The following is a 144,179-nucleotide window of genomic DNA, read 5'->3' as shown; positions in this document are numbered from 1 at the left end:
ACGTAAAGCTGATATAGAGAAACTAGAAGATGTGGCCTACGCATACCTAATTGTCAAATTTTACGAAAACGCAAAGAGCCAGGCTAATCTTAAAGAGTCTTTAGGCAGATTGACCAGATGCTAGATCTTATTCCTCAGGCAAATAACTTTGCTGATTCAAGAAACCCAAACAAACTGCACAAAACAAGTGAACTGGCAATCAATTCTGTAAATTCTCTGTTTTTAGGTGAGCTACAATGCTTTACTTACAACGGTGCTGTCTTTAATTTTTGAAAGCATGTTGGGCTTTATTAAGACCAATGTCTTTAATCCATTGGACTCGTAACGGTAAGGAGGCCTGGGCATATTGTTAAAGTACCAACAGCTGGACTTTGCGTGGCTTGGAAAATTTATAAACATTTTGCACGCCACCAAAAATCCCATTAACTCCCCTTTACAAGAGAGGGTTAGTTCTGTTTGCATTGGGTGCCTAAAATTTATCTCTCTTTTAAAAACATTTTGGGCTGCACTTTCTCTTTACAATATTGTGCTTGATATAACGTGTTTTCAAAGCTGTTATTGTACTAATTTTTATTGAGGTTCTTCTAGGTAGCTAAGATACCTAAGGTCAGTGGGGACATAGGAGTAGCGTAGAAAGGCAGACTCCCCTTTAACAAGCTCAACGCAGAAGGAACTCTAAAAAAATAACAGGCAGCAAGATACACTAGCAAACTGATGTATCAGGTCACTTGACCTCAAAGGTTTTATGCTTCTCCTTGTGTTGTGTTAGAAATAGGAAAATACAATAAGGGATTTGAAGTTAGAGCATTATTGTGTTAAACATGGCAGAAGGGGCTGTGACTAAATTTCCCTATTTTCCTCATGTACACATGAGTGGTACTGAATTGAGGATCAACTTAGGGGAACAGGCTTACTGATTCACCCTTACAATTATGGTTTGAGCACAGCAAGCTCTAACGGTAATAGATTCAAACAGGCGTAGGCGCCACCAAACCAAGGCAGCATTTTCAGAGACCACGGGTCTTGGACACATTTTCCGCTACCCTCTTGAGTTGGCACCTGTTTACAGATGCGCAAAGATGGCCCCCTGGCAAGTAAGAGGGCATGTTGCTGGCATCTGCATGCCATGATTACCATCTTAAAAACAGTGATACGTCCCTCAGCTGGCAGCCTGCACTGCTCGGAGGATACGGTCTATGTACCATGCAGGGTGTGGACTCGACAGATTAAGTCTTGGGGGCTATATCTCATGGAAGAAAGCTCTTTCTGAATTGATTTTGCAACTGAATAGGTAGAAACAAAGATTGTGCTAATTGTTTCACAGTGCATGACTACAGAGCCCGCCTTCCTCCTGAGACTCTATGGAACCTTGATCACTAATTGGGCAGTGTATGTCTAGATACTTATTTGGCTTGCATGCAAGTATGATTACACCTCACAATGCACATTGTGTGCAGTGTATCTGCACAGTAGGTATCCTTTCACTCAAGTGTGTTTACAACAATGAGGGATGGAGTGTAGAGGAGTCATGAGTGTGCGTGACTCTCTACAATCATAATGATATGATTTCATATATGTAATATTGCATATAATATATGGAATGTTTCTAAATGTGTCTTTTTTTTCTTTTTTTAAAAATTGCCAATACATAGGGAAATACCCTTTTATGGTCTGCACCAGCATGCTTTAGTGAGTGTGAGTATCCCACACTACTTTATTATTAGGTGTTAATGTACCATACTTCTTAAGGGATTATAGATATAAGTGGTTCTGATTTGTTTTAACCTTGCCAAAGGTACTCATAATAAAGCTAAGCTCCGTTGAGCCTGCCCGACGATGGAGCATACCATGGGTGGTACCTGTGGGTGAGAACCTTACAAAATAATCTAAAAGATTTCCAGGGTCTCTCAAAAAAACAACCAGCACGGAATAGAGAAGGTAGGAAAAAACTTGCATTGTAATAGGATCGATATACATAGGGAAGTCACTTGTATGCTAAGGTAATGTCTTCTTTCTCCCTCGCAGTGTAAATTATTATAGGCAGTGCACAGTTGTGGGAGTAGCGGTACCTTTCACCCCAGGTGCATCAACAAGGCTACTGGTAATCCCACGTAGGATTGGTACCACAGGTTTACAAGTGCGACTTACTAATCATAGACACTCAGTAACCTAGGACTAGGCACACACAGTCGAAAGACTGACACCAGATATCTCAACATTTCAGAAAACCTAGGGCTTACCTACTTGCACATGGATGTCAGCGAGATCCTCTCTGGTACATCCCTCCTAAAGGAGTTCAATATTGCTAAAACTATTGCACAAAACTGGGACTGGGAATCACTGACCCGGTTGAAAAGAAATTTGATTAAAACCATTCTACATGGGGTGATAACGACGGAATACTTAAGGGCAAACGCAGCCCCAAGAGGACTATGGGCGACTAATGCCCCACAGATATTAGTAGGAGACTCCACATTTAGAAGGGAATGGACCCAGATAGCTTGGCATTGCACTGGGGACTGTTTCATCTTGATCATAGAAACAGCCAAAAGGTTGTCAGAAACAATCCTTGTAGAAAATCAGATGAGTGAAAATCATCCAAAGCCCACATTGACAGCATACAAAAAATACTCGATGAGATCAGTAAGGAAATGACTGAGTATAAAGACTTTTTGACACAGTCCAAAATTTAAAAAAACTCAGAAAGACATAAAAAGGTTTTCATTCACCAAAACCTATCCATACGCTGCACACAGCACCAGAGTATAAGACACCAATAGAAAAGTGGGAAGACGAGATTGATTCCTATTCAAGGTTCTCAGATTCAGATGGGTGGATTGATGGCAGCGAACTAAGAAGCAGACAGAGGAGAATGAATACAAGTAAGCAATGGGCACAACAATGGCAGGGTTACAATAACTTCCCCGCCCCCTTTCTTCCAAACACTTTTTACACCACAAATGACACCAATGATGGGTTGGAGTAGTCTCTACAATCAATGGGACCACTGAGATTCCACCAGAACTACTGCCCCCGTTTTTTAGGCAGAGGCCAGGTATTCAGGGGAAGAAGGAAAGTGGAGACTCATATCTTATAGGAAACCGATGAGGCCAGAGTCAGACACACAACATTACCAATGAAACCCCAGGAACCAGGACAGTATGACCTCGTGGCTAATTTGACCCCTAAACAACTAACGAATACACAACTCAGAGTACTTAACAAGGGATCAGTCTTTGTCCAAACCCCCTCTTATGACAAATATCACTTACACTGTAAGTTTGCAGCTTTCTTTCTTTAGAAACCTCGGTTGAAAGCTTACATTTTCTGACCAAGAGCAGACAGTGGAACAGACTGACAGTGCTCTCTGTAAAAAATCCACCATCTGCTCCTTGCACACACAATTCCAGCTGAAATTCTCTCTTTTGAACAAGCATTGCTCAACGAGATAGAAGAGAAAGATACAGCCAACATCATAGGAGTACAAAAAAACTTTCCCCCTTGCCCAAACCGTTGCTCCCCTACTATGCACATCTCCCTGGTGTATAGTAAGCTTCTGCCCCTGCAGTGGGCAGATTGGCCACAAACTGCCAATCTGCCCTATTAGGGGGATTGAAATGCAAATCAAATTACCCCCTGAGAGCTCACACCCGTACTATAAATGTTTCCCTGGTGTCCAGTGGGGTACCGCCCCCCAAGTGACGACACACATAAAAAACACAAACTGCTCTCCAGGGGGGTCAGAATAAAAAAAAATGTTTTTTGAAACACCAGGCACCAGCAGCAAGTCACTACACACATACACACCACCACTGAAACGCTCTTCCCTGTCGCGGGCACTTCACCCATGCACACAAGTGAGGTAGCATTATATAGGAAGACCTGGGGGAATGCTGAGTGGTAGTAAATTTGTGCCCGCCCGATGATCCCACAACTTTTCCACACAGAAATGTGATGAAAATTTGACTTTTTAGCTAAATTTGAGGTTTGCAGGAGATTCTCGGTAAGAATCCATTGAGGGATTCATGCAAGCCACACCTCCCTGAACTCCGCAGTTCGTCTAGTGTTCAGAAATTTCTGCGCTTGCTAGGTTTCCTAAGATATGTGCCGAGCCCAGGACCGAAAACACAGGTGCTATGCTTGCAAAACCTGGGGTTTTCTAATAGATCATTTTGATGTATCCACAATACGTTTTGGGCGCTTCCCTGTCTTGCTCCACACATACAGTTGAGGTACCGTTTTTCTCAAGAGACTTGGGGGAACGCTGGGTGTTAGGAACATTGTGCTTCCATGCAGATCCCAGGACTTTTCCTAACTGAAATGCCAGTAGAATGTGTTTCCTTACACAAAGTTTGAGCTTTGCATGGGATTCTGGGTAAAAAAAAACTGGTGAGAGCCATGCAAGTCATCCCACCCTGGATTCCCCCTGGTGATTAGTTTCCAAAAATGTGCTGGTTTGGCAGGTTTCCCTTGGTGCCGGCTGAGCTGGGGCCCAAAATCTACACCTACCCACATTACAAAAAGCACATATTTTTCACAGGAAAAATGTGATGTGTTTGGCGGCCTTTCCTGTCGGGGACATTTAGCCTACCCATATACATGAGGGGCTAATTTTCTTAGGAGACTTGGAGGAATGCTGGGTGACAGGAAATTTGTGGCTGTCTGAAGATTTCAGGAGTTTTCCTAACAGAAATTCAAGTAATATGTGTTTTGTTAGGCAAATTTTGAGCTTTGCACTGGATTCTAAGTAAAAGAAAATCAGGTGAGAGTCCCACAAGACATCCCACCCTGAACTCCCCCAGGGGCTATATTTCTTGGGAGACTTCGGAGGATGCTGGGTGATAGCAGATTTGTGGTTCCATGTACCTCCAGGACTTAGAATGCGAGTAAAGTGTAATTTGTTCAGGCAAAGTTTCAGCTTTGCACGGGATCTCGGTACAAAATCTTGGGCTCCCCCACATGCCTTGTTTAATAAAATGTACTGGTTTGGTCAGCTAGGTGCTGACTGAGAAGTTGCCCAAAATCCAGAGCTGCCCACACTGCAAAAAACACATTGTTTTTCACAGGAAAAATGTGATGCGTCTAGCTTGTGTTTGGTGGCCTTTCCTGTTGCCGGCACTTGGCCTACTCACACAATTGAGGTGCCATATTTTTTCTGGAGCTTTGGCAAACAATGGGGGGGGGTAGGAAATATGTATCTGCCTGCAGATTCCTGGCGGTCCCTCACAGAAATGAAAGGAAAATGTGTTTTTTAGGAAAAGTTTGAGTTTTGCACAGGATTCTGGGTAAAAGCACCCAGTAAGTGCCCTGGGAGTCTCATTCTCCAAAATGTGATGATTTGGTAGGTTTCCCTAAGTGCCGGCTGAGATGAGTCCCATAATCCACAGCTACAGATGTTGCAAAAAACACAACGTGCTGGTTTGGTAGGTTTTTGCCTGAGTTAGTGCCCAAAATCCACAGCTACCCACATTGCAAAAACTATACACACAAATGAGGCACTGATTTTCTCAGGAGACTTCGGGAAATGCTGAGTGGTAGACAAGTTGTGTCTGCCTGCAGATTCCAGGACTTTTCCTCACAGAAATACCAGGAAAATGTATTTTGTAGCCAAAGTTTGAGATGTGTACGGGTTTCTGGGTATAAAATCCTGGTTAGTGCCACACAAGTCGGCACACCCTGGACTCCACCAACTGTCTAGTTTAAAATAATATGCAGGTTTGTATGTTAATCAAGGTACTGTTGAGCTGGGACCCAAAATCCACAGCTATCCACATTGCAAACAACACATTCCCCCAGATGCATCAAGCATTCATTTTGCGATTCCTTATTAGCGAAAAATAAGGATTTGCTAATAAGGAATAGCAAAATGCTATGTATGAAGAAATCGCTAAAAAAATTGCGATTTCTTAATATTCCTTAATTGCGACTCACAAATTGCGAGTTGCAAATAAGGAATAGCTCCCCATTCATTACGATGGGCCTAGAGACCCATAGGAATGAATGGGAAGACATTCTCAATTTGCGATTTGCAATTAGCGAATCGCAAATTGAGAATGCAATTTCAAGGGTGCAGGGGTGTCCAAAGGACACCCTGTTGCACCCCTGAAATTAAACTGTGCACATATGTTGCGCGCACACATGCCCTAAGGACATGTGTGTGTGCAACATGAAACTTTGTGCATTTTTCAAAGTTTTTGCAAATTACCATGAAGTTCAACTTCATGGTAATTTGCTCCCCCTATTAGCGAAATCGCTAATTGTTTTACTTTGTTGCATTGCATTTAAGGAATCTCAATTTGGGATTCCTTAAATGCAATCGCAATTTAAGGAATCTCAATTTAGAGATTCCTTAAATTGCGATTTTTGCATTTGGGATGATGCATCCCAAATGCAAAAATACCAGTCGCAAAGGGGCAGATTCTGAGAATCTGCCCCTTTGCGACCAGATTTTCCTTTCATGCATCTGGGCCATTGTTTTTAGCTGGTTAATGTAACATGTCTGTTGCATTTGTCACCCTTTCCCCTCATATGCACTTGACCTACCCATACAAGTGAGGCACTGCTCTCCTCAGGAGTTTTGGAGGAACATTGGATGGTAGGATATTTGTGACTGCCTGCAGATTCCAGCACTTTTCCTCACAGGAATGCATGGAAAAAGTGTCTTTTAGTCAAAGTTTGAGATTTACATGGGATTCTGGGTAAAACAAACCTGGTAAGAGTCATGCATGTCACCCAACTCTGGACTCCCTAGTTTAAAAAAGCACGGGTTTGGTAGGTTTCCCAAGGTGCCAACTGAGTTGTGGCCCAAATTCCACAGCTTCCCACGTTGCAAAATCGTTTACAGAAAAATGTGATTTGTCCATGTTGTGTTCCATGCCCTTTCTTGCCACAGGCATTTGACCTACCCACACAAGTGATGCACCATTCTTCTCAGGAGACTGGGTGGTAGAACATGTTTGGGTCCCTGCAGATTCCAAGAGGCTTCTCACATACACACAAGGAAACAAAAATTAAGCAAAGTTTGAGATTTTCAAGGAGTTCTGGGTAAACAAAACCTGGTCAGAGCCACACAAGTCTCCCTACCCCAGGACTCCCACAGGTGTCTAGTTTTCAAAGATGTGCTGGTTTAATAGGTTTCCTAATGTGCCAGCTGAGCTGGGGCCCAAAATCCACAGCTAGTCACCTTGTTTAAAAAACATGGATTCTGCAGATGTTTCCAAGGAACATGTTTTGGGGTGCTCTGTGTCTTAGGCACGAGGCCCAGCCACATGAGTGGGGTACCATTTTCATCTGGAGACATGTGAAAATACAGAATAGTAGAACATTTGTTATCACCAATTGAACATCTCGATGTTTGTGTCTTTCAAATGTAAGCAGGTGTGTAACAAAAGACATTTTACAAAATGCCCATAAATTCAGAGATGTACAAACAACCACTACTCCTAAACTCAGTATCTGATTTCAGAAATACAGAGTTCTCCTTCATACCATTCTTTCATTCTTTATAATTTACAATATGAATTGCTGTATAGTCTGTAAACAATGAAAAACCATTGTAAGGTGCAGCTCGGTTGTTAGCTCTGGGTTTTTTTGCAACCAGAAGGGTCCAGCAGGCATAACGGTGGATTGTTTTAAAAAATCTTCTATAGTAAGAAGAAGTTATAGATAAAACATGAACACAAACAGCTGCTTTTTTTAATTCAATTGCAATATTATTTTCAATGTTACTTTCTATAAAAAAGTCTTGAAGGAGCTAAACAAATGACCCCTTGTTGAATCCAGTACTGTGCCAAGTTTTCAGTAATGTATAGCTTTCAAGGATCTACCAAGGGTTTCACACTGGTTTTCACCACAAACTGGAAGGAGGTTGAAATAAAAAAAAATATGAAAAATGGGCTATCTCCTAGTAAAATGCCAAAACTGTATTAAAAAAAGTTGTCTTTCTGAATCAAGTCTGCCTGCCTCTGAAAGCCAGGAATATGTTGATTTTAGCACTTCAAACCTTTTGTTGATGCCATGTGTGCAAAAAAACCAGATGCTTTCTTCCGCAACACTATAGTCCCCCCCAAAAAACACAATTTAGCTATATTTTGGTTCATTTCTCATCCCTCTCCAGGGGAATCCCCAAACCCTGGGTACCTTTAGAATACCCAATGTTGGGAAAAGGGGCGCATAATTGGCATGGATAGCTTATGTGGACAAAAGGTTATGGAGGCCTAAGCGCGAACTACCACAAATGGCCAGAAAAAGGCTTAGCATTAGGGCAGAAAAGGCCTTGTAGTGAAAGGGTTACAGGCTCTGTTGGAAAATGGCCCTCTCTGAAGGGTCATCCCATACTTTTTGCCTTCTTCATTCTCTTTTTCTGGCCTTATTCTTGTTAGTTTTAGGACTCTGAGCACTTTACCACTGTTGACCAGTGCTAAAATGCATGTCATCTCCCTAAACATGGTGACACCGTATGCCTAATTGTCATTTACTTGTTTGTCCCTTGTTTGCAGTTCACTGCCACTTCAACTTGTCATTTAAAACTACATGCCAAGCCTTAAACTCCCCTTTTATTACATACAAGTCACCTCTAAAGTAGGCCCTATGCAGCCCATAAGGTAGGGTATGGTGTAAGTAAAAGGTAGTGTTAGGTTTTGCATGTGCTAGTAGTGATAAACATCCAAATTAGTTTTCCCTAATGTGAGGCCCACTACTCTCATAGGTTAGCATTGGGAATTCCTTATTACACTGTTAAGCTGTAATTCCTGATCGGAAAAGAGTAGCTGCATCAGTTTTTATATCTTTGGAATGGTAATGATAAATTCTCTTTATTGGTTTGCCCCTTGCTACACCTGGCACTGCTTTTGCACCCGCTGGCCTTAGAGATGGCAAAATCAGTGCCTGGAACACAGGGGCAGCTCTTCCTAATGTATGCTGGTTGGAGCTCTACTTGCCTAGTGTCTGTAAATGTTTTTATTATACAAATAGTTACTAATATTGTTCATTATTAGTGTAATAAGAAATGTGTATATTAGCTGGAACATGAGCCTTTATGGAAGCTAAGGTAAGTAAAAATTATGTTAAATGTAGTTGTATGCCTGCTTGTGGGTGAGAGTGTGTTTATGTGTGTGAGAGTGTGTGAATGTGTTAGTGTGTGTAAGCATGTGTGTGTGTAAGTCAAAGTAAAGGTCAAATATCACGCAATGTTACTTCTTCTACCCCTGGCAATTTGGCGAATTGACGTCCATGTTGGGTGACAGCTACGGTTTGTACATTCCCTCTAGACAGCAACACAGGAAGGGTGGGTGTGACAAGGAACTCATCTGCATTCATCTGCATTCAGATGGCTCTTCCTGGGAAGAAAGAAGTAAGGGGAAGCAACACTTACACCTGAATAGGCAGGGTCCTGTTTCCCTCACAAAGGTCTGATTACCCCCTACAGATTGTTTGGAGCCACAACTGGGAAGAAACGTTCTATATGCACTTAAATGACCCTTTCTTGAAATGACCCTCACTTCAAAGGCACAACTGGGTATAAGTACTTGGGCTCTGACCCTGCCAAGAGAGTACACTACTGGACCTGTGAAGAATTATGCCAGGAGTAAAGACTGCTGTGCTACAAGGATTGCCACTCTGCTTAACTGCTGTTTTGGAAGAACTGATTTTCTGTTTTGCTGTGCTGCCCTGCTACGTGCTGATCTCTGCCCTGCTGAGGACAAGGACTTGGCCCATCTCACGTGAACCCAGAGTGACTCCAAGGGCTTGCTGGCTTGCCTTGTGCTTTGAGGTCTCAGGGCCATCAAAGACTTCCTTGAACCCTGCAACAGCACCTGGCCTATGCCATCTGTGTTTCCTGCCAAGCAAGGTGGTACCAATCCAGTTCTGGGCCCTTGAAAGTGAGCTTCTGCTGTGCAAAACCATAAAAATCGATGCAGTGACACCTTTGTGCTGATCATAACCGACACATTGCCCTTTGACGCAGATGCAGGAACTGATCGTCAACATTGCTGAGACTGACTGCTCGGCTCAATAGCGACAAACATCACGGCTCATCAATAACACATCGTCTGCAATATAAAGATGTTCATCAAAGAAGCCTTCATTGGCTATGTGGATCAAAACCAATGCAAAGAGTCTTTGACGTAAACGCTTCCTCCATCCGAGGTACTTTTTCAGCGGGACCTGCGTGAGTCCTGTAGCCAGCTTGCCCTCCATTGCGGTTGGCTTGAACTTTAGATTTAGCCCGGTCCAGCACAACCTCAAATAACCTCTAAGTGCTATTTGCTTTTAAGCACTACATTCTGATTTATTGTTTAAAAATGCATAACTTCTCTTTGCATTTTTTTGTTTTGGTCTTATTTTATTCAAAAAATATAATCTATTTTTCTAACACTGTTGATGTATTTTTGTTGTGTTTTCATTGTGTTACTTTGAGTGTGTGCGTTCTGCACAAATACTTTACATATTGCCTCTTTAGATAAACCTGACTGCTCTGTGCCAAGCTACCAGAGGGTGAGCACAGTTTATATTTTAGCGCGTATCCAGGTTACCCTAACAAGAGTAGTGGTTCCTGATTGTACAAGGTGAATACTCTGACAACCAGAACTCCCAGTTCTAACAGGCTCCTACAAAGAATTGATTGATTTATTGGACAGCCGGTGGAGAGGATTTGATAAACTTACTCGGGGAGCTGGTTTTTGCCCATTATGTAATGCCTGTGTGGAAAAAGGGGGAGCAGGTCAGATCGATTACCCCCTTTCAAGGTTTGCCCGGCGATAGCCGCCTCTCACCCAACTCAAGGTTACCAAATGAAGAGGCAGGCGCTGGAGACTGGAAGGCGGGAAACAGGAGTTTATTCCGACGGAGCAGAACACGTCAAATCAGACAACAGGGTATCTTCTCGAGGTGCTCTAACCGCATCTCTGAGGCCTGGCCTCTTATACACAAGTTTATGGCTTTATTACATTCATGACATCCGTGGTATTGCTTTGAAGCACGAAAAAGGCATCTTTGGAATCCCCGGTTCAGGCCCGTTCTCACACATATCTACAGTAGGGGTCCCCACCCAAATCTCAGCAGGATGGCTATCGCGCAGCTGGACATTCCGCTGGGAACAGGAATGCGGGCGATCGGTCGGATCTAGGGGTGTGAAGGCATTGATTAATCCCCGCTCCTTTGAGGTGAGGCGAGGTACTACTGTAGGGGGCAATAAACTGCATCTGTTGGGCTAGGTGATGGCCTGAGATCAGGCCGGACAATCGGGCAGGGAGGAAGAGGTTATCAAAAGGGCCTGTTCTATGAATGAGATGAAAGAGTGCGAGGGATTCAGCACGGGATGTGGCTCGGAGGCAGGGTCGCGCTGGAGGTGCGTTTATGGCCCAGGCGGGAGAGACCGGGGGCTGTCGGTGCGCGGGGGATGCTTGCGAGGCCGGGGGGTGAGGGGGAGAGACGCGCTGGCTATTGGCAGTGGACAGAGAGAGACCATGGTTTTCAAAAAAGAAAAATGGCTGCTGCTGCAAGTGTGCGTGAGTCTGAAAGGGGACAAGATGGCGCCGATAATGTTGACCTCGCAAACCAGATTTTAACAGTCCTCCCTTTTCAACATATCTAGCCATTTTGTCTAGTCAATATCGATCTTCATTAAATCCTTAACCTCGACATCGTACAATGCTCTCATGCGTTCCTTGTCAAAGTCCAGAGTCTTTGGGCAGATACAGTTTGTACATTGTGGAAAAGTAAATTTTGCCATGTTCTGTGTCCCTACGCGTCCTCCATCATATGTTATGTGTGCATGATTAATATGCATATGTATTCCCCATGTTCGATTAAAGACGCAATTACAGTTGTATCCGCCTCTAGTATGTCAGTTTCCAGTTCTCGTGAATACTACGAATATCAGGCCTATGTAAAGCTACGTTGCCACGTTTCTCAGTGTGCACGTTATTTCATTATAAAGTCCCCGTTTCTAGGCCTCAAAAGGGCCCGGACACCAGATTCAGCTCCTGTCTTCTGAGCCTCGCTGAGGAGCAATACAGCCCCCACCTGTATCCTCGACCCTTCACTTACTTCCTGCCTCACAGTGCCCGGCTCAGCCTGGCTCTGCCTCTGAGTCTGCCAAGAGTATGTTATGATTCTAGTTATCAGTCCAGCCCTCCTTCTCTGCATTCCTAAACTACTGAATCGCATCAATAGTTTCCGTCATTGTCTAGCCTTTACGTCTCCATGTAAGAGAAATACTGCATTCAATGGTCATTTAATATTCTTCATCACGCACTACATGTAGAATAATGCATGCTCCAGTCTTAGAATCAAGTTAGCCTCTCCCCTCCTGACTCTTAGTTTATATCAACATGTTCTCTAAACATCAGATACTAGATACTGCTTAGGTACATGTCGCTCTGACTCTCCAGACTTCAGTCTCTGCTCCTAGCACAGAGTTCGTAGCCCCCAGCTTCTTCTAGTAACACGTCATTGCCAGTTTGCGCGCACCATTAGGTCAGAGGTCCCGGCTCCTTAGGTAGCCCCCTCCATGTTTCCGCCCCATTCATGACATATTCTGTTACGTTTGCATCACATGTCTATGTATACGCCCCTGTTACACCCATTTTTCACCCTTATCTTTCGCGACTGCTATTGACCACACCCACTGTTCCGCCTATCGTATGTATTGTAATGCAACTGTTTTAGTATATATGATCATGTCTTGTTATTTAATGTTACGCCGATCCCGATTCTGCCCCCGGCAGCGCTGCCATCCTGTTCCCGTGCAGGTCGTCCTGTTCCTGTCCTTTATGCTGTAATAAACCTGCAAAACTCCTACTACCTCGAATCTTGACTCTTATTTATTGAGCTATCTGTTACTCATTTATCCATTCAAAAATAGAGGTATTATTTATTTATTTACCACATAATGGCGCCCGAATAGGGACTTGCCCTTTCCCCACGCGTCGGTGAAGCCACGCCGACCCCCTAACCCTCTGCAGTCGTGACGGAACTCTTCTGCGCACCGGCAGATATTTCTGCTTCAAGTATCCCTCAGGCCCACGGAGGAGACGGAGGAGGCGGTCCAGCATCCAGACGAGACGGTGGAGGAACGCGGCGAGTCCCGACCAGAGCCCAAGCCGAGAGTTCAAGGTCCGAGGTATCCGGAGGCCCACCTGTAACAGAAGTCCGAAGTTCGTCCGTCCGGCGTCGAAGCAGTCCAGTCCAGTCTGAGGCCTTCCGTTCTTGCTGCCCGGTGAGTACCGTTGCTGGGGTGGTATCTAGACAGGGTCAATCTAATTGACTCTGGTCCGTGGGTTGGTGGTACACAGGCCCACAAACGAAGTATCCACTTCGGTGGATGCGGGTCCTGACGTGTCTCTGTATGAGACCGGTAAGTTTCGTACTGTTTCAGCAGTGCATCTAGTTTCTGTTCTAAGTCAGTTCTGTTCTCGAGAAAATTCATGTATTCTGTTTCCCGTATTCCAGGTAGTATTCTGTTCGAAATGTTATTCTGAATGTTATTCATGTATTTTAATGTCGTGGTATGAGTGTGAAGTAATTATCGTGTTTATTGTGTATTGTGTTGTGTCCAGATTATAGTTCAGTCATGCCGCTATTTTCAAAACTGCGTCAGTTAAAAACCAGAAAAGGTCTGCTAGAAGCAGCAGTTCCTGTCCCGCCTAGGGACAGTCCAGGTCATTTTATGTATCAAAAGCATGGCATAAGTGCCATACTATATCTAGATTTATGGGTAGAGTATACCAAACAGTTAGAAGAAAAGTATAGATGGCCTGTATCAGGCACATGGGATGCCGAGTGCATCATGAGAGTAGAAGAAGCATTATGGAAAAAGAAAGCCAGACAGTCACAGAAAGATGCCATTGAGTTATGGCGCAAAGAATCTCATAAAAGAACCGAAAAAGAAATCAGAAAGTCAGAATTAAGTAGAGAATCCTTAGAACGAGCCCAAGAAAGGGAATTAATCGAGATTGGTGAACGAGTTAAAACCGAACAGTCAGACAGACAGAGGCATGCTCTTATTAAGGGTATGTATCCTCTTCTTGCCGAGGGCTTGCCAAAAGCAACCCCGGAGGCATCCAGTAATTTTCCGCCACCATTAGTTCCGCTCAAGCTACATCACAAACCGACCGCAGCTGATATTTTTATTTCGTCCTATTTGGACGACACAGTCCCAGAATATGCAAATCCCGCTCCGCCAGTCCCTGTAAATCAGGCACTTCCCGCTCCTCCAGACACCGGAGTACCTGTTACGGTACCCCCGGTCCAGCCCGCCATACAAGTCCAGCCTACATTTCCATTTCCCACTCTGCCAGGACGAAGAGCATCAGTAGACGACTCTAGTTTAGGGGCCGCAGGGGGAGGTCCTCCTCAAACCCCGCCGCCACACAAGCGTTTAACGTTAGCCGAATTACATGCACAAGCGTCACAGCGTACGCCCAGATATCAGTCTGTTGCAGAAATAAGAAAAGCCCTTACCGAATGTGGCTATGATCCAGTCCCAGGCGAGGATAGTATGGTTTTATATTCATTACGCGTGAGAAAGGTGACCGAGTATCTAGTCACCCTACCAGATATGAAAGAAGATCTAGACAGAATATATCGTTTCATCCGTACAGGGAATGATCCAGAAAGTATTAGTGACGTCATGTGCCAAAGAAAAGTTGAAGTCCAGCTCATGATATTAAAGTTTCTGATTAATTGTCTAATAAGGGAACAAGATTATCCGACCAAAGATCGAGCCGAAATGAAAGTCCTGACAAGGTGGAGTGATAATATAGCCGAGGGTAAGCACAAGACTATCAGTAGTATAGAGAGTATGTACAAGAAAATCCGTAAAGAAATAATAAGGGTACACGAACAACGTAAAGAAGCACAAGTAAGCGAGAAAGAAAATGACTCTTCTACAGAAGAGGTAGAGGACGAGAATCCCGACAGAATAGCGTATGTAGGAAAATCTAGATTTCCAGATCGCCATTCACGTCTAGAACACAAGTCAGTTTTACATCATCCAGCACCAGAACAAGGTTCTCTGGAACAAGTATTTCAAGCTACCGATCACATTCTGAAGTCACGAATCGGTTATAGCGAGTTAAGTACTATGCATGAACAAGAACTAGTCCGATCAGCAGTCCGATGGATTACTGATTCTACCACTTTTCCAGACGAAATAGTGGCACAAATGTTTCTGAAATTGCCCCCAGCCGAGCAACGACTGGTGGGTATGTATATGATCCAGCACCTCATTACATTGTATGAGGGTCAACATTCTGATCCAGGTCCGTTACACGATGTCCTGAATGAGTTACTCCAGTACAAATGGAAAGGTTTAGGTACCGATTTAATTAGTGTCATTCTAGAACAGCGCCACAAATACAGAACGTTTCTGAACCCACATTTTGTTCATGTCTCACCCCCAGAAAGTAAACCGTTTTACATAGACAGACAGAATCCGTTACGAGAAGTACATCCAATTAAGACAGACGGTGGTGAAATGCAACGAGTGTTTGTTTACACCCCTATCACAAAGATGGAACTCCTAGAGATGAAAAAGTTAATTCCCTGTCATGATAAAGATCCAGCAGGGTTCCACCGAGAATTAAAAGACATGCTCCGTATGGGAGAATACACGTATCCAGATATCATTAAAATGTTAAAAGTCTTGTTGCCCGCAGGGGTATATGAGAAACTCAAAGAAAAAGAATGGGAGGTGGGAGAGAAAAAGATCGATTGGGCAGTTCTAGAAGCTGAAGATAAGGCACGAGTACCAGGTACCGGTCTTGGAGATAAATGTAAAGAATTACCTGAACTGTTAATACAAGTTTTGCCCAGACTATTAGCAACTAAAAAGGAAGACTGGGATGCAATCTCAGCCTGTAAACAGAAACAAGACGAAGACACTAGTGATTATTATTCCAGATTTGAGAAATGTTTTACCATAAACAGTGGCCTCAAGACGAGTAGCGAGTCATACCCTCATCTTTTTGTTACTAAATTAGTCGAGAATTCAAGTCCACAAATTAAGAATCGAGTTTTGAAAGTCGAAAGTACCTGGCAAGCTAATACCCCGTCCCAGATGTTACAGATGCTTCAATATCACCAGAATAGAATCAGAGAAGAACAAGATCACGAGAGAAAACGTATGAAGGACACGAAAATGAAAGTACTAGTTGCACAATCTGTTCCTCAAGACAGTCAGAAGAGGGGTACAAATCAAGCCAGTCATCCTGCAGCTCCCGTTAAAGGAAACTGCAATTATTGTAAACAGCCAGGTCATTTTATAAACGAGTGTGCAGTTCTGAAACACAACATAGCTACCGGTAAGACTAAAGAAAGACCACGTCCGCCGAGACCAGAACAAGTTACACAGACTCCTCAGTCACAGAATGCACCACAGACAGTTACAGCACCGCAGCCTATCGCTGCAACACAGCATGTTACACAGCAGATGTACCAGTATGCACAGTCTGAGTATCCAGAGTATCAGCCATATTCATGAAACAGCCTAGAGAGGGAGGTAGGCTTGCCTCTCATCGAGATACCTGTAGATCAAGAAGGTCCCTATGTTCACAGTCAAGTATTAGGGAAAGACAGAAAGTTTCTGATTGATACAGGGGCAAGTAGGACCACTATAAGTCACGCCGAAGTTCCAGGGGCTCCGCTCTCAGGCTCTAGAAATGTTTCCCTTGGATTTTCAGGAAAACCTATTGTAAATGAAATATCAAAGCCAGTTACTCTAGAAGTAGGTCCATTGTCCCGCACTACTGATCTGTTACTTACTAAGTCATGTCCAGAGAATCTATTAGGCATTAAAACACTGAAAGAGTTAGGTGCAGTTATATGCTGTTCCCCAGAGGGAATACGATTGTTCCTACGTGACTTCAAGGGTCACTATGTATTACGAGATTTTGATCCCAGATTGTCCAATGTTCCGCAGCATCTATGGGCGCAAGGTCCAACTGATGTTGGCTTTATGCAAATCACACCCCATCGTGTGACTCTCAAGCCAGGTGTAGTGTTACCACGAATCAGACAGTACAGATTGCCACCTGAGGCTGTAGCAGCCTTATCCAAAATTATTGACGAGCTCATGGCTCAAGGAGTAGTTGTAGAAACTGACTCCAATGTATGCAATTCTCCGATCATTCCTGTTATGAAACGTACTGATCCAAATGCACCTCCAGTATATCGTTTAGTGATTGATCTCCGAGAACTTAATAAATGTATTATTCCCCAGTATCCAGTTGTCCCAGATATCTCTTCCCTGTTGACAGCCATTGATTCCGAAGCCTCATTTTTTACAGTCATAGACCTCAAGAACGCATTTTTTAGTGTCCCCATTCATCCAGACAGCCAGTTTCTTTTCGGATTTTGTTTAAATGGAAGGAGCTATATGTTCACACGCGCTCCTCAAGGTTTCACAGAAAGTCCTAGTATTTACAGTCAAGCACTCAAGAGACAACTAGACAACATTCACATGCCAACTGACACTGCCCTGCTCCAGTATGTCGATGATCTCCTGATCACAGCCCGTTCTGAACGTGCTTGCGAGCGAGCATCCCTTACAGTCTTGTATTTCCTAGCCGAGATGGGACACAAGGTGTCCCCTTCGAAGCTTCAATTCTGTGTCCAGCAAGTGGTCTACTTAGGACACTTACTGTCCAAGAGGGGTAGGCAGTTGACACCAGACCGTATCCAGTTAATAGCGAGTCTTCCTCAGCCCAAGACCCAGAAGGAGGTACGTGCTTTTATTGGCCTTACTTCTTATTGCAGACAATGGATTCCTCAGTATGCATTCCTAGCCAAACTACTGATACAGTTAACGACACAGGAGGCAGCCGTATCGACTGTTCTCCCTTGGACATCTGAACATACACTTAGTTTCAATGAGTTAAAGAAAGCTTTATGTCAAGCTCCAGTTCTAGCAACACCGAACTACAGTAAGCCTTTTACACTTTTCGTCACTGAACGTGAAGGTACAGCATTATCTGTCCTCACACAAGATCAAGCAGGACAATACAAACCTTGTGCTTATTTTTCGAGCACATTAGATCCTGTAGCCCAGGCTCTGCCTGCGTGCCTTAAGTCAGTTGCAGCCACAGCACTAGCTATCAGACAAAGTGATTCCATAGTCTTAGGACACTCCCTGACAGTACAAGTTCCACACTCCGTGGAAGTTCTTTTAAACCGAACACAAACTCAGCACTTGACAATTGCACGTTTAACAGGTTATGAATTGACACTGTTCCAGCCACACATAGAAATCAGACGCTGCAACGTTTTAAATCCTGCTACATTGTTACCATCAGTTACTTCGAATTCTGCCACACACGACTGTGTGGAAGTAGTTAACATCATGACAAAGCCAAGACAAGATCTGACAGATATTCCATTACCAGATCCCGACCTGACACTTTATGTGGATGGTTCATGTATGAGAACAAGTACAGGAGAACTAGTAGCCGCGTATGCAGTGACTACTGACACTGAAGTTATTGAAACACACCGCATTGACACCCTGTCTGCTCAAGCAGCGGAGCTAGTTGCTCTGACACAAGCCTGCATTCACGCCAAGAACCTGAAAGTTAATGTTTACACAGATTCACGTTACGCATTTGGAGTTGTACACGACTTTGGAGTGCTCTGGCAAGAGAGAGGTTTCATGACTTCTCATGGAACCAAGATTCAGCATGGTCTCCTTATTCAGGCTCTGTTAGATGCCATACATTTACCGACATCCATTGCTATCATGAAGTGCAAAGCACATACGAAAGTTACTGACACTATTTCTCAAGGTAATGATCTAGCAGATCGCACAGCCAAGCTTACAGCTCAGACTCCAGACATTCCAGTTAATAAGACACCGACACCTACTCCAGATCCGACTACATGTATGACAGTTAAAGACCCTACTCAAGATGTCATAGATATCCAGTTACATGCTACTCCCGATGAAATCAAGAAATGGTCCGAACAAGGAGGGGTACAGACAGATCAAGGATGGTTAACGAAGGGTAGAGCCACATGGTTTCTCCCCGACTCTATGGTTCAAGTCATTATTAATACCGCACATAGTCCAGCACATTTAGGAGAAAAAGCCATGTTAGACAGTATCCAGAACCTTTGGTTCAACAAGCATTTACGAGCTGCAGCCAAGCAGAAAGTCCGTACCTGTATGATATGTTGTCAGTTTAATCCAGGTAAAAGTGTCCCGGTAGAACAAGGTGGATTCCAGCCTCCTGACCACCCTTTTGAAGTCCTCCAGATGGATTACATTCAGATGGAGCGATGTCGAGGTTTCAAGTATGTCCTTGTAGTTGTATGCGCTTTGTCCAGGTGGACGGAGGCATATCCAGTCCCAGATTACACAGCCGCGACCACTGCCAAGCAGTTGGTTCGTGAGTTCTTCCCCCGTTACGGACTCCCTAGAGTCGTATATTCTGACAACGGCCAGCCATTCTCATCTGAACTCATGAAGCATGTGTCCCTTTTGTTAGGGTACCAGTGGAAGTTCCATTGTGTACGCCATCCTGAAGCCGCCGGTCTCGTAGAGAGACATAATCAGACCCTGAAAATTCGAATTGCAAAAGTTTGTCAAGAGAAAGGTGTGGACTGGCTAGTAGCTCTGCCAGTCGCCCTGTTCTATATGCGCATGGTCGCACATTCCAGATCAGGTCTGTCCCCGTATGAGGTCGTTTTCGGCCGCCCCCCTAACATGTGGGGTACTCCTAGACCCCGAAGTATTACCGATGTTTCAAGTAATATGCTGACAGATTACCTAGCTTCCTTGATGTCTGCCCTCAACTCTTGTCGTTCACAGGTTGCTGCCGCATTTCCAGACAATACCGAGGTGGCACCGCATGAAATCGTTCCCGGATCCATGGTCCTAGTGCGAAATTTCGATCGTTCAAGTCCGCTGGAGCCTCGCTGGAAGGAGCCCCGACAGGTTCTCCTGGCCACCCGTACAGCCGTAAAGTTGGAGGGACGCAAAGGCTGGGTGCATCTTTCGCACATCAAGAAATTTCATGAATTGAAGCCAGTTTCAAAGAACATTTCCGAACATTTAAAGGACTGCCAAAGTACTATTCTTAAGGACTGTCCCGCAAAAGACACTGATACTGCACCCTCCCTGTTAGAGAAAACTCCACAACAGGAGTATAAACTTAAGTTAAGGTCTAGTAAAATAAGTCAGCCAGTTTGATTGTCTAAGTCCTCCCCTAGGTGAAACGGTTAGACCGGTTTCTGACATGTATAAAATAGACCCCCGTAGTGAGAGAGTTAGTCAAAACTCAATCCGATGTATCGTTTTTCTAAGTTTCATATTATTTCTCAGTATTATGATTTCCTGCACCAGTTATGCGTTTTATCTGTATTTTCCAGTTTCTCATGTAAATAAGTCTTCTAATGCTACAGTAGAGCACACGTTTAGTGATCTGCCTCCTCATGAACTCTCTTACCGCCTCGCTATGCGTAATAATTCTTTTATCCGCATGTTACATTATTCACACCAGACCAGCAATGCCACTAATTGTTGGGTGTGTGGTCGAGTCCCCCCTTTCCAGACCCCGAAGGGAGTTCTGCCACTCTTTCCTTATCCATTTTCACATAATGGTTCGTGTGGAGCATGGTCCACGTTAACGTCATCCTCAACAGATATGTCTTTTCTTAACAGTACATGTTTTCCAGACAAGCAAGGTCTTCCCCACAGAACAGGGTTAGATCTAGAAAACGAAGTTTACAACTTAGGTAATTATTCTTCGAATTTCATGGTCCTGAATGTTCAGTCTGATTCCACTCCAGACTTACCTGCTATTTCAGTACTACCAGTCAAAGGCGAATTATGTGTTAGAAATAATGGTTCCGTACATGTAGGACATAGTGATTGTAATACTATTGTCAAATATAATGACAGTGGGAAATCTATTTTCAAAGCTTCACGCCATTCTTATTTTATTTGTGGTCAGACCGCATATGTTCGTCTGCCCCTCGATTGGGAGGGAACCTGTTACATTGCCTTCCTACTGCCACCAGTTTTCCTAGCCCCATCTGATTATCATAGAAACACACATCTAGTACACCTTAGACATAGAAGGGAGATTGAGTCCCCAATTGTCGATTATACTGAAACTGCTCTAGAACAGTATACAGATTTCAATAGAGGTTTCTTCTTCTTTATAGGACCTATCCAGAATAGTAAGCTAATTCGTAGGTTAACCAGAACCCTTGAAGCTGTAGTAAATGAGACTGCCTCTGCTCTAGGTAACTTAACTGAAGAGCAATCTGCTATGAGATTTGTCGTTTTACAGAATCGTCTCGTCCTTGACGTCATATTGGCCGATAGGGGCGGGGCCTGTAGAGTCATCGGATCTAGTTGCTGCATTTTCATTCCAAATAACGCGCCGTCTGTTTATTCAGCTATAACCAGACTCCATAAAATTGCCCATCTGTTACACCAAGATCCAGGCACCTGGACATGGTCCGGTTGGTTCTGGAATATAATTTCCGCTTGGGGATGGAAAGTCTTGTCCTTTCTAGGTATTGCAGTAGCGATCATATTCAGCTGCTGCCTCTGTATACAATGTGGCCCTGCGATTTGCGGCATTTGTGCTACCTCTTGTATTCCTAGTCCCAAGCCCCGTTCTAAAACCCGTTCCCAGAAAATTCGAGACGAGCAAATGATACTGTATGAAATGATAGATGGTATCATGAATATTGATGTTTCCTGATGGAAACGTAGTGACAAGGAGGGAATGTGGAAAAGTAAATTTTGCCATGTTCTGTGTCCCTACGCGTCCTCCATCATATGTTATGTGTGCATGATTAATATGCATATGTATTCCCCATGTTCGATTAAAGACGCAATTACAGTTGTATCCGCCTCTAGTATGTCAGTTTCCAGTTCTCGTGAATACTACGAATATCAGGCCTATGTAAAGCTACGTTGCCACGTTTCTCAGTGTGCACGTTATTTCATTATAAAGTCCCCGTTTCTAGGCCTCAAAAGGGCCCGGACACCAGATTCAGCTCCTGTCTTCTGAGCCTCGCTGAGGAGCGATACAGCCCCCACCTGTATCCTCGACCCTTCACTTACTTCCTGCCTCACAGTGCCCGGCTCAGCCTGGCTCTGCCTCTGAGTCTGCCAAGAGTATGTTATGATTCTAGTTATCAGTCCAGCCCTCCTTCTCTGCATTCCTAAACTACTGAATCGCATCAATAGTTTCCGTCATTGTCTAGCCTTTACGTCTCCATGTAAGAGAAATACTGCATTCAATGGTCATTTAATATTCTTCATCACGCACTACATGTAGAATAATGCATGCTCCAGTCTTAGAATCAAGTTAGCCTCTCCCCTCCTGACTCTTAGTTTATATCAACATGTTCTCTAAACATCAGATACTAGATACTGCTTAGGTACATGTCGCTCTGACTCTCCAGACTTCAGTCTCTGCTCCTAGCACAGAGTTCGTAGCCCCCAGCTTCTTCTAGTAACACGTCATTGCCAGTTTGCGCGCACCATTAGGTCAGAGGTCCCGGCTCCTTAGGTAGCCCCCTCCATGTTTCCGCCCCATTCATGACATATTCTGTTACGTTTGCATCACATGTCTATGTATACGCCCCTGTTACACCCATTTTTCACCCTTATCTTTCGCGACTGCTATTGACCACACCCACTGTTCCGCCTATCGTATGTATTGTAATGCAACTGTTTTAGTATATATGATCATGTCTTGTTATTTAATGTTACGCCGATCCCGATTCTGCCCCCGGCAGCGCTGCCATCCTGTTCCCGTGCAGGTCGTCCTGTTCCTGTCCTTTATGCTGTAATAAACCTGCAAAACTCCTACTACCTCGAATCTTGACTCTTATTTATTGAGCTATCTGTTACTCATTTATCCATTCAAAAATAGAGGTATTATTTATTTATTTACCACAACATAGTGAGCACAAAGGCGGCAGGCATTGAATTCCTAGGCAGAACCCACATAACACAACAATGGGTATCAGTATAATTATAAACAACCTCCACCCCCAGTTCTTTACAGTACTCCAGATCCACCCGCCAAGCTACCATTCTTCTTGTTCCTGGTGGACTTCTGAGGAAAGTCTGTGGAGATGTTCAATGGCTTTGTACACTGAGGGTGAATTGTCCGGTATATAGGTGCAGCAGCTAGACCCTATGATGCGGCATGCCCCTCCACGATCAGCTAGAACCACATCTAGAACAAGGCGGTTCTGAAGGGCCACCAAGCGGACCGCTTGAAGCTCGGCCGTGTTATTTGTGAGGATGCCAGCTGTAATGTTCATGGTTGTTTCAACTGCCTGGGTCAAATGTCGGATGGCACGGCTGTTTGCCATTGGACCCCAGAGTGGAACAAGTCCCTTTATTGCGTCCAGGAACTGTGCTCCGGCAGAGTCGGCTTGTTCAATGTCTCTCTCTCGTTTTTGTCGGTGGTGATTAGCAGATGCCACATAGGTCAGAGGAAGGATGAAGGCAATGTAGCAGGTACCTCCCCAGCCTTTTGGGAGCCAGGTGTAGGCTTTCGTACCGCAGACAAAGTACATGTTTGGAGAAGTGACAAAAGAGGGTGGGTCAGCAGTGTCCAAGGTTCTGGTGATGTTGCAGGCACTGTGACCTACAAATTGTGTCCTGAGGCCTTCGATGCATACAAGGCCCGAGACATTGACAACAGATAGGGCCACAGTCAGGGTGGCTGCTGTTCGTTTCCAGAGGTAGGAGAAGGTAGGTCTGGCTGGATTGTTGAACACCTGCATTTCGACACGTTCTTTGGCTGGGATGTCCAAGTGAACAGAGGTGTTGGACGTCAGTGGGCAAAAGGGTGCAGCCGCTTTTTTTGTTTTGTTCAGCCAGACCCCTTGATAAAAGTGTGACATGGTTTCGCCGGAGATTGTCTTATCTCGGTAGCTCTCTTGCAGGAGAATCAACCAGGCGAGGCAGGAGCCATGAACAGAGAATGGTGAGGGGATGAAAGGGATGGAATGTCCAGTGGCATGCGGAAGCAACCCGCAGATCCAGCAGTTGGTGGCATTGGCGGCAAGGTTGTGCTGGTGCAAAAGTTGTACAAAGGAGTTATTCCAAAACTCCTTACGTCTTTCTCGGAGTTGAGGTGAGAGAGAGATCAGGTGGTGTTCCTTCACGGTGACAGGTAGTACAGTGGCTAGAAGTGTTTCATGTGCTGGTGAGGTTTCTTCCAAGATCCAGAGGGTGGTCATGAGGAGGAGGCAGAAGAGAAGGGCAACAAAGAAGGCAATAGTCTTTGAACTGTGCATTTTGTCAGTCTTTGGGTTTCTGTAGTGGGTCTTTGGATATCCGGTCGCTTCCACCATCTTCAAGTCGGGTGCTTCCATCATCTTCGTATCGGGCGCTTCCATCATCTTCAAGGGGGCTCGGTAGTGGGCAGAACCACAAACTTCGTTTGGCTTCTCTCCTGACGACCTTAGTAGCGTTAGGCCACCGCTCTGAGAATATAAACTTAGTTAGTGGTCTATTTAGCCGAAGCTCCCTCCTTTCATCGCAGGTTGTACCCTTCTCTGGATGGCACAGTGGGGTCGGGATATGTTGCCAGTTCAAGCTCGTCTGTTTCCGGGTAGCAGCTCAGGGGTGGTCGATCTTTGTTCAGGAGCTCTTCTTGCGTGGTCACGCCTTCGGTTGTTGTCAGATTCGACAAGATCTTCTTGCAGTGGTGTGCGTGCAGCCAATTGCGCTTTCCTCCACTCGAAGAGCTGTTCGGGTGGTGATCAAAACTTGCCAGGGGCCCGTCCAGCGGGGTTCCAGACTCTTCTCCCGCTGGAAGTTCCGAATTAGGACGAAATCTCCAGGCTGGATGGTATGTCCGGGGCCCCTGGAAGCATCGGGGATGGCCTGCAGCACCTGATGATGAATAACAGACAGCGTTTTAGTTAGGTTATACAGATAGTCAGACATTAGGACGTCCGGGACGTCGTGAATAGATGTCAGTTTGGGTGCAGACCAGATACTCATGGGTCGGCCAAAAACGACCTCGTAATGGCTCAAGTGGTGTTTGGTGGGGGTGGAACGCATTGACAGCAATGCCAGGGGAAGAGCGTCTGGCCATTTTAGTCCTGTGGTAGCCACTATTTTTGCCAATTTTAGTTTTAATGTGGCGTTGTGTCGCTCGACCAGTCCAGCAGATTGGGGGTGAAAAACTGCGTGGAATTTCTGTCGTACCCCCAGCCCCTTCAGGATAAGCTGGATAACCTCGGCTACGAAATGGGGGCCATTATCACTCCATAAGATACGACAAAGGCCGTAGCGAGGGAAGAACTCTTTCAGTAGTACTTTTGCAGTGGCAATGGCAGTGTTGTCACGCGTCGGGTAGGCTTCCACCCATTTGCTAAAAGCGCATACAACAACAAGTACATACTTCAGTCCTTGACATCTCTCTAACTGGATATAGTCCATCTGTAGGACTTCAAATGGATGGTTGGGGACCCCAAACCCTCCCCGGGGTACGACAGTTCCTTTCCCAGGGTTGTGTTGCAGGCAGACTAGACATTGCTGGACTAATCGTTTGGCTGAGTCTGCAATTCTATCGTTATGCCAAACTCGGGAGACAAGTTCGGTCATAGGGGCAGATCCTATGTGTGCAGGGGAATGAGCCATAGTCAGTATGGGGATCAGATACGAGTTGGGTAGCAACCATTTGTTCGTGTCTTTTGTCCGCCAGCAGCCTTCATCGTCTTTTAATCACACCCGTGCCCATTCAGTCAATTCGTGTGGTGAGCTGGCCATTTGGATGTCCCTAATAGTTTCCCTAGCGTCCGTCCATTTTTCTGCTTGTGACCTAGTCATGTACATGTGAGTCGTCGTCCTATTCTCAGCTGTGGTCCCGGCAGTGATGTCGGCCAGTGCATTTCACTGTCCAATGATGTCTGTCACTTTTTTGTGTGCTTGGCATTTGATTACGGCAAGTCGTTTGGGGAGGAGAACCGCTTCAGTCAGAGCGGAGACTAGATCTCCGTGCAGGATGGGCGTGCCATGAGAAGTCAGAAATCCCCTCTCCTTCCATAAGAGCCCAAAATGATGGACCACCCCGAAGGCATACTGGCTGTCCGTGTAAATGTTTGCTGTCGTCCCCTTTGCTAGGATACATGCTCATGTGAGGGCAATCAGTTCTGCCGCCTGTGCGGATTGTTGCTTGATGCGGGCGGTTTCAACTACAGTTCGTGCTGTGGTAACTGCATAGGCAGCTGAGGTGGTGCCGTCGGGGAGTTTAATGCAAGAGCCGTCTACCCATAGCTCTCCGTCAGGGTTTGGGAAGGCAGTGTCTTGGAGGTCAACTCTACTCCTAGTCTGTTCGTCCGTGAGGGTCACACAGTCATGTATAGGGGGGACATTTGGGTCATTTTCGGGCAGAGGCAACAAGGTGGCTGGGTTCAGCGTGGTGCATCTTTTCAGCGTGATGTGGGGTGCAAGCAGAGTCAGTTCGTATCCAGTCAGTCGTGCGCTAGTCAGGTGTTGCGTCTTAGTCTGGTTCAGGAGGGTGTCAACAGCATGGGGCACTAATACCGTGAGGGAATTCGAGAGTACGATCCCCTCACTTTGTCGGATAGAGACAGCAGTGGCAGCTACGGCTCGAAGGCAGGCAGGCAAGGCTCTCGCTACGGGATCAAGAGTGGCAGAGAAATAGGCACATGGTCGTTGCTTGGGGCCGATGGTTTGAGTCAGGACAGACAAAGCGCATCCCTCCCTTTCGTGAGTGTAGAGAGAGAAGGGTTTGGTATAATCGGGGGTTCCTAGGACTGGTGCAGAACAAAGGGCGTCTCGAAGTTCTTTGAAGGAGGATTGGCATTCGGGGGTCCAAGGGAGCGGGAAGGGGACATCTTTAGCTAATAGAGAAAGCAGTGGCTTTACAATGAGGCTGAAGTTTGGCAACCACTGCCGGCAGAAGGAGGTGAGGCCTACCAGGGAGCGGACTTGTTTCTGGGTCTTTGGGACAGGAGTTTCTAGAATGGCCTGAATTCGATCGGGTGTAAGCTTTCTCCCGTCTTTGGACAAGAGATGGCCTAGGTAGGTGACCTGGGGTTGGCAGAATTGCAACTTCTTCTTGGAAACCTTGTGGCCATTTTCCGCAAGGAAGTGCAGGAGTTGGACAGTGGTAGTGGCTGCAAGTGGAGTGGTGTCGGCCGCCAAAAGGATATCATCAACGTATTGTATCAACACCACTCCATCCGGCAGCTGAACGGCGTCCAGCTGTCTCTTGAGGGCCTGGCTATAGATGCTGGGACTTTCTGTATAACCTTGGGGAGCTCTACAAAATCTATATGAGCGGGATTTTAACGTGAAGCCGAAAAGGTAGCGGCTGTCTGGGTGGATGGGGATGGAGAAGAATTCATTCTTGAGATTGATTACTCTGAAGGTGGTGGCTGTGGAAGGAATCAGGGTCAGAATGGTGGTGATATCCGAGACTACGGGGTACTGAGGTACAACCACTTTGTTGACCTCTCGAAGGTCGATGATGAAGCGATACGCTTTCTCATCTCCCTCAACCTGCTTCTTTACAATGGGTAGGATAGGGCTGTTGCAAATATTGCTGACTACTTCCTCTACCACTCCTGCCTCTACCAAGGACTGAATTATCTTTACCAATGCCTTCTCACCTTCGGGCGATATCCGATACTGTGGGAGTTTTGGGAGTATTGCATCTTGGCGAACAGTTATGTGCACAGGGTCAATCATCATGCGTCCTACGTCAGCGTCAGTTTTGGCCCACAGATACAGAGGTAGAGAGTCGAGTAAGGATGAGTCAGCGTCAGAAATGGAGAACATGTGTCGTAAGGGATAAGGTCTGAGCAGAGTCGGGTTATCGTACAGAATAACTCGAACTCCGTCCTGTGAACACCTAATAGTAGCTCGGAAATGCTTCAGTAAGTCAAGTCCCGTTGGAGGAAAGCAGAAACGTCGTGTCAGTGGGGTTACTGTCCAAGTCGAAGGAGATCGGCGCAGACAAGGGATTAGTGGAGGGCGTTCCATCAAAACCTATTGATGTTATGTGTGAGCCAGACAAGGGTGCCCTTGGAATCAGTCGTTTAGATAACGCACTACGTGTCGCGCCAGTGTCTACCAGGAATGGAGACTTCGTACCTAGGACCTTAGCGGTGACATAAGGACCTTGCTGGTCAACATAGAGCTCGACTGGATCCCTCCCTTGCCCTTGGCAGTCCTATGCGAAGTCGCGGGCATCGTCACAGTCAGCCTGCTGGCATTGGTTCTGTCGGGGGCGGTCAAAAGTGTTCGGTCTGCCTGGTCTGTCATTGCTAGCGTCGTTTGTGTGCCCTCGTCCCTGTCCTCTATTTTTCGGCCCATCCGCTACGTCTTTTGTGTCTCTATTTTTGTACATTTCTAACAGGACCGGACACTGGGACTTCCAATGCCCAAATCCCTTGCAGAACGCACACTGGTTGTCGTCAATGTCTGTCCGTCCAGCATAGGGCACGGGGGTACGGTCTTTAGGGGGTGGATTTCTAGGGGCAGTCGACTGGTAGTGCCCTTTGTACGGTTCCCTACCTATCGTCGCTCCTTGCAATTGAGCGATCATTACTCGTTCTTTCAAGTCCCTTTTCTTTCTCTCAGTCGCTTTGTCGTTCTCATTCTTTTGTCGTTCGTAGTATTGAGCCATCTGAAGGATAGCCGCGGGTTTGGAGGCAGCCCAACTACTTTCACTAGTCTGCAGTTTCTGCGAGACTTTCGGAGTCAGGCCCTTTACGTAATTCTGGACGAATAAGTGATGTCCGGTTGCAGAGGTCATGTCCTGGCCGCTGTAATCGGAGAACACCGTTTCGAACCTGGAAAAGTATTCTGATACGTCTTCCTGGGGTTTCTGACAGCAGGCCGTTACTATCGACCAGTCCACCTTCTTTTCTGGGACTATGGTTTTGAGTTTTTGTACGATTTTGTCTGGCAGGTCTAGAATTGATTTCAAAGGTTTCTGTCCGGGCTCTCGTTGCTTGTCTATGCCATCGAGTTGTAACCAGGTATGTCCGAACAGCTCAAGGTGGTCGACTTTCCGGATTAGCTTCCACACATCAGCTGGTAGACATAGCCCGAAAAACAAGTCGATGTCCACTAGGGTCATAATCGTCGACCCCAAGGCGGTACCTAATTCTGTGTAGAAGGCAGTGGGGTTCTTTCGTAGATCAGGCAAGGACTTTCGAAAAGTCAGGATGTCTTGCCGATCCCAGGGTTGGTAGACCCAGTTGTACATTACCCTCCCCCTCGCATCTTGGTGGTTAATATCATCGTGGGTTCCCTGTCCTCGTGAGGGGACCCAATAAGGAGCTGCTTCTCTTATCGGCATCATGGTGTAAGTTCCCTCGGTTTGAGGTACAGTCGCTACAGGGGTCGTGGTGCTAGCTTCTAATCTTTGTTCAGTGAGGTGGCGGGAGACTTCAAGCGTGCGCATGAAGAGGTCCGTCACATCACATTCACCTCCGTCTCCTATGTCGACTTTTCTATACAGAGTCGTTAGGCTTTCAGGACCTTTGGCTTGGTACCGATCTTCATAAGCATTAAGGGTGTGGTAACAGAAACGTGTAACAAAGTGTCGTTTGTGGTTATTGGCATACGAATTGCATATATCTGTTACGTAATCTTCGCTTTCTTTCCGTTCCACTAACGTCTTTACGATTTTATCAATCCCTGCTCGTTCATTCTTACTCAATCGATTTAATCTAGCGGAGTCTTTCTTCTCAGTGTCGGGGTCATCTACTGTTGCTGCTTGCGCTGCGCTGAGTACAAGGGGCTCGGCCGGCGCGGAGGCCGTGAGGACCGAGGCTCTGGTACCGCTCTCATCTGTGCTTGGGGGTTGCGTGCGTTGCACTAGGGGTTGGGAAGGGGCGTATGGAGGGGGCATGTAGATGATCGGGGGACCTAGCAGTAGATCATCGTTCGCTCGCTGCTTCGAAGGTAGCTCAGGGTAAAGCGTGGCGGGCGTTCTAACGGGACATTGGCTTGATGTTTCAGATTCTTGTTTTAGTTTAGCTTCCTCTCTTTCTTTTATTTCTTCTTTCAACTTGTTCACGGCTAAATGAGCTGCTTTTCGTAATTCTTTTTCTAGTCTGACTTCATTTCTTTTCTTTCGCTGTTCTGTTTCTTTGCGCCACATGCCAAAACTATCAAGCATAGTGGGCGTTGTTTTATGGTTACGAAGGGCTGTTTCCAGCACGCTTATTTTAGTATCATCGAAGGATCCTATCAGTGGCCACTGACTTTCCTGATCCTTTTTAGTATATTTATGCCATAACTTACTATAAGCTACGGAGACTAGTCCATACTTTAAAAACATATCCTTATTAGGGGTGCCTTCCAGAGGAGCCGGATGATCCACCTCTAATAAGCGGTCCGGGCTGAACCAACTACTGAACAATGGGGAGAACATAGGCATGACGGGTTACAATGGGGACAAAAGTCTGCACTACCTATCCTTCACTACTTTGCGAAGACTAGGCAGAATATTTCTATTCTACAGTATTCGCAAATAGGGAATACCCAAAGAGAGAACTAATTCCAAACAGTCAATGTTCGGACAAACAATCAATCAATCAAATGAGGAATAAAATAGGCGCGACGGGTTACAACGGGGGCAAAAGCCTGCGCTACCTACCCTTCACTATCTGCAAAGAGAGTGGGCGAAATTCCTGTTCCTCCCCATTTGTAGGCAGAGAAGATCCTTGCAGAGAACCAATTTCGAACAGTTAATGCTCGAACAAACAATCAATCAATGGAGAGGGAAGTAGGCACGACGGGTTACAACGGGGGCAAAAGCCTGCGCTACCTACCCTTCACTATCTGCAAAGAGAGAATACTCCTATCCTTCCCCGTTTGTAGACAGAGAATCTCTCAGAACCAAACAATCAAATGCGTAATACTAGTATTCCAAGACAATCAAACAATCAATTCGCAATTCGTCGTGTTACACGACCTTACCCGGACCGCATGGACAGTTTCTTGTCTTCCGCTTCCAGCACCTGATCGTCCTCTATTCTCCGTAATTGCTGTGGCACTCCTGATGGTTCCCAGCCAGGACCGTAGATCACTCGAGAGAGAGGTCTGTTCGGAACCGGTGAAGTTCGGATGATCGGCTGCCAGACGAGGGTCTATCGGGCAGGAGCTCTTCTTCCGATCGTTGCAGTCGTTCACACTGTCGTTGGGACCTCTCCCACTGGATCCACGTGTCGCTGATGGGCCCCACGTTTGGGACGCCAATTGTGGAACAAGGGGGAGCAGGTCAGATCGATTACCCCCTTTCAAGGTTTGCCCGGCGATAGCCGCCTCTCACCCAACTCAAGGTTACCAAATGAAGAGGCAGGCGCTGGAGACTGGAAGGCGGGAAACAGGAGTTTATTCCGACGGAGCAGAACACGTCAAATCAGACAACAGGGTATCTTCTAGAGGTGCTCTAACCGCATCTCTGAGGCCTGGCCTCTTATACACAAGTTTATGGCTTTATTACATTCATGACATCCGTGGTATTGCTTTGAAGCACGAAAAAGGCATCTTTGGAATCCCCGGTTCAGGCCCGTTCTCACACATATCTACAGTAGGGGCCCCCACCCAAATCTCAGCAGGATGGCTATCGCGCAGCTGGACATTCCGCTGGGAACAGGAATGCGGGCGATCGGTCGGATCTAGGGGTGTGAAGGCATTGATTAATCCCCGCTCCTTTGATGTGAGGCGAGGTACTACTGTAGGGGGCAATAAACTGCATCTGTTGGGCTAGGTGATGGCCTGGGATCAGGCCGGACAATCGGGCAGGGAGGAAGAGGTTATCAAAAGGGCCTGTTCTATGAATGAGATGAAAGAGTGCGGGGGATTCAGCACGGGATGTGGCTCGGAGGCAGGGTCGCGCTGGAGGTGCGTTTATGGCCCAGGCGGGAGAGACCGGGGGCTGTCGGTGCGCGGGGGATGCTTGCGAGGCCGGGGGGTGAGGGGGAGAGACGCGCTGGCTATTGGCAGTGGACAGAGAGAGACCATGGTTTTCAAAAAAGAAATATGGCTGCTGCTGCAAGTGTGCGTGAGTCTGAAAGGGGACAAGATGGCGCCGATAATGTTGACCTTGCAAACCAGATTTTAACACCTGGACATGTCTATCCCATCGTTCCATGGAAATCCCGTTTCCGCTTAGGCACGTTTTGCTTTCCAATTTGTAAATATAGTGTAAATATTTTGCCTGGTTTTGAGGTCCATGTAGGGACTGAACATTTAGCCATTCTTTTTTGAGATGTTTAGTCATAGCACTCCATATCAGTTTTTGATGCTGTTTTCTTAAAGTGAACACCCGTTGTTGCAGGGTATTATTATATCTGTTCTGTACACTCTCAAGGCTATCCTTAGTGCCCTGCTGTTTTTCCGAATCTCCACAGTGTATAATGGGTATTAAGAAAGTCTTTTAAACACTTTATATGGATAGATAGTTTCCAGTCTGTCTTTTAAGGCTTGGATACAAGCTTTCTATGATAGACCCCCAAGATAATGTCAGACTTTGACCTGGATCAAGATCCCTCATGTATTTGATCCAATTGAAAGTCGCCTTACAATGGTTGAATCTCAGTTTGCCAATCTTGTTCCATTTAAGCTGCTTTACTGGTACATAGTTCTCATTGCTTTGAGTCTCGCCAAAAGTGTTTAGTTTGGTGGCTGCCCTCGATATTAGCTGAAAGGAGAAAAACGGTGGGAGATAATACAATAAAAGAGGCCGGGTCAACCCCAGAGCTGCTAATTAATGCCTTTATTATACATTGATAGTCTTTTTTGGAGGAATATACTCACTTATTGTGGATAGGGCCCAATTCCATACACTTTTCGGTAAGTCGGATTGTATCGGGTGACTTACTTCCAATTTTTATTAATAAACTCCTGTTTGATCCAAAATAAAGTAATGCAAGTCAAACGTATGAGGAATGAAGTACGTTTTTTGGTTGTACATTATTTTTCACTTTTGCAGCAATCACACTGGTGTCAGTGCTCCTTATGTAGGTCCTTCAATATGTAGTAAGTCCAGATAAATAAGATGTAATAAAGCCAACACATGTTTTATTTATTTGCTTATATGGCGCAGGACTCGACCCCCGAAGGGGTATCTCCGCGCTTGTGCTGCAGCTAGGATGTCTAGCTATGGTCCATAGGCTGTACTGTATTTTAGGATGCCGAGAACAGGTATGTTTTAAGTGATTTCTTAAATGTCTGAAAGTTGGTATTTTGTCTCATAGTGAAAGGGAGCGAGTTCCAGAGTATAGGGCCCTTGTAGGATAGAGCTCGACCTCCCTGTCTAACCTTCCTAATCTTGGGGACCTGAAGCAGCAGTTGATTACTGGAGCGTAGAGAGCGTCCAGGACTGTAAAGGTTGAATTTATCTGCTAAATATTTAGGGCCTGAGCCAAAGAGACACTTATGTATTGTACAGCAGACCTTGAACTTGACACGTTGCCGAACAGGCAACCAGTGGAGTTTGTTCAAGAGAGGGCGTGAGGGAGATCTGGCCGGGGCGTTAAGGACCAGTCTTGCAGCGGTGTTCTGGGCCACTTGTAGTCTGCTGAACTGTTCCTCATTGGCTGAAATAAAGAGGCCATTACAGTAGTCTAGTCTACTGACCACAAGGGTCTCGACCAGGGTCTTTCTGTAGCTGTCGGGCAGGAATGGGAACACATGCCTTAAGAGTCCGATGACCCGAAAGCAGGACCCAGTTACATGGTTAGCATGTTCTTTTAGCAATAATGCCTGATCTAACTGCACTCCAAGATTCTTCACTGCCTGTTTGGGGCATGGTACCAGCCCCAAATCCAATGGCCACCACTCAGGAGACCACAGGAGAGGAGCCTTCCCGAACAGCATGATCTCAGTTTTGCCCACGTTACATTGGAGGCAATTAGAGGCCATCCAATCAGACACCGCTCTCATACCTTCAGCAAAGGATTTTTTAATTGCGGGTGTGAGGGTCTGAAAAGGGAACAAAAGCTGGGTGTCGTCGGCATACGACACCAGGGTGAATCCATGCTCTCTCACAATGTCAGCCAAGGGGGCCACATACACATTAAAGAGTGTGGGGCTTAGGCATGAGCCCTGTGGCACTCCCTTGGTGAGCTCCCTGGAGATGGAATGAAGGGAGCCCAATCTGACGCCTTGTGAGCGGCCCGAGAGAAAACTCTCCAGCCAGGACAGGGCCGAGCCTCCAATCCCCACCTTCCATAGACGACCAAGAAGAATATCATGTGACACCGTGTCAAAGGCAGCGGATAAATCCAATAGCACCAGAACCATAGAGCCCCCTCCATCCAGTGCCATCCTGATGTTGTCGGTCACGAAGTGGAGGGCAGATTCGGTGCTGTAGTTAGGTCTAAACCCAGATTGAGAATAGTCTAGACCTTCCGCTGCCTCGATGTATTTAGACAAATGGGTGTTCACATGTTTCCCGGTGATCTTGCTGAGGTATGGCAGAAGGGAGATGGGGCGGAGGTTAGAAAAGTCCGTCCAAGGCATTGCCACGTTCTTCTTCTGTTTCACCCCTCAAGTGGCATGCAAGCCTGGGGCTCTGTCAAGACTAAAAACTGGAGAGGTTAATAGAACCCATTAACTTGCTATTATTTATAGTTTGTAATTTCTTATTGAGGAGTGACATGCTTACAGCCAATAAACCGCAACCTTGTGAATACATAACACATGACTGAATATACTTCAAATGGGTACCTAAATAATAAAGCTACATATGTGGTTGGTGGGACATGAGGAGAGAGATGGTAAGGTAATACTTTATTGTACATGGATATTTAAAACCTTTACAATGTAGAAAATAGTTCAATTAATAAAACATAAGTCAAATTCATACCTATTAAGACAATAATTCCTTCAATGAAAAAAACGCACTAAGACAGCAGCAACAGAGTTAAAATAAATTTATGAATTCAGTTTAGACAGCCTATTTATCATGATAAGATGTGCTGTAATTTCAGCCTTGTAGCAGATAGAGGGGTAATATAGTAAAGTGCCGGTGCGATAAGAACATTTTTGAAAGTGCCCCTTCAATAAAAACCTATTTGCGTTAAAAAAGCAAAAGTGATTAATTATAATGACAGTTCGGAGTATCCCTGTTATATGGTCAGTGTTATTCAGTATGATTCAAAGTGGCTGTTTGCTTTCAGCCTTAGCCTCCGCCTAGTGAGAATCTTGGCTTGGCGGATGGCAACAAGAGGTTTAGGAGAAGCTTTGGAGCCTTGATTATGGCCCTTCTGCTTGAGTTGGACCGGGAAATGCAGCTTATTATTCATCCTCACCAAATGCCAGGCGCAGGCTTGACCATAGAACATGCGCACTTTGGGTCACGTTACTCGAGGGGCTGATGCGCTTAACTGCAGTGCGGTGTTCCAGAGCATTCACAGCCGGTGGTTTGGTGGGAGCTGGGTAGACCATCTGTTGAGTCCATAACCGCTTGCATCTTAGGTGAGCTGCTAGTATAATTCTCTCTAGGTGCTACTACTGTTTTTTCATGACGGTTAAAGCAGTAAACTTTGGGGCCTGTCAGATTCCCTGCTGAGGCCACGCTCTCCTAGAGTTGATTTGTAGACACTTGGAAGTATTTACACGGCCCTCATGCCGACATAACACCGCCTGCTTCTTTGCCATTGCCAGCTAGAACCTGCTCTTCGGGGGTACCGGTGGATTGATCCTCTAGTCCTTCACAGTGCTGCTAGTTTTTTTTGGTTTCTTTCAACATTTTGAAGCGGGTTTCCGCTGTTTCAAGGAATTTTACCATTCTGCAGCTCAGTTGGATATCGCCATCGCCAACGTCTCGTCAACATCTCTCTCTGCAAGTCCGTATCCTACGGATGTTGAAAAGTGGTCTCAAGAAGGAGCGACGTTCTGGAATGAGTTTTCTGCAGATGGCGATCAGATGAACTGTGTTTTCTTTGCCGTTCCTGCATAGTCGACATGTTATTGGTAGCTGTGGCCATAACCATAGTGGTAAGTGGGCCACTGATGGCAATAGCCCTAAGTGATATTTCAGGAACTTCTCTTTTATTTTTTGGGTAAAGTCTGTCTGCAGAAAAGCTTGGGGCAAGGGCTTGATGTACGATTGAACTGTGAGTCAGCCGTGAGCACGCTTCGTCAAAGCAGCTTTGTCCTGCAGCAATGATTCTTTTTGGACTGTCTTGTTGACCACCTTTCTGAAGCCTGCTGTGGAGCCTGGGAGTTCCCATAGTTGCCGTAAGCCTATAGCGGCCTCCAAGTACAGCCTTATGGGGCAAGTTTCTTTATCTTGAAGTTCCTTCCACAGGAGGGCATTTAGAGTTTTCTGAACACCCCTGCTTACTTTGTGCCAGCTTTTTATGTAGGTTCCTTTACGTGCCAGCTCTTCTTTTGGTGGCTCAAATTCTAGTCTCATCTGAGCGGGCGATGTATATCTAGGAAGGCCAAAGATCATGCGTAGCACCTTTGCTACTGTTCCATCTACTGAGGAAGCGTCCCACCCCCTCATCGATTCCCTGCCATAAGTGATGGATGGGATTAATTTTGCCTGAATCACCTTTATGAGAGGTAGTAAGCTTGGGCCAGAGACCGCATTTTTTAAGCATCTAAGTGCCACCACGACCATTAGCCTTCTCCTTTTTATGTCTTCACATTGTGGCTTGGAGTTGCCCTTGCAGTCCATGATGACCCCCAAATATCGATATTCACAGACCGTTTCCAGCTTCCTGGATGACAAGAGCCAATTCTGTGTTATTTTCTTTTTGGGGAGGTTAATGCACATAACTGTAGAATTTTTGTGGTTGATGCTAAGCCTGTTAGCAGCAGAGTATCTTGAAGTAATGTCCAGCAGCCGCTGTAGCCTACAGGGGTCCGGCTGATAAGTAACAGGTCATCTGCGTAAAAGAGGTTCGACAGCTGGCAGCCCCCTAGCTTTGGTGCATGCGAGTTGCATTCATTTAGCAGCTTTGATAGCTCTCCCATGAAAATATTAAAAAGTATTGGGGCGAGTACACAGCCCTGTTTTACCCCTGTGCTTGTTGAGATCTTCCTTGTTAGGTATTCGCCAAAGCCTACCTTGACTTGCACCCATGTCTCGCTGCGCAGAAGGATTAGTTGGTTTAAGAGCAACGGGGGGATGTTCAGCTTTTTTAATTTTTCCCACAGAAGGTTTCTGTTGACATGGTCGAAAGCTGAGCTGTAGTCAATGTAGCTAAAATGTTGGTGGTGGTACCCATACTTTTGCAGAAGCCTGTTTGGTTGTATGGAATTGCTGAAACCTCAGTTGCCCATGATGACAGTTCCTCAAGAAGAAGTCCCGCAAAGTATTTGGCCTCGTTGTCGAACAGGGCCACCAGCCGATAATTATTTGGTTTCCTTTTTTAAAGATAGGTGAAATGATGGCTCCCCTTCATGATGATGGGATTATTGATGTCTGCAGGATTTTTTCGAGGAGAGAGACGGGGGGATTTAAATGGAATTGTAAGAGAAGGGAATTTTTGTTCATGCTATGTATCTTGTGGTGTTAGTAGAAACGTAGTGGATGTACTCATTATTTAATTAAATATTACCTTTCAAAAAGCTTATTGCAATTTTCACTGATGAATTTCAAAAAATATTTAGCCATTTAGGAGCATTTAAAGCTCTGTAAATAATGAACAACATTATTAAATATTGAAACTTAGAACACAATATTTTTATTTTTATATTAAATATTCAATTCATATTAGCACCCTAGATATCCTTTAGTTAGGTTACTCTGTGAGGACCCAAGGTAGCATGGCTGTTAACTCTAAGCAGAGCAGTGTTTGAAGCTTGAGAACCCAAAATGCTCATTGAGTATCAGGGTTAAAGAAACCCTGAATAGATCCTATGTGCCAAGTATACATGTGGAAGTATACTGGCACTCCTGGGAACAACTCAATGTGGGAGCAGCACATAGTGTCAGACCACCACCCAATAGTAAATGGTTTGGGGCTACCTGAAATTAGCTGAGTACCGTATCGTAGTCTCTGCGGTTAGTGCGGGTGCGCAAATGGCATTACCATTGGCCACCATATTCAAACTGAAGTTTATTAACAATAAACTGGGAGTAAGTCAATTTACACAGTTCTACTGTGGGAGATAATCACTGGCCTAATGCTGTTTCATTTCATAGTCTTTATGGGTGCTGTATATCGCTAGGCTCACAGATGTGTAGAAGAGAGTGCAAAAGCCTCTAAATTTAGGTAGTAGGTTGCTGTCTTTGATAGTCTTACTTGACTGCAGCAGAGTTAAGTTATGAGTTAAAAGAAGGTCAACCTTTACCCCTCTGGCCGAGCCTTCAAACGAGGATTTTGATCTTGTAAATAAGACATGCCAAGGTTGGCTAAGTTGAAGTTTCCAGTGAGAATGAATCCCGCTGATGGACTTGTGCAAATAAGATCTTCAACTGCGTCACAATGGTTATTCAGATTTACATTTCTGTTGACCTTATGCAGGTTTAAGTGGATGTTAACCAATACTATGGTTCTAAATTTGCCACCAATGTTTCAGCCGTTGATTGTCACAACTTGCACTGTTGGACAATTGGAGTCGACACTCCTAATGTTGAGGTTCAAAGTAGCAGACACACATATGGAAAGCCCACCTGATGGTCGCCCAAAGTGCTTGAATTTTATTGCTGGTTTGTGAAATTCATGATGTCCTGCTATGGGAGCGGGGGCCACCTCTCAGGTTTCTTGTAGACATACTGTATCCCTAGTAGTGATAAACTGGTATGCCTCTTGTTTAGTCTTTAAACGACATATACTGACAACATTCGATGATATTAGTGTAATCTCTTGTTTTAAACATATATCTGGTCTCATGGAGCTCGTGGTTGAAAACTAATTAGCACAGAGTATCTTTTTTACTTCATAAGTGATGCTATAATTGCTTTACAAGTGCTATTGTTAGGAGTGCGGTTTGGTGGTGGCCTGCAGGATTACTGCTAGTCAGCTCCAGTCTACTTGGTTTCCCCGTAGGTCCTTTAGTGTAGACGGTGCATTTGCCCAACTCACCTTTACGGTAACAGACACGGATTGATGTGTTTTTGTGTGCATTAGCATCTGAGGCGCTATGAGCATATCTTAGCATGTTTGAAACTCAGGCCTCAGCTAGTTTCAGGTCTGTTGTGCTGTCTAAGATGTAAGGGCATTTCAGTGGCATAACTTCCCCTATTTCAGTACCTCAATTCTCAAATGCTGCTCACTCAATTAAAACTAACTTTACTTGAGAAGAAGAGCATCAGGTCATAATTTTCTCTTCTCCATGTGATGAATGATCTTATCGTACAAATTGAACTCATTGTGTATCTTTATATTTTAAATGTTTTAAGGTGGGGATACTTTGAAGTAGCCGCAATAGGTTTGCTCTGTTGAGGATGTCTTTGTTTCCTCTTGAGATATACTGTGGCCACAAAATAAGTTGAGTAAAATTAATTCGCGCACAGATGGGATTACGCAGGTGTAAACTCTAGCAGATGAAACACACCAGGAAGTGTCAGTGCTTTGCAAAGACATAGAACAGCTTGGAGGCCTGGGTGGAAGATGTGGAGGGGCCCTCCAGTAGGAACAACGTGGGCTTGGTTTACAGACTACCAGCAAGCATATAGATGGCCAGAGATCCTGGACGCACACAGAGCTACGTGCTGGAACCGTGGGGTGGCCAGAAGGCGCAGGGAGAGAAGGAGGTGGAGATCAACTGAACAGGTGCCTATGATGTGACACAGTAACAAAGAATGCGTAAAGATACTGATCCTGGGGTAGAGGGAGGACACTGACTATAACTCACAGAGCTTGCTCCACACTCCCCTGAGGGTGGACTTAGGGGGACCAGCTCCTCGGAGCCCTTCTGCTGGGTACTCTGAGCACAGTGGGTCAGCAAGAGCAGGAACATAAATTCTGTACATTTTTCATGGTTTAATAGACATAAGCATCACAGCCTAATGCAAAACTTTTGGACAAGGTGTACTGAGGAGGGTTGCACCGGTCAAGTTCATCTGGGCTCAGGAACAGGAGCAGGCTGAGATTCAGCTCATAGTTAATGTTATTGTTAGTTTTTGTGTTCACATCACTACAAGACAAGGCAAGCAACTGGGGGGGTTGAGGAACAAGAGGAGGGGACCCAATGGGGTGGCAACTGGAGAGCGGAGGCTGACATTGTAAGGATGGTCACCTGGAACATCAGGGGCCTGAACAACTACATGAAGAGAGCAAGAGTGGGTGCATATGTTCACAAGTGGGGGGGTCACAATAGTGTGCACACAGGAGACAGCCCTTCTAAATTAAATTGAGATTCTGTGTAAGAAATGGAGGGGCACCTTGGACCATGCCAGCTATAGTTCACATGCCAGGGAGGAAGGGATCTGTCTTTCGTCAAGGGCCCCAAATGAGGTGACAGTCAAATGAATGTGTACTGTGGGATGGTATGTGCTATTGCTACTGTGGGTGTGGTGTGTACCCCAAACACTGATGGTCAGGCATACTATGGCACAGTAGCACAATTGGCACAGTTATTCTTGGGCGCTGCAATGCAATGTATAGGAGACTTTAATTGTGTGCTCAATGATGTGATTGATCGCCTCCTTCCCAACCCAGCATTTAAGCAGGGTATACAAATGTCCCTAGACAAAGCTATGGCAGACTTAATAGATGTGTGGCATGATCAACAGACACACTCAAGAATGCTCGCACTACACACAAGCAATCAACACAAATACCAGAATAGACATGGTCCTGCTAGATCGATCAAACATTCCCCACATCATGGATATACAACAGAAAGGCAGAATATGATCTGGCCAATCCCCGATTCAGTTCAATTGTCACTGCACAAGATACAGGGCAGCAATGCACCTGGCTCCTGCTGACTCAGGTGCTGCAGGACATGGTGTTCTGACAGGAAACACAGAACACCATTAGATCCTACTTTGCTAGCAATGAGAACTTCGCAAGCTCACGTGGGCTTGAACACTAGGCAATAAAAGTGGTGGTCCGTGGCATAGTTATGGTAGGGGTGTACTCAAGGAAGTGAGTCATGAGTGACCAGATTGCTGCGGCCTATAAACAAGTCGACCAGCAGCAAGAGTCACAGCACAGAGCAGTGGCAGCTCTGCAACTGACCCATGAGCTTAGCTCAACAATATTGGAAAAAACACTGGAACTAGAGCACCTGAAACATACAGACTTTTAACAATTGCTACACACAGAGAGGGACAAAGCAGGCAGATTATTAGCCTTGCTTCTTAAGAGAGATAGAGCACCAGCAGTCATTCAAGCATTTAAAAATTCAACGGGAACAATGGTACATGCACAAGAACTAATTAATGACACATTTCTGGCCTACTACAAGAGCCTTTGCATGCTCCCACCTGAGATGACAGACAGTTCTTGCTACCCGGTTCTTAGGGCACCAAACTTGCCATCTTTTACACAGGAGCAGAATCTCCTCCTGCAGGAGCCCTTCCTAATACATGAAATCAAAGGAGCGACTAAAGGATTAAACAAAGCAAAAATGGCAGGCCCGGATGGACTACCAGCAGAGTAGTATCAGGCATTCATTGACCTAGCGGTTGAGCTGTACGGAGTGTACCAATAAAGCTAGAGCTCTGTCAATGGCCCTTTATGGGGCTGAGATGAGGGGATATTGGCCTGCTCTAAGGATTTTACAATCTGATACCACCTGTCAATTGTGTTAGCCTTAAGCCGATACGTACATTATGCATTGTTTATCAGATGTCATTCTAGACGTTCAGGTTCATTGGAATAACTATTGCGGAAAGACATTGAGGTAGAGTCTGATTACAAAATGTATGGGTTGGCAATACATAGGTATTTTCATTCATATACTGAATATAGGCTGCGTTTATGTGTTTATATATCTTTAGTACCGTCGGTCTATAAATGGTATTTATACTCCACGTGGTTTTAATTACTTTGAAAAATGTATGATGTGTTTTTACTATATTTTATTGTATTTCGTTATATCCAAATTTTAGGCAGTTTTGTCCGTGAAATTAACTTGATTGATTGATTATTATTTCTTTACATCATGTTAAAGTTTTAGTCATGCCAGTACAGCCATCATTTTCCATCTGAGGCAATGGATCAGGGCCATCTAGTAGCAGTCATTAGTGTAGCTTTGATTCAATATAAAACCAACTGCTTGGATATCCAAAAATGGCCTGTGATACCACAATGCCTCATCAGTTTACAGTCTTTTTAAAGGCATCAATTGATTGTTTCATGTTTGATTTCTGTGAGGAACACCCAATAACAGTCATTGATAATGCAGTTTTTTTTATTGTTAAGATGTTTGAGAAATATGGACTTTTGATTGCAAGGTTTTAGGTCTATATATAAAAACATTTTCCAAATCATTGTGATATCACCTCAGATATCATCAGTTTTTTTATAATGGTATTACTAATGTTGCGGCTTGTTCCTTGGAGCATGTGCAGTATAATAGAGATTCTCCAAATTAAATGCCAAAAGAATCTAAATTTCATTAAAGACAAGAAGGCTAACATTATGGATTATTCCTTTGATGCCACTCCATGCAGCACTTGAAAGGATTTCGCATCATAAAATAAGCATTCTAGAACAGAACATCAATAACATATAATAAGTCCATGCACAGAACAATCTGCCTCCTTGAAATGCAAAACATGCTCCCTCCTGCATGGAAAAATGAAGATAAAGAATCCACTGGAAGTGCAAATCCTCAGAAGAAAGAAGCTCCTTATATTAATTATACTAATGATTATTATCTGGAAGGAAAGGAAAACATTAATGCTCCAGTTTATGCAGGCCTGAAGAACAATACATCATGAAAGAAGCAACAAATACATCTCCATCTATAACTATGATATTTTCTTAAAACTCTTTTTCCTTTTTTTTTTTTTAAGGGCTACTATTCTAACAAAAAGTATATCCCTAATTCTGGAACGGGAGAGTGTGATAATGTTAGCCTCCATGTCTTTGATGAAATTCAGATTCTCTTAGCATTTAATTTGGAGAATCACTATTCATTACAAGACAAGAGGCTACCAGTATGCATGTTGGTAGCCCTCCAACACCACATCAGACGTGCGTTCAATTGGCTTAGAGTAATGCTTCACAAATGTGGAGGAGTTAGACCAGTCAGCGGCCCTCAAAATATCCGCCAGTCTACTGCATTTCTAAAAGAACTGACTAGAGTGAACATGAAACCTTTAGAAATCAACACCAGCCAGTTGCATAGTCCATTTCACCCACCTTGCAAAAGTTTCAGTGGTAGCCGCTTTAACGGGTTTAACAAAGGAAATCAAAAGCTGGCCAGTATATTAGGGCAAAGCACACTCATCCTGGAATCGTATTCCCTCATGCAAGTCACAACACATAACTTTCTGCAAGAATCACATTTTGGATAAAATATGGTGTGAAACATTATTTTAATTCTCCTAATAATCTTAAAGGTTACCCCAAAGGCATCATAGACTATATTACTTATCTCCAAATCGTTAACACCGAACAGTCATCAACAGGATATTAGACAAAGTAAGAAAACCAACTTCATAGAAAGTTTCTTCAGATCCAGATATCTATTACCAGTCCAAGAGGAATTCATATACAAAACTAAATTTGCATTCCCTAGAGTGCCACACCTAGCTCCAGGAGGTCTCCTTAACCTGATGCTCTTAAGTAACCTACAGATCAAAACATTTTCCCATGCTCCTGCCATGGACCAAATTGTGCCCTGCAGAAATCGCAGACCTGTAGCAGTTTATCGTTCTATAGCTAAGGCCCCTATTAAACTGCTCTACCAGAAAATTAACTACTTCAACTATAGGAGCCTCCACAGGATCCATGTCCCTTTCCAAGCATTAACATAACCATGTCTTCCATATTCCTTTATAACCATATCAGTTTTCTGGAGCCAAGGAGTCCTCAAGGAATTCCTCAGCTCTTCCCAAAATACCAGTAATTTCCCTAGATTTCCTGATATTGTCCATGCAAGAAGGCTCAAAGTCATTGTCAGCACCAGAGGATGTTTTACTCCATCTGCGTCTTTCTACAGACCTTCCTCATCAGGAAGAAAAAAGAGAATTTCACAAGCTAGTGCCAAGGTCATTGGAATCCATTCCTGTGATACACAAAATGAAGTTATTAGGATACGTGAGCATCGCTCCTATCACATCTTCTGAAGAACCCAAAGAATCAGTAGAAAGGGTGGATAAGCATAAGCCTTGTTCCACTTCCATGTTTGAAGGAAGGTGTTCACCGCTAGAGCTCTCGGTTTGCCATTCAACTGTAGTACCTCTTCAATTGAAATGTCAGCCTGCTCGCAAAGAGATCTGACTCCAGTGGGCCCCAAATCTCTGACAGTTTCATGAAACAGACCCTGCTCAATTTCCAGTCATTGAAATCTCGTAAAAACCTCAAATTCCAGTCCACAGACATATTTGCCTTCCCAGGTAAATATTTTGCCTTCAAGTTGACTTGTGATCCCAGCAAAGTAGCCAAAGCTTCTTAGCTAAATCTGACAGGTCTGAGGAGCTTGTCCCTCCTAAAAGATTTACATATGCTACCGCAGAGACATTGTCGTTCTCTAACAAAACTGCTCTGCCTTCCAAACAATTTTTGAAACTCATAAGAGCATAAAGACCTGCTGCCAACTCAAAATAATGTATGTGCATGTGACCACAAATCACCAGTGTACAGTGCACCTCAACCATTCAAACTCGCATCCGACTCCAGAATGAAGTCTGGAGAGCATCCAAAGATTGCCCTGCCATTTCATGCGTCCATATTCTCCAACCACTAATTCAACTCTGACTTGGCTTCCCGAACTAGAGACACCTTGTCTTCTGACCCCAATCCTTCCTGGAGGACATTTGCTTTTATTCTCTGCATAGCACGATAATGTAAGGGGCCCAGAAAAATATTGCCTGAATACAAGAAGACAGAAGACCTAAAATTCTGGCTTGTTCCCTTAGACTTAACACTAGCGTTTCAGAACATACCTTATCTCTTTCCAAATGCTGGTAATCTTTAAGGCAAAAGCAGACCCACTTTCACTGTATCTATTGTGAAGCTTAAGCACTTTAGTTTCTCCATGTTTACAATGAAACCAAAACTCTCCAGAAGGAACATGACTGGTGCCAAGTGCTTCAAAACCTGCGCTTGGCATTGGTGCATGATAAGGATATCGTCCAAATAGACAATCAGATGCGTGCCTCTCTCTCTCAGGCAGGAAGCTACAGTTCTCATTACCTTGGTAAAGTACCATGATGCCGATGAAAGGGGAGTGTACAGAGTTGGTAAATTCGACCCTGCCAGGTGAGTTGAAGGTAAGGTAAGGTTGAAATCCCTTGACCATCGGAATGGTGAAGTAGGCATCTTTTAGGCACAACTTCACCAGCCAATATTTAGTTTGCAAGGTATCTCTGAAAAGATTGATTCCTTCCATCTTAAAATACCTGCAGACTAGGAATCTGTACAGATCTCGTAGGTTTATCACGGGCTTCCACCGCTGGTCTTTCTTCTCCAAATGGAAGAGTGTACTTATGAAAACACTATGGGCCTGATTACGAGTCTGGTGGTCTTGTGACCTCCAGAGTCATGGTGGCGCAGAAGTGATGGTCCACCGTTTTGCTGATTATAACTTACAAAGCTGTATTGGCAGTGGACCACCTGCTGGTGGAGGCACAGGAGCGCCAAAATGCATTTTGCTGGGCAGGGACGGGAGCAGTCCCACTCAGCATATTTTGAGTTTCTTGCACTGCCAACCTTTTCATGGCAGAGCCCCACCATGAAAAATCTGGCGGCTCAAGATCAAAGGTGGCTTTACAAGGATGCCATGTCTCTCATGCAGTGGAGATACATTCAGGGGGGCACATGTTGTAGCCCCTTGTCTGTATTCCCCCCAACTCCATTGGGGCATGGACATCACCATCCATGCTGTGCTCAAAATTTTTGGCCATGCCCATTGCAGTGCCAGTTTTCAAGGCACCCCCATGGGAACAGCTCAAGGACTACCGACCGCATTAAGCACATTTTCTACTCGTAATACGGTCGGCTGTCCTTGCGGGGTTCTGGTGCAGCAGAGGTGGCATTGCACTGGCAACGCTGCGCCAAAGTCTTAACCAGGCCCTGAGTTCTAAAGGTACTTCTACCATGGTACCCTTCTGCAGCATACATTTTACCTCCTCTTCTACCACTTTCTGCTGAACAGTGGTCAAACTTATTTCTCTTGGGGAAACAGCTTAAAAAGGGTTGCCTCGGAAAATCTATTCTGAATCCTTGGACAGTTTCTAGGACCCAAGGATCCTGTGTAATTGCTTCCCAGGCTTGGGTAAAAAGTCTGAGGAGAATTCCCACTCTTCTCAGGGAAGAAGAAGAAGGTGAAATCATTGTACTCACCCTGGTAACTGGCTTAGCCATGTCCATGTGACCTATTCCCTCTTGCACAATGGAAATGTCCTCTTTGGGGATAGAAGGTTGGGTGGCTCTGGCTTGATAGCCTCTGCAAAAGCCTCTCTGCCTGTAGTTTGAAAGTCCCCTTCTGCTGGCCCATCCCAAAACACCTGGGCTGAAAACTCTGTGCATAATAGATTGAGCTTTGTTGAGGTCAGTAAAGATTGCAACATACTTCCCCATAGTTTTGATCATATCCTCGCTGAAGAGAAGACCCTTGGGGTTCTCAGAGGTTTCTCTCTTTGCTAGATCTCCACGTTTGAGATTTATCTTCATGAGCACTAACCTACACCTCTCAGAATAGCGGCCAGCGTTCACATTACCGAGAAGAACCATAGCTCTTTGGATCCATTCCCTGAGGAGGTCTATATCTAATGGGAGTTCATTGGCATGTGCCTCTTTAGCCATGTCAATAATCCTTGCCAGGGGCCGACTGTGTCAAGGAGGCGGTCCTGGCATGACTTAAGGGACCTCTCAAGCCCTTTCCTAGGGTCTCTCCCCAACCTAAAGAGAAAGGTGATGAGCTCTGGGTCTAGGTTTGGGGTGAGACACATCTTATCATGGATAACAGGCCTTGAGCTTTCGGCCTTTAGGGTACTCTGGGCTTCCTTCTCAAGTGGGATACTGATCCATCATTTGATGAACATGCCCACATGGCCATGGGGCCACCACTTGGCACCTCTAGGGGGCCTAATGTTGTGTGGGCAAAAACATTTCCTTTCCTAAAGGATCTTTTACTATTCCCTTGGAGGTAGAAGGGGTCTCAACATCCATAAAGAGATGTTCTCCATAGAAGTCCCCCTGGTTAAGGGCTAATCCATAATTGACTAATGGTACTTTGCTCTGTTGTTCCTCCTCTCCCAAATCAGTATCGTGAGTGCCACCATGGGCACATGATTCCATTGTGACACCTCTCAATGTTGTGCCACATAGGACAGCAATTGCCTTAGAGGTGCTTAGACCTCCCATTCTTTTCGAGGTGCTTGGAACTCCCATCTTTATAGAAGTGCTTGGACCTCCCATCAGCCCAAAGGGTATGGACCCTTTCTCAATGCGCTTAGACTTCCTCCTTCTCTTATCCCATTTTTTCCCTTAATACAAGTTCCCCTCTCAGATGGACTAATAGTCATGATCTTTTTCAGACCCTTTAGATCTCTTCTTAACCATAACCTGATCCAGGGTTTCACGTATGTAGGTACCCATTTTATGCTGTATTAGTTTCTTAATTAGTTCTTCATTAATCTTCCCCTAAGCAATCTCAGGGCTCTATCTCTCCTGATCTGGCATGTCAATATAATGTGTGGAGAAGGGGAGTAAAAAAACTCATTAAAAACAGAATGAGCCCTATAAGGGTTTGTTGTCAAAGGGGGGTGCAAGTTTTTTTTAAGGGTCTCAAACCGAAAAACACCACAAGGTACTGAGCGATGCTCTGAAGGCATCCGCTTTATAAATGTGTTAAAATATATGAGCACTGCTCTGGAGGCAACCGCTTTATAAGTGGGTTAAATTTAGGGGCTAGAGCTTTGTGAGCAATCAGCTGCTCGAGAGGACCTCCGGGTGATCAGCTGTTCAAGGAAACACTGCAACTGTCAGCAGTCAACTGTCAGCGAGACATTGCAGAGTTTCCTGAAGGCCACCAGTTTCTAACTCTGAAATATAGGGCAAAGCCCAAACAAAGATTGAGAGACATTGTGCATTGGGACAGCATGACCATTGCCCAATGGTTTCCTCTCAAATTTGTGGCCTACAGAGACTAGCCCAGGCATCTCCCTACGCATCCTTTGTACAGGGTAACCGTTGGGCACTTGCAGCCTATGACGGAGTCCCAGACAGGGAATGTATTGGGCCACTGAGAATCTGTGCAGTCTGCGACTGCAGCTGCTCTGCTTAGCCGCTCTCCCGGGGCCCGCTGTACCCTGCAGCAAGGCCGAATTCAGACTGCCTCCATGGTAAAACCATGGCCTCTAAAGCGGTGAGGGAGCAGTGCAGTCGGCGAGCCACTCAGAGAGGTATTCCACACTTCGGGCACAATCAGCTAAATATACTGGATGTGTGATGTTAATTTCAGAAATGATAAGTTAAATATGGCTTATGGGTGATGTTAATCTCAGAAACAATAACATTTAAGGGATGCAGTAAAAGGTAAACCCGTCAATTGTAAGTAAGGTGTTTCCATACATTGGAAACAGTGTGATAAAATACCGCCTACACAGCAACACCGGCAAAATTAAACAGTTACTAAAGCCAGGAAATAAAATGTACATATCTGCGAGGAGCAGCATTTAAAATAGGCAGATTGTTCTGTGCATGGACTTATTATATGTTATGGATGTCCTGTTCTAGAATGTTTATTTTATGATGCAATGTTCTTTGAAGTGCTGCGTGGAGTGGCATTGAATGAATAATGCTTCATGGTAGCCTCCTGTCTTGTAATGCAATTTGAGCTGAGCATACTTGTAAATGGTTAGTTAAGGTACATTTAAAAGATTTTTTGGTTTGTATCTCAAGGGTTCCCAGCACCAGTTTATGTGCGAGCTTGGTCAATGCAATCTATAAATGTGCTTGGAGTCGCTCTTTCATGAACCTGTCAGGTGTATTTCTACACCCCTACATATTCTATAAACTCTTGTGCGTGACTATTCCCTTGTATTCCACTCTTGAGACTTTTGTTTCAAATTGAACCATTATCCTTTTCTACCAATTGTGCGACCATTGCCTCATTTTCCTGGGCCTGTCAAGCCTTTTCCTAGTCCTGCGTATGCAGTGCTTTTGAACTTCTCCATCAGATCAGTGGACACATACATCCTTACATATTTAATATACCCTAATGCACAAATTGCAAAAGATCATAGAAAAATATAATATCCTGTCTGTGTGTACCACAACCTCCAATCATTTAAAAAAAAATTGAAAGATTGAACACATGCCACATCTGTTATTTTATCTGATGAATTATATAATAAATGCTCTACATACCAAACTGGGAATTTTGAAAGAATGGAGTACTTCCACCCTTAGGCCATACTGAGCATTCCAACTGTTGAGCTAAAAAATGTCCATTAACATTATTAATTTAAAGCCTTATTCGGTCATAGAAAGCAGCCAGTTTGAAGCCTGAGTACTGTAGAATCACAATCAAAGACACTCTGCCAGAACCGTGCAAGCTTAGGGCAGGATGTACACATGTATATTTGTTCAGCAATACCAGAGTGGCATTGAGTACAAATATATCTTCAATCATACTGACTTCTCAACAGCTGACCTTTAGCCATTTGTAATATAAAATGAAAGACGTTATTATAGTGATGCAGTCTATTCTTTGATATGTGAGTAATGGCATGTCCTGCATTAACAGACTAGCAAATGTGTAATCAATATATTGATACCAGAAGCCACTGACTCCATTTCATACACTATTTATCCAAATCTCTGGACATGGTATCTATTAAAATCCATAAATTTCAGTGAGGCCCCATGATTTACTATGTAGAAAAAAGAGTCCGCTATGAATGGGTTGCTCCTTGTGGAGCTCACGTCAGTTCGGAAAGAAAATGACAAACTTTGAGATATCTGAATATTATAGGGATAAAACAGTGTGCCTGTAAATCTGGGTATGCTTTAATCTGACCTTGACAGTAAAACTGATGGACTAATGACAAAATGTTATGCTTTCACCATTTACAATGATTGCATGAAAATATTGATGTATAGATGGAAGATTGCAGTTAATGCATAAGGTTCAACCACTATGCCTATTTGGGACTATGAAGTAACTCAGCGTTATCCTGTGAAATTCTGAAGAGCTCCCATCTCAAGTATCTCACATGTTACTGGTGTTGTCCACTAGCCAACATAGACAGTAGGAAATTAGATTTATGAACATCGAAAAGAGTCTTGAACCAAGGTGGGTGGGAGCATTGACCCCTAATGGTAAAGAAGTTCATTAATAAATGTGAAATGTATGCTCCATTTGCCCTCCCTGTGCAAATTGATGGAATAAATACTGAGAAGAAAGTTGCTGTATGTTCCAAGATAAGTGATGTTATTATTAAATTTAACTACCAAGAAAATTGTGCACCAGTATGGGCAGGCAGAGCCTGAAAAAGATATAGCATTTTAGGTGACAAGGTTATTTTAATTAATTAATCATAGAATACTCCTTTAATAAAGTGTTATAATTATTCTTGACCTTTTTAATGTACCCCATATAATCAAAACACTCTGCTGCCATGCTTGCTTCATGAGATGAGGATAGGTATTTCCTGGATCTCAACTGAGTTTAGTAATGTTTAAGTTATATCCTAAACGTACCTGATTGTTCATGCTGCTCCCTTAAGAGTGGGTATTCCTATTAAGTGCGGTTCAGAATAAAGTTCAAGATATTTTCACCATATGCGAAAGCTTTAACTTCTCCTTTGCCCACCATCATTAAAGGTTTCTAATCATTCAGAAAAATTATCTGAACATATACTTCCATACAGAGTGGAAAAAGGATAAGAAAATGAGAGCATCCTAGAGAAACTTTAAGGGGCCCATTCATAAAGTAAATGTATACCTCTTTAAATTTGCACATGTGCATTTTCTCTTACACTTTGGAATAAATGTACTGGCTATCTACCATCTCCAAGTGTAAATTTACTCTAAAGTGCCGACTTACGTATCTCCACCCCATGAAATCAGACGGTGGAGCCCAATTTACAAGTATTCGTTTACTACCTGCTGTTTAATGTTTATCACACATAGTTTCAGATCTCAGTCACCTTTGTGTGTATCACCACTAATGTGTTGGAGATCTCCACCACCATAGTGAAGATCTCCCTATGGGAGAAAATAGGGAAAATGTACAATTTTTATTATTTTATTTTTAAAAATACATTTATTTCATTGTAAAATATAAATGTAAAATAAAGTAAAATACTTCGTTTTTACAACAAAACTAACAAAATAAAATATTACAGCACATTGCATTTTAAAAGTAGATGTTTACTAAAGAATGAGAAAATGTAACTATATTAGTTTATTTCACTTAGAATACAATTTAAAACACCATACCTAGCATGTCTATTCTAATTAATGTAATTTACATTTCAATTATTGATAAATGTTTCAAAAACTAAATAATTATTTTATAAGTTAGCTATCATGTATATATAGCCTTCAGAACAGGACTTGTGTGTTAGGCATCAGCACCAATTATACTGCTTTGTCCCAAAACACTCTTCAATCTGATTTCGTAAAAACGAGCCACACCAACAGAGACACTTGCTGTAGTTTTTGCTCTGGAAATACAGGAAGACACACAACACGTTTCAACTGGTCACAGTCTTGATCACATGATATATCATGGTTAAAGTTGGGTATATAAAGGGATATCACCAATATTGACATGAGAAACGGACTTTGTTTGTCAAAAAAGTTTTATTTTAATTATGAGCGGATTTTGCGTATTGGCAATCCGTGGATCTGCGGATTTGCGTATTTGCGGATTGCGACAATACGCAAAATCCGCGGATCCTAGCGTATTTTTTTTTTGCGTGTTCGCACGGGTTTCCGCAAGTTCGCGAGGGTTTTATTGTACAAAACGCTCGCGAACGTGCAGAAACCCGTGCGAACACAATGTGCCTACTCATGGCCAAACGGACGGGGTTTCCATGCGAGTGCACATGCCTCTTGTGTGTATAAAAGGTCAGAGGCCCATCAGAGCAGCAGATGAAGATACAGAGACTCCTGGTCACAGGAACAGCACAGGGATTGTGCTGCACATGCCTCTTGTGTGTATAAAAGGTCAGAGGCCGATCAGAGCAGCAGATGAAGATACAGAGACTCCTGGTCACAGGAACAGCACAGGGATTGTGCTGCACATGCCTCTTGTGTGTATGAAAGGTCAGAGGCCGATCAGAGCAGCAGATGAAGATACAGAGACTCCAGGTCACAGGAACAGCACAGGGATTGTGCTCGTGAAAGTCAAGGATGCAAAGGCCTCTATCCAGCATCACAGCTGACTTTCGATAAAGAAGGCACATTGCCCAGCCTCGACGACGCTCTCGATTGTTTCTGGGCTGATGAATGAGTCACTGCATTTGAGCTTCAACTAGTTCCAGCGACCATGTGTGTGTTTACAATGGCGCCAGCAAGCTGCCAGCGCCGTTGTAAAATAGTTACAAAGTTAGCTTGCACAGGAAGCACTTAGATAAAATAAAGCAGCACCTGCTTCGTTTTATCTAGTGGTTCCTGTGCAAGCTAACTTTGTAACTATTTTACAACGGCGCTGGCAGCTTGCTGGCGCCATTACATGAGTGGGTGGGGGTTCAACTTTTGAACCCGTTACATCCGCGGATTTTTCGGATTTTGTGGAAAATACGTAAAATACACGGATCGCGTATTCACCAAAAATCCGAAAAATCCACGGACGTAACGGATTTGCCGCCCATGCTTATTTTATTTACATTTCTGTTCAAAAATAAATAATCAATATCAAATAAAGAAAAGCTTCACAGAAAAAATAAATGCAATGTTGTCATACTCCCACAAGGAAAATATATATACTCCACAACCCAGAGCCACAGTACGTTTAGGTATTGAGGGAATGGAAGACCTATACTTGATACATAATACATTATCGTATTGTATTAATTGTTTAAGAGGATACATGGCTAAACTGTTAATAATGCCTGTGGTACCGGAACCTTTTGATAAAACATATTCTGTTCAACTTCATTAGTGATCATCTATAGTAGCCAAAATCTTTTATGAAAGCATCATATCATTGGCATAGGTATGGCAAGCCAAGAAGTACTTCCAAAACATATTCAATGTAATTGTATTACAAACGTCATTGTGAAAGATGTTGCACAAGTCCATGGTATCCTCGAAAACATATTACTTCACATTGTTGCAATCTGGCAAGTACGAGTTGCAAGATCTCTCCCAGCACTTCCTGGTTGAAGTGTTGGCAGCCAATCATAGTTTGGATAAATGTTCTAAACTTCCTTTGTGTGCCTTGTTTATTTTATTGTGGACGAATACGAGTGACAAAGCATAATGGTGTGTCCTGTTACCGTGACCCTTGAGAGAATCAAAAGGGTTGTGCTCTGGGGTGCCAATTCACTTATTTCTCTGATAAGGTTAGAAGGGTTAGAAGGGCAAGTGAGGCACTATAACTAGTCAGATTCTGGTTCTTTGGTACAGAGGTGGTATGGTTAATCAGTCCCTATACACCAATGTTCTATGATCCCAAGCATAGTTCTACTCCTGAGCAGAATCCCTGCAACAACAGCAGCACCAACTGTGATACCTTTCAGCTCCCATAGACTTTGTCAAGGTGAGAAACCCCACAACCTTTGGAAAGAAATGCAATTGCACAACTAAGCAGTGAAAGGTTACTATTTCATTGAGGGAACAGCCTGGCATATGATGATATCCAGATAATACTGGATAATGTCTTATAGGAGAAAATATTTCTGCAGCAAGGCTAGCTCTCAACAAACTGCACCATACCCCGCCGCTACCTCTTCTGCAAACTGTGCACTGATTACATATTAGAAAGAGGAAATACTGTGTGTGGTGATAAATTGTCAGTCAGTCAAACAAAACTTTATTTGATTTGTTAAAACCTTAAAAGTACATTCCACTTTCCGTGATAAGAGAAAGGACAACAGAAAACATGGTAATATTCAACAAGAAAAAGAGCAGCAGCATAACAAGATAATATTAAAACCACAATTACACCTCAAGATACTTAAAATTAACTTCTCTTATTCCTTTTAAAACGGAGTACTATAACATTATTTGTTAAAATCGCTAAAATTTCCTATATATACCTTCTTCAGAATGCAGTTTTTACTACTATTGTCCCTTAGTATCTCTACCTTTATTCAGGGATAAGGGCTACACTATACATGTTCTTCTGCGCATTTGAGGAACCACCTAACTTTATTCATATATTTCCCCAACGCGCAGGCTATGTCTAAAGTCTCCATTTCCACCAAAAGAGTGGCAGCTTGCATTCTGTGCGTAATCTTATATTTTTTAAAAATCGGACATAAAAACTCCTTTCGAAAGTCTAAAAATCTCGTACAATCTAATAAAATATGTGACATATCACAAGTGGTTCCTAAAGTGCAAGTGCATTTCCCATTACTTCCTATCATTGAATTTCGAACCCCGTTATTTGCATAGCATGGGTTTATGCCAATTCGCATTTTCAGGACTTCTCGCCTCAGACTATGGCTGGGTAACCGGTCCACGTAAGGGAAGTGTTGACTGCTCTCCCAAGCCACTTTCATGTGTGCTACCGAGGTCTTTTGAGCAAGGTATTCCTGGTCATAACTACGGGACATATTGACCCCCTGAGTCTTTAATTCTTTTTTCCCAAATATTATGGGGTCTTGTGGCAAACATACCCTCAAATCTAGCACCCCATAAGCCTTGCTTATTGAGGCTCTTACCTCTTTTGCCCAGGGGAGCTCACTATTGATAATTTCCTCCTTAGCCCATTGGGAGATTTTAGCAAATTCCCCTACTCCCAACCGCTGCCAGAAGCGTACAAGGCTCATACAAACTGTAATAGCCCAGGAGGTTATTCCCAGCTCCAGTCGTGCTGCCTGCACCATAGAGGATTTTGGCAGAGCGAATAAGCTTTTTAATATATTTCCCTCTTCACTATCCCAGGAGGTCTTGCCACTGAGATAAATAACCTCGGCTCCATACAGAAATTGTGGGGGGACCATTGCTTGATAAGCTTTTAAGACCGGTCTATCTGACCTTTCACCATAGGTGTTATTAAAGCTTTTTAGGCCTTTGACCGATGCCAATGCCCTTATTTTTAGTGCTTGCAGGTGTGTATGCCATTTCAGGTTACCTGAGAACCACATTCCCAAATATCTATAGTTGGTCACCCTCTCAAGCAAGGTTGTGCCAAGATACCACGAGAACTTCACTTTCCTTCTCCCAAAACATACTATTTTGGTTTTATCCATATTTACCACTAGTTTTTTACTCGTACAGTAATCTTTAAACCTATTGAGTTTTCTCTGGAGGCCTATCTCTGTTTGATCCATTATTACTAGGTCATCGGCATAAAGGAGGCACGATATGTGCCTTCCTCCCAACTTCGGGTTCGCCCCTCTGACATCTCTTAATACTTGGGGTAGGTCAGCTAAAAACAGGGAAAACAGCAGGGGGGCTAGGACGCACCCCTGTCTTAAGCCGTTTCCAATAGGGATTCTCCTGGTCAGTCCTCCATCCGTGTCCAATATTATCTGTGCCCAATTTTCTGTATGTAATGCTTGGACAAGGGCCAGCAGGTCATCCTGTAGTTCATACCCTGTTAGTGTTGACCACAGCTGGTCCCTGTCCACAAGATCAAAGGCTGCACGGAAGTCAACGAAACAGCAGAATAGGTTACTCCTCTGATCAATTGACTTCCGTGCGATGGACCACAGGGCAAAACAATGGTCAATCGTTGAGTGGCCTTCTTTGAACCCCCCCTGCTCTGGGGGTATTATCTGTTTGTCTTCCACCCACTCCTTTAGAATCCCTAGGATTACCTTAGAAAAAACCTTTTCGCCTATATCCAAGAGGTTTATTAAGCGGTAATTTTTAGGGGTGTTTACATCACCTTTTTTATGGATTGGCCTAACAATAGCCCCTTTCCAATTTGCAGGGAATTCACCTGAATTTAGGATCCATAAAAACATATTTGAAAGGAACTCTGCCCACCATTCTATGTTTGTTTTTATTATGACAGCTGGCAGGTTGTCAGGGCCGGCTGCCCGTGTTAGGTTTAGTCTAGATATTATGGTTCTAATTTGATCTGGGAGAAAATGGGTCTTTAATTCTTCACTTATTCCTGGCCAGGCATTTACCATTATTCCCTCCCTCATTGGCCATTTCCCATAAATTTCCTCTAGATAGGCCAGCCACTTGTCCTCTGGTACTGCGCACTGCATGGTCCCTTGTGCTTTCCCCATACAGTCCTGTATTAGCCTCCAGAAGCCTTTCACATTTTTGTCTTCAATTGTCACGAGTAAATTATCCCAACATTTGTCCTTAAAACACCTTTTTTTATCTCTAATAACTGACTTATATTTTAGCTTCATTTTTTTGAGATCTGATACCACTTCCTCACTATAGTTACCTCTGAGTTGTCTTTCTTGTTTCCTAATACCGGCCTTTAATTTCCGGCATTCGGCATCAAACCAGTGTTTGTTATTATTAGGGTATAATGTCGCATTATTTACTGGTTTTTGGATATTGCACTTTAACTTAATCCGGAGGCATTCCACCAATTGCCTTATTATGCCCTCGTACCAGGCTATACTTCCTTCTGGTACAAGGTTACCCAAATTCACAGTTAGCTGATATGCACTTAGTTTCTGTATATATTCCTCGGTGATTCGTGTTGTTAACCGCTTGGGGTATTCTACATCTACTGATAACACTTTTTGTCTTTGCGGGTGGCTATTTACCTGAAGTTCAACCTGCAGTGGATGGTGATCACTACCCTCCACCCCCAAAATTTCGAACTGCTTGATAAGGTGGAAATGCCAGGCCTGTATGAATACATAGTCTATGGGGCACATTTGTTGCCCTACCTTAAAGGTGCGCTTCGCAGGCCTGTCTGCTTCCTTTCTACCGTTGGTACATACAAATCCCATAACCCCCAACAGTTGCCCGAGCTTATCATCTTTACTTGAGGTTTCACAGCTGGGGAATTGTGCCTGCTCTATTTTATATGCATCCAACAAGTCCTTCAACCAAGAATCCATTGATTTAGGATTCAATTTATGGTTGAAGTCTCCCAATATTACGAGCACATCCTTTGGAAACCGGTTACACACCCCATCTAGGTCAGTTTTTAAGTGTTCCAAGTCTGCCTTATATTCATTTACTTTCCCTTTCTGAATATATACATTTATAATGCATAGGCTTTCACCCCCCAACATGTTTGTTGTTCGCACTCTATTGCCCAGTGCCCAGTTACACTGTAGTTCCAGGGGTTCAATGTCCTTGGCAATCCTTGTAGAAATCAGAGTCATCAAACCCCCTGAGGGTCTGCCCACCGTGTTCCTTTTAGCGGCTTTTACATAATGAGTGAAACCTACCGTAGCTGGGATTTCGCCACACAGCCAAGTTTCCTGGAGGCAAACGATATCGTTTTTCCTCAAGATATTTTTAAAATTTTCCTGTATCGCTATTCTATTGTACCCATTTATGTTCCAGGTCATTATTGATAGGCTGTGCGGCGCTCCTGCTTCCTAGTCGATCTCACTCATAAAACCATCTTCCTCACTACTCATATATGCCAGCTCTCTGTATCTGTTCCCAGCAAGTACTTCTTCCATGTCCCACCTTTGGTCGTTGGGTCTTATCGTGATTTCTAGGGCGTCGTTGGTACCTCTCCCCAGATTGATCATTTTTATTTGTCTGTCCCCTAGAGCTGCGTGATTTCTAAGGAAAGGAGTCCCTAACTTATCCGAGAATACATCCTTCCTTTTTAGTATTCTAATGCCTTCCCTTAGCATCTCGGACTCTGCCTTTTCTATAGCATCCTTTATTAGGGCTGAGTGGAGTAAAACCTTAGTTATTTCCTCCCCCTTACTGTTTACTGTGAACCCCACTTCTTTTAGATCTTTAGTGCTAACATTTCTTAGACTGGGGCACTTCCCAAATGAGGATAGTAGCTGGGAGCGATTCAAGGGGTTTAATTTCTTAGTTCTTTTCCCCCCTTTCGCCTGTCCTATTGACTCTACAAATATCCAAGTGTCAGTGGGTAATACTGTCTGTTGATGTTGGCGATTCCCTCCTATTGTTACTCCCCTTGAGTGCCAACTAGCTTCTTCTCCTCCCCCTTTTTTGACCCCTTTCCAGTTACTTGGGTGGGGTCCCTCCGCACTTGGGGACATCTCCCTCTCCCGCTCTACTCTTACACTCTTTTTCACCCCTGGGGGATTTCTCCTATTAGCCTTTTTGTTCTCTCCCATATCCCTCCTCATTATCCCCTTGCGTTGTACCTCATGTCGGCTGCTATTTGCCCCTTTCTCTACGATATCTAACTTTTTAGATCCTTGCCTTGCTATCTTATTTATTGACTTATATATTGGCGTTTCCCCCCCCCTGTGATCCTGGTACTTTTTAGAGTAGCAGCTGGGTCGGGCCTTAATTCCTTTCCTTCTCCTTGGTATATTAGACCTTCTATATCTCTCATCCCCATACCTCTTTATAAGCATGGGGCGGTAGGATACATATTCTGTTGGTTCATTCTCTGGGGGGCTAGTCACCTCTTCCACTTCTTCCCCCCTATCCACTTTATTATCCTCCTTTGTTTCTACAGGTCTTACAATTGAGGGCATCAAGTTTTTAATCTGTGCTAATTCCCCATTTATGCCCTTAAATTGATCACCATGTCTTTTCAGAATTTCATTATTTAATACTGTAACCTCCAGAATGCCCTGCAGAGTCTTCTGGAGCATTAGCATTACTTCGAGCATGGATTGGCCGTTAGAACCCGTCACCTCCAGGCTACATAAGGATATGCCGGATGCATCTAATCCCACTATTTTTGGGGATCCTAGACTCTCATGATCCTTTTGACAGGGAGTCTCCCCAGTAATTGTTCATGTGTATATAGATGGAATTTAAAGGTTGTATTGATATATTGTTTTTTACATATAGACTTACATTTTAAAAGCTTGTATTGCAATGGTTTGAATTAACTATGCAAATAAACTATTACACACACTTCGAAAGAGAGCAGTGTTTAAGCTTTTGAGGTTAGTGTTTAAAGCAACGCAAGGGACGGGCCCGGCATATCTAAGAAAGAAGGTAACTCCCTATGTCTCGGCTCGCCAGCTTATATCGAGCAATCAGAAACTGCTATGCCCATGTAAAATCAGTAAATCCAATATGTGTGGACGTGCTTTCTCTCCTCTTCCTCCCTTCCATTGGAACAGATTACCGGATGAGATCCAAGGATACATTACTTTGGGGCACTTTAAGAAACAGTTGAAAACATGGATGTTTTAATGACCAGGGGGGCTTGAGTGATCGGGTGTGTGCTGCCAAGGTGCCGAGATATCCACCTGGGAATGATTTGCTGTGCATTACAAGTTTTAATAATAATGATAATATATACACATGAAAATTCATTACAGTATTACAAACAAACCCATGTTAGATTGCAACTAATATTTGAATACAATAAATCACAAAATATAAAAAATATATATTTTAAATAATTACCCGGACACATTTTCCAAGGGTTAGATCCGTGTATCAACTAGAAGAAACAACACTGCATCATGGGGTGCCTTAACAGCTCCATAAAGGTACAGTGTAGTCCAAGGAGGCATATGTACTGTAGAGCATGAGATCTAGAGAACAATAAATAATAATGTAACAAAATATCAAAAACATAAAAAAGAAGACCCATATCTAAAAAGAGAACCATCATACGGAGTTCTTCATACACAAAGACATAAGACAAACCTATATTTATAGGCGAGACCTCAACCCATATGAACGTCTAATTTCTCATCCTTATTACAACCTAAGGGATGTTTTGTCTGTAAATCCAGGATGTATCTAGGTTCCATTGTCTTAACTGTTTGACCCTATTACCCCCAGTGCACTTCTGCATATTCAATCAATTCTAACAAATGTAGTTTAGCTACATCCAGTTGGTGAATTAAAGAAAAATGTGTGGCTACGGGGTATGTAATAACAAAGTTTTTGATAGCACTTCGGTGGTCCAAAATATGTTTCATGAGGGGGGAAGTGATACTGCCCACATATATAACATCACAGGGGCATTTTAATATATAGTTGCAAATATCTGATTAATAGCTCTTTATAGACCCATGGAAGATTTGAATTCCTTTGCACTGGATATATGTTTACATGCCTTGCAGTGGCCACATTTGAAGAAAACCTTTGATTTCGCTAACCAGCTGTCCCCTAAAGTATTTTTTATATAATAGCTGTGGGTCAAAATGTCCCCCAAAGATTTACCTCTCCTTTATTAAATGGAGGGTCTAGTTGGTAATTCTGGGTCTATGACTCCACCCATTCTCATAATTCTTCATTGTTTGGCCATAATAGTCTGAAGATTATGACTTGCATGTGCTCCTAATTCATCTGGTATTGAACATTTTATAAATGTTTGCACTTAGGAGTAACCATATGTGCAGGTGACAGTTGACCATGTTCCACACATGTTTTAGGATCTGTAGAAAAAAGTTTGCAACCGGGCAAAGGTTCTACTTCAACATACTAAGTATTGTATGCAGCCATGAGTTATTAGACAGAATCGTCTCAGCATGACAATTTCTACTTAACATAGAAGACTTTTAGCACCAGGTATTAAGCTATGTACATGTGCTTCTCTTCCTTCAGAACACGAACTATCTGTAAAGCTTCAACCACAGTATGAAGATTGCAGGTAGAATGATCTATAGTACCTTCAGACCCTGGTTATTTTAAATGAATAGTCGCTCTTTGGACACGTATTGCATATAGTGTACACTCTGATTAGTAGATACTCTTCAATACTCTGTGGCATATTTCTCATGAAGTTCCACTGTCTGCGAACAAAATGGTACAGAGTAAACTCTCCCATAGAGAAAACAGTGTCAACAGTGCTCACCTTTCTACTTATATCTAGTTCTTTTCTCAATATAGTTTCAGTGACTGTCAAGGGTTTGATAAAGGTAAAGAGTGTCCGTAGTAGGGCATTAATTATCTAATAGGGCTTAGGTATCTGGAGGAACTTGGTTGACCCTGAACAGTTCTATACAGATTGAACACCATGTACAATATAGGTTACTCTTTCATCGGTAGTTCATAGTCAAAATGAACTCACTTACCCATGAAGTGTATGGCATAGGTTCAATGTAGCACATTGCTTTACCTATGGGTGTTGTAGGTATGATGGCAGTAATGATGCTTCATATTATACTAAGCTTTGTTGCACTTAATTTCATAGCTCTAATGGCATACTTGTTGATAAAGCAATGAGTACAAAAGAAGCTTGGATGATGTCATTAATGGAGTCATCAGTGATGTCATAAATGATGTTGTAGAACATGCCATGAGTGATGCAATATGTGAGGTCATAAGCAGTGCACGATGGGGCACAAGCCATAGTTAGCTCTGCTAACTATAACTTCTGAATTTATCTGGGTTTTTTTTAGCTCAAAATGTTAATGTTGTCATTGATTTATTCACCTAAAGATAAAGCTACTTTAACCTTTTTTTTCAGTGAATTTCTAGTTTTTTTTTGTTTTTAAACAGAAATAAATAATTTTATTATACCTAACTATAATGTTACTTTAACCTTTGTTTTTGCTATTTATTTAACGTAAAGTAATATTTTATTATCATATGTAATGCTAAGACACTACCACGGAAAGCATTTGTCTGGGAACAGTGGGGGGTTGGCCACAGGTCCGTATGTTTTTAAAAGAGGAGTGGCTATGTAGCACACTCCCAAGCCTATTTAAAGCAGGTGTCCTCCTCCCTGAGCCTTTTTAAGCCCTGGGGACCCCAATCCCCAGGGCCTTTTTCTAATTAAAGGGGAGGGCCACATGGCACCCTCCCCAAGACTTATTATGCCCTGGGGACTCCATCACCCATGACCTTTGTTATGAACAAGTAGGGGGCTGAATGGACCCCTCTCCAGCCCTTAATAGGCCCTAGGGACAACATCCCCAGGGCCTTTTTTTGATTAAATGTTAGGGGGTCATATAGCCTCCCTCCACTAGCCTTGTTAGGCCTTGGGGACCCCATCCCTCAGGATCATTACTAAAATGACAGAGGCAGAAGCATTGTTAAAGCTCCAGCCTGCTGGAAGCGGACTCGGTGTTTGCTCCGGCTCGGCAGGAGATAAAAAAATCTTCTTGCCTAGCGAGAGCAAACACAGGTTATATATATATATATACTAGCTTACCGGTCGCGCGTTGCTGCGATCTCCATAGAAAGGAAATTCAAGGAAACTCATCAAGATAACATTCAATTTACATTGTGTCATTTTTATTGAAACGTAATCATTTTAATATGGAAAACATTTCAAAGTGTCGTTTTAATTCTATTTATTTATTCGAGTGCTTGTGGATACACAATTTTTTGTTTTCCCGTCTGGTGCACACATCAGTATTCGAAAGATTATGAGGGCCCTCGGGGGCCGATATTTAAAAGATTTTTATGCCAGAAACCTTCGCGGGAGTGTATTCAACAACTTCCCAAAGTTTCCTGGCGATCGGATGAATGGTGTTTTAATTCTATTTATTTATTCGAGTGCTTGTGGATACAAGATTTTTTGCTTTTCCGTCTTGTGCGTACATCAGTATTCGAAAGATTATGAGGGCCCTGGGGGGTGGATATTTAAAAACTTTTTATGGAAGGAACCTTCGTGGGAGTGTACTCAACAACTTTCCAAAGTTTCATTGCGATCAGATGAATGGTGTTTTAATTCTATTTATTTATTCGAGTGCTTCTGGATACACGATTTGTTGTTTTTCCGTCTGGTGCGTACATCATTATTTGAAAAATTCTGAGGGCCTTGGGGGGCCGATATTTAAAAAACATTTATGCCAGAAAACTTTGCGGGAGTGTATTCAACAACTTCCCAAAGTTTCCTGGCGATCGGATGAATGGTTTTTAATTCTATTTATTTATTCGAGTGCTTGTGGATACACGTTTTTTTGTTTTTCCGTCTTGTGCGTACATCAATATTCAAAAGATTATGAGGGCCCTGGGGAGGGGCGATATTTAAAAAAATGTATGGCAGAAACCTTCGCGGGAGTGTACTCAACATCTTCCCAAAGTTTCCTGGCGATTGGGTGAATAGTGTTTTAATTCTATTTATTTATTCGAGAGCTTGTGGATACGCTATTTGTTGTTTTTTCGTCTGGTGCGTACATCAGTATTCGAAAGATTATGAGGGCCCTGGGGGGCCGATATTTTAAATGAAATTATGCCAGAAACCTTCGCGAGAGTGTACTCAACAACTTCCCAAAGTTTCATTGTGATGGGATGAATGGTGTAGTAATGCATAAAAGACAAACAGACAGACAGACAAGGGAGCTTGACTCCCGAAACGCGTTGATGTTGAACTCGTCATTATTTAAAATATACTGAGTACGTTTTCCTATCTTGGAGTGCCGGATGATTTCCTGTTGTCTTGCTGTGGGTTATCTCATATTCAATATATATATATATATATATATATATATATATATATATATATATATATATGACGCTCCAAATCCTCCCAGACTCGTGGAAGAATATCACAGCACTCGAAGGTGGAGGGTTTCAACACGCTAGATTTTATTTAGCAAGGGGGTGCACACAGACGCGTTTCGGCGTTCTGCCTTCGTCAGTGTGTGATGCACTGTATATATATATATATATCCACAAAACACATGCTACTCTTCGCAACATGAAACAGACCACTCCAGCATGCTGTAGCATTATTTCAGACTTTATTGGAGACAGAAGCAGCATGACGCGTTTCACCTCCCACGAGGCTTAATCATATGCTCAGTTTTCTCTTGATGGGTTCGTTAGCTTTTAAAAAAACGTAACTAAAAACATTGAAGAAGGACTGATGTCCACCATTTCAATTAAAGAGGCAGTGGGTGTTTAACATAAATGCACGTAGCTTTCTCTTTCGTGCAGTCACAGTAAGTACTTTTTTGTTATTTATATAAGGAAACTCCTTTGAAAATCAAGTATTTTCATTATAATCGTGTCCCATCACTGCACAGTTTCCCCAATTATCTTACATTGTAGCACTCGGACCACAATGCCCAGAATCCACCATCACTGTTTTTTTTCACCTACTTGGTACTTCAATGTTGTTTTTGGCAAAATAAAAACCTTGTTGTCACCGCAGCCCTCGTACATAGCGTAGCCTTTACCAGGAAAAGTTGCATTCTGTGGCTTATGTTGAACAGGTTGCAGGTTCACTCAAGGTCAATTCCGCTACCATCCAGACATTAAAACCTTCTTTTTGTCTTCCTTAAAGAAACATAGATATATATATATATATTACCTACTGGCGGTCGCCAGTAGGTAGTTATAGTTAGGACCTAGTTTCCATAGGAAATCCGCAACATTCTATTTGGAATAACCTTCGCGCCGGTGGACGAATTTTCACAGAATTCTCTAAGAAGATGGCCTGCTCCGCTCCGCTCCTTCCCTGAAAGTTTGGGGTTGATTCGTTAAGCAGGGACCGAGAAGAAAGGGGGGTCCCAAAACATGTTTTCCCCATGTAATTTTCCATAGGACCTTAAGCCAGGGCTACACCAAATTTGGCAAAAAGGTAGAGTTTAGTTTGCAGATTACCCTTTTTGTTAAATGGTATAAATCCGTTCAGTAGTTCATGAGAAAATCAAAAGTAAAATCATAGATATATCTTGAGGAGCTTACCGTACGCGTACAGTACGCGTACAGTACGCGTACAGGTATGTGTACCAAATGCATACGTACGCGTACCTTTCTGAGCATGAGCTGCATGCTGATTGGCTGTCAACTGTCTGTCAACACTCCAAACCAGGAAGCCATCTTGCATAGAGGTGTAAAAAGGGGCGTGGCCTCATTACACCTCTCTGCAACGCAGCCCCCTGGCACATACTGGAGGTTCCTGGTGGGCTAGTTGGCCCCAGGGACCCCCAGTATGCAAGGGGAATTAGTTCCCCCTCTGCTAACGCGATAGGGGGCTGCGTTGCAGAGAGGTGCAAAAAGGGGCGTGGCCTCATTACACCTCTCTGCAACGCAGCCTCCTGGCGCATACTGGAAGTTCCTGGTGGGCTAGTTGGCCCCCAGGACCTCCAGTATGCAAGGGGACTTATTCTTCCAACTTAGAACATGCTACAAGGCGCATTTGCACAGTGGTAAAGGTAAGGGGCGGGGCTTGAGGTGATGTGAGTGCAAATATGTCCTTTGCCGCGTTTTAAATTGGGGAATTAATTCATGTTCAATCCAGAGGTCCCCTAGGGGGCAACTACTCCAACCGGTATCTCCAGTAAGCGCCACGGAGCTGTGTTGCAGAGTGTTGTAAAAAGGGGGCGTGCCCTTTTAAGACCTCTCTGCAACACAGCTGCCTTGTGCATACTGGAGGTACCTGGTGGGCTTTTTGGCTCACAGGGGACCTCAGGATTGAAGAGCAGTTAATTCCCCAATCTAAAACGCGCCACAGGGCGTGTTTGCACACATATTACCTCAGGCCCCGCCCCCCTTCCTTCACTATTGAGCAAAATATTCCTGTAAATTCTGCCGAACTACGAATTCCGATTTACTCACCTATTATCACAAGAAACGTCAGTGCTGCATCTTTGAGCACACTACTGATCCTGAAAAATAATTCTAACCATCCTTACAGTAACTTGAATTTCCTTCCATGGGATATCATTGCCTGATTACAATTGAAATATTTTTTAAAACACATTTATTTTTCAAATTATATAAAAAATATGTAATGTAATTTAAAAAATAAAATATCTAAACATAAATAATTTAAAATAATGTAGTAAATCAGTATAAAAAATATAACAATTAATACATTTAAAAATTATCATTTACAAAACCTTTGAAATTCACTGAAAAAAAAATAGGTTTCAGCCACGTTATAGTTAGGAATTAGCATTTAAAATACCATAGAAATTCACTGAAAAAAACATAGGTTTCACACACTTTATAGTTAAGAATTAGCATTTAAAAAACTTTAGCAATTCACTAAAAAAAACATAGGTTTCACAGACGTTATAGTTAGGAATTAGGATTTAAAAAACCTTAGAAATTCACTAAAAAACCATAGGTTTCACACATGTTATAGTTAGCTGGACATTTCACTCATACAAAACCTTTGAAATTCCCCCGTTATAGTTAGTTCAGCTAACTATAACTCGCGCGCCCGCAATGCACTGCTGATGACGTCACATATTACATCACTCATGACTGGTGGGGTGCTCCACTCTGCTCCTATCTTGGAAGTTTTGGGGTGATTCGGGAAGCGGGGGCCGAGAAAAAAGGGAGGTTCCAAAACATGTTTTCTCCATGTTAATTCCCATTGGAAACCTTAGACATGGCTACAGCCCGAACTGCTGAACGGAATTACACTAAATTTGGCAAAAAAGTAGCCCTTGGTTCAGAAAGAACTCTTTTTCTTAAATGGTGTAAATCCATTTAGTAGTTACTGAGAAATTTAAAGAAAAGTCGTCAAAAAATGAATGTCCCATTGCAAATTTAGACACAGCTACAGCTCGAACTGCTGAACGGAATTACACCAAATTTGGCATAAAGGTAGCCCTTGCCGCAGAAAGAACTATTTTTCTTAAATGGTACAAATCCGTTCAGTAGTTGCTGAGAAAAGCAAAAAATAAAAATATTGATATATTGATATATCGAGGCGTGGTGGAACCGATCACGCGCTGCATTCTAATTGTCTGTCAACACACCAAACCGGAAAGTGTTGGCAGCCATCTTGTGCCTCGGTAGAACCGCGGCAAAAGAAAACAGTAAAACAAATGTGCAAAACAAGAAAAGGGGGCAGGGTAGAAACACAAGGACCCCATCGTCGAGATCCAGCTGCGAAAATACAAAAAAACAAAGCGCGGGCTCCTGCGCTTCGTTATTACTCAGCCCCCGGGTGGGCCACGTCCCGGAGGCATGTTGAAAAATATTTACGGGGGCCCTTGGAGACCCCGACACCCCTGGGGATCGCCACCCCCGGGGCTTTCTATTAATATTTGCGGTGGGGCACACAGCCTCCCGCAGCCCTGGGGACTGCTACCCCCGGGGCTTCTTTTTTTAATGTATGGGGGCCTCAGAGGCCACCCTGGGGCTTTCAATAATTATTGTGCGGGGACAGACAGCCCCCCGCTCCCCTGGGGACTGCCACCCCCAGGGTTTCTTTTTTTTTTTAAATCAACCTTGCAAGGATCCAATCCTTGTAAAGTACTTATTTGTTGTTTTAAAGTTTGCATTTGAAAGATATGTACAAATTTCCTTAATATATCAATGAATTGCTGTTGAATACTACAAACACTACTACAATTATATTTCTATACATGCGTCTGACTCCGCCTTCCTTGTACCTGTTCTCTAATAACTTGTTCTACATTTGTTGGTATCACCACCTTTTTCGCTATAGGAATTCCATACTTCATTTTATAACATTGTCTTCTGTAATGAATGGCATGAACTAATCTATTTTCCTGGAGATAGCATTCTTCATTAAAGAAAGACTCTGTACTAGAAGTATGTATGCATTCTCCACTAAAAAATGTACAAGAGTTACTTCTATTCACTCATCTTTTTTTTGTCTTTGTGTCCTCAAGTGCAACACCATTTTGTCAAGAGACTTCATTCTATTTATAATCAAAATAAAAACCTTCACTTTCAAAGCAAAGGCCTTATCAACTACTCTCTCAACTCGTTCTTACTGTTTCACTGCATGTCTCCTTCTTCTATAATTCTTAATATTGCTCAGTAGATTTATAACTACTCTACTATGAAACATCCTAGCTCTGATTTCCTTAAACTGCTTCTTTCTCCTGGATAAGGTGTATACATCTTCGTTACATTCTTTCCTCTTCTTACCACATGGATTTTGCTCATTGTTTTTTTTTCTCTTAGTTTGAATTTTATTTTCATTATTCATAATCTTTGGAAATGTCCACATATATTTGTAAGAAATTAATTTGTCCTCTTACCATTAGTTCTTTTTTCGTTCACCACTTTTTCTTTATTTTGCCCTTTTGAGTCTCAGTTCTGCATAGATACTCTTACTCACTTCTGTTGCTTTTCTCTCTGAGCTTTTGTATGCAATCTGTCTGTATTTATGCAGATGTTGTTCCTTTAAAAATAAATATATATATATGAATTTTCTTTAGCTAATGTACCATCTACTTTACTACTGGCTTACACATAATACAAAAATAATTATGTTGCAGTTTTAAATCTACCTACATAACTACAAGCACTTACTTCAATGTCACAATTCCAAATCAAAACACAAAACCTAATTAATTACTTACCTTTTAATATTATAGCACCATCTGCTACAACACAGCTGCACCATATCTCAGCTATCACTTATACATGCTAAAAGACCACTGTATCCCTTATGTACTCAATCTTAAAATAAACATCAATCAAAGTGTAAAAGTACATGCAGTGTCTCAATACTGTAAATCCCAAAACACAACATAAGACCCATTTCTGTCCTCTCTACAACTGTGTCACTGGTACATTTAGTGTTTCAATACTTTTCTACTTAGATGTGTCAGATATAAATTTTGGGGAAAACTCCTTATAAAAAAACTGCACATTAATGTGCATCACATCATATAGCTCCCTTAATTTTTCAGAGCACATTCAAACAGTGTGTGACAGATACATATATAATACACTAGATGGTTCTAAAACAGTACATATTCCTCACTAAAACTTGGAAATAGAGGTGTTTCTGGTTGAGTACACCAATGTTCCCTGGATGATTGGATGAGTGCATGGATAGTGCCTACATAATTCCCTCAGAATATGGGTAGTGCCTGCATGATTCCCATAGTATAAAAGAGCTACATTAGTGGTTTAATATCTGAATCGTTAGTGCCTATATATTCTCATAACTATATTCCTACTATCTGGGGGATTGGATGAACACGTGGGTGTTGCCTGCTAAGTGCAATGAGTACATAATTAGTGCCTATGTTATTGGAAGAGTGCATGTGGGTGATTGAATACATTTAGATATCACACTTGATATATAATTGCATACATGGCTCTCTAAGAGTATATATTGTTTTGTTACTCAGAGTCCACATGCATCAATAGGGTTCTAAAACTGAAAACAACAATTGTTACGTTTTGAAAGCCCAAAATCCTTTCCTAATGGCATACCTACATCATTTCGCAAATATTTCTTGTATTTTTAAAAAATATATTCAGAATTTCTCAAAGAAAAATTACATGCCAAGTGAAGCTAGCACAAACTGTCTCAAAAGACATACTTCACTATTACTCCTCCCCAATTTTAAACAGATCAGGGTGAACGAAATGCACCAGCTTCACTATATACTTGGAATGTTCAACAGCCTTGAAGAACATAGATCACCATGTAAACATATATGTGATTTCACACAAGATATGCACCTTCAGGCCATCTTTCCAAAAATATATAGTTCTCAACAGTCTCATCCTACTTATAACTATCTGCAACCAGAAAAAAACAAATCTCACAATGTAAACTAGTGCAAACCGATCATATAAGTTAAAAACCACATTGACAAACACTTCCTAATACATACTTAACAAGAATTACTACTTTATAATTTACATACTGGCACAGCACATTTTCTTATGTTTTATTCAGAGACTACAGTACTCCTCTTTAATAATGTGACTAAACTATCACAACTCCCAGAATGCAAATAATATAGATGTATCTATTCTTCACATAATGTTTAGACATTTAAAAAAATTGTGATTGTTAAAGGCATTGCTCATGGTACTTTTCAACAGTACTAACATCTTAAACATATACCATCTGCCAGATAGAGTTCATCCGAAACATATTTGTTTCTCATCACCGTTATACTCTGTTTAATCACACTCCCATATACCTCTTTATTTCTAATGTACATTTTGTATATAACTAAAAAGTTATATACATACCAGTGAAATGAGCTTGCAGATTATATTGTTTGTTTAGATCTTCCTGGGTAGTACTGACACTGTTAACACAAGATTGGAACACAAGATTGGAACACCACTCTCATAGAAAGCAATTCTAAAATGGCAACCTCTTCTACTTTCCACTCGATGATCATAAGAAAGTTAGAAAATTATATAATGTCTTTCATTTTAGACTACTCCAGCTCTACTTGTGAATGGTTAGCATCTGTTAACCCTTTCCCTCTCTTTCAAAATGAAGTTCCTGTAAGCACATTTTCGTGATGTATTCACGATGATCGCGGATAAATCGCGAAATAAAATGGAAGTTCAAACCAATATCTAATTTCAATTTTAAAAAATGTTAATGCTACTCAACAGTTTATTCAATGGTTCTGAGTTGGAAATTAAAGATTGTCATTACTTAAATTGTGTCATCACTCTTCAACTTTAACAAAAACATTCAGTCTCTTTAACAGCCCCCTACCCCAAATGCTCCTGGCAAACCAGTGGAACCAGTAGGTCACAGGTTCACAGCGTATACTCTGGAAGTAACATTCTACTTCCAAATGAGATACAGAAGGTGTGGTTAACTCCACAGATTCAAAAGCATATCCATGTCTGTTTCACATTTCTTTTTGTAAACCACATTCAATAATAGGACTTCTTCCTAAGGCATCCAAAACACTACCTAATGTTATTCATTTTCATGCTGACAAACTACATGCTGGAAAACTACCTCATTCAGCTCCAGCCTTCTCTTGACCCAATTGCTCCTTCACTACACTTCGAAATGCTTGAATTGTGAGCCACAGCTATTTATATTGGGCTAAAGAGGCTGCAAAAAAGAGAGGTATTGACAGGGACTTGGGTTTGCCTACTTTGCGGAATACTTGGTTTGCCCAGAGAGAGTTAAAGTTTCATCATTGCTTGCTTTGGTTAAATCCATTGTGGAATCCCAAACTCTTCACCTCGTGATTATGCACTGTGGTGGCAATGACCTATGCACATTCACGTAGGTAGGGGTGGAGTCTTAATGAAAGAAACCTTTGCAAAACTGATGTCAATTTTCCCTCACACTATCTTGGTGCACTCTAATATATGCCAAAGACAGTAATGGAAGTGGTCACATCAATTGTGTCCACATATTGACAAAGCCAGGAAACATGTTAACAAAACAGTTTCTGCATTTCTCAGAGACCATTACATGGGCCGTAGCTATAACAACAATCTGTGTTTTGACATGCATGACATTTATAGAAATGAATGGAGTGCACTTTACAGATGAAGGCAACAGGGTGCTTCTAAGTAATCTGAAACTCTGCATCTGTTCTTATGTGTAGCATCCATATGCACACAATTAACACAAAGGCTCTTTTTAGTGCCACCCTAGTACCCGAAATATTGTGAAGTTTTTTTCTAAAGTTTTTCTAGTTTTTGGGGATCTTCGCTACAACATCGTGATCCCTGCAGACACGTTGCAAAAACGGAAAACAAAAGCAGACACTCAATGACCACCAACACATCCAAAAGTAATATGTAACAATATCCATTCTGAACATTGCACTACACATATTACTATATACATACTTCTTTCAAAGCATGTTTAAATGCATAATTGTATACTAAGTTTCTTTAAAAACAATCTTTAAGACCTATTTTCCATTTTCATGGTTATTCAGAGTGTTGAGACGTCGCGTTAACCACAACGATCACGCCTTTTCAATAAAGTGAAAACACATATAGGCACGTATATTACAGTATTTTACACACTTGGGGTTTATTACTATACATTTCAAACGCATGGTTTTCTAGTGTATTCCTAGAACAACCATTTCTAAAACCTATTTTCGATTTTCATGGTGAGGCTGGATTTCACCAAACAGGCAAAAGGCACTGCCTTGAACCAACATCTACCTGCCTGCAAAGTCCGGTTGGCAGTTTGGGTTGTACATGTGGCTAAAGGTTCTTTTGGGAATTAACATTACAAATGCACCCTTATTTTGCACCCCAAGTTCTCAGTCCCTACTATGCGGATCACCCCCAAACTTTCCTTGAGAACCTACCTTAACACTTTTGCGGGAAAAATTCAGGAACATTGATCAAACGATGCCAAAGTTATAGCCAAGGCAAAAATGCTTTTCCTATGGAAACTAGGTCCTAACTATAACTACCTACTGGCATATATGTGTGTGTCTGTGTGTGTGTGTGGGAGCGCGTGTGTGTGTGTGTGTAGATAGATAGATAGATAGATAGATAGATAGATAGATAGATAGATAGATAGATAGATAGATAGATAGATAGATAGATAGATAGATAGATAGATAGATAGATATCCTTCCTGTAAAGTTTTGGAGTTATCAGTGAGTGAGAGGGGGGGTTCCAAAAGGAAAGTTTGACATGCAAATTTCATAGGGACCTTGCAACAGAATACAGAGAAAACAGCTGAAAAAAATTACCCAAAATGTGGCAGGAAGCAAGATCTTTACCCAGTAAAGTCTACTCTTTGTGATTTGGTGTAAACCTGTTTAGTTGTTTTCAAGAAATTAAGATTGAAAAAATAAAGCTATCTGGATGGTTGGTCCCGCGGGTGTCCAGGACACAAGACACAGGTGAGCAAATTAAAAAAACTGAGTATGTGATTGTACGCAAGGGCTTTTATTTTTCATTGGTGTTCGGTGCAATGGTACTGAGCGATCTCACTGGCTGACCTCAACATGAAAGAAAATGTTGTGGCCACCATTACAGGGCATGGCGACTTAGTCTCAGTTTAAGCTTTAGTGACATACTTGGTCTTATAATTGGTCTTGAGTGTATCAAGGAAGTGAACACTCTGTGAATGGTTGTGCTTCGTGCAAAGACCATGTGCAGCAGAGACTTGCAAACTTGCATCTCAATGAATGCCCACGAAAAGCCAGCAATCTTGAAAAGCTTTCCTACATGGCAAACGTTGAACAGCAGAACGTTGGGTGATGTGATCAGTGATGTCATCAATGATGTCATCATCAGTGATGTCATCAATGATGTCCTTAAACATGTCAAGATTGAAGTATTATCTGAGATCACAAGCAGAGCATGGCTGAAGGACATGTTTTAGTTAACTCAGTAAATTTTAACTGGTGAATTTCAAGGTGTTTTTGTTTCAAAACAATATATATTATTACATGGCCTAAACATTTCGTAACTTTAGTCTTTCTTTTTCACGAAATTTCTAGGGCTTTATCATAATGTGACTTACCCCTTTGGTTTGCTCAGTGAATTTCGAAAGTGTTCTTAACATAAAGTAAGATCTTGTTACCATCCCTAACTATAACTTAACCCTTGTTTTTTTAGGGACTTTCTGTTTAGATTTATGAGTTGCATTTTGTAGTAAGTAAGTGTTACTACTGTAATACTGCTTTACAGGCTATGAAATGCAGTTTGTAAATTGGTTAGTTATTATGATAAAGTCCCATTGCTATCAGTAGACATTCCATAAACTGGCTTTACCCAATAAATGAATTTGAGAGGTGTTTCGATTATTTTCATTACCTTCCACAGGAATGTCTACTCAACCATATCATAGCTATAGATCACTTTTCTCTGCCCAATCCAGTAGAGTCACTGCTGCCTTATTAAGCTTAATTGTACTGTGCCACATAAAAATTCTATGCTGGTTATCTGAAACCAATGAACAGATTACTGTACTCATTCTGCATGGCAAGATGTTTTTGTAGATCTTGGTATCCGAATTCTGCAATGAAAAAAAGCAGTATCATCCTAGAATATGGGTGGTGTATCTGGTTTAAGAAACACTATAAATAGATTGCTGGGAATACGTTACCCTGCAGATTCTAGCAATATAAATCATGCACTGAAGAAAAAAATATATATTTGAAAGCTTGTGTAAATCTTTTTGAAAATCAGTTTAGGATGCCTTCAAACTGGGTGCCACAGCAGCTTCAGATTTAATCTCTTTTAACGTTAATGGAGTTACGGACTGTGCTGCTTGATCGACAGTTACTCAAAGAATATGAGCATCCTGAAGAAGGTCAGGTATTATATTTTGGACTTCAATCATATCAGATGTATACAATGCCATTTTGTATTTAGAGAAGCAATGCAACATTGTTGGTGTGTCTGGTTATTTAATCTTATCCTTGTGACATAATTCCTTGTCAATGGAGCTTACTTTGTGTTCTTTAGAAAGGGCTGCTAGTTTGATACAAATCCTTTAACCAAATGTGTAAACTGTCTACGGAGATCACATATGCTCCAGCTGAGCTTCAGTCAGTATTGTACTATGGTCTAATTCAATTAAATGATCATGTGCAGACTCTAGATTACCTAAAAGGTCACAGAGGCATTTGTCGCCCTCTTTACTGGCCTCCTGTATTTGTTTGTTACAATTGGGCTTGCCCTCTGAGAAAAACTTTCTTAGCATTCCAGATATTTGTGGCTTTAAATTAAATGAACAAATTCCTGTAATTATTTTGTTGCAAACTGGAGTTGTGTTAGCAATGAAAGCCAAGCAATGAAGGCTTAGATTGAGAGTATTTGTGTATTGTGTTGCATCATCACTTGGCCATGATTGTAGGTAACACTTCAAGATACATCCCAGAGGATATTCTGGTTCTACTGGAAAATTATTATTCAATAGCACTGGTGGGTTAGAATTCAAATCAAATGTATATGCCCACCAGATCAGTTTTCTCTTTCATCAACAAGATCTAAAATAGACATCAATAGCTCAATCACTCCCCTCAACCAACACAGACTTGGCCATTATCAATGATGAACCACGTCACATGTGAGGTCTAGAATACAAATAAATTGTTGCACATATTAACTTTTCCTCTTTCCACACAACCTAATGTATGAGCTCATAAAATATGTTAGGGTTGTTATCATTTGGGCCATAGAGCCAGACCAGTATGAGCCTCAGTTGCTGAAATGGCCAAATTGCAATTACCTATCCTGCCAACGTATTTGTTTTGATGGACAGGATTTCTGTTGGTGGGTTTGGAATAATATGCACCATACCTTACAGTTAGGAATGTGGAAAAATAATGATCAATTGGGAAGGCCCACCTTATTAAATATCTACCAATATTGAAGTCTTCCGTATCAAATTCCATTCACTGTTTCTCTTAGTAAACCAGTTGTTGCTTCTTCCTTGCATTCAATCTGTTCACATTCCAAATAAGTAGACTAAACTTTAATACTACATTGTTGTGATGAAGCCTCCTTTAGACCTCTGAAACATTGTTCCTTGTCTTCCTCCATCCCACACCCTTCTCACCCTTGATTCAATTCCACCCCTGCCCATTCTCACCATCTCTTTGCATTTACCACACTTACCCTGAATAGTAGCAGCCAGTGATCCATTGACCGAAATATCAACCATCTTGCTCTGTGTTCTGGGTGATATTCAAGGCTAATTAATCTTTAACAATATACACATACCCTTATGTAAAGGTCAAGGTCGTCACCTAGCTATCCATCCTAATCTGCATCTAACTTATCTAAGCCTAATATTTATGAGTTATCTGTGTATACAAATGAGACCATCAAACCATAATAATCAATGAATATTATATTTCCATCATTTACCATGCTACACACACACAACCCCAACACCCACTGTCAATTTCCATTGTACCATCTTGATAAGGTTATGCAATAAGAATGCCTCACTACTGCCAAGCCTAGGCATTATTCACTAAAGCTCAATGATTAGTCTATTGACTCTATGAGTTGATCCACTCCTGCATGTGCTTCAGAACTATAAAGACAGCCTTTTCCCTATGAATAAGTTAGTTTCAATTAGGCGTGTTATTATAGAGCTTGTGAAAAATAGACATGGATGAAAAATTCTAAGACATCATATTAGAAAGGCTTCAATGGTTTTGTAGCGTCATTCAGTTTTTCATATGCAAATGATATAGTGCATTTAATCAACAGGGCCTCGCTTGGGGTTTATTGTCCTTCTATTTAAAAGGAAGCTATACTCCCACACTATCAAATCTCCACACTTCCTAAGATGGGCCCTCTTGACAGCTGTGAATAAGTATATTTTGAGTAGCAGTTGTACAAGATTCCCTAAACACAGGTAACATTCTTCATAGCTTTCCAGCAACAATGGGATTCCAATGGCTTCATACTGCCCTAGTGGGGCACAGCCTGAGATTGAGGGTGGTACTTAGTTCTGATTGCTGTTTTTTGTAGGGTTAAGAACTAAGGAACAGTGTATTCCAGAATACCTTTAGTCCTCCTTGCCAGCTACAGCAGCATTTGGCAGACCTAGAGCAGTGTCTTATAAGCTGAACCACGTTTCAGAAAACACAAATTCTGCTAGGCAGCTAGTCCAGAGCTGTAGACCACTGCTGGGTGCAATATCCAAACAGTTGCTACCAGGGTACATGTTTAAAGATAGTGGGTGATTCTTCACAGTTGGAAAACAGAATAGTGGGCCTCATAGCCTGACAGAACCCCTTTACAGGAGCAAATGGCTAGGGATTGCTTCTACAGGTATTGGGGCTCAGATGGTCTAAGGAGTTTGTTTGGAACCTGGGGATTGATTACAGAATGCTGTTATTGGTCATAGGTGTACTAGGCACTTGGGGTGCTGCCGGAAACTCTTGAGTGCAGTGTAGTGTCATGTATTCCTATAGGTTCTGAATCGATCCCCCTATTCCTGACCCTATTCTAGTTAAACAAACCAACAAGTTAACTAGCAGTCAGCCCATGAGGCAGAAAATCCCCATGATGCAGATACCGTTATCTGACGCAGTCACACTACGGCACAGGAACGTGTTATCTGATTAGGTCATAACGCTTGCGATCTAATTAGACAAGCGATATTCCTCCAGCCCCTGATAAGGCATACGGAGTTCTCATAACAAATCAAACCTATGACAACCTGGGCAAAACCCTGCGGCCATTGTTTTGATTTCACCGAGAACTTCAGTAAAAGAATGTGCTAACGAGCAAGTCGTATGACATCCTTATTGACGTATCTATGTCCATCCTTACGTCAATCTCGGCACCTTAAAGGTATAAATATTACCGATCTTGCCCTATGCAAAACACACGCGTGGTGACGAGACGGAGCAGCCATACTTGCCGAAGTCAAGAGCAGAGCAGACCCCGCTGGCAGCAGCCCCGCCTTCCTGACGCGCTGAGAGACGCGCTGCTTTCTCCTGCCGAGAATCCAGCACCGGCGTTTCTGGGTAGCCCTCGCAGGCAGCCTGGAATATCGAGACCAGAGAGAGAGATACCATTCCTCATTCATCCTAACTTCCAGGTACAGAACTGAATGACCCCTCACAGAGAATTCTTTAGTTATTCACTTGGCAAAAACAAACTTAACTTAAACTGTAACTTTCTATTCCCGCCCACGTATTAGACTTAGGTCAGGTACACGGGGTAGGCGTATCTAGAAACACCAGTTGAGTACGTTTAGTCAAATGTATATGTGTATGTAATATATTTTATTCATTTTAAAACATCTTATGGCTTAGAAACCATATCAATGTTTTTACAGTATTATTTTATACTATTGCTTTTAATGTATGCACTTTACTTAGCTATAAGTATTGCAATAATATCGATCCATTTCTCTTGTATGAGAAAAGAGACTGATCAATAAATAACACCTTTTTATTGAACACGCCCATCTCTTCCTTTTCTCTACAATCTGATGAGACTAAGAATGCACGTACTGACTGAGTAAAATAAATTGCCTTTTGTTCACACGACTCTCGAGATTTACTCTTGATTAGGGGAGAGCAAAGTTGTCATGTTCTATGGTTGTCAGAAACTAAATCCCTTCTTGTCTAATCAGGGAAGTTAAGTCCTCCTTGAACATTCGAGAAAGTTTCTAGTGAACTCTGAGCTAAGCTGGCAAACCCAAAACTTTAAGTCTAGTATCGACAGTAGTAGACCTAGTTAACGTCTGGCCTAGGCCTTTACTGCTGTAGGTATTATTCCAATGCGCAGAGCCTATTGGGATGATAGGAACTACACTACATGGCGCCCAACGCGTTTGGAAAGGGCGATAAAACTAACGTAAGACATTTAGAGTAACTCAGTTGTGCTTTCTCACTCAGACCCCTTTTCCCACAATACTCCAAAGACGTCTGGAGTGGGTGAAAGGTTATATCCGCCAGACCTCGCAGGAGGGAACTCCTATGTATGGTTCTTGGTACAAGTCAACGTTGAAGGATACACTGTTCCAAAATATTGTGCATCTAATCTTTGTTTCCATAAGAAACCTGATCTGCAAACAAAAGAAATAACCTTCAGGACAGTAAAATGTCAGACAATGAAGAAGAAAGAGAGGCAGTTAGATTAGCAGCTGAACTCGCAGCGGCTGATGCTGCAGCACTAGATGCGGACGGGGATATAATACTCATCCCGGTTATCAAAAGGAGATCTATAACCCTGAAACTTATAGAAAATGGACTGACACCTAGAGGTGGCACAGTCATATTCGTAATTGAGGCACACGAATATCGGCAGACAGAGGTATACTATTCATGGATACATTTTCCAGCAGCAAATGCTGTAACAAAGTACTTCCACTATTACAAAATAGAGGAACCTCCTAATGAGTACACTCCTTTCGAGGAGGTGGAAGTACCACTCAAATTTCAAGAGCATTTGCTCTTATTTGATGGCGCCCTAAAACATAACAATCACATCACCAGGCTCGGTCCTTTAGGTAGACCAGGAGCAACGTGGCCGGTCCTAGCCGGATACACACCACATCCAGACATCGATGGGATGTCTGCACCAAACCTTTTAACACAGCTAAAACAATTAATAAAAATTCATAGACAATTAGTTCAGTATGTGATGTGGACATCAACAATTCAGCCAGCGATTAAACTTCCACAGCTGACGCCTCACCAGGGGAACACAAATAAAATTACACCACAGAACATCCAATCCAGCCTAGGTAAAGTACCGGCTAAACGGGAACAAATACCATTCTGGCTAGCGCAGAAAATTACCCAAATAGAGGCGGTGTTTCCTGACACCACCCCGCTAGAAAAGCACAGGATTCTGACTATCTGTCTCCCAATGGGAATCGCACCACACATAGAGGACTGTGACACTTGGGGTACAGTCTTTGCTTCCATCTACACAAAAACGCACGGTGTTCCATCCATTTCGGTAATACCAGATGTGCTAAAACAAATTCAAGATGAATATGGTCCTGAACCCGCTTTAACTCTTGGTATGAAATTACTGAAAGACTTCAAGCAGGTCTCGGCTATATTACTAGCCAACATAAAAGGTGAAGCAGCAAACGTGGCGATCCGCCAGAGGTTAAAAGAGACAGATATAGCAGACCAACCAGCTGAAATTGCCAGAATCATAGAAAAATCCTATGAAGAACTAGGTAGAGATAGTTTAGGTGGAATACCAGTAAAACCACAACTGACTGAAAGTCCAGAAAAAATATTTTTTAATAATAATTCACCAAAAAAGAACTAGGATGGAAACAAACAATCCAATCCTAAAGAAAAGAAATTCCAGTCCAGAGGAAGGTCTCCTAGGCGAAGAGAGAAATCTCCGAACCAAAGACACAGGTCACCCCAGAGTGACCCCTCTGGGAAAAGATATAACCTTAGAAATAGGGATAATATAAAAAAGCCTGATAGATATCAAGACATTGATACACGTCCCTCTCAATCTTTTCAGACTTCCTCGCAGAAATCGGAAAGAAGAGGACGATCAGAACAAAGAGAAGAGCACACCAAGTCCAAAGACAAGGAACCTGCTCAGCTAAAAAAGAAATTACAATTTCCAAAAAAGAAGGTAGCCAGTATCAAGGTAGTTAACAATGCCGAGAATACTGAGGACACAACTGAAAAACGGAGAGTGGGCTCAGACAATGCTAGACAGCGCAGCAGAAGTGAGCATAGCTCGCAAAGTCCTTATGAATCATCTGGAGACAGTGGACACGAATGAATATCTTCAAGTGGAAACTGCGGACACCAGAGTTAGCAAACCTCACAAGATATACGAGATAACATTACGTATAGAGGGAGATAAGACTAGAAAAATAAGGGGACTATTTTGGGATAATCTCTCCAAGGGCTATGATATCCTTCTAGCTGAAAAAGACTGGCCACCAGAGTTTGTTAGGGAGTGCCCTCATGGTGAAGAAGTAATTATGCCTGCCTTCTCAAATCATATCCCAATTCATAAAAAATATACACTTGCTAGAAAGTGGGCAGTGGCTCTAGCTCCTGCCTTCTATAAAAATCATGTAGGATGGGATGAGGACTCTCCTCCTCACAAAATCCAGTTAAAATCACAACCAACTGCACAAAGGCAGTACCCAATTAAGCAAGAAGCTAAAAAACAGGTAAATGAAATACTAGATCAGCTAGAATACCAGGGGGTGATTGAAACTTGCACCTCACAAATGAACAACCCTTTGTTTCCGGTCTCCAAACCAGACAATTCATATCGTCTAGTTTTGGATTACCGACACCTTAACACATGTTGCAAAACTTTTGCAGTGCAAAACTCACACAGTGCTGCACTAATGAATAACATAGTGCGCAAAAAATACAAAACAACCTTGGACATCTCTAACGGATTCTTTTGTCAAAACATAGCACCAGAGAGCAGATATTTAACTGCGTTCTCAATAAATGGCACTCAAAAACAATTCTGTCGGTTAGCCCAGGGGTACAAGAACAGCCCGCGGGTATTCTCAGCGAGAGTAACAGAATTACTACAACTATATGATGATGAAGCATTATCTTATGTCGATGACATCTACTTAACTGATGATGACTTGGAGACTCACTTGAAGAGAGTGAACACCATAATACTTGGGTTCGCAGCAGAGGGTTACAAATTCAACTTTTAAAAATCCAGAATTGCCCATCTGACAGTCCTATTCTTAGGATATGAGTTATCAAGTGAAGGCAAAAGCCTGGCTGACAATTTCCTAGAGAAATGTGCCGTACTCCAAGCACCTAGAACACTAAAAAACTTACAGTCGATTCTAGGCTTCCTAAATTTCGGAAGAACATACATTGCAAATTACGCAGAAATTGTCAAACCCCTTTATGATCTGATAAAACCTGATTTTAAAAGATCCAATTGGACTCAAATACACACAGAAATTTTGAGATCCCTACAAACAGACATGCTAATTAAAACAAAATTAGAAACACGTGATAACACACGCAATCTTGTGATTCGAGTCATCCCAGGGAGATGCGGATTCACATACCTGACCTCTAATGAGGGAGAAAAGGTACCAATTGCATTCAAATCACACTTGTACACTAAGGCTGAAATGAAATTTAGTCCTACGGAAAAAATTCTAACTGCAACACAGACAGCTATAGCAAAAGAACGAGCCCTGGTACAAGGTAAACGAATAATAATCGTGACACCGATACCAGCCTTAGAGGCTGTAACAAAAGCAAGCATTCCGAATGCTAAAGCACTCCATCCAAGATGGATACAATGGGCTAACTCTCTTGCTGCAACAGACGTAGCATACGAATTTGATCCCAACTTAAAAACACAAGAATTTCTCCAATATGAATTTGAATGTCCTCTGCCGACCGAAATTCTGCCTCTAGAACAATACGGCTGTATAATATATACAGACGGATCAGCACAACCCGCAGTAGGGGGTAAACAAGCTTACAGTGCTGCGTGCGCGATTGTCAAAGGTCGCTGGCACGAAGGAAAATTTAAACCAACCCTCACTAAAACACAATCTCTAGGAGATTGTACAGCTCAGCGAGCTGAACTACTGGCGTTCAAGATGGCGCTTGAAAATACCGATCGAGAATTCCCCACACTCATAGTGTGCGATTCGTATTATTGCGTTCAGTCTTATAATGAATACTTGCAGATCTGGCTTCAGAATGGCTTCAAGGATGCGAAAGGTGGCACAATCAAGCATAAAATGCTCTGGGAACAAGTAGTTCTATTACAAAAAGAACTACCAAAGACTCACGTGATACATACGCTGAGTCATCAACGTGATGGCGTTCACGTTGCAGGGAATTCATTGGCTGATGAGGCCGCGAAGGCAGCTGTGCAAACGGCTTCCGTAGCTGCCGTCACCCGGTCAAAAACAAAAATAGACAGCGAAATATTACAAGCTGTCAGCGCTTCAGAAAAGGATTCGATAGAACCACTCCCTAAAGGCTTTCCAGTAAAATACTCATACATAACTGATGCAAACAATGTTCCTTTTGCTCGAATCCCTGGAGTGGGGGATAGGGCAATTCCAAACATGGAACATAGGTTAGGACTAATAATAGCGGCACACGAAGGGCTTGCTTCTATACATGCTGGTGTCTCAGCCACAGTATCATTATTAAAACAGAGATACTGGTGGCCACAAATGAGAAGACAAACAAGGAACTATGTTCTAGAATGTGAAATATGCCAAAGAATGAAAGTATCAACGGTGAGACGTCCAGCTCAGACGCCCCTTCTAATCTCGGATAAACCATTAGCATGTGTTTATCTAGACCACTGCGGTCCCTTACAAAGGGATGGTAACTATAAATATATCTTGGTCGCAGTGGATTCATGCACGAGATTCATATGGATGTGGCCCCAGCGAACGGCTGACGCCAGAACTGTTATAAAAGATTTGCGAGTCTTTATCGGCACATACGCAATTGGCATGATGCTGCATTCGGACAATGGTCCTGCTTTTAGCTCTAGAGCTTATAAGGAGGCCATGGTCGGAATGGGCGTGAATTTGCGGTACTCTTGTCCATTTCACCCTGAGGGGAACGGAATTGTTGAAAGAAAAAACCGTGACATAAAGCAATCTATAACGGCAAAGGTATTAGGTACGGGAGCTGGGTGGGTCAAACATCTAATAAGTGTCCAACGTAGTCTCAATAACTTGCCAAGAAATTCTTTGAAGGGATTCAGTCCGTACGAATTATTATTCGGAACTAGGATGATTATCTCTGACCTTGACAGTCAGACTTCAGTGGTGAAAGAAAAAAGCTTTGATATCAAAGACCGTTTGGCTATTTTGCAGGACTTAAACAAAACAAGAAAAGACCTGAGCAACATAAAGTTGAAACAACAGCCAACAACCACTGAAGAACCACCACCTGTCCCAGCAAGACCTGTCTGGATTCCAAAAGTCGGGGATCTAGTCAGGGAGAAGATCGCGGTAAAGAAGGAATTTGGGCCTTCTTACAGAAAAGCAGTTCCTGTCTTGTCTGTCAACGGGACAAGATCAGTTGTACTACCGCCACTTGCTGGTAAAAAGGAGAACCGAGTTGTATCCATCGACCTGGTAAAACCACAACATGTGGCCGATAACAAACAGTAGGCCAAGTGGACTCCCAATAAGTAGCAGAACACCAAGGTTTGCTACCAGTACAGAGGTTCTTACGAAGAGGCTCATCACATTCGAAACGCCTACAGAAGAACAACATGGACTATGCAACAATGCAATAGAACTAAGACCTCTGAAATCCCAAATAAAAACATTTAGCAGAGACACACCTATCTATAATGAAGTACCAAACGAAAATGCAAGAAACAGAAATCCTGAAGCAATTGGAACAATTGACAGAACTGCATCCGGCTACTTCATAAACTTCGATGATTCCTCTGAAGGCTTCAGTGAATCAAAGACACAGCCATCATCAAAAACCTTTAAAGATAAAGCTAAAGAACTTTTGAAACAACTGAAAGAAACATATCTGATTTCTCCATGGATTGAATTTTGGGTGGGTTTTGGTGCATTTATCCTCATACTTTGGCTCATCATGATACTAACATCGGGACGCTTCATTGAGGGAAAATATGCTAAAATGGACACAGCAAGTCAGAAAATCAACTTGATCCTCAAACCACACACATCTTCACACGTCGAGAAAAGAGAACTTTCTTCAGCCAACTTCACAGCCAATCCGATACCTGGTGGGGTAGCCTGGGACAACACTGACTATGAAATTTATGGTCCGGTCGAGATCCTGAAATATCCACACCAAATTAAGATCTCCTTGAGTGACTTTGTTAAACCAAACTCATTTGCTGATGATTGGGACTTCGAAAGCATTAATAATATGTTGTCTGATTTAGTAATGTCTGCTAAATTTACCAAACATAATTATTTGCAGGGTTCTACCAATTATGATAGTATGTACTGTTATAACCACTATGGTAACCATTTTTTACATAGATCTGCACAACCTAGAAATGTTTTAAATTATAATCAATGGGAACATTGTGCAACACCTCCAAAAGGGAGCTCAAGAACCGTTTACGACAAATATTCATATTTTTCAGGTTTTAACACAAGTAATGCTGAAGCATTTTATTTTAAATTGTCAAATAAGACAGGGACCAAGACCATGATAACCAACACAAAATTGTTATATTCAGACTCATTCTTTGAAAAAATGAATACCTTTGGATTTGATTATTGGGACAAAAATGTTGAATTGAAAAGTGTTTGGGGTACAAAAGAATGGCAAGTACAGGGTATAGAAGCTTTGTTTAGAGCCTGCATGATCCCAGAACAAATGATATTTTTAAATGACACTGTTCAACAGACCACCTGTCTTGGCTTAGCCAAAATCAAAGATTTAAATAAACCGTCTATTCCAAAGCCAACAATGTTTAGCAATAACTCTGATACAGATGAAGAGATAGACGTAAACCATATATTAAACCAAAACAGAACACATCCTGATTGGAAACAGTGGTTGATCTGGCCCACAGATACTAATAACTGTCAAGACAGATTCCTGAACAAAACGCAGGGGTTCAAAATGACCAGGCCAGACCCTAGATATCCTCAAAGACATCACCCAGGGATAATAACCACCTACAGTGTGGGCAAATTATGCCTTCAATGGCTACAAACTTCCACACTGGCAGAAATTAAGCAACACCTAACTTTACTTACTGATGGTGCTGACTTGCGTGATTTCACTATGGGACCACGCAAACAGCGTCAAAAGCGTTTCATAGCAGCCTCTGTATATGCAGCATACAATGAGGCCTGGAAGGTTACTCAAATTGAAACAGCAGAGAGAATACGGGAAATTGACCGTATTAATTTGGAAAAATCACTTTCTGTAGTGGACAATGGGTTAATGACTCTGTCCTCCAGAATTTTTTCTTTGGACAGCATTGTGTCTTCAGCAATCGATATATTATCGCAAGACTTACTGTTATTACAACACGGTCAGTCACAATTGCGTTCTATTGTACAGCTTGGCTGGACGTTACAAAATCTGCGTTCAGGCTATGTGCCTTGGCGTCTAATCAACACAACGTCATTATTCCAAATCTTTAACCTTACTGATAGACAAATCAGTATGGCACAGAAGGGTGCTGATTATACAATCTTGAGCATTGAAAAACTCGAAAGATTACCAGTGACAATGTCAGAACGACCTGTCAGTGAATGGATAATACATGGGATAATAAATATTCCATTCTCAACCTTCAGGTTTCAATACTGCCAAAAATATATACAGGCTGGCATGTACGAGAAATTGGGAAAAGGATACCTTAAAACAACATGGAACCTGCCCTATTCACATGCATGTGTCAGTAATAAAGGACAGAAAGTGTTTCTTAGTGGCAACAATTGTGCGATGTCACTAAGTGGCACACTTCTGTGTAACGGAATTAGTTTGCATGGAGCCTGTGAAGGGAATTCATACAACCTTTCATGTCACCAGCAAGGCGCACCTGCAACAGAAATAGAACCATTCTTTCAAAGACTCTATAATGGGAGTTACATTCTTATTATAGACCGCAGATGTTGTAGTCTTATGCCCGGGACTCCTTATCTAGTAACTACTACTGCGAAGGTCAAGTGCTGTGGACGCTCGTTGTTCCCCAGCTCCTTCCCAGACAGGGAGGCAAGGGCATGGCCCGATTTGAAAATTACTTCTATTCAAATAGATACTTTAAGCAGAATGAAAACAGTGCTTCTTCAGACGCCTACCAGGCTCTCGTCATCAAAAGAAACGTATGATCTACAAGTCGCAAGGACGACTGCAGAGATACATACATTATTATCAACTAATTCCCCCGTACATTTCGCGGAAATCCTGAATGAAATCTTAAATATTTCTGATACCAATGGGGTCTCAATGGTATTTAAGACAGTATTTTCGATGGCATTAACACCATTCAAAGCCATACTGGGTATTTTTCCAGATTTCGTCCATTCGATTTTTGGCGGACTTCCCCTGATCTTGGGACTAATTGCAGGAATCTTATTCTTAGTCCTTATTTTTCGTTATGGCAACCCATGTCACAGACAAAACTCTTGCGACAAGGGAAGAAACAATCCTAGACATTGGATACCGGGACCGGATATCAAAAATCCTGGGACTCTCCCGGCTTAGAGACCTGAACATGACTTGGTTTCTATCATTTCGACCAATGTGGCAAAGATGTGTTTTACCTGTATTAAGGTGTCTGCTATGCGGAGAAGAATGCGTGTTAGACACCTGTCTGACGCTACAATCGGATGCGCCGATGGATGCAGAAACATTGTTGAGCCCGATCAAGGTTCATGCTTTGTGCTGCCCTCAAAGGCTACCAATCCTGATGACGGCATTCGTGGAAGCTTCACCACTACGATTGATGGGTAGTGAAGTTCAAGATGAAAGCAGCATCGAACAGGTACGACCTTCTGTCAGCAATGCGAATCAGAATGTCAATGGAGACAATCATACACAAGAATGCATGATTACACCTATTTCCGAGTTAGTGGAACTTTCCCAGGAAGCTGTTGACAGTTTTTTCGAAAGCCTAAATGATATGATGTTCTCACCCGAACAGAAATAGAGACTTTTGAGCAAGCTCGCACACGGCGTTCCCTGAATTCGGCCTTCAACTTTAAATAATAAAGTCACATGAACTATTTTTCACACCAGTTCACGGACAGCAACTCTTTCAGAAGCCCCAATTCATTTTTTCGGTTTTTCGGGACACTTATCTTCTGCTTAAAGTAAGAAACTTTTCCTAAAGAACTAAGATTTCTATTTTTAGATACTTTATAGACTTTAGCTGCCCGCTGGTATGTTCACAAATATTTTATTCTGTGATGGAATGGTCTCGAAACTTTTTTCTGTATTTAAGAAACCATTTCATGTGTAATTCTCATATACCAAATAAGCAATAATGTATATAAATGCGTGATTACTTTAGCATTATTCCATAGCTTGAGTGCATACAATATATATGTCTGCAAATTTTCTGTATATTTGAAGAATTTCAAAATGCATTTATGTATTTTGGGGTGGTAAGGTATACACACTACTCTATAGTATGTTGTACTATGTTATACTATGCCTAGATTAGTAAATATGTCCATAGTTAGCGTGGAGTGGGTGTCATGTATTCCTATAGGTTCTGAATCGATCCCCCCATTCCTGACCCTATTCTAGTTAAACAAACCAACAAGTTAACTAGCAGTCAGCCCATGAGGCAGAAAATCCCCATGATGCAGATACCGTTATCTGACGCAGTCACACTACGGCACAGGAACGTGTTATCTGATTAGGTCATAACGCTTGCGATCTAATTAGACAAGCGATATTCCTCCAGCCCCTGATAAGGCATACGGAGTTCTCATAACAAATCAAACCTATGACAACCTGGGCAAAACCCTGCGGCCATTGTTTTGATTTCACCGAGAACTTCAGTAAAAGAATGTGCTAACGAGCAAGTCGTATGACATCCTTATTGACGTATCTATGTCCATCCTTACGTCAATCTCGGCACCTTAAAGGTATAAATATTACCGATCTTGCCCTATGCAAAACACACGCGTGGTGACGAGACGGAGCAGCCATACTTGCCGAAGCCAAGAGCAGAGCAGACCCCGCTGGCAGCAGCCCCGCCTTCCTGACGCGCTGAGAGACGCGCTGCTTTCTCCTGCCGAGAATCCAGCACCGGCGTTTCTGGGTAGCCCTCGCAGGCAGCCTGGAATATCGAGACCAGAGAGAGAGATACCATTCCTCATTCATCCTAACTTCCAGGTACAGAACTGAATGACCCCTCACAGAGAATTCTTTAGTTATTCACTTGGCAAAAACAAACTTAACTTAAACTGTAACTTTCTATTCCCGCCCACGTATTAGACTTAGGTCAGGTACACGGGGTAGGCGTATCTAGAAACACCAGTTGAGTACGTTTAGTCAAATGTATATGTGTATGTAATATATTTTATTCATTTTAAAACATCTTATGGCTTAGAAACCATATCAATGTTTTTACAGTATTATTTTATACTATTGCTTTTAATGTATGCACTTTACTTAGCTATAAGTATTGCAATAATATCGATCCATTTCTCTTGTATGAGAAAAGAGACTGATCAATAAATAACACCTTTTTATTGAACACGCCCGTCTCTTCCTTTTCTCTACAATCTGATGAGACTAAGAATGCACGTACTGACTGAGTAAAATAAATTGCCTTTTGTTCACACGACTCTCGAGATTTACTCTTGATTAGGGGAGAGCAAAGTTGTCATGTTCTATGGTTGTCAGAAACTAAATCCCTTCTTGTCTAATCAGGGAAGTTAAGTCCTCCTTGAACATTCGAGAAAGTTTCTAGTGAACTCTGAGCTAAGCTGGCAAACCCAAAACTTTAAGTCTAGTATCGACAGTAGTAGACCTAGTTAACGTCTGGCCTAGGCCTTTACTGCTGTAGGTATTATTCCAATGCGCAGAGCCTATTGGGATGATAGGAACTACACTACAGTAGCAGTGTTAGAATTGGCCCTCTCTGCAGTGTCATCCCCAAACCTTTTGTCTGCAACCTCTTGCTTTCTGAACCAATTTTTTGGGGCTTTTAGGACTATGTGCCTCACTGCTAACCAGTGCTAAAGTTCTTGTGCTTTCTCCCTTAAACGTGGTAGACTTGGCTTACACCCAATTAGCACATTTAATTTACTTGTAAGTCCCTAGTGAAGTGGTAATACTTGTACCCAGGACCTGTTGATTAAATGCTACTGGTGAGCCTGCAGCACTGATAGTGCCTCTCATTTAGGTAACCCCTTATACATGTTGCAGGCCACTGCAGGCTGTGTGTTCAGTGTTCAATTGTAATTTCGTTCTGTCAAAATGCACCTTTGTCAGGCCTAACCCTTCCTTTTTAACACATATGAGGCACACCTATGGTAGACCCTAGACAGCCCATAGGGCAGGGGGCAGTGTATTCCAAAGAGCTCTGGGGTGGAACACTCTAGAAATTCCCTGTTTCAAAGCTGGCACCAGGTGTAAATAGTGGACCCTCAGAGCCAACTCTTCAGTACACATATGGACCTGTGGAAGGGAAGACTGAGAAGAAAGACTTCTGTGCTGCTCAGTTGCAAGAAGGACTGCTACTCTGCTGACCTGCTACTCTGCTACTCTGCTTCCCTGCTTCGTGAATGAGAAGGACTGGGCCTGCATCTTGAATCCAAGACCACTAGAGTAACTCCTAGGCCTAGTCTGCTGGCCTTATTTAGAGCCTCAGGGCTCAACCACCTTGAACCTTGAATCCTGTCCCTGGACTCTGTTTACTGTGAGTCTTGTTCCCTCAAGAGGTACCCCCTTAGGCCTGGACCCTTGGAAGTGAGCCTGAAGGTGCTCTGCCAGCCCAACTGTGGTCTTTTGGGCAGAACCGATGCAGCATGATGCATCTCTTTGCTGCCCCACATCTGATCCCCAATGCAGGACCTCACATCGCAGGCCTGCCACACCTCAGAACCTCTACTGCACAATGCATCTTCGATGCAGGACCTCGCATCACAGCCCTGCAGCTTACCAGAATCTGACATGTGACGCATCCTCAATGCAGGACCTCACATCGCAGCCTGCAGCTCCCTGAAATGGCTACTGCATGAAGCTACTGTATAATGTCCCAATGCACCGCGACCAGGATTTAAGTTACTTTCTTCACCGGGCCTAACTTGGTCCTCTATCCACCCTGTGCTCCATCACGGTCAACCTGAACTTGTGACTTTGTTCCAGTCCAGCATGACCAAATAACCACAGATGGCACTTTGTGCCTTTAAGCATTAGATGTACCTAAATATTTAAAATTGTATATCCAGTTTTTCTAATTGGATTTTTATTCTTTTGATGTCAAACAATGTATACAATTTTTCTCTATTTTTGAAAATAGGTGCGTGATTTTTGTTGTGTTGTGTTTTCACTTTACTACTGTTTAAGTGAATCATAAATACTTTACATGTTGCCTCTAAGTTACGCCTGACTGCTTTTGTGCCAAGCTAGGAGGGGGTTAAGCACAGGTTAATTTCGGGTTTGCTTGTTTTTCACCCTGTTGAGAATTGTTATTTTGGCTTGAGTAGGGTTTCCTCCCCCTCAGCCAGTAAAAAAAAATTGTACTAACTGGATACCAAAGCTGTACATGTGCTTCATTATTTGAGCTGGGTTGCAAATGACCATGGCTAATATTTGGGTTTATCAGAGGGAAGGGAGGGAGCATGGAGTTCCTTCCAACAGTGACAGATCTTGTCATGAGAGTTCAGCAAATGTTTCTCAGAGCCACCATACATTCTTTCATTCCTGGATGGTTGCACACAACACGTTCCAGCAGCCTATTGAAGATCTTCTGCTATGACAATAACACTGTCATTAAATGAGAATCTATATAGAAGGAGGCTGGAGCAAATTCCTTACATCCATTAATGCCTGGGGTTCTATGTCCCTAAAGGAATAAGCGTGAATGACCTCTTGCCTAGGAAGAGAAAGGACAATAAGAATCCCCTTACATAAGTGAATTGGGTCCACGCACAAAAGACTTGTGCACCTCCCTGAAGTACCACAGTAACTCTTAATTGTGAGAGCTGATCATTTAGGATATTAAGGAAAATAGTATTCACAAAGGTGTTGTGAATGACATGTGCTTTGAAAGCTTGAATGTACTGATATAAAGGTTTATGGGTTGAGCATCAAACCAGCCATCAATAAACATTTACAAAATCTGTCATCTTTTGAGTGAAATTATATCTACGTTAAAGTGCTCAGTCTTGCAAGTTTGTGTACTTTATTTAAAAGTAACCCTGGGCGGAGTTCGCAGAGTTGCACTACGCGGAGCTACGCGAAGTGCAAAAAAAACTCTGTTGCACTACGATGAGCTCCGCAAGTGGCAAAGCTCCATAGAAAAATGCAGTTTGCTGTGATTACACAGTGAGGATGGTTGTCCATACTGTGCACTCATTGCGAACGGCAACTTCCACAGAGCAAGCAGTCCCTTCTTTCTCTTTTCTGCCGCTCGAGTTGATTTGTACTCGAGCTGCAGCTTTCTCAATGCAAACAAGTAGTTTCTCATTGTGAGCGGTCGTGAGCATACGTGACCACTGGCAATGAGAAACATGACTCCCCCATGCTGAGAAATCTTGCCGGGATGTTTATTTTCCCGCTCACCAACTTGATGTTGCAGATCACGAACGAGGAAAAATCTCGCCGGGAGGTTGATTTTCCTCGCTCATGCTCACCAACTTGACGTTGGTGAACGTGAGCGAGGAAAAAAGGTCCGCTCCACTGTGGGAGTTTTTCGGAACTCCGCGAGCTCCGGGTAACGCAGAGTGCGGGAAACTCCACAAATGCCACGAGCAGAGCGGAGTTCACCGCTCTGGCAACTTCCACTTGCTCATGTAGTGTAAACGTATGCACTTTGGTCTAATGAGGAAGATCACATCTACTTAAAAATTGCACTACATGTTGCTAAGTCTTTAAAAAATCCTACACGAAGGACCCTTAGAATTTTTTTTTACTTACTTGCAAAGCTAATCCATCTTAAAACAATGTGCAGGACTCTTGTTGTTGAAAGAATGAGAAGTGAGTAGGAAATATCGTAAAGAGTTATTGAGAGAAATCTTCCTTTCACATTTGTTATTTTGCTGAAAACATTTTGAATAGGTGAACACATTTGTTAATTTTTCCATTTTGCTTTACTTGAATGTCCATACTAGGTATTTTTTTCTTTTTTGCCAACATCAATATAGCCCTCAGTCAAACACAGGAATAAAGTTTTTGCGCCTTTGTGAGTATCCATGCAGTAGATCCAACAAAAACTTTATTCAGCGCTGACTCTTGCTTTATCAGCCCGCTTGTCTGTCTTGCTCTTGTTCAGCCATCTTACTTAAGCTTCCCATGATCTGTTATTCTGATTGTGTGGGGTAAAGCATTTGCCTACGATACAATACAATACAATCTATAATTCACTTCATTTGAGTCTCTTCGTTCAATCAAGCACATAGATTCAATGAAACCACTTAAGACCTGGCTGTTCTCCACATCCAATCAAGGCTATTAATTTATACCACTACTGTTCTACGTTAAACTCACCAGTGCCAGGATATCTTCAGAATCACAGCCGTGTTCTACAAAAAATTTTCATTCATTTCTAAATTGTGCCTATGCTAGGTGTGTCAGATTCACAAAACGTGTCAACTTATGCTTGTATGATTCATGCAAAGTATAGATAAGAGGCATAACACAATGAAGTTGTTAACTCATTGAAAGTCATATAAAAAGCTCTTTTGCCTCTTTTCCTTATCGTGGGTGTGTGTTTACTGGAGGCATGTCATAGATGTGCTTTCGAGTACTTTTTCTCTGTAGGTTGTAGTCATCTTTCTCCAACACTCCTTTTCCCCTTATAACCGCTGCGAAAATGTGGTTGAGCAATGTTGGCATTTCATCATTTGACAAATTTACAAGCTTTCCTCGCCGAAGAAAATTGGTGAAAAAAGGTATTATGAGGGAAATTTGTTTACAACTTTTTTGTATTCAACAATAAAGGCCTCACCCACCTCACACCTGTTCTCATTGACACTACTGGCAGAGTTATATAACAATTTATACTGCTGTCCATAAATGTGTTCATTAACACTATTCTGTTAGGTCGTGGTGTGTTTTTTCTTTGTGATATAATGTCGCACCCAGGTCTTGTCCCACTCTAAAAATGTCAAATAAAGTGAGCAAAGAGAGAGCATCTCACGGTAGCGACACCCGAGGGGGTTCCTGGCGATCAATTGCCAGTTTACCCACTTCTCATCATCGGCAAGTCTCTCTTTGTTGTGAGTAAAAACAGAAAAAAACAAAACAGGTGGATCCCTAAACTGATACTTGTGTAGTGCGGGAATCGTGAACTAAACCTAAACGTCCACTACTCCAAAACAAACTGAAAATATCTACACCTAGAACCCCTGTGGTAGCCAAAACTAATTGGTTATCACTACTAAAATGTAGTAAGGCTTGCTGGCTTTACAACTTTATTCTGATGCTGCAAGACTTTCCAATTTAAAAATGGTTGCTAATGTACCATATATTTTTACTAAATGCCGACATGTTTCATTGCTACAACCTTCAGCAACTTCGTCAGGGCAAATTGAGGGTTCTGTCTTTCCAATCTTTACTTTTGTTGGTTCACAGGACCTGTAGTGACATTAAAAACAGACACAGCAGAAAGACAATGTGAGTCCTCATCAAGGGACTTCACATATCCACAGACATAAAAACACCGTGAAACATACAAAAGATACACATGCTCAACAGTGACTGTATCCACTATTACCTGATGGTTGCCAGTTACTGCATACCTGCAACCATCGAGAACATTAGACCGCGTGTCAAAAGATCACGTGACTTCTGGTGGCTCAATCACTGTCTGGGCCCCTGCAGAACAAATCACATAAACAGCATGAAGTCACCCCATCATTGAGCCTCTACATTTACATTAAGCTGCCCTCCATCGCTCGTATAGCAGGGGCATCATGCGGAAATGCCAACTGGCAGTCACACTTTTTTTGGAAATTGATGCCTTGACTCACGTACAGAAGCCGCTTTCGGCGCTGCTCTTAAAATATGCACTTCTCATTATTGCAGCCCGACTCCATCCCAACTAGGCACTCAGAGTTCCGTCTCAGGAATCTTTTTTGCCCAACCGCCCTCAGCAAGCTACACCACCCCCCATCAGTAACGGGCCCGCCTTACCAGCGCTGAATCCTTTTCAGTCCCACCGCAGCTCGCATTTCTTCCTGCTTCCGCCTCACAGTTAAACACCGGCAGTGGCGCCGCCCACGTGATGACGCATAGTGTATCGCGTCATTCGCCGGCGGGAGGCCCTTTTGAATTGGGAAACCCGGCCTCAATAAAGTTTATTCACTGCACATTGTCGCGTGTATACCGGAGACTGCAGTTATATTACAAGGAGCAATGCTATTAGGATACCGAGTGATTAGAAGTGGCGTAAATGGAGTGCTGGTATGAAAATCACAAGCTATGTCTTGTGCAGTGCCCTATTACCTTGTAAAAAAGGTGTGAGATGTTGTCACCACTCCCGTGGTCATTTACTTACAAGGTGTACACAGACTATTAATGTTTAAAGAATATGTCATTATTCAGCAGATTGTCCCTGTTGCTGTCTGACATTAAAATGTGGGATATATAACAATATCACTAGTCTTAAAAACACACATATAGCCATTATTAAAAAACCATGGCCCTGGTAGACCACCAAAACCAATGTTCACAGCCACGCAAAAACGTGGGAGGCACACGGAAATTACCAACCTGAACTTCATATGTATATGATAGCGAAGGGAGCACTATGGTTGAAGGCTGCAGGTATATAAATGATCTAAAGAATGGTCCCTGGAAAGAATGTAACCCCACTCCAAGTTTCTATCAACGTCTGCTCACTTTGTTCCATTCAATACATTCATTAAGTCCCTCCCGGTCATCTCTCTCCGAGAAATCCATTTTGCTTCCTTCCGAGCTAGAATTGCCTCTGCATTGTGTGTCTCGGCAACTACTTTCTCTAGGACTATCCATTTTAAGTCTTTGTGGTCGTGTCCCATCTCAGTGAAATGTTGCACGAGGCGGGTGGTGAGTTTTTTGGCCTTGATTGTGCTGAGATGCTCCTGTATACGAATTTTCACCTTACGTGAAGTAAATCCAATATAGTACAGCCCGCAGCTACACATCAGCCTGTAAATTACGTGTGACGTGTTGCAATTACTAAAGCGGTTGAGATACCACATTCTTCCATCATGTAATGCAACGCTTTTGGTGACAGTCGTCAACCCACATACAGAACAACTGCCACACGGATAGTGTCCAGTGGGGAGCGTACATGCTTGAGTCTTGGCTAGAGTGCGAGAATGAACCAATTTGTCTCTCAAATTTGGTGCCCTCTTAAAAGCGAACCGGGGGATTGGCATTTTGCAGGATGCTGTGTCCAAAATAGACCAATGTTTTCTGATGATCTGCCTCATCTTGGTTGATAGAGGATCAAAAGTGGTCACTAAGGGAAGACAAGCCTGTCGTTTCCTTACATTTCTCTCAAGTAAGGCATCCCGTGGAGTGTTAAGAGCACATTTGCGGGCCTGTTTGATTACTTTCATGGGATAGTCTCTTTCTCTGAGTTTAGCAACCAACCCCACAGACTGTTCTAAAAAGGCGTCCGTGGTAGAACAGTTGTGCCTGTACAACTTTTTTGTAACAGGAAGGTTTCTCTAAAAGGGGTTTTCTTTGCTCTGTATCCGTAAAATTACTTTGAACTTCTCCCGCTGCTTCATTGAAAAAAATTTTTTTTACAACTGTGGTACATTTTTTCAAGAATAAGAAGTCTTCAAAACAAATTTACGAAAATAGAGGAATAGTGTTGCAACATCTCACACCTCTAATAATTCGCGAACGTCCTCCTCTCACAGCTAAGTTTTTCAGATGCTGAAGAGTGTGGCAAAGGCATTTCTAATGTTTCTGAGTAACAACCAATTTAAGTCTGAGTTTTTTTACCACAAATGCACAGGGACTACCTGACTATTACTCCGACACACTCACTTGTGTAACTTAAGTTGAATGTTCTGACCATATACTCTCAGCTTGTGTGAGGAGTTGAGCATTCATGTATCACATACATTTAGACCTTTTTTAAGGAGGGCCTGGACTGTGCATGTGCTGCTGCGAGGCATGCTGTATTGAGGTATGGCATACAAGCTCCGCCCATTTCCTGCCCATCCTTTTGATTGGCTCCTGTTACTCTCCTTTCTAAATCATTGTTTTTCTTTTGTGAATAGGCTTGTTAGTCCCTCCTTGGTAATGCCTTCTCTGCATTTGTAACTTTCCATAACAATTGGATGTTTTACTTGTCTTGTTACATGGTCTTCTTTGAAGTCGGTGAGCATTATTTTGTTTAATGAATAATGGGTACAATGCTTCTTGTATTTGCGGCCACCCACACAGCAATCATGGGACAATGGTGTCTCCTTCTTGTATAGATCACTATGCGTGCTTTCACTTTAAAAGTGGCGGTCCCCACACAGCACTCGCAGGCAGTGGCGTCACTAGGGGGGTGCGGGGGGTGCGGACCGCACCAGGTGTCACCCCATCTGGGGTGACACCAATATGTTAGTTTGGCGCTGGCCTGGCTCCGGCTTGCTCTCGCTCTGGAAGCCGCAACTAGCGCACGCCACCACTGTGCGCAGTTGTGCAGCGCACCTGCTTCTTAGTGCTTATAAATTAAAATACTGCTACCTACTACTGCAGACAGTCAGTGTGTGTGTGCACTGCAGCACATCGCCACGCACGCACGCACGCACCGATGCATGTGATGATGCTGGTGGTGTGATGCGGATGCCCGGCGTACCCACTTTGGGTCCCAGGGCCGTCAATCTTTGCCGCTACCAATGACGGCCCTGGGACAGCCCCCGCGCGCTGTTCTCCTCTGCTCTGACGCGTCGCGCCGGTCATGCGCCAGGGAGGATACGAGACGGCAGCGCAGGGGAGTGCCGACTACCGAGTGCTGTGCCTGCGTGCTAGAATAAAGAAGAATTAATTGTCACCGTCCTTGAGAGCCCAGGTAGGTACGGTCTGTCGGTTACTTTCCACACGTGTTAGTGATCTTCATTTAAATGAAATTAATGACATTCCAGCCAGCCAAGTTCATTAGCTAATACTTACAGCCCGACGTCACTTCTGTTTGTTGCAGAAGTTGGGGTGATTGTGAAAGACTTGCATAACGCATAAGGCAACTCAGGTATCCCGAGTCCCGACGCAGCAGTGAAATTGTGGAGGGTGGGTAACATTACCTACTACTTCTCAGAAGTGTGCCTCCTTAACCACCTACCCTGGTTGTCCCTTCCCAGAGGTCATTGGGAACATGGAGGGTGGCTTTTTTAACTTCCCCTCGTGTAATAATTATGTGAGCACGCTCAGGTGAGAGCGCTGATCTGAATCAAAACATGGCCGTGTGTCTGCCCAATGTGACTCATGACATGACAGTCTCCTAAATGGTTTTGTGTGCCATCTTTAAATGGTCAGTAGTGCGCTCACACTTATAGGACTTTGTAGAGAAGAATCTTACTCACCCACCACAATTTGTTCAAGTTTTTGGGCCACATCTTAATTGAGTTCAATTCACATCGTGATCACAATACTTCATGTTTCCTAGTTCATTTAATAGTGTAAAATACCTTCACGAATAAATATTGTTAACACATTTTTTGTGCACCATCTTGAAGTGGTCAGTAATGTATTCTCCTTTCCGGGGATGATGCAAGGCAAGTTATTACCAGGGCAACATATTTTACATTTTTGGCCACCATATTAGTAGTGTTTAATTCACATTGCACTCACATTACTGTAGATTGTGTGAAGGTGGAAAGCTCAGTGAAGACTATATATATTTGTCTTAGAATTTTAAGTCATCACCTTTCTGTATCTAGAGATGGTCACTTAAGTTTTATTAACCAATGTGGTGTAGCTAAAATATTTCTCTCACTGTTTTGAAGACCAACTCTGAGCGGTCGCATATAGAAATTAGTGCGATCTCTTTTCTGTGTTTATAGACTTCTTTCCGAGAGTGTATTGTTTTGTTGGGGGCCATCCAGAACTCAAAGTATACTACCACAAACCAAACCTATGGTTTATTGGTTATAGTAAAAAATGGTTATGGTAATACTTTACTCTACAGGGACCCGGGGAATTCATCATTTAAATCTGCGCTGCAGGCAGTCGGTGAGAGAGAAATATCATTTATAAATTAAATATAATGAATGAACTAAGTTAGAAATGTGGCAGTGCAGTGGCACTAATGCAAAAGAAAAAACGTCAGTGGTCATCTGTGTGTCCCATGGATTTGTACAGCCTGGTCTCTGTGGTGCGCAGCGGGCGCACAAACGAAAACAGGCCCTCTTGGGACCTAGTGCACCTAAAGCTTTCTTCCTTGGGCAGTCACGATAGGCCTGGGGACTGCGGTAATGGTTAAATAGAAGGCCCTGTCCGGCCCGCCCTTCCAGCCTCCTAGGCTAGTCCTGACCCGGGCGTGCATGTGCTTGCAGTTGCACACGGCCGGTCTGCATGATTCATTGCTCAAAGCAGGGAGCAGTCCTTTCCTTGAACTCGTCACTTGCAGGTGGTTCACTTCACAGTTCACTGCATACATATACTATAAGTAAATTGCTTTGGCTGAAATAAGCCTGCTTTGCTGGCCGGTCTTCATCCTGCTGCCTTATTGTCCATCCTGGCAGCTTTTATGTCCCTGTGCTTTTGGCTGTGGATTTGGGTTTCTGCTGACTTGTGATTTGTTATTTTGGTCATTCCCGCGGTTGGGGCCCTGCTTCTCTGGGTACACTGGCTGTGCCATTTCTCTTTTGGGTTTCTGGTCTGTTGGAGGTAAAACCGGCGTTAAGGGGTTACCAGTTAGAAAATAGAGCATTCATGCTGCGCCTTTCAAGTGCCCACAAAGAGAAGAGAGGAACCAGAGACTGTGGGATTGTCAGACATTTCAGGTGCATGCAGAATCGTATGCTTTGGACTTGGAGCCACCTCTGCAGGTTGGTCACCTTTATTGCACAGTTTGTCCTATCTAGCCCTCCTCTAGAGATGCCCGTTAGATGCAGAGACAATAAGTAATATAGCAAAGAAACTTTAGGGAGTGGTAGTAGGGTATAAGCGAGGTGAGTTAGACAGAGAGTAGAAAGTAGAAAGAGATTAGTAAGAGAGCACTCGAGGCAGAGAGAAGTAGTGAAAGCAGTGGCAGGTATAATGTGAGCAGTTACAGTACGAGAACTAAATGGGTGCAAGCTAGAGAAAGCAGGGTGAGGAAAAGAAAGAGGTAAAATGTGAAGTGAGGCGTAGAATGATAAGTCAGGTGTAGAGAGGTAGAAAGAAAGGTAGAATTAGAGTGCTGAAGGGCAGAAAGAGGAGATGTTGAGAGAAAAGAGGTGAAGCAAAAAGACAGAGGTGAGGTAGTGAAAGAAATCTGAAAGTGAAACAAAGCTAGAGAGTGGTTGAGGTAAAAAGGTAGAGAGTAAGAGGTGAGATTTAAAAGTTCATAAAGAGAAGGAGCAGTAGAGAGATGGTTGTAGGTGATGAAGGGAGAGTGGATTGATACTGGGAAAGGGGCATAGAAAGATTAGAGAGGGACAGAAAAAGGAGGTAGAGAAGGAGAGGTGTAGTAAGAAAGAAGTAAGACAGTGAGAGAGGTGAAGGGAAGAGTGGTAATTTTTAGGACAACACTCTGAAGATTGTTCCAGCGCCACTGGCCTGGGTGCCCTCGTTTGACATTTTCATGCTTTCTGGCCTGTGTGTCTTTGTGTGACATGTCAGGTCATCATTTAAGATTTACTATGCTTTGAAAGTTAATACAGCTAAATATGTAATGGAAAATGTGTTGTGCACCAGTCGTGAGGGGGTGACACCATGAGTTACCCGCACCGGGTGACACCAACCCTAGTGACGCCACTGCTCGCAGGACATTGGCGGGCGCTTTTCGTATGGAGCGCTATGCGTGCATTCACTTTAAAAGTCGCTGCCCCCACCCCCTACACAGCACTCGCAGGACAATGGCAGCCGCTTCTTGATTTTTTTTAACTTTTAAGGTGAGCACCGTGCCAGCTTCAGGGCACTGTGCTTTTTTTCACCTTTTTTTCAATTTTTAAACTTTAGAGCTAAGCGCCCCTCACTTCAGGGACACCGTGCTGTGTTTCAGCTTTTTTTTAAATTAACTTTAATGCTGAGCATGGCACCCACTTCAGGGACACCGTGCTCTGTTTCAGCTTTATTTGTTTTTGAACTTTAATGCTGAGCGCGGCGCCCACTTCAGGGACACTGCGCTCTCTGTAAAGCATTTTCTAGACTTTGACTTATTGGTGTTGTAAATGACAATGCTTTTTTTTATTCCAGCTTTTTAAGCACATAAATAAAAGGCATTGTCATTTACAATGCCAATAGCTCAAAATCTCGCAATTGCGAGACCTATTGCATTGCAGATGCTTGTTACACTTGTGCTTCAGCTTTAAATTACAGTCACTGCAATGAATCATTCTTTTTTCATGCCATGAATCACACATACACATTATTAAATTGACATAAAGACTGTCCTGGGTACTATGTCAGACATCCTAATGTTTTGAACTATTTTATGAAATTATTCATTTCCCCACTTTATGTAACCTTTCGCGGGGAAGGCAGTACCCCTAAAACCATCTAAGAAATGGGTACACTTGTTTCCTTCCTATGATAGGAGGGTGTAATACCTCGTTTTGCAGGACTGCTTTCGGATCTCAGTGCTTCCTGGTTTTGTCCCAAACATTTCTTTATAAATATATTAGTTTTTAAATATATCATATAATACTAAACAAATCATATGGGCACATAATTAACATATTCAACATGGAATCAATGTAACAAATTGTAAAAAAAAACGTATTAGTGCGATAATGTAATATACAACAATCGTAATGAACCAGAACGATCACTTAAGAACAGATAAAAAAAAGAAAACAGTTGCTATGTCAACTATTTAACAATAAATTATAGCAAAGGTGTTCAATATAGTTAACTTTTTAGAAATAGGCGTCATCCCTTTTTTGATAGCCCATAGTACAGGTGCTCCCTCACTAATCTTTTTATTTCTTTAAATACGGTAACTGTCTGTGCTCAGTTTACTTCCAAGTGCAGAACATGCATTTGCATGGCAGCTCATATTCTGTCCCTGTTTTTAGCTGAATGCCGGCCACCTCTGTCATCTGAGTCATTTTGCAGAGGGCCGAGGTGCAAATAAAAATGTGGGGTTGCCCGATTTTGCTACCCCGCCCTCTATTTCCATGGCCGCAAGCAATTTGGCAAGTTTGGTAGAACAAAAAACCTAATTAATCTTTATCTGTGATTGTTTGTGGTTTCCTTCATTGGTCATCTATGCTTCTCATTTTCTACTTTGAGAAATGTGAGATTATGCACAACACTGTAAAGCGATGGCTTTATTGCATAGTGCGCCTCCCATACTATAGATAAAGAGGAAGTTCTGAACTGTTTTTGCCTGTATAGGTGCACTGTAAAACACTGCGTACACACTGCCCATGGACGCCTGCCGCAAGCCAGGTTCTTGTATAACGGCCTTTCATGTCTCCTGACATTTCTTTGTTCTGCAGGGAACAATGTGTCTATTGCTGCGGAACGTGTCCTTGAGCAAGGCTTGGGTAATCTCTGTTAGTACGCGCGGCGCCCACAGACCCCCTGACGGACACCGCAGAACACTTGGAGACTTCAGTCACGAGTGACTACCAAGGAGTTGGTGAACAGAAAGTCTCGAAAGCACCGCACCTTCTGATCCAGGAAGTGTAGCAGTGCAGTGTGTGAAGATGAAAGAAGTGACAGAAAAATCAGCTTCTCAGAAATTGTGATCACAGAGACATCTGAGGTGGGTGATAGACAATGCATGATGTACTGTCCCTTCAGATCTTTTCTCTTCTTGTTTGCATTGGCCCACAGTCAATAGAACTTGATGCTGACATATTCTTAACAAAAAAATTTTTATTGTCAAATATTCTAACAGACGATAGTCTAAGGGTTTTTTTAAAAATACATTCAATTGGGCTTTCAAAGTATTGAAAATCTGTTATTCCAGTCATTTAATGCTTTACTTTAAAATCTACTTTCGAGCAGTCTAGAAACCAAATTCGGAATCTATGCTTGTAATTTCTTTTGGGTATATTCCTTCTCTGCAAACTACAGACACCTTATGCTGTCTGTTGCGAGAGCTCTTGTCATCAGTATATCAAAAACAAGGATAAAGAAATATAGCCAGATTGTGGGCGTTGGCTCACTTTCTTCAGCTATTTACTTTCATGTGTTTTTCCTGCTTTGCTATTTCTTGAGAGGGCTGTTCAACAAGGCCCTGACTTGATGATGATTAGATGAAGCAGTAATTTTGATAACGTGCAAATGCTGCCGGACTTAAATGTTGAAAATGGGTCTCAGTGTGTCATTTGATGTATTTACTTTGCTGGCACAGCAACACTTCAAATGCTGATTCATGACGTTGCTGCTGTCGGTTTGGATGCTAAGCCTACCAAAAAATGAGGGCACTCTGCTATACAGTAATAGCTCCTGAGGTTTGTTTTTTTACTTTGCCGACATAATAACATGTTCTTGGATTTACAGTGTTTGTTCATACAATGAAGATGTGTGTGCATGCAGCCTTTCAAGATGTAACAAAAATACTGTCCCTTTGTAAGAAGTATTGCAATGCCTGTTTTGCTTCCGAATAGCAGAGCTATGGTTTGTGAGCAAGAAGCTTAGCACAAACACTTAATTACTGAACATGAAATGCCCTACCAAACCTAAGTTATCATACCCACCTACTATATCTAAACTATCATAACTTCCTGCTTATCATACCTACAATACCTTCCTACCATATCCACATTATGTTACAGAACCATAACTAGTCGACCATACACTAGACCTGGGTGGTAAAGTCTGCTCTGCTTGTGGAATTCGCGGAATTTGGGCAATTCTGCATTCCGCGGAGGATGCGGAATTGGCAAAAATTCAGCGATCAGCACGTAGCGGAATTTTTTTCTTGTTTGCGCTTTCAAAATGCAAGTTACCTTGCGCAGGAGCGACTTACCGGGATCCCTGCATTCGCCTGTGCGATCCCGCGCGAGTGTGCGATCGTGAACATGTCATTCGAACGTGCCATCGGACATCTGCGTTCACGAACAGGAAACACGCATCGCGAGCGGTGTAGTAGCGGTTTATACCAAAGTAATCCTAGATGAGACTTCAATATTCAAATAAAGTATTTATTCTTATAAGGACCCACGACCAGTACTTCACAGCTGAAGTCTTCCCCCTTGAATGATGCATATCGCTATCCCTAACAGAATATTCCAAATCTAGAACATGTATGAAAATTCTTAACATCAAACATTCCTTAAAGTACAAGTACAAGAACAGCTTACCTTAATACATATTACAAGCGGGCAGGACAAGTGAAACAAGATAATGCGACCACATGGGCAAGTTCGCAAGATATTTCCCCCATAACATGCAAACAGTGTCCCCGAACAGGAAAAACCCATAGAGAATGGGCGGAACAAGCAACGACGATGCCCCGCCATTGTGGTGGGCTGATGGGATTCACCTCAACACAGTGAGGCCCTTTTTTGTAATACTTTGAGTATCACTATTCCTGTCCAATCTACTGTGTCTCTATGTTTGAAGACCGGTAGTCCCCTCTTTGTTGTTTCAGTTGTAATTGAGGATAGGAGACTTTCTGGTCGTTAAATATTAATTCCCTAGGACCCTCTTTTGTAAATATGTGTTTTGGGGGAACAAGCAATTCCACATGCTCACGGAATTCTGCGCAGCACGCAGAGATTTTTTTCCGCTTTGCGAAACTTTGCGTAACGCGACTACGCAAATTCCACCCACCCCTACCATACACTCCATACTTACCTACCTTACCTAACCTGACATTCCTAGCCTACCAACCATGCTAAACTTAATATACCTAACCTGTCATTCATCCCAACGCAAGTACCATACCTGCTTAATCACCAGAGCTTCTTACCTGCCGTACCTTTTTACCATACATAACTCTCTTAACTGTCATCTATACCTTCTATTCCTACCTTAGCTATGGTAGGTTAAGTATTGTAGGAATAGTATGTAGGTAAAGAACCTGCTATACCTATCGTACCTAACCTACTGCCAATATCTAACCTACCATAACTAACTTACCACAAAAACAATACATACCAAACATACCTACCATAGCTAACCTGTCTTACATACCAGATAACCATACATACTTAACTTCCATAATTACCTGCCATACCTACCTACCACTCTACCATGCTTAAAACACTTTACTGAAGCATAGGTATTCTACTACATCTTCCATGTTTACCTATCATACCTAACCTATCATACCTACATACATTACCAACAAACCTATGTAACATGCCCAAATACTTACCACACATGCCTAACTTACCTACCGTACTATACTTTCATACCAAATTTGACCACTGTACAAACCTTATTTACTGTACCTACTTAGTAACCTTCCATACCTGCCTATATACATAACCTATTTTACCTTCCATACATACCTATCAAGCCTAACCTAATTTGCTTACCATACCTACTTACAATACCTAACCTATCATACTTAACCTACCATCCATCCCTAACCAAACATACTTACCTATCAACTCTACACACCATGCCTAATTACTTACCATACATACTTAACTACAATACCCGCCAATCATACCTAACATATCCTCCCTATTTCTCATATCTTCCATTCAAATGTATCTACTATACCTATAGTACTTTACGTACCATAACTTGCCTACCATACATAACATACAATTCCTAGCCTATTGTACTTATCCAACTTCCCATACCTAGCCTATCATACCTACCTACTTTAATTATCATACCTACATGCTATACCTACCAAACCTACTTACCTACAGTACACATGCTTACTGTACCTAACATACCACACCTACCTGCCATAAATATCATGTGTAGGCACTGTAAAAATTCCAATACCTATCTTAGCTAACCAATCTCCCATTCTTAAGCTACTATACCTATCCTACCATAATTAAATTTCCCTTCATCTCTGCAGTAAACGCAAGCCTGCCTTGGAGTGAAGGTTTTGTGAAAATGGAATGTATTACAGCCTTCCACAGAAATCACATGTATCTAACTAGAAGGACCTTTAGGACAGGTATGCAGCATGCATCAGGAAAGTACAGATTTTAGCCTTTGAAAGGGATAAAAATGTGAATTCCGTTTTTTTTTCAAATAGTGAGGCCTATTGGCTTTGCAAATGATTTTTTTGTTAATGTGTTAACTACTATAGACTGTCTTCTTGCTTCTCACACATGGATATGTGCATACTGTATGTCATTGGGCTCCCTCATAATATTAAAGTAAAGTGCAAAGATGACTAAATGTATTTCCGTTTACCGACTAATGTCCTTATTTTGTCTATGGTGAGTGGCTCTTAATCCGTCATGATGGTGAAGGACATCAGATCTACCCCCCTACCTGGACTCTGCTCACCGCAATTAGAGCTCAGTGATGAATTCTCTCTCTTAAGAGAAATTGCCATCATGGCGGTCCCCCAATTCAAATTAGGATGTACCCGCCACACTGGCAGGCGCATCCCGCATTTTTACATTGCGGCGGGCGGTGCTGTAAGCAGCACCCGCCGCAATTCAAACAAAGCATTTTGTGCATTTGCATGCACAACGTGACAGGCACCGTGCGGTGCCTACCACCTTGTGCATGCATATGCAGGGGGGTACCATGGGTACCCCCCCATGTGCACCCCCCAACAACACTCTGGGGGCCCGCAACGGGCTCCAAAAGCAAGGACTGCCTGTCTTTCCATGGCAGCAATGCCGCCATGGAAAGGCTGACCTCCGCCTGCATCATAATATGGATGGCAGTGTCTGCATATTATGCCAATTTTCCATCCGGTGGACGAGTCGTCCAGTGGGAAAGCTGCTTACGGTCTTTCCGTCCGCCGCGGACCCCACAGCCATACTAATATGGGGAGGTCAATCAGCCATGGATGGCGGGGGGATCGCCCCTGCCGGGCCAGCGTTGGCTACTGCCGGCACGTCGGGGGGGATCCGCCCGCCATCCTAATGGGCCCCTTAGTTGTGTTTCTCCTTCTCAGGATTCAGTTCCGAAGTCTGTGTCCAGCAACTATGAGGATGGTTGCTGGGACTGTGGAGGCAAAATACACACAAAAGGGAAATGCTTAGTGGCCTGAAGGTTTGAAGTAATCAAATGGCCAACCTTGAATTTGACATTAGTAAAGAGTGAGTTGGTGTACTCTAGGAAGCGGTTTTAGTATTCAGGATAATGGGGGCTGAGGACCCAGACATTCTTAGCGCAGTGCCCAGAATCATACATAAACACACATTAATCTCTATACCAGATATATTTTTATGGCCACATGATTAAAGATTTAAAAGTCTCAGGTATTAGTGTCATCGTGTTTGATGAGGCGTTTGTCAACTGTGACATAAGCTGATGGGTCTGACAGGCGATTGATGAAGCATATTTGAGTTAAAAAAGCAGTGAACTGTTTCTGTCTTATGCTTTTAACTCTGATTGTGAGCAAGAAAAATGAACTTGGGACAGTAAATGGAAGAGATCATCTTTCAACTGTCTTCTGGACAATAACCTCAGTGAATTGAGAATAGGGGATATTTTGCTGACCAGAAACAGTAAGTCTATTTCAGCATCCCCAGAGGGGACATCACAAGAACATATGATTCACAGGACAGTAGGTAACGGCAGATTAATTCTGTAGTCTTAGAGCTACTTAGCCTACTCATGCACATAAGGAAGCTGTGTCTTGCCTAAGTAACCTCTGTAAATTGCAAAGGATTCTGCAGGAGAATGTCCCAGTCTCAGGTAGAGTGCACAAAGTGTCTGACTCTGGTGGGATTGTGCATGCAAGCCCAGGTGCAGGATGATTGGAAATCAACTAGCAGCTTTGAGTTCTATATTATAGTGAGCAATCTGCACTGTGAACCATTTACACCTAAAGCGAAACCCAAAATAAGGTTTGCAGGAGAGGTATGTCACAGTAAGTTTCTGTTGACACTAGCACATGATAATCACTAAAAAGACCTTCACTGCTTTTGTGCTGACCAAACATGGGCATACATATGGAGAGGTTCTGCAGGACATGTATGGCCTGCTAAATATCTCAATTGAATTGTCTGAAGGCCAAACAAAAGCTCTCCTTGTACTACTGTTAGAGCTCCACTCAAGAAGGTATGGCTCCACGTAGTCAGGCCTCTACACTTTAACCACTTTGGCACCCATTGCATTCTTTTTGTGGTGAATAATGCCTTTAGGTATCTAGAGTCTGCCATAGTAGTAACTTGCACCCTGGTTGGGACTTCTTCTACAGTTGTATGAACATGAAGGAGAGGTGGTACACGTTTGAAGTTAATCTCCATCTCTTACCACCTCAACTAATGATTTGGCTCAACATTTTAATGAGACACTAAAGTCTATAGTTAGCCCTATTGGAAGTAGGAGCTCATCCTACCTTGGTTCCCTTATGCAGTACAAAAGGGGGTGGTAATGGACGGAGCATCTGAACCAATCAAACACTCACACCCAGTCACAAGATCTGGGTTTAATCCATCACCGTTCTTTAGCCCACTCTGCCACCCCAGTTCAGACATGGCTATATGCAAATCAGTCTGACCCTGTGCCTCATGGGAACAGTCCAGCCCGAATTGCCAAGCCATGCCTTCCCTGGACCGGAAACAAGCTTCTAAGGACCGGTTTCTGGCATTACAGCTGTCTTCAGCCCGGCTTGCTTGAATCCAGTGGCAAAGTGAGCAAGGGACTCACGTCTGAGCATACCCTGCCACACTTATGGAGGCCAAAAGCGGTACAAAAGGGGGTGGTAATGGACGGAGCATCTGAACCAATCAAACACTCACACCCAGTCACAAGATCTGGGTTTAATCCATCACCGTTCTTTAGCCCATTCTGCCACCCCAGTTCAGACATGGCTATATGCAAATCAGTCTGACCCTGTGCCTCATGGGAACAGTCCAGCCCGAACTGCCAAGCCATGCCTTCCCTGGACCGGAAACAAGCTTCCGAGGACCGGTTTCTGGCATTACAGCTGTCTTCAGCCCGGCTTGCTTGAATCCAGTGGCAAAGTGAGCAAGGAACTCACGTCTGAGCATACCCTGCCACACTTATGGAGGCCAAAAGCGGTACAAAAGGGGGTGGTAATGGACGGAGCATCTGAACCAATCAAACACTCACACCCAGTCACAAGATCTGGGTTTAATCCATCACCGTTCTTTAGCCCACTCTGCCACCCCAGTTCAGACATGGCTATATGCAAATCAGTCTGACCCTGTGCCTCATGGGAACAGTCCAGCCCGAACTGCCAAGCCATGCCTTCCCTGGACCGGAAACAAGCTTCCGAGGACTGGTTTCTGGCATTACAGCCCTCTTCAGCCCGGCTTGCTTGATCCAGTGGCAAAGTGAGCAAGGGACTCATGTCTGAGCATACCCTGCCACACTTATGGTGGCCAAAAGCGGTACAAAATGGGGTGGTAATGGACGGAGCATCTGAACCAATCAAACACTCACACCCAGTCACAAGATCTGGGTTTAATCCATCACCATTCTTTAGCCCACTCTGCCACCCCAGTTCAGACATGGCTATATGCAAATCAGTCTGACCCTGTGCCTCATAGGAACAGTCCAGCCCGAACTGCCAAGCCATGCCTTCTCTGGACCGTAAACAAGCTTCCGAGGACCGGTTTCTGGCATTAGAGCAGTCTTCAGCCCGGCTTGCTTGAATCCAGTGGCAAAGTGAGCAACGGACTCACGTCTGAGCATACCCTGCCACACTTATGGAGGCCAAAAGCGGTACAAAAGGCGGTGGTAATGGACGGAGCATCTGAACCAATCAAACACTCACACCCAGTCACAAGATCTGGGTTTAATCCATCACCGTTCTTTAGCCCACTCTGCCACCCCAGTTCAGACATGGCTATATGCAAATCAGTCTGACCATGTGCCTCATGGGAACAGTCCAGCCCGAACTGCCAAGCCATGCCTTCCCTGGACCGGAAACAAGCTTCCGAGGACCGGTTTCTGGCATTACAGCCGTCTTCAGCCCGGCTTGCTTGAATCCAGTGGCAAAGTGAGCAAGGGACTCACGTCTGAGCATACCCTGCCACACTTATCGTGGCCAAAAGCGGTACAAAAGGGGGTGGTAATGGACGGAGCATCTGACCCAATCAAACACTCACACCCAGTCACAAGATCTGGGTTTAATCCATCACCGTTCTTTAGCCCACTCTACCACCCCAGTTCAGACATGGCTATATGCAAATCAGTCTGACCCTGTGCCTCATGGGAACAGTCCAGCCCAAACTGCCAAGCCATGCCTTCCCTGGACCGGAAACAAGCTTCCGAGGACTGGTTTCTGGCATTACAGCCGTCTTCAGCCCGGCTTGCTTGAATCCAGTGGCAAAGTGAGCAAGAGACTCACGTCTGAGCATACCCTGCCACACTTATGGTGGCCAAAAGCAGTACAAAAGGGGGTGGTAATGGACGGAGCATCTGAACCAATCAAACACTCACACCCAGTCACAAGATCTGGGTTTAATCCATCACCGTTCTTTAGCCCACTCTGCCACCCCAGTTCAGACATGGCTATATGCAAATCAGTCTGACCCTGTGCCTCATGGGAACAGTCCAGCCCGAACTGCCAAGCCATGCCTTCCCTGGACCGGAAACAAGCTTCCGAGGACCGGTTTCTGGCATTACAGCCGTCTTCAGCCCGGCTTGCTTGAATCCAGTGGCAAAGTGAGCAAGGGACTCACGTCTGAGCATACTCTGCCACACTTATGGTGGCCAAAAGCGGTACAAAAGGGGGTGGCAATGGACGGAGCATCTGAACCAATCAAACACTCACACCCAGTCACAAGATCTGGTTTTAATCCATCACCGTTCTTTAGCCCACTCTGCCACCCCAGTTCAGACATGGCTATATGCAAATCAGTCTGACCCTGTGCCTCATGGGAACAGTCCAGCCCGAACTGCCAAGCCATGCCTTCCCTGGACCGGAAACAAGCTTCCGAGGACCGGTTTCTGGCATTACAGCCATCTTCAGCCCGGCTTGCTTGAATCCAGTGGCAAAGTGAGCAAGGGACTCACGTCTGAGCATACCCTGCCACACTTATGGTGGCCAAAAGTGGTACAAAAGGGGGTGGTAATGGACGGAGCATCTGAACCAATCAAACACTCACACCCAGTCACAAGATCTGGGTTTAATCCATCACCGTTCTTTAGCCCACTCTGCCACCCCAGTTCAGACATGGCTATATGCAAATCAGTCTGACCCTGTGCCTCATGGGAACAGTCCAGCCCGAACTGCCAAGCCATGCCTTCCCTGGACCGGAAACAAGCTTCCGAGGACTGGTTTCTGGCATTACAGCCCTCTTCAGCCCGGCTTGCTTGAATCCAGTGGCAAAGTGAGCAAGGGACTCACGTCTGAGCATACCCTGCCACACTTATGGTGGCCAAAAGCGGTACAAAAAAGGGGGTGGTAATGGACGGAGCATCTGAACCAATCAAACACTCACACCCAGTCACAAGATCTGGGTTTAATCCATCACCGTTCTTTAGCCCACTCTGCCACCCCAGTTCAGACATGGCTATATGCAAATCAGTCTGACCCTGTGCCTCATGGGAACAGTCCAGCCCGAACTGCCAAGCCATGCCTTCCCTGGACCGGAAACAAGCTTCCGAGGACCGGTTTCTGGCATTACAGCCCTCTTCAGCCCGGCTTGCTTGAATCCAGTGGCAAAGTGAGCAAGGGACTCACGTCTGAGCATACCCTGCCACACTTATGGTGGCCAAAAGCGGTACAAAAGGGGGTGGTAATGGACAGAGCATCTGAACCAATCAAACACTCACACCCAGTCACAAGATCTGGGTTTAATCCATCACCGTTCTTTAGCCCACTCTGCCACCCCAGTTCAGACATGGCTATATGCAAATCAGTCTGACCCTGTGCCTCATGGGAACAGTCCAGCCCGAACTGCCAAGCCATGCCTTCTCTGGACCGTAAACAAGCTTCCGAGGACCGGTTTCTGGCATTAGAGCAGTCTTCAGCCCGGCTTGCTTGAATCCAGTGGCAAAGTGAGCAATGGACTCACGTCTGAGCATACCCTGCCACACTTATGGAGGCCAAAAGCGGTACAAAAGGCGGTGGTAATGGACGGAGCATCTGAACCAATCAAACACTCACACCCAGTCACAAGATCTGGGTTTAATCCATCACCGTTCTTTAGCCCACTCTGCCACCCCAGTTCAGACATGGCTATATGCAAATCAGTCTGACCCTGTGCCTCATGGGAACAGTCCAGCCCGAACTGCCAAGCCATGCCTTCCCTGGACCGGAAACAAGCTTCCGAGGACCGGTTTCTGGCATTACAGCCGTCTTCAGCCCGGCTTGCTTGAATCCAGTGGCAAAGTGAGCAAGGGACTCACTTCTGAGCATACCCTGCCACACTTATCGTGGCCAAAAGCGGTACAAAAGGGGGTGGTAACGGACGGAGCATCTGACCCAATCAAACACTCACACCCAGTCACAAGATCTGGGTTTAATCCATCACCGTTCTTTAGCCCACTCTGCCACCCCAGTTCAGACATGGCTATATGCAAATCAGTCTGACCCTGTGCCTCATGGGAACAGTCCAGCCCAAACTGCCAAGCCATGCCTTCCCTGGACCGGAAACAAGCTTCCGAGGACTGGTTTCTGGCATTACAGCCGTCTTCAGCCCGGCTTGCTTGAATCCAGTGGCAAAGTGAGCAAGAGACTCACGTCTGAGCATACCCTGCCACACTTATGGTGGCCAAAAGCAGTACAAAAGGGGGTGGTAATGGACGGAGCATCTGAACCAATCAAACACTCACACCCAGTCACAAGATCTGGGTTTAATCCATCACCGTTCTTTAGCCCACTCTGCCACCCCAGTTCAGACATGGCTATATGCAAATCAGTCTGACCCTGTGCCTCATGGGAACAGTCCAGCCCGAACTGCCAAGCCATGCCTTCCCTGGACCGGAAACAAGCTTCCGAGGACCGGTTTCTGGCATTACAGCCGTCTTCAGCCCGGCTTGCTTGAATCCAGTGGCAAAGTGAGCAAGGGACTCACGTCTGAGCATACCCTGCCACACTTATGGTGGCCAAAAGCGGTACAAAAGGGGGTGGTAATGGACGGAGCATCTGAACCAATCAAACACTCACACCCAGTCACAAGATCTGGTTTTAATCCATCACCGTTCTTTAGCCCACTCTGCCACCCCAGTTCAGACATGGCTATATCCAAATCAGTCTGACCCTGTGCCTCATGGGAACAGTCCAGCCCAAACTGCCAAGCCATGCCTTCCCTGGACCGGAAACAAGCTTCCGAGGACCGGTTTCTGGCATTACAGCCATCTTCAGCCCGGCTTGCTTGAATCCAGTGGCAAAGTGAGCAAGGGACTCACGTCTGAGCATACCCTGCCACACTTATGGTGGCCAAAAGCGGTACAAAAGGGGGTGGTAATGGACGGAGCATCTGAACCAATCAAACACTCACACCCAGTCACAAGATCCGGGTTTAATCCATCACCGTTCTTTAGCCCACTCTGCCACCCCAGTTCAGACATGGCTATATGCAAATCAGTCTGACCCTGTGCCTCATTTGAACAGTCCAGCCCGAACTGCCAATCCATGCCTTCCCTGGACCGGAAACAAGCTTCCGAGGACCGGTTTTTGGCATTACAACCGTCTTCAGCCCGGCTTGCTTGAATCCAGTGGCAAAGTGAGCAAGGGACTCACGTCTGAGCATACCCTGCCTCACTTATGGTGGGCAAAAACGGTACAAAAGGGGGTGGTAATGGACGGAGCATCTGAACCAATCAAACACTCACACCCAGTCACAAGATCTGGGTTTAATCCATCACCGTTCTTTAGCCCACTCTGCCACCCCAGTTTAGACATGGCTATATGCAAATCAGTTTGACCCTGTGCCTCATGGGAACAGTCCAGCCCGAACTGCCAAGCCATGCCTTCCCTGGACCGGAAACAAGCTTCCGAGGACCGGTTTCTGGCACTACAGCCGTCTTCAGCCCGGCTTGCTTGAATCCAGCGGCAAAGTGAGCAAGGGACTCACGTCTGAGCATACCCTGCCACACTTATGGTGGCCAAAAGCGGTACAAAAGGGGGTGGTAATGGACGGAGCATCTGAACCAATCAAACACTCACACCCAGTCACAAGATCTGGGTTTAATCCATCACCGTTCTTTAGCCCACTCTGCCACCCTAGTTCAGACATGGCTATATGCAAATCAGTCTGACCCTGTGCCTCATGTGAACAGTCCAGCCCAAACTGCCAAGCCATGCCTTCCCTGGACCGGAAACAAGCTTCCGAGGTCCGGTTTTTGGCATTACAGCTGTCTTCAGCCCGGCTTGCTTGAATCCAGTGGCAAAGTGAGCAAGGGACTCACGTCTGAGCATACCCTGCCACACTTACGGTGGCCAAAAGCGGTACAAAAGGGGGTGGTAATGGACGGAGCATCTGAACCAATCAAACACTCACACCCAGTCACAAGATCTGGGTTTAATCCATCACCGTTCTTTAGCCCACTCTGCCACCCCAGTTCAGACATGGCTATATGCAAATCAGTCTGACCCTGTGCCTCATGGGAACAGTCCAGCCCGAACTGCCAAGCCATGCCTTCCCTGGACCGGAAACAAGCTTCCGAGGACCGGTTTCTGGCATTACAGCCGTCTTCAGCCCGGCTTATTTGAATCCAGTGGCAAAGTGAGCAAGGGACTCACGTCTGAGCATACCCTGCCACACTTATGGTGGCCAAAAGCGGTACAAAAGGGGGTGGTAATGGACGGAGCATCTGAACCAATCAAACACTCACACCCAGTCACAAGATCTGGGTTTAATCCATCACCGTTCTTTAGCCCACTCTGCCACCCCAGTTCAGACATGGCTATATGCAAATCAGTCTGACCCTGTGCCTCATGGGAACAGTCCAGCCCGAATTGCCAAGCCATGCCTTCCCTGGACCGGAAACAAGCTTCTAAGGACCGGTTTCTGGCATTACAGCCGTCTTCAGCCCGGCTTGCTTGAATCCAGTGGCAAAGTGAGCAAGGGACTCACGTCTGAGCATACCCTGCCACACTTATGGAGGCCAAAAGCGGTACAAAAGGGGGTGGTAATGGACGGAGCATCTGAACCAATCAAACACTCACACCCAGTCACAAGATCTGGGTTTAATCCATCACCGTTCTTTAGCCCATTCTGCCACCCCAGTTCAGACATGGCTATATGCAAATCAGTCTGACCCTGTGCCTCATGGGAACAGTCCAGCCCGAACTGCCAAGCCATGCCTTCCCTGGACCGGAAACAAGCTTCCGAGGACCGGTTTCTGGCATTACAGCCGTCTTCAGCCCGGCTTGCTTGAATCCAGTGGCAAAGTGAGCAAGGGACTCACGTCTGAGCATACCCTGCCACACTTATCGTGGCCAAAAGCGGTACAAAAGGGGGTGGTAATGGACGGAGCATCTGACCCAATCAAACACTCACACCCAGTCACAAGATCTGGGTTTAATCCATCACCGTTCTTTAGCCCACTCTGCCACCCCAGTTCAGACATGGCTATATGCAAATCAGTCTGACCCTGTGCCTCATGGGAACAGTCCAGCCCAAACTGCCAAGCCATGCCTTCCCTGGACCGGAAACAAGCTTCCGAGGACTGGTTTCTGGCATTACAGCCGTCTTCAGCCCGGCTTGCTTGAATCCAGTGGCAAAGTGAGCAAGAGACTCACGTCTGAGCATACCCTGCCACACTTATGGTGGCCAAAAGCAGTACAAAAGGGGGTGGTAATGGACGGAGCATCTGAACCAATCAAACACTCACACCCAGTCAAAAGATCTGGGTTTAATCCATCACCGTTCTTTAGCCCACTCTGCCACCCCAGTTCAGACATGGCTATATGCAAATCAGTCTGACCCTGTGCCTCATGGGAACAGTCCAGCCCGAACTGCCAAGCCATGCCTTCCCTGGACCGGAAACAAGCTTCCGAGGACCGGTTTCTGGCATTACAGCCGTCTTCAGCCCGGCTTGCTTGAATCCAGTGGCAAAGTGAGCAAGGGACTCACGTCTGAGCATACCCTGCCACACTTATGGTGGCCAAAAGCGGTACAAAAGGGGGTGGTAATGGACGGAGCATCTGAACCAATCAAACACTCACACCCAGTCACAAGATCTGGTTTTAATCCATCACCGTTCTTTAGCCCACTCTGCCACCCCAGTTCAGACATGGCTATATCCAAATCAGTCTGACCCTGTGCCTCATGGGAACAGTCCAGCCCGAACTGCCAAGCCATGCCTTCCCTGGACCGGAAACAAGCTTCCGAGGACCGGTTTCTGGCATTACAGCCATCTTCAGCCCGGCTTGCTTGAATCCAGTGGCAAAGTGAGCAAGGGACTCACGTCTGAGCATACCCTGCCACACTTATGGTGGCCAAAAGCGGTACAAAAGGGGGTGGTAATGGACGGAGCATCTGAACCAATCAAACACTCACACCCAGTCACAAGATCCGGGTTTAATCCATCACCGTTCTTTAGCCCACTCTGCCACCCCAGTTCAGACATGGCTATATGCAAATCAGTCTGACCCTGTGCCTCATTTGAACAGTCCAGCCCGAACTGCCAATCCATGCCTTCCCTGGACCGGAAACAAGCTTCCGAGGACCGGTTTCTGGCATTACAACCGTCTTCAGCCCGGCTTGCTTGAATCCAGTGGCAAAGTGAGCAAGGGACTCACGTCTGAGCATACCCTGCCACACTTATGGTGGGCAAAAACGGTACAAAAGGGGGTGGTAATGGACGGAGCATCTGAACCAATCAAACACTCACACCCAGTCACAAGATCTGGGTTTAATCCATCACCGTTCTTTAGCCCACTCTGCCACCCCAGTTTAGACATGGCTATATGCAAATCAGTGTGACCCTGTGCCTCATGGGAACAGTCCAGCCCGAACTGCCAAGCCATGCCTTCCCTGGACCGGAAACAAGCTTCCGAGGACCGGTTTCTGGCACTACAGCCGTCTTCAGCCCGGCTTGCTTGAATCCAGCGGCAAAGTGAGCAAGGGACTCACGTCTGAGCATACCCTGCCACACTTATGGTGGCCAAAAGCGGTACAAAAGGGGGTGGTAATGGACGGAGCATCTGAACCAATCAAACACTCACACCCAGTCACAAGATCTGGGTTTAATCCATCACCGTTCTTTAGCCCACTCTGCCACCCCAGTTCAGACATGGCTATATGCAAATCAGTCTGACCCTGTGCCTCATGTGAACAGTCCAGCCAAACTGGCAAGCCATGCCTTCCCTGGACCCGAAACAAGCTTCCGAGGTCCGGTTTTTGGCATTACAGCTGTCTTCAGCCCAGCTTGCTTGAATCCAGTGGCAAAGTGTGCAAGGGACTCACGTCCGAGCATACCCTGCCACACTTATGGTGGCCAAAAGCGGTACAAAAGGGGGTGGTAATGGACGGAGCATCTGAACCAATCAAACACTCACACCCAGTCACAAGATCTGAGTTTAATCCATCACCGTTCTTTAGCCCACTCTGCCACCCCAGTTCAGACATGGCTATATGCAAATCAGTCTGACCCTGTGCCTCATGGGAACAGTCCAGCCCGAACTGCCAAGCCATGCCTTCCCTGGACCGGAAACAAGCTTCCGAGGACCGGTTTCTGGCATTACAGCCGTCCTCAGCCCGGCTTATTTGAATCCAGTGGCAAAGTGAGCAAGGGACTCACGTCTGAGCATACCCTGCCACACTTATGGTGGCCAAAAGCGGTACAAAAGAGGGTAGTAATGGACGGAGCATCTGAACCAATCAAACACTCACACCCAGTCACAAGATCTGGGTTTAATCCATCACCGTTCTTTAGCCCACTCTGCCACCCCAGTTCAGACATGGCTATATGCAAATCAGTCTGACCCTGTGCCTCATGGGAACAGTCCAGCCCGAATTGCCAAGCCATGCCTTCCCTGGACCGGAAACAAGCTTCTGAGGACCGGTTTCTGGCATTACAGCCGTCTTCAGCCCGGCTTGCTTGAATCCAGTGGCAAAGTGAGCAAGGGACTCACGTCTGAGCATACCCTGCCACACTTATGGAGGCCAAAAGCGATACAAAAGGGGGTGGTAATGGACGGAGCATCTGAACCAATCAAACACTCACACCCAGTCACAAGATCTGGGTTTAATCCATCACCGTTCTTTAGCCCACTCTGCCACCCCAGTTCAGACATGGCTATATGCAAATCAGTCTGACCCTGTGCCTCATGGGAACAGTCCAGCCCGAACTGCCAAGCCATGCCTTCCCTGGACCGGAAACAAGCTTCCGAGGACCGGTTTCTGGCATTACAGCCATCTTCAGCCCTGCTTGCTTGAATCCAGTGGCAAAGTGAGCAAGGGACTCACGTCTGAGCATACCCTGCCACACTTATGGTGGCCAAAAGCGGTACAAAAGGGGGTGGTAATGGACGGAGCATCTGAACCAATCAAACACTCACACCAAGTCACAAGATCCGGGTTTAATCCATCACCGTTCTTTAGCCCACTCTGCCACCCCAGTTCAGACATGGCTATATGCAAATCAGTCTGACCCTGTGCCTCATTGGAACAGTCCAGCCCGAACTGCCAATCCATGCCTTCCCTGGACCGGAAACAAGCTTCCGAGGACCGGTTTCTGGCATTACAACCGTCTTCAGCCTGCTTGCTTGAATCCAGTGGCAAAGTGAGCAAGGGACTCACGTCTGAGCATACCCTGCCACACTTATGGTGTCCAAAAGCGGTACAAAAGGGGGTGGTAATGGACGGAGCATCTGAACCAATCAAACACTCACACCCAGTCACAAGATCTGGGTTTAATCCATCACCGTTCTTTAGCCCACTCTGCCACCCCAGTTTAGACATGGCTATATGCAAATCAGTCTGACCCTGTGCCTCATGGGAACAGTCCAGCCCGAATTGCCAAGCCATGCCTTCCCTGGACCGGAAACAAGCTTCCGAGGACCGGTTTCTGGCATTACAGCCGTCTTCAGCCCGGCTTGCTTGAATCCAGTGGCAAAGTGAGCTAGGGACTCACATCTGAACATACCCTGCCACACTTATAGTGGCCAAAAGCGGTACAAAAGGGGGTGGTAATGGACGGAGCATCTGAACCAATCAAACACTCACACCCAGTCACAAGATCTGGGTTTAATCCATCACCGTTCTTTAGCCCACTCTGCCGCCCCAGTTCAGACATGGCTATATTCAAATCAGTCTGACCCTGTGCCTCATGGGAACAGTCCAGCCCGAACTGCCAAGCCATGCCTTCCCTGGACCGGAAACAAGCTTCCGAGGACCGGTTTCTGGCACTACAGCCGTCTTCAGCCCGGCTTGCTTGAATCGAGTGGCAAAGTGAGCAAGGGACTCACGTCTGAGCATACCCTGCCACACTTATGGTGGCCAAAAGCGGTACAAAATGGGGTGGTAATGGACGGAGCATCTGAACCAATCAAACACTCACACCCAGTCACAAGATCTGGGTTTAATCCATCACCGTTCTTTAGCCCACTCTGCCACCCCAGTTCAGACATGGCTATATGCAAATCAGTCTGACCCTGTGCCTCATGGGAACAGTCCAGCCCGAACTGCCAAGCCATGCCTTCTCTGGACCGTAAACAAGCTTCCGAGGACCAGTTTCTGGCATTAGAGCAGTCTTCAGCCCGGCTTGCTTGAATCCAGTGGCAAAGTGAGCAACGGACTCACGTCTGAGCATACCCTGCCACACTTATGGAGGCCAAAAGCGGTACAAAAGGCGGTGGTAATGGACGGAGCATCTGAACCAATCAAACACTCACACCCAGTCACAAGATCTGGGTTTAATCCATCACCGTTCTTTAGCCCACTCTGCCACCCCAGTTCAGACATGGCTATATGCAAATCAGTCTGACCCTGTGCCTCATGGGAACAGTCCAGCCCGAACTGCCAAGCCATGCCTTCCCTGGACCGGAAACAAGCTTCCGAGGACCGGTTTCTGGCATTACAGCCGTCTTCAGCCCGGCTTGCTTGAATCCAGTGGCAAAGTGAGCAAGGGACTCACGTCTGAGCATACCCTGCCACACTTATCGTGGCCAAAAGCGGTACAAAAGGGGGTGGTAATGGACGGAGCATCTGACCCAATCAAACACTCACACCCAGTCACAAGATCTGGGTTTAATCCATCACCGTTCTTTAGCCCACTCTGCCACCCCAGTTCAGACATGGCTATATGCAAATCAGTCTGACCCTGTGCCTCGTGGGAACAGTCCAGCCCAAACTGCCAAGCCATGCCTTCCCTGGACCGGAAACAAGCTTCCGAGGACAGGTTTCTGGCATTACAGCCGTCTTCAGCCCGGCTTGCTTGAATCCAGTGGCAAAGTGAGCAAGAGACTCACGTCTGAGCATACCCTGCCACACTTATGGTGGCCAAAAGCAGTACAAAAGGGGGTGGTAATGGACGGAGCATCTGAACCAATCAAACACTCACACCCAGTCACAAGATCTGGGTTTAATCCATCACCGTTCTTTAGCCCACTCTGCCACCCCAGTTCAGACATGGCTATATGCAAATCAGTCTGACCCTGTGCCTCATGGGAACAGTCCAGCCCGAACTGCCAAGCCATGCCTTCCCTGGACCGGAAACAAGCTTCCGAGGACCGGTTTCTGGCATTACAGCCGTCTTCAGCCCGGCTTGCTTGAATCCAGTGGCAAAGTGAGCAAGGGACTCACGTCTGAGCATACCCTGCCACACTTATGGTGGCCAAAAGCGGTACAAAAGGGAGTGGTAATGGACGGAGCATCTGAACCAATCAAACACTCACACCCAGTCACAAGATCTGGTTTTAATCCATCACCGTTCTTTAGCCCACTCTGCCACCCCAGTTCAGACATGGCTATATCCAAATCAGTCTGACCCTGTGCCTCATGGGAACAGTCCAGCCCGAACTGCCAAGCCATGCCTTCCCTGGACCGGAAACAAGCTTCCGAGGACCGGTTTATGGCATTACAGCCATCTTCAGCCCGGCTTGCTTGAATCCAGTGGCAAAGTGAGCAAGGGACTCACGTCTGAGCATACCCTGCCACACTTATGGTGGCCAAAAGCGGTACAAAAGGGGGTGGTAATGGACGGAGCATCTGAACCAATCAAACACTCACACCCAGTCACAAGATCCGGGTTTAATCCATCACCGTTCTTTAGCCCACTCTGCCACCCCAGTTCAGACATGGCTATATGCAAATCAGTCTGACCCTGTGCCTCATTTGAACAGTCCAGCCCGAACTGCCAATCCATGCCTTCCCTGGACCGGAAACAAGCTTCCGAGGACCGGTTTCGGGCATTACAACCGTCTTCAGCCCGGCTTGCTTGAATCCAGTGGCAAAGTGAGCAAGGGACTCACGTCTGAGCATACCCTGCCACACTTATGGTGGGCAAAAACGGTACAAAAGGGGGTGGTAATGGACGGAGCATCTGAACCAATCAAACACTCACACCCAGTCACAAGATCTGGGTTTAATCCATCACCGTTCTTTAGCCCACTCTGCCACCCCAGTTTAGACATGGCTATATGCAAATCAGTGTGACCCTGTGCCTCATGGGAACAGTCCAGCCCGAACTGCCAAGCCATGCCTTCCCTGGACCGGAAACAAGCTTCCGAGGACCGGTTTCTGGCACTACAGCCGTCTTCAGCCCGGCTTGCTTGAATCCAGCGGCAAAGTGAGCAAGGGACTCACGTCTGAGCATACCCTGCCACACTTATGGTGGCCAAAAGCGGTACAAAAGGGGGTGGTAATGGACGGAGCATCTGAACCAATCAAACACTCACACCCAGTCACAAGATCTGGGTTTAATCCATCACCGTTCTTTAGCCCACTCTGCCACCCCAGTTCAGACATGGCTATATGCAAATCAGTCTGACCCTGTGCCTCATGTGAACAGTCCAGCCCAAACTGCCAAGCCATGCCTTCCCTGGACCGGAAACAAGCTTCCGAGGTCCGGTTTTTGGCATTACAGCTGTCTTCAGCCCGGCTTGCTTGAATCCAGTGGCAAAGTGAGCAAGGGACTCACGTCTGAGCATACCCTGCCACACTTATGGTGGCCAAAAGCGGTACAAAAGGGGGTGGTAATGGACGGAGCATCTGAACCAATCAAACACTCACACCCAGTCACAAGATCTGGGTTTAATCCATCACCGTTCTTTAGCCCACTCTGCCACCCCAGTTCAGACATGGCTATATGCAAATCAGTCTGACCCTGTGCCTCATGGGAACAGTCCAGCCCGAACTGCCAAGCCATGCCTTCCCTGGACCGGAAACAAGCTTCCGAGGACCGGTTTCTGGCCTTACAGCCGTCTTCAGCCCGGCTTATTTGAATCCAGTGGCAAAGTGAGCAAGGGACTCACGTCTGAGCATACCCTGCCACACTTATGGTGGCCAAAAGCGGTACAAAAGGGGGTGGTAATGGACGGAGCATCTGAACCAATCAAACACTCACACCCAGTCACAAGATCTGGGTTTAATCCATCACCGTTCTTTAGCCCACTCTGCCACCCCAGTTCAGACATGGCTATATGCGAATCAGTCTGACCCTGTGCCTCATGGGAACAGTCCAGCCCGAATTGCCAAGCCATGCCTTCCCTGGACCGGAAACAAGCTTCTGAGGACCGGTTTCTGGCATTACAGCCGTCTTCAGCCCGGCTTGCTTGAATCCAGTGGCAAAGTGAGCAAGGGACTCACGTCTGAGCATACCCTGCCACACTTATGGAGGCCAAAAGCGGTACAAAAGGGGGTGGTAATGGACGGAGCATCTGAACCAATCAAACACTCACACCCAGTCACAAGATCTGGGTTTAATCCATCACCGTTCTTTAGCCCACTCTGCCACCCCAGTTTAGACATGTCTATATGCAAATCAGTCTGACCCTGTGCCTCATGGGAACAGTCCAGCCCGAACTGCCAAGCCATGCCTTCCCTGGACCGGAAACAAGCTTCTGAGGACCGGTTTCTGGCATTACAGCCATCTTCAGCCCTGCTTGCTTGAATCCAGTGGCAAAGTGAGCAAGGGACTCACGTCTGAGCATACCCTGCCACACTTATGGTGGCCAAAAGCGGTACAAAAGGGGGTGGTAATGGACGGAGCATCTGAACCAATCAAACACTCACACCCAGTCACAAGATCCGGGTTTAATCCATCACCGTTCTTTAGCCCACTCTGCCACCCCAGTTCAGACATGGCTATATGCAAATCAGTCTGACCCTGTGCCTCATTGGAACAGTCCAGCCCGAACTGCCAATCCATGCCTTCCCTGGACCGGAAACAAGCTTCCGAGGACCGGTTTCTGGCATTACAACCGTCTTCAGCCGGCTTGCTTGAATCCAGTGGCAAAGTGAGCAAGGGACTCACGTCTGAGCATACCCTGCCACACTTATGGTGGCCAAAAGCTGTACAAAAGGGGGTGGTAATGGACGGAGCATCTGAACCAATCAAACACTCACACCCAGTCACAAGATCTGGGTTTAATCCATCACCGTTCTTTAGCCCACTCTGCCACCCCAGTTTAGACATGGCTATATGCAAATCAGTCTGACCCTGTGCCTCATGGGAACAGTCCAGCCCGAATTGCCAAGCCATGCCTTCCCTGGACCGGAAACAAGCTTCCGAGGACCGGTTTCTGGCATTACAGCCGTCTTCAGCCCGGCTTGCTTGAATCCAGTGGCAAAGTGAGCAAGGGACTCACATCTGAACATACCCTGCCACACTTATAGTGGCCAAAAGCGGTACAAAAGGGGGTGGTAATGGACGGAGCATCTGAACCAATCAAACACTCACACCCAGTCACAAGATCTGGGTTTAATCCATCACCGTTCTTTAGCCCACTCTGCCACCCCAGTTCAGACATGGCTATATTCAAATCAGTCTGACCCTGTGCCTCATGGGAACAGTCCAGCCCGAACTGCCAAGCCATGCCTTCCCTGGACCGGAAACAAGCTTCAGAGGACCGGTTTCTGGCACTACAGCCATCTTCAGCCCGGCTTGCTTGAATCGAGTGGCAAAGTGAGCAAGGGACTCACGTCTGAGCATACCCTGCCACACTTATGGTGGCCAAAAGCGGTACAAAAGGGAGTGGTAATGGACGGAGCATCTGAACCAATCAAACACTCACACCCAGTCACAAGATCTGGGTTTAATCCATCACCGTTCTTTAGCCCACTCTGCCACCCCAGTTCAGACATGGCTATATGCAAATCAGTCTGACCCTGTGCCTCATGGGAACAGTCCAGCCCGAATTGCCAAGCCATGCCTTCCCTGGACCGGAAACAAGCTTCTGAGGACCGGTTTCTGGCATTACAGCCGTCTTCAGCCCGGCTTGCTTGAATCCAGTGGCAAAGTGAGCAAGGGACTCACGTCTGAGCATACCCTGCCACACTTATGGAGGCCAAAAGCGATACAAAAGGGGGTGGTAATGGACGGAGCATCTGAACCAATCAAACACTCACACCCAGTCACAAGATCTGGGTTTAATCCATCACCGTTCTTTAGCCCACTCTGCCACCCCAGTTCAGACATGGCTATATGCAAATCAGTCTGACCCTGTGCCTCATGGGAACAGTCCAGCCCGAACTGCCAAGCCATGCCTTCCCTGGACCGGAAACAAGCTTCCGAGGACCGGTTTCTGGCATTACAGCCATCTTCAGCCCTGCTTGCTTGAATCCAGTGGCAAAGTGAGCAAGGGACTCACGTCTGAGCATACCCTGCCACACTTATGGTGGCCAAAAGCGGTACAAAAGGGGGTGGTAATGGACGGAGCATCTGAACCAATCAAACACTCACACCAAGTCACAAGATCCGGGTTTAATCCATCACCGTTCTTTAGCCCACTCTGCCACCCCAGTTCAGACATGGCTATATGCAAATCAGTCTGACCCTGTGCCTCATTGGAACAGTCCAGCCCGAACTGCCAATCCATGCCTTCCCTGGACCGGAAACAAGCTTCCGAGGACCGGTTTCTGGCATTACAACCGTCTTCAGCCGGCTTGCTTGAATCCAGTGGCAAAGTGAGCAAGGGACTCACGTCTGAGCATACCCTGCCACACTTATGGTGGCCAAAAGCAGTACAAAAGGGGGTGGTAATGGACGGAGCATCTGAACCAATCAAACACTCACACCCAGTCACAAGATCTGGGTTTAATCCATCACCGTTCTTTAGCCCACTCTGCCACCCCAGTTTAGACATGGCTATATGCAAATCAGTCTGACCCTGTGCCTCATGGGAACAGTCCAGCCCGAATTGCCAAGCCATGCCTTCCCTGGACCGGAAAGAAGCTTCCGAGGACCGGTTTCTGGCATTACAGCCGTCTTCAGCCCGGCTTGCTTGAATCCAGTGGCAAAGTGAGCTAGGGACTCACATCTGAACATACCCTGCCACACTTATAGTGGCCAAAAGCGGTACAAAAGGGGGTGGTAATGGACGGAGCATCTGAACCAATCAAACACTCACACCCAGTCACAAGATCTGGGTTTAATCCATCACCGTTCTTTAGCCCACTCTGCCGCCCCAGTTCAGACATGGCTATATTCAAATCAGTCTGACCCTGTGCCTCATGGGAACAGTCCAGCCCGAACTGCCAAGCCATGCCTTCCCTGGACCGGAAACAAGCTTCCGAGGACCGGTTTCTGGCACTACAGCCGTCTTCAGCCCGGCTTGCTTGAATCGAGTGGCAAAGTGAGCAAGGGACTCACGTCTGAGCATACCCTGCCACACTTATGGTGGCCAAAAGCGGTACAAAATGGGGTGGTAATGGACGGAGCATCTGAACCAATCAAACACTCACACCCAGTCACAAGATCTGGGTTTAATCCATCACCGTTCTTTAGCCCACTCTGCCACCCCAGTTCAGACATGGCTATATGCAAATCAGTCTGACCCTGTGCCTCATGGGAACAGTCCAGCCCGAACTGCCAAGCCATGCCTTCTCTGGACCGTAAACAAGCTTCCGAGGACCGGTTTCTGGCATTAGAGCAGTCTTCAGCCCGGCTTGCTTGAATCCAGTGGCAAAGTGAGCAACGGACTCACGTCTGAGCATACCCTGCCACACTTATGGAGGCCAAAAGCGGTACAAAAGGCGGTGGTAATGGACGGAGCATCTGAACCAATCAAACACTCACACCCAGTCACAAGATCTGGGTTTAATCCATCACCGTTCTTTAGCCCACTCTGCCACCCCAGTTCAGACATGGCTATATGCAAATCAGTCTGACCCTGTGCCTCATGGGAACAGTCCAGCCCGAACTGCCAAGCCATGCCTTCCCTGGACCGGAAACAAGCTTCCGAGGACCGGTTTCTGGCATTACAGCCGTCTTCAGCCCGGCTTGCTTGAATCCAGTGGCAAAGTGAGCAAGGGACTCACGTCTGAGCATACCCTGCCACACTTATCGTGGCCAAAAGCGGTACAAAAGGGGGTGGTAATGGACGGAGCATCTGACCCAATCAAACACTCACACCCAGTCACAAGATCTGGGTTTAATCCATCACCGTTCTTTAGCCCACTCTGCCACCCCAGTTCAGAAATGGCTATATGCAAATCAGTCTGACCCTGTGCCTCGTGGGAACAGTCCAGCCCAAACTGCCAAGCCATGCCTTCCCTGGACCGGAAACAAGCTTCAGAGGACAGGTTTCTGGCATTACAGCCGTCTTCAACCCGGCTTGCTTGAATCCAGTGGCAAAGTGAGCAAGAGACTCACGTCTGAGCATACCCTGCCACACTTATGGTGGCCAAAAGCAGTACAAAAGGGGGTGGTAATGGACGGAGCATCTGAACCAATCAAACACTCACACCCAGTCACAAGATCTGGGTTTAATCCATCACCGTTCTTTAGCCCACTCTGCCACCCCAGTTCAGACATGGCTATATGCAAATCAGTCTGACCCTGTGCCTCATGGGAACAGTCCAGCCCGAACTGCCAAGCCATGCCTTCCCTGGACCGGAAACAAGCTTCCGAGGACCGGTTTCTGGCATTACAGCCGTCTTCAGCCCGGCTTGCTTGAATCCAGTGGCAAAGTGAGCAAGGGACTCACGTCTGAGCATACCCTGCCACACTTATGGTGGCCAAAAGCGGTACAAAAGGGAGTGGTAATGGACGGAGCATCTGAACCAATCAAACACTCACACCCAGTCACAAGATCTGGTTTTAATCCATCACCGTTCTTTAGCCCACTCTGCCACCCCAGTTCAGACATGGCTATATCCAAATCAGTCTGACCCTGTGCCTCATGGGAACAGTCCAGCCCGAACTGCCAAGCCATGCCTTCCCTGGACCGGAAACAAGCTTCCGAGGACCGGTTTATGGCATTACAGCCATCTTCAGCCCGGCTTGCTTGAATCCAGTGGCAAAGTGAGCAAGGGACTCACGTCTGAGCATACCCTGCCACACTTATGGTGGCCAAAAGCGGTACAAAAGGGGGTGGTAATGGACGGAGCATCTGAACCAATCAAACACTCACACCCAGTCACAAGATCCGGGTTTAATCCATCACCGTTCTTTAGCCCACTCTGCCACCCCAGTTCAGACATGGCTATATGCAAATCAGTCTGACCCTGTGCCTCATTTGAACAGTCCAGCCCGAACTGCCAATCCATGCCTTCCCTGGACCGGAAACAAGCTTCCGAGGACCGGTTTCGGGCATTACAACCGTCTTCAGCCCGGCTTGCTTGAATCCAGTGGCAAAGTGAGCAAGGGACTCACGTCTGAGCATACCCTGCCACACTTATGGTGGGCAAAAATGGTACAAAAGGGGGTGGTAATGGACGGAGCATCTGAACCAATCAAACACTCACACCCAGTCACAAGATCTGGGTTTAATCCATCACCGTTCTTTAGCCCACTCTGCCACCCCAGTTTAGACATGGCTATATGCAAATCAGTGTGACCCTGTGCCTCATGGGAACAGTCCAGCCCGAACTGCCAAGCCATGCCTTCCCTGGACCGGAAACAAGCTTCCGAGGACCGGTTTCTGGCACTACAGCCGTCTTCAGCCCGGCTTGCTTGAATCCAGCGGCAAAGTGAGCAAGGGACTCACGTCTGAGCATACCCTGCCACACTTATGGTGGCCAAAAGCGGTACAAAAGGGGGTGGTAATGGACGGAGCATCTGAACCAATCAAACACTCACACCCAGTCACAAGATCTGGGTTTAATCCATCACCGTTCTTTAGCCCACTCTGCCACCCCAGTTCAGACATGGCTATATGCAAATCAGTCTGACCCTGTGCCTCATGTGAACAGTCCAGCCCAAACTGCCAAGCCATGCCTTCCCTGGACCGGAAACAAGCTTCCGAGGTCCGGTTTTTGGCATTACAGCTGTCTTCAGCCCGGCTTGCTTGAATCCAGTGGCAAAGTGAGCAAGGGACTCACGTCTGAGCATACCCTGCCACACTTATGGTGGCCAAAAGCGGTACAAAAGGGGGTGGTAATGGACGGAGCATCTGAACCAATCAAACACTCACACCCAGTCACAAGATCTGGGTTTAATCCATCACCGTTCTTTAGCCCACTCTGCCACCCCAGTTCAGACATGGCTATATGCAAATCAGTCTGACCCTGTGCCTCATGGGAACAGTCCAGCCCGAACTGCCAAGCCATGCCTTCCCTGGACCGGAAACAAGCTTCCGAGGACCGGTTTCTGGCATTACAGCCGTCTTCAGCCCGGCTTATTTGAATCCAGTGGCAAAGTGAGCAAGGGACTCACGTCTGAGCATACCCTGCCACACTTATGGTGGCCAAAAGCGGTACAAAAGGGGGTGGTAATGGACGGAGCATCTGAACCAATCAAACACTCACACCCAGTCACAAGATCTGGGTTTAATCCATCACCGTTCTTTAGCCCACTCTGCCACCCCAGTTCAGACATGGCTATATGCGAATCAGTCTGACCCTGTGCCTCATGGGAACAGTCCAGCCCGAATTGCCAAGCCATGCCTTCCCTGGACCGGAAACAAGCTTCTGAGGACCGGTTTCTGGCATTACAGCCGTCTTCAGCCCGGCTTGCTTGAATCCAGTGGCAAAGTGAGCAAGGGACTCACGTCTGAGCATACCCTGCCACACTTATGGAGGCCAAAAGCGGTACAAAAGGGGGTGGTAATGGACGGAGCATCTGAACCAATCAAACACTCACACCCAGTCACAAGATCTGGGTTTAATCCATCACCGTTCTTTAGCCCACTCTGCCACCCCAGTTTAGACATGTCTATATGCAAATCAGTCTGACCCTGTGCCTCATGGGAACAGTCCAGCCCGAACTGCCAAGCCATGCCTTCCCTGGACCGGAAACAAGCTTCCGAGGACCGGTTTCTGGCATTACAGCCATCTTCAGCCCTGCTTGCTTGAATCCAGTGGCAAAGTGAGCAAGGGACTCACGTCTGAGCATACCCTGCCACACTTATGGTGGCCAAAAGCGGTACAAAAGGGGGTGGTAATGGACGGAGCATCTGAACCAATCAAACACTCACACCCAGTCACAAGATCCGGGTTTAATCCATCACCGTTCTTTAGCCCACTCTGCCACCCCAGTTCAGACATGGCTATATGCAAATCAGTCTGACCCTGTGCCTCATTGGAACAGTCCAGCCCGAACTGCCAATCCATGCCTTCCCTGGACCGGAAACAAGCTTCCGAGGACCGGTTTCTGGCATTACAACCGTCTTCAGCCGGCTTGCTTGAATCCAGTGGCAAAGTGAGCAAGGGACTCACGTCTGAGCATACCCTGCCACACTTATGGTGGCCAAAAGCTGTACAAAAGGGGGTGGTAATGGACGGAGCATCTGAACCAATCAAACACTCACACCCAGTCACAAGATCTGGGTTTAATCCATCACCGTTCTTTAGCCCACTCTGCCACCCCAGTTTAGACATGGCTATATGCAAATCAGTCTGACCCTGTGCCTCATGGGAACAGTCCAGCCCGAATTGCCAAGCCATGCCTTCCCTGGACCGGAAACAAGCTTCCGAGGACCGGTTTCTGGCATTACAGCCGTCTTCAGCCCGGCTTGCTTGAATCCAGTGGCAAAGTGAGCAAGGGACTCACATCTGAACATACCCTGCCACACTTATAGTGGCCAAAAGCGGTACAAAAGGGGGTGGTAATGGACGGAGCATCTGAACCAATCAAACACTCACACCCAGTCACAAGATCTGGGTTTAATCCATCACCGTTCTTTAGCCCACTCTGCCACCCCAGTTCAGACATGGCTATATTCAAATCAGTCTGACCCTGTGCCTCATGGGAACAGTCCAGCCCGAACTGCCAAGCCATGCCTTCCCTGGACCGGAAACAAGCTTCAGAGGACCGGTTACTGGCACTACAGCCATCTTCAGCCCGGCTTGCTTGAATCGAGTGGCAAAGTGAGCAAGGGACTCACGTCTGAGCATACCCTGCCACACTTATGGTGGCCAAAAGCGGTACAAAAGGGAGTGGTAATGGACGGAGCATCTGAACCAATCAAACACTCACACCCAGTCACAAGATCTGGGTTTAATCCATCACTGTTCTTTATCCCACTCTGCCACCCCAGTTCAGACATGGCTATATTCAAATCAGTCTGACCCTGTGCCTCATGGGAACAGTCCAGCCCGAACTGCCAAGCCATGCCTTCCCTGGACCGGAAACAAGCTTCCGAGGACCGGTTTCTGGCACTACAGCCGTCTTCAGCTCGGCTTGCTTGAATCGAGTGGCAAAGTGAGCAAGGGACTCACGTCTGAGCATACCCTGCCGCACTTATGGTGGCCAAAAGCGGTACAAAAGGGGGTGGTAATGGACGGAGCATCTGAACCAATCAAACACTCACACCCAGTCACAAGATCTGGGTTTAATCCATCACCGTTCTTTAGCCCACTCTGCCACCCCAGTTCAGACATGGCTATATGCAAATCAGTCTGACCCTGTGCCTCATGGGAACAGTCCAGCCCAAACTGCCAAGCCATGCCTTCCCTGGACCGGAAACAAGCTTCCGAGGACCGGTTTCTGGCATTACAGCCGTCTTCAGCCCGGCTTGCTTGAATCCAGTGGCAAAGTGAGCAAGGGACTCACGTCTGAGCATACCCTGCCACACTTATGGTGGCCAAAAGCGGTACAAAAGGGGGTGGTAATGGACGGAGCATCTGAACCAATCAAACACTCACACCCAGTCACAAGATCTGGGTTTAATCCATCACGTTCTTTAGCCCACTCTGCCACCCCAGTTCAGACATGGCTATATGCAAATCAGTCTGACCCTGTGCCTCATGGGAACAGTCCAGCCCGAATTGCCAAGCCATGCCTTCCCTGGACCGGAAACAAGCTTCCGAGGACCGGTTTCTGGCATTACAGCCGTCTTCAGCCCGGCTTGCTTGAATCCAGTGGCAAAGTGAGCAAGGGACTCACATCTGAACATACCCTGCCACACTTATAGTGGCCAAAAGCGGTACAAAAGGGGGTGGTAATGGACGGAGCATCTGAACCAATCAAACACTCACACCCAGTCACAAGATCTGGGTTTAATCCATCACCGTTCTTTAGCCCACTCTGCCACCCCAGTTCAGACATGGCTATATGCAAATCAGTCTGACCATGTGCCTCATGGGAACAGTCCAGCCCGAACTGCCAAGCCATGCCTTCCCTGGACTGGAAACAAGCTTCCAAGGACCGGTCTCTGGCATTACAGCCGTCTTCAGCCCGGCTTGCTTGAATCCAGTGGCAAAGTGAGCAAGGGACTCACGTCTGAGCATACCCTGCCACACTTATGGTGGCCAAAAGCGGTACAAAAGGGGGTGGTAATGGACGGAGCATCTGAACCAATCAAACACTCACACCCAGTCACAAGATCTGGGTTTAATCCATCACCGTTCTTTAGCCCACTCTGCCACCCCAGTTCAGACATGGCTATATGCAAATCAGTCTGACCCTGTGCCTCATGGGAACAGTCCAGCCCGAACTGCCAAGCCATGCCTTCCCTGGACCGGAAACAAGCTTCCGAGGACCGGTTTCTGGCATTACAGCCGTCTTCAGCCCGGCTTGCTTGAATCCAGTGGCAAAGTGAGCAAGGGACTCATGTCTGAGCATACCCTGCCACACTTATGGTGGCCAAAAGCGGTACAAATGGGGGTGGTAATGGACGGAGCATCTGAACCAATCAAACACTCACACCCAGTCACAATATCTGGGTTTAATCCATCACCGTTCTTTAGCCCACTCTGCCACCCCAATTCAGACATGGCTATATGCAAATCAGTCTGTCCCTTATGCACATAATTTGGAGCCACTGTAGGAAGGGGCTAAGTACACTTGAGATGCTATTCATCCACTATGTTCAAGTCCTCCTCATTAGTGAAGAATAGAAATAGAAGTGGAGTCACACAAAAAGATTGAGACTGACTGCATTCTGGGACTTTAGATGAGAAAGAAGGACCAGAACTTGGATGAAGCAAAGAATGATGTTTGGGTCATTCAGATGCTCGATAAAGAGGGTAGGTTCAAATATTCACTCTCATTGGCTATCATGAAGTTTTGAAGATTTTAATTGTGAAGGTCTTTAAGCCACATTATTTGACGGGCAAGTAAATTAGATCCTCTTATTGCCTTAACAATATCAACAATATCAATAGAAGAGTTGCCATAGTGAGCATTACCAAGGCACTTGTCTGACCAGAACCCATCTGTACTACAAGTTGGCAAACTTGACTGTACTACTTTGGTTTCAGATAAGGATGAAGAGTAGAAGGAGCCCCTTCCGAACCTGCTGCAAAGAGTACTTATGATGGTTCAGTGGAGGATGTAATACTCACTCCCATCTTGAGATTCCAACAGCAACCCCAGTGTGTGACCCTGCTTGGGAAACTCTCTGATTTCATTAGTCACTCAACTGACACCATGGTGTCATTGCAACAAGTCTATTGGTAATATTTTGTAAGTGAAGTTCAGAATGTGCAAGGTGTCTAATTGGGTCCAAGAGCAAATCAATGTAAAAGTCACAATGATTGTGGACTTTGAGTAAGTGACCTTTAGCAGAGCTCTTTAGCCAGTCCAGAGGTGCTTATATCAAAGCAGGGGGTGATGGACTTACAGTTCTTTGAGAATTTCAGAGTACCCAGTCCCATCCCCAACATCACAGTCCCTGTGATGATGAGCTTGAAATATTGTGGAGAGTGGAAACCATTTGCCAAAGAGAAAAATACTTTTGCAAGCAATGAAGGAATGCTTTAATTTAGGATCATGCCATTTTTGGTTTCGGAATGCACCTGCCACCTTGCAGAGGATGATATAACAGGCCTTAAAGGGTCCAAATGCTTTCTCATTTACCAATATTGAACACATGCTTCTGTTTCATGAAAGTTAGGTAAGTAATCCGGTTCATCTCAAGAAATCACTTAAAAGTACAAACCTTATGATTAAGGCAACAAGGTTTCAGAAGAGGCAGCTGTACCATTCCGTCATGTTTCGAGTTATATCCCTAAAGGCTTTGTGCAATTTCGACTTCATAGCTCTGTTTGAGGTGATTCTCAAAATAAATTCCATTACCATATAGATACCTACGGTCTACCTCTGGCTGGGTTATCATTAAATGATGTGCCCACCCTACATATTTTGTGGGTTACGGGGTTAGTTCACATTGACCTACTTACTGTATGCCCTAGATGCAAGCACCTGAGCTAAAATGTTTAGAGTGCTCTCAGAGTGCATTTGAAAAATCAATAAGTTTGAAAGTAAAGTCCAAAATGTAAAGGGTGTCAGATTCGATCCAGGAGTGCATCAAGATCAAAGTCACAGAGATTGAGTAAATCAGTCTTCACAGAACCCCTGTGCTAACCCAGGGATCGTTGTACCAAAGTAAGTCACCAAAACTTCCATTATGTATGGATTTCAAAGATCTCAGTGTCAAGATCTCAGATCTCAGTAGCAAGGGAGAGCAACATGGCAGCCGCTAGCTAAATGGCCGCAGTCACGCTCCCTCGGTTTCTTCGTTTGGGCCTGATGTCAGAGGCCTGACACCTCCACACAAAGTCTAAAAAAAAACCTTTCCCTCTCACTATGGTTGTGTGCGGTGAGATTCCCCTGGCTGGTTCTGGAGGGTGTGCAGTTCTGGATTTTCGCTGTGGCCCAGCGGGGGTCAGAGTCTGGCGCTGGTGGTGGAGAGAGGCTACATGGGAGCGGAGACGTCGGGACGCCGCCCGCTTCCTGCTTCGTTTTGTAGGAGGCAGAGACAGCACCAGTATCTGCGCAGGTACCTACTCCAGCTCCCGAATTAGAATCGACCACAGGGGTAACTTCGGCTGCCAGTCGGCAGTCCACCCGGTTGTTGGCTCACAGGTGGGGTGTTGGACTCTCACTTCCCCCAAGGAAGGTTTCAAGGTCAGGTACTGTAAAGTGAAGAAGGGGCCTATTTTACTCCCGGATTGTTCTATCTATAGCACTCCCTTATTGTATGGATACTCGTGAAGCAACAAAAGTGGGCACTACACCACCTATACTCAGCAGATATACATTGCGAGCTAGAGCAGCCCACTCTTCACTCAATACTGATATCACCCAACCTATCCTGTCCCCCGAGTCTCCCCTCCTATCTCTGAAGTTAGGCCGTTAGTCAAGCAGCGTAAACTGAAAGGAGACACAACGGATTCCCGAATTGCCACTAAGTGAAGAGAGGCCAGTAAGGAAAAGGGAAAAGGCAGGGGTAAGAAACCGTCATTATTAAAAGTGAAAATAACTCCATCTCTAAAATCTTACTATAAAGTAATGTCTACCTTCATCGCAACTGCTTATGAGCCTACAAAGAATGTTGTGCACAAAAGTCCGCAGGGGGGGGGTGCACAGTCCACAAGGTCTCTCAGAAAGTCCCAGAAGGGGTCATAAGTAACCCTCTAGACGAAACTAGCCTAGCTTTAGGAAACATATTTAACATTCCACAAAGCAATTTGGAGGGGTTAAACTTATTAGTTCCTCTCAGTAATTCAGTTGAGAGTTCCGATACCCCACGGGCACCTGCAATAACTGCATCTGCGATTGCAACTGCTGTCCACCCTGCAGTGTGCCTTTCCAACAGATATTCCGCCCTGGAATTACCAGACACTCAGTAAGATCAGCTGGAAGTCGTTTATAGCTCTAAAGTTATAAGCGATGCTACAACTGAGAACTATGTGACCTCAGACTCTTCGACACGCTCTTTGGCAGATCTACTACTTGCCATGAAAGATAAGATGACAAGCGGGTTTACAGTGTCGGAAGCGAACCAGGCTGAGATGGCCAGCAGATTTTTGGTGTCAGAAGCAAACCAGGCTGCTATTCAATCGTCCTGTGAAGTATTGGCTCAGAAACTCGAAGAAGTCACTATGAGGACTTATGCAATAGAGTCGGAGATCCCCAAACTTAAGGAAGCCATACATACCACTTCTACGGATCTGGCAAAGTTATCAGCACAAAATAAGGAACTGAAGGACGACCATGAACGTTTAGAAAACAATTCGAAGAAAAATAACTTAAGCTCCCAAATATTCCCTAAGATCTTGAGGGGTCAGATATAAAGGTGTTTGTGATTACTTTATTACAAGGTTATAGATCTAGTGCGTCAGATTCAACGGGTGCATTGTGATCCTTTTAGGAGGAATCCTGGCAGGCAAAGACCCAGGAGGATTCTGGTAAATTTTTTGTCATACGACGTTAAGGAGCACATTTTATATTCTGCTCCCAAGGAAGGCACCATTACCTCTTCATCTATGCGTCAAAACCCCTTCTCCTTTTCTATAAGATCTGATATTTCACATATCATAGCAACACAACAATGGTAGTTGGTGAAGACACTTGAGGTGTTCAAAGGTCTGGGAGCCAAGGCTTAGTTGAGGTTTCCTGTGTCAATGCATGTCATGTGGTTTAAATCACATGCACCAGTTCCGTTCAACTGAGGAGATTGATGCCTTTATTGTTAAAATAAAGATGGAGTGGAGAAGGAGGGTAGAGGGGGAGGGTGTTGAAATTATGGAGGCTTCTTGGCATCAGGTCCTAGAATTACTCATTAGTATGTATTTGATATTTTTTTTTGAGAAACCCGAGAGAGCGGGGATCGAATAGGCTTAGCCTATTGGAAGGGAGGGTTCCTTATGGGAGAAGGGGTCACATTGTGTGGGCGGGAGGGAGGGTGGGGTGCACAGAATGGGGAGCAGTGGTAAAATAAAATATAAAATATTCCTTGTCTCATCTAAATTTTAGGAAATATCTGTTTAGCCAGCACCAAGGATCTGCAAACTGATGGCAGGAATTTCTACAAGAGATAGTAAAGTCAACTTTGTCTCCTGGAACATAAAGAGGCTAAGATGTCAACACAGACAAAAGTTGATTCTAAAGTATTTAGAGATTTCCCCAGCTCAGGTTTATCTCTTACAAAAGACACATCTGAGCTCTGCAGAAAGCCGTTTGATATACTCAAGTATTCTCTGGATTAAAAGCTATTGCTCCTCACAACAAACGATTAATAGAAGGGGTGTTATGATTTTGATTAAACAAAGGGTTTCTTATTCTATTAAATCTGTACAGACCAATCAGACAGGGAGGTGGATAGTGGCACAGCTCAATTTTGGAGAAACTGAATTAGTTTGCGACTCCTTTTATGGACGTAATGTTGACGATCCAACCTATATTTGCAAGTTGCAATCTAAACTAATTGTGGTAACTCCCCCTTTGATTATAGGTGGAGATTTTAATGTCCTCCTACACCCACTAAAAGATAGGTCAAACCAGAGCCACTGTAAAGGGGCCCCTCGAATCCGACAAGCCATGAAAAAGTTTATACATGACTTGGACCTGGTAGATGTCTGGAGGGCAAAAAAGGGAGATCTTCAGGGATTCACGTTTTATAGTAAAAAATATCACCACTCTTCCAGGATTGATTATATTTTAACTAATAGGCATGTCCTGTATAGTCTGACTTGGGTCTCGGTATTACCAAGTCATCTATCGGATCATGCTCCAGTGTCATTCTCCTATCTTAGGAAGAGCAATACGCTACAAACTCGATTGATGCTTAATAGAGCAATGCTGCTAGACCCCAAAATTATTGGGGCCGTTAAATTATCCTCCCAAGAATATTTTTCATTTAACATCGGCTCTACGACCATGGAGTTTGTATGGGATGCCTTTAAGGCCAATCTGAGGGGGAGGCTCCATGGTTTATATACTCCAAGAATCGGGCTGAGGCCCAGTTGCTACATATCATCGAGGGAAGAATTTCACAATTAGAAGCAGAGAGGAACCAACTTAGCCATGGGAGCCCAAGAAGGTTGGTACAAGTCCAGGGAGATCTAGAGAGAGTGAGGGCGCAATGGCTTATTAAGAGCATTCAAAATTTCGAGTATGGAGAGAACGTTGGTGCTCTATTGGCCTGGAAGGCCAGAGCTGACAACTCAAAAAACAACATCAATGAGCTTATAATAAATAACAATGGGGAAAAATCCAATAGGGTAGAGGATATGCAGACCTGCCTCTTCTCCATTTTTTCGGACCTCTTTAAAAAGAAGTTAGCCCCCTCCCCAGATCAAATACACACTTGGTTGAGGGGTAAATCTTTGTCAACATTATCTGAAGCCAGCCGTGATCTCCTCGATGCCCCCATAACCTTAGAAGAGATCAACAATCAAATAAAGACTTCCAAAAATAATAAAGCATCAGGGATTGATGAACTGCCAAATGAAGTCCACAAACTCCTATCTCCTATTAACTCCGGTACTGGGTACCTTGTTTAATTCAGTATACAGCTCCACAGGCCAGGTCCCCTGTTCCTTGAAGGAAGCAATCATTGTACTGATGTTAAAACCCGGAAAGGATCCCCTTAAAGCCGATTCTTATTGTCCGATCTCCCTGCTGAATGCCGATTATAAGATCTTTATGGGTATTTTGGCAGGCAGATTAGCCAAATTGGTCCCCAACCTGGTTAATATCAATCAGAAGGCCTGTGTAACTGGGAGATATATCCAGGAGCAGACACAATTGCTGATAGGTAATATTGACTTGGCCGTAGTAAGATCAGATCCTTTAGCAGTAGTTGCCTTGGCCGTGGCCAAGGCATTTGATAGGGTCTGCTGGGTGTATCTTTTGGAGGTTTTAGGGGCAATGGGCTTTGGTCCCATCTTTTTTCAAACCCTGAGGAAATGTTATCAGGGAGCCTCTGCTAAGATCCTACTGAATGGTATGCTTACCTCCAGTTTTAATATTCAGAGTGGAACAAGACAGGGCTGTCCTATTTCACCCCTGTTGTTTAATATCTATATAGAGCCACTGACGCAAGCCATTAGACTGGATGACGCAATTTACCCTTTTAAATCTCAGCATAATCAATGTAAACTAGCCCTGTATACAGACAACATATTACTATACACCAGTAACCCTGGGGCGACTATTCCACGGGTTGAAGCCCTTTTGGAGGAATTTGGCATTATCTCTGGTTATTTAGCCAATTCCTCAAAAACAAAGGTGATGTGTTGGAACATCGAACAATGGGAGGGCTCCTCTACTAGAGAGTTAAAATTCCTGGGTATATGTATCCTTAAAGAACTTAACAAAATCCCCTAGATCAATTTGAATAAAGTCATTAAGGAAATCGATCGCCTCTTCGCCAGATGGAGCAATCGTCCCCTGACTATCTACGGGAAGGTTAACCTGGTAAAGATGGTTATCCTCCCCAAGTTGACTTATCTGTTTAATGCAGTCCCATTGGTTTTCCCCAATATGTGTATCTGTAAAGTCCAAAGAAAGATCAGGAGCTTTATTTGGGGAAATAAAGGTGTAAGGCTATCATGAAAAACGTTGAGGGGCAGGCTTACTAAAGGGAGGTTGGCTCTCCCAGATATCTGATGGTATTCTGTTGCATTCCAATTCAAAGGTGTTCGGATGCTACTCTCCAAACCAGCGGAGACAACATGGGGAAGGTTGTTGAGTGAGATGACTACGATGGAGGGCGAAGGAGGAGACGGTTTTTTATATAAGTTTGGGTCCCCGAGGTACTTTGAACGAGCGCGTTTGAAGGTTCTCAGGGCTGCCCTGGAGATCTGGTATGAAGTGAGAAGTAGCTGGGGAATCGGATATTATTCCGAATTTGCCCCTATATGGGACTCTCCTGGGACCCCACTCTGTCTTCAAGATGGTTTGGCGGTACCAATTAGGAGAGCAGGCATAACCATCTGGTCTGATTTGGTAGGTGCAGAAGGAATTTACCCGTGGGAGTTATTAAGAGCTAAGATAGGCCCTGGTTTTTCTAAGTTTAAGTATTTACAACTTAAAACTTGGCTTGAAGTGAAAAGGGGGACATAAGTGGAGATTGGAACACGGAAATTCTTTTTCAAGCCGTACAGCCAAAGAAGAAAGAAATCTCCACTTGGTATAAGAAGCTCCTAGGTACAGTAGATATAGTACTGCCACCACAATCTGCGGTCTGAAACCAATCCCCCTTTTAGCCTAACATTCTAGACTAAGTATGGGCGATTTTTGCGAATCAGCGGTCCGCGAATTCACGCGAAATCTCAAAAAAATCTGCGAATTCGCGGATTTTCCCGCGAAATCGTGGATTTTTTTGCGATTTGCAACATACTTAACTGGAGTACTTTCTACTGGCTAATCAGTAAGTGCTACCTCGTTGGGTAAATGTATCGTGCTTTTCCTACGCTACAGCTGCGTAAAGGCCCAAAAGAGTTGTCTTCAGTGACCCCGTGTGTCTGTAACTTTGCCACCGCGCCCATAGGCGCCGAGGTCCCTCGAGTGATCTGTCCATCACAGTGGGGGAAAGGGCGGGAAGAGGTTGCATAGCCTAGTGTGTGTGGGCTGGGGCCGGGCTTCTGTGCGAGTTCACATGCCTCTCGTTTATAAAGGGTTAGAGACCTATCAGAGCAGCAAATGAGGAGAAAGCAGTAAGTGCAACCTCGTTGGGTAAATGTATTGTGCTTTTCCTTCACTACAGCTGTGTAAAGCCCCATAAGAGTTGTCTCCAGTGACCCCGTGTGTCTGTAACTTTGCCACCGCGCCCATAGGCGCCGAGGTCCCTCGAGTGAGCTGTCCATCACAGTGGGGGAAATGGCAGGAAGAGGTTGCATAGCCTAGTGTGTGTGGGTTGGGACCGGGCTTCTGTGCGAGTTCACATGCCTCTCGTTTATAAAGGTCAGAGGCCGATCAGCGCAGCAGATGAGGAGAAAGCAGCCTCCTGGTCACTGGAAGTACAGGGGGATTGCGCTCGAGAAACTCGTGGATGCCTAGACTCCCATCACGGATTAAAGCTAATTGTAGACGGTAGATCTGGGGAGAAAGCACACCTGCCTAGCATCGACCGTGCTCACTAGATTCTTGGGCTGATTATAATGCGTTACTGAATTTGAACTTCAACTCGGGCACCTGTTATCTGTAAGTGCTTCCTGCTGAGGTTTAATTTTATTCACAGGAGTCTCATTGCCTAATTGTAACTATTCTCTGACCCTGCTTCGAGGGTCAGAGCAGGGTCAGAGAATAGTTGCAAGTAGGCAACCACGCTTAGGAAGCACTTACAGGGTTACAGCAGGTGCCCAAGTTAAAGTTAATTTCTTTGTAACCATTTTGTAAATGGTTACAAAGAAATTAGCTTCAAAATGAGCAAAATTCGTCTCGGATTCGCGGATTTTGCCGCGATTCGCGGAACGCGAAATTGGGGAAAATCCGCAAAATCCGTAAGCGGAAGGAATTTTACGCCCATGCTTATTCTAGACCTACTTGAACCTTCTCTGAAATTACTCTATAAGTTCATCAAATCAGCCAGTTTAAAAAAGAACCACTTTTTCATCACCGATCAACTCTATTACATGCCTGCTAAGATAGCCAAGTTTGCCCCAGCGCCTACCCCCAAATGCCAAAGATGTATGACTCCAAATGCCAACGACATACATATTTTCCACGAATGCCTCAAACTAAGATCATTCTGGAAGGGGGTGGGAGATTCTCTCCGTGACATTTTCAAAGCAAATATCGAGGTTAACTCATCATTAGTGTTTTTGGGAATGATGGATCATATACCTCGAATTTATCACAGATTCATAGCAGGTTGTTATACATGGTGCTGCTCTACCGGAGAGAAATATGCATTAAGTGGAAAGATCCCCAACCTCCGAAGAGAGAAGATTGGCTTAAAGCCTCATTTGCTATGGCCCGCCGGCAACAGGATAGAACTGGGGATAGTTTTTTAAACATTTGGCAGCCCCTTATGAGCTGGAGCCGAGACCTAAGATAAATACAATTCTTTGCTGGTTTTCCCCATGGTCCTATGATTACATCAAGCCTTCATCAAACGGGGCTGGTCAGGCTGACCTCAACAAGTGCAGTAAGTCATTGGGCGCCCAGTTGGAGAAAGACGGCATTTTAGGTCTGCAGAAGCTTATTGGTGGGATACGGACAAAAAAAAAAAGAACTCAGTGTCATCACCATGAGGAATCAGTGCTGCCATGGTGACGTTCTCAGTACTAATGATCTCCAAGGTAAATCATGGGTAGTTTAAACACTTCTGCTAAAGAGAAAATTGCTTTCTGAAACCCAGAAGGAATGTACCGGCCACATTCCAAATGCTGAAAAAAGATGTCTTGGAACAGCCTAGATTCCTTCTGTGTCATTCAATTAGACAACATAGCACTCTTAAATGGCACATATTATGTGTCACCTGGTTTACCTCAAATAATTGCTGCAGGCACTACAACTCTCTGAGCTCATGATTCAGATAACAAAGTGATAGATGGGGCTGCTGGCATTCTCACAACATTTAATTTCTGTGCGTATGGTCCCCTGTAATTTTACTTTGTCACTATGTTGGAGGTGGCTCATGAAAGAGGAAATCTAGTGACTCCCAAGGACGCCAAAGTAGCACAGCTCCACCCAGAATAGATGCCCACCAGCTCAGAAGGGAGCAGAATAAACATACATTGTCCAACATCACCTTCTCTTTGCTGAATTGAGAAAACCAGCAACAAATAATTTCAACTTGCAGTGAGTTTCTTTCCAACTACCAAGCAATGTTAATTAAGCTTGTGCACGTCTTCGAAGATATTTATTATGACCAGACTGCTTTGATGCTTCTTGGACCTTGTAACTGCAAGATGCTTGCTTTCTTGGAGTATAGACTAAGCCAAACAGCTCACAAATTTCTATGGGCCTGCTCTGGTGTGATTGAAAAGTGCATGGATCCTATGGGGGAACCAAATATAGTCATGTAGAAAGATTATAATAATGCATTAACCATTCCAGAGGTTAGATAGCACAAAATGCTCAGAAATGGGAATTTGCTTTGAAATGGACTGGGCAGCGAAAAGTTAAATCTATACGCTATTAGTTTGATGCCTCAATGCTCTGAGATGCCAAAGCTGGTGTTAAGTCATGATCAGCGTGAGCAGCAGCGCACGCTGTTTTTAGTCTGAGGGTGTTCTTAATTTTGTACATGCTGTTTTAATACTTTGCTGCACTCTGAAATTTTTAAACTGCTATTTGCACATTTCTTTGCACATACCTGACGGTGAATACAATTAGCTCTTTTTTGCCAGTCTCCGGTCCACCACGGCTGTTGTGCCGATCGTTGCGGAGGGACGTGGCTCCTCCCCTCTCATAGTGATTTCCGGGGGTTGGAACTGACATAAAAGCGGCTGACAGGAGCGCTCGCTGCAGTCTGAGGCTGTTCTTCATTTTTTACATGCTGTTTTAATACTTTGCCTCACTCTGAAATTTTTAAACTGCTATTTGCACATTTCTTTGCGCATACCTGACGGTGAATACAATTAGCTCTATTTTGCCAGTCCCCGGTCCGCCACGGATGATGTGCCGATTGTTGTAGAGGGACGTGGCTCCTCCCCTCTCATAGTGATTTCCGGGGGGTTGGAACTGACATATAAGGGCCATGCTAAAAAGTGCATTCAGCGGACGCGCGCAGCGGGCGCGCTGATGGTGCGCCAAATGCGTGCCATTGGCAAGCCCGTCTGCTCCCGTTCATGCCTGGAACGCGACTAGCACTAGTCATGCTGCCCAAAACCTGCCTCGTGCAAGAATTTCTAGGTCCAGAGAAGGGCTACTTACCTACTCCTGAGTGGGCTGTTTGAGCCCTTCCTACATAGACGTGTCTATTATGGAGGGCAAGAAGGACGTCCTGCGACCACGTTGAGATCACTGTACTTTCTCTCTGAAAAGATGGCCAAGGAGAGAGGACAGTAGGAGTAGGGCGGCTGCCTTGTTACAGCCAGATAGAGTTCACCTACAGAGTCCAAGGTTCCACATGCAGGCCTGCTTAATCAACTGCAGATCCCTGCCAAAACATGCAGACAAAATCTGGCTTAATCTTTAAATTAATGCATGGGATGCTGTTTTTAACTGAAACCTGGTGAAAAGAGAGTTCTAATCTCGATTTAGGTCTAGCCGTCCCTGATGGGTATAGGATGGTAACAGCCGTGCCGGAAAAAGGCGACGGGGAGGGCTGGCAGTGGTTCTCAGAAAGGATTGGGGCATCTCGTCAAAGAAAATGGAGTTGACGGGATCCGTAGAGGCAATGTCCTTCTGTATTAGATTCTCTTCCACTTCCTCTTATGCGGGACTGCTGGTTTATAGACCCCGAGGCTCCCTGCCCTCTCATTGGCCGGAGCTGTTTGATACAATTGCAGACCTCTCCCTAAAATACTCTAATTTCCTAGTGCTTGGGGACTTTAATGTCCATGTGGACAAGGATAACTGCCCCCTGGCCCTCCAACTAATTGGCACCCTCAACGGACTCAATATCGCAGAAATGGTGACTGCACCTACCCATGCAGCGGGCCGCACGTTGGATCTAATTTTCTCCAACGACCACACCATGAAAGTGCTAGCTCCGTTACCGATGACCTGGACAGATCATCATTTAGTTCCCTTCACCCTTACTAGTTGGGTCAGCTTTAGTCAGTCTAGCCGCGAGCTTGAAGAGAGAAGAAATTGGAGGAAGGTAATACACGAGCGCATGGGTCCAGAATTACGGGAAATGCCCCTATTTTTGTCAGGAGACCCCAATCAAGATGTGTCTGCCTTCGATGATTGGATTATCTCAGCCCTAGATAAAGTAGCCCCCATTAAATCCTCGAACCAGCTAGAAAAAACCCATCAGCTCCATGGTTTTCTTTAGAACTTCGCCAGGAAAAAGCTTATGCAAGCGACTTGAGCGTCTATGGCGGAAGGAATATAACCTAGAGGCCAAGAACACATATCGAACAGCATTAGGAAGATTCCACACTCTAAAATGTAACACCCTGAAGGAATTTTTTAAAGATCAAATACAAACCTCAGATAACTCCTCAAGAGAAGTTTTTAAGATTGTGCAGGGATTTTTGAAGCTACAAGTATTACAGAGTACGATTGCTCCTTCAGCTAGTCTATGTGAAGAGCTAGCTAGCTTTTTCCAGGAAAAAATCCAGATGATTTACTCGTCTTTTCCTAAGACAGACCCTGCAGATCTCCCAGTCAAGCCACTGTCTAACATCCAGCAAGTGGGGAGATGGTCGGAATTTCGGCCTCTTAGCCTTGAAGCTTCGATGCTGGAACTTCATAAATTCAAATCTGGCTCGTCGGCCGATCCTGTAGTGTAGTTCCTATATTCCAATGGGCTCTGCGCATTGGAATAACATATACTATAGTTTAGAGGTAGGACTGAGGTCGACTAGGTCTTTATCGTATATATTAGACTTAATTGTGAGTGCCAGCTAGCTCAGAGGTCACTAGAAACTTTCTCGAATTCACAAGAAGGGATTAGTTTCTGACAACCGCATAAACATCACAACTTTGTTTCCAAAGAATAAGAAATCAATCTCTAGAGTTGCGGAAACAATAGATAGCTATTTTACTCAGTCAATCATGCATGCTTCATTTCACCAGAGGTGCTGAGAAAATAGAGAGATGGGTGTTTTCAATAAAAAGTATTTATTGAACAGTCTTCTTTCTCAAGCATAAGAAGTGTACTGCTACAATTGTAATGCTGGTTATAAAGTACAGGGCATTTAATATGAAAAGTATTATAAAGTAGTACTGTAA

The sequence above is a fragment of the Lissotriton helveticus genome, chromosome 12, assembly GCF_964261635.1.
Source record: "Lissotriton helveticus chromosome 12, aLisHel1.1, whole genome shotgun sequence".
NCBI lineage: Eukaryota > Metazoa > Chordata > Amphibia > Caudata > Salamandridae > Lissotriton > Lissotriton helveticus.
The sequence above is the reverse complement of the archived record's forward strand: the minus strand, read 5'-3'. Positions refer to the sequence as shown.